The sequence below is a fragment of the Paramisgurnus dabryanus genome, chromosome 8, assembly GCF_030506205.2.
Source record: "Paramisgurnus dabryanus chromosome 8, PD_genome_1.1, whole genome shotgun sequence".
NCBI lineage: Eukaryota > Metazoa > Chordata > Actinopteri > Cypriniformes > Cobitidae > Paramisgurnus > Paramisgurnus dabryanus.
In genome coordinates this window covers 5,834,010-5,957,074 of record NC_133344.1, presented here as the reverse complement: position 1 = coordinate 5,957,074, position 123,065 = coordinate 5,834,010, and the positions used below count along the sequence as shown (strand labels likewise).

Here is a 123,065-nt window from a genome sequence, read left to right as displayed (position 1 = left end):
AAAAAACGTAAATCAAGTCACAAAACTACGAAAACAAAACCAGACCAAAATGCAATAAAGACTAAATCATGTCTGATCTGAACTAAACTCATGTTGAAATATCAGTTGATGGTTGTCCAGAATCAGTCCTCAATACTCCATCAAACTGAAGGTAAATCTTTGGAGTAAGTATGTAGAAAACAGTCTGATCTTAAGTGTTTTGTGTTGTTTTTAATCTCATTGTTATCTGTCAGGTGAACTGCAGTTACTCATCTGATGATCAGAAAGTGTCTTCACACATAACGCACAGCTAATGTTTTTACATCTGTGTCTTTCTTTCATCTGTAAACTCACTGGAAGACAGGACAGAAGTTCATTTAACTTCAAACTAAAAATATCTCATTCGGACAATATGTGCTTGTTGATCAACACAACATCTTCTGATGTAACTTGATTTGCCATAGTTTTATTGTCAGCTATTCAGCTAAAGTTTTTCAAAAGCATAAACCCTGCCTTTAAATGTAAAACTTGCATTTTATAGTCAGGACTATACACACAGGACTATATTGATTGCCTACAAATACATGGCTATATACAAATACCGTAGCAAAACTGTTTCTTTTCTATCATCCTGGTAGGTTATTTTCAAATTTTTATCATATTAATTATGTTTTAAGATAATGAATTCTACTGTTTCCTTTTACCCTAAAATAAAAGGATGTTTTTAAAGAATATGAAGAAATTATTTTAAATTAATTCTCTCTTGAATGTGCAAATAAAAGTGCAGTTGAAGTTTAAAGCCTTTATTTTCATCTGTAGGCTATACATGACATGTACAATGACTTTCTTGCTGTTTTACAACATAACATTCGACTGTAATTGTCATTAAAATACTAATAATAAAGTAAAAAAAAAACTGTTATACAATATATGGTGTCTGTGCAATGAAAGTGTGACATGTTTGCGTATAGGCCTATAGCAGAAGGCAGGAGACGTAATCATTGTAAAAATGAACAAAGCATTTACTAAATAATTAGAGATCGACCGATACTCATTTTTTCAAACCGATGCCGATAACAAATATTTGGAGGCTTATGTGCCCGATAACCGATATGCTGAACCGATTTTTATTTACTGTTATACTTCTGTTTTTGACATAATAATTACTACACTACTGAACTGAACAAACCCTTATAATAATAATCATCATCACAATCACTCCCTCTTTGCATACAAAGTCATAAATAGAGGGGTCTGAAAGAGTGAAGAATAATATTAATTTAATGAATAATGTAGAAACTATATTCCCAATACATGGACTATTCCAAACACCCCTATCATTTCGTCAGAAATGGACTGATCCAAAGTTCGCGCTGCGGTTTTCAGGTAACAGTAACAGAGCGGGAGAGAGAGAAAACTATAGAGGAGTTGGCTGCTTGTTATACATAGTTTATAGAGTAAAACAGGTGGATTAAGTGCCTTTTTTGGGATATAATATCGTTGTTTTGACCAGCAACCTGAGCCTTCAGCAATCCAACCAGTAGTTAGCAAAGAGATTTTACAAATAATATCACTGACTGGAATACTACATTCAGGAAAGAAACAAACAAAACGGCTTATATATCATCAAATTTCTTAACTGGTAACATTATTTGATTTCAGAATAATGAATATTTAGTTGTTTTAGCTTATGAAATGGCTGTAGACAGCGCTGTTTATCTATGCATTTACTCGCGCATTAACTGTATTAAACTGTGACCGCTTGCGGAGGTAATAAATAATTAATTAATATCCACAGACATTTATTTAGATATTTTAGCAAAATAATGTTTATCTGGTTAATGTTAATAGGGTAAATCTTGTTAAAGGTGGTAGATGTGCTTTAGCCTCCGGTAAGTGATCAGCAATATGAACGTGATTTTACGATGCTAATGATAAGCATAAATAACAGAAAAACGAATTTAATTTAGCGTTTTTAATTCCAAAAAGCATTAATTCATGGCTGTTTTATTCATGCAAAGCTACGTCGTTATTGGGACCGGATTTGATGGATCAGCCAGCGTGACTCTGTGAGTTCGCCTCTATTCTTATGCTGCGTTCCAGGCAACCTGTAACCCGTAACTCACGACTTCAAAACCATGACTCACGACTCTGAACTGGGAGTACATCGATCTAGTACGAGTTCACGGGTGGGAAGACACGGGTTTGACTGCCATTCCAGTGCACTTTCACCGGTAGAAGGTTGTAAAAACACGAGTTACAGCCTGCCTGGAACGCATAGGGTCGTGAGTCGTGGTTTTGAAGTCGTAACTCACGGGTTTAAAAACCTGCCTGGAACGCAGCATTAGACAAGCTGCATACATTGCTTTTAATATATCAACTTATTTAACATAACATACATTAATGCACAAATAAGCTGTGCTATAAATGCCTCATATGCAAAGTAAGTATACTCAAAGTCCTTTTAATAAAGTCGCGTCACTCCGCCGTCATATTTGCTGTGCACGCTGCTGCTGCTGTGAGCTCCTCTCCTCAGATGCGTCCAGCGCGCAATTTTCTTGTTTATCGGTCAATCCGATATTACAAAACAGATATCCGATCATCGGAAAATGCTCAAATATCGGGGAAAATATCGGAAAACAGATATATCGGTCGATCTCTATAAATAATCTGAACAGTTCCTTTCTCAGTGTGTTCCTATCCAAGCCAAGACATTATGGTCAAAATTTCAAAGAATTGGTCTTTGAAACCCATTCTTAAAATCACATAGCACACAACATAAAATATTTATATTTTAACACATAACAAAAGAGTTTATAAAAGAGATTATACAATAGTGTTAATTTGTGTTGTTTTCATATTTTATTGACACATTTATCATTTTTATATATAGTTACAGTATGTTTGCTGCCTGAAAATAAAACAACCACACATACACCCCATTCACACAGCACTTTGGTCACAGAAAATACTCGTAAAATTGCTAGACACGCTTCTGTGTGAGCGCAAACATGTCCCGTAAATCTTCTGAATGTCATCACAACAATTAAGTTATGGTATAGCTCTTTAAAACGAGAGTCGAGAAATTTATATGCAGAATAACAATGACGAGGAGAAATGACAGCAAACTGGACTGAAGCAGATATCATGTAAGTTAGCTCATCACTATTAGCGCTGAAACAGAGATCATTCAGCAGCATAAAAGAATAATGAGCTTACAACACACAAAAATGCCCACGCGTCATCGCAACAAGATATATCGTTATCAAAAATGCACGCCAGTGGTTTCTGGAGAGAGAAATAATGAATAATAAGTAAACTTCAGACACTGCCGAGAAGAAAGTGCAGGATTTCAAACAGGTCACGTGTCTTCCGGGACCTTTCCAGTCTCTGTGTGTGAATGCCAAGTTTTTATAAGCTGTCGAACAGTAAAACCCAGCCTTTAAAGGTGCAAAAGAGGATTTTTGTTTTATACATTTTTGCAATATTACTTGAAACTGTCTTTACTAAATGATAAAAGACTATTTATTAGGTGCACTGAAAGTAATAATATTAATATACAGGCCCGGTACTAGGCTTGCTGGACTGGGGGGGCAGTCAGGATTTTTGGGTGGGCAGACATTTCTCGACTAAAATGATTCATACACTAAAATTATGGATGTTTCAATCCAATATTATTTTGCATAGGCTATGTCTTAAAATAAAGGGCCATTTATATGTCCTTTTGCACGTTAAAATTAGATGGATTAGATTTATAATGTTATAATGATTACACTTAATGTAGTTTTACACATTAAGTCACAGTTAATGAAATCAGGCAAGCAGGTGATATGAATGCAAAGTTGTACATATAGCTATATTTTATTAATGTGTACACTGCATTTAATCTATTATTTCACTTATAGATAAATTAAAGCCATTCTTATACCTACCGAACATATGCCTTTATTCTAAATAAACACTTGTTAAGCACTTTATTTCCACTTCTAAAACATTTTCTTCATTTAAAATAAGGCATTTTCAATGTGATATGTGATAAGCTATATCATGCTGCTGCAGCAACCTCAAATATCACAACAAAGCACAATGGTTTAAATAATCTATATTGAAACATTATGAAAGCAATGTGACATGCATGACAAATTCGTCAAAGGTTATCCTGTAACAGAACCAGACAAAAGCACAAGCCCTAAAATACTGTAAGTGTGATTTGCGACAAGACCAAAGATAAATCACACTGCTTTGTTCATAACACAGCAAATTAGATATTATAATACAATGCAACATTATAAAATACAACGTTTTACCTTACGATGACCTTGCGAGTGACAGTTCCATCTGAACTTAAAAGTCTGTAGATTTTTGTATGTGAAGTTTTTCCTCAAACGCGAGCTGAATGGGCTGATGATGAATGACGATGAAAAAACCGCTAAAATGTGATTTTAAAACTGCACGCGATTCTCAGCTGTTACAATGCTGTATATTTACTGTATAACCATCTTATATCAATTATATCTACTATAGTATGCCACAACAAAACTGCATATTCTAATTTTAATAAACAGAACTACGTCTAAAACAAACACGTTAAATGCTGCTGGAGGCTTGCCATTGGCTGTTGTATTTGAATGAATAAATAATGAGGTGAGTCTAAGAAAGGATAAGGGGCTATTTTACTATAAAAAGTTTAATTTTAATATGTGTTGTGTTATAACGTTTATGTAATACTAAATTGCATCGTTTCTGATATATATTTTAAAGATGCGGTTTTTTTTAGTTACCGTAGTACTTTTCCTATGAGTTAAATACTGCTGAAGAGACACCCAACGTGTGAATAAGCTAATCAGACAATAGTGGGCGGGAGCCGTAAACACTAGCATTTGCCAACAGAAGACGTTTTATGTTTAAAAAGACTCCGTTATTTTATGGTTGGCTGGATATTTTTTGGGGGGGCAGAAGGAAAATCTGGGGGGGAAATGCCCCCCCAGCCCCCCCGTAGACCCGGCCCTGTTAATATACGTCATCTGTACACAAGATAGGGCCTTAAAAACATCAGCCAATTGCTCATGCGGTCATCGCAATCATCATTGGCCCTCTGGCTTGTCAATCACTGCCATTACGATCCTTGTGAGATATGTGCGCGCTCCAGTAAGGCATGCGCATAGTGCATGAATGTCGATCCTGCTTTCCTCCTCGATTTTGCACCATGGAAGAGAAAAAACCCAAAGTAGGACGCAAAAGAAATACTTTTTTAAAGCCGCTGGGAATATGAGAAAATTGTCAGAAGAACGTAATGTAACCAGAGTCGTTATTGGAGAAACATTTCAACGCTGGATAGCAATGAAGGAACAGAGAGGTGTCAAGACAGACGCGCAGTTCGCAAAAATTCTTCCCGACAGGTAACAGTGATTATTCTTTCTTTGTGGAATAATTATTGTTGTACTGTTTTTCAGGTATATCGACGTTGTTATTGTACCTGTAGTTGTAAGGCAGTGACCAGTCTGCTACATGCTAGTTGAAATGGGAGTAAATAAGCGTCGACTGATTTAACGTTTTAAGGTCTTATGTGTTTATTATCATATCATTTCACATAATGAATCCACTGACGCGACACAGCATATGCCGGTGGTAAACAAACACTCGTTCAAATATTCGTGCACGAGTTTTGGAAGGCGTTCCCCAGAAATGAGCTGTGAAGGAGGGAGGCTGTTCTTACCCATGCGCTCATTTAAAAAACTCAGTAACCATTTTTGGATTCTCAGTCGGCGAAAATCATCCTCTTTTGCGCCTTTAAGGAGAAAAAAGTGGATTGCCGACTACGTTTCCCCCTAGTGGACGCAGTTCTACTAATAGGAGTACTATGAAAAGTTGCCTGTTTCCACTTTTGTGTCTTTAAACTAGGGATGCTCACATTGACCGTTTAACCGTTAACCGAAGGTAAGAATTTATGACCGGTTAACATTATCAGTTAAAATAAAAAAATATTTGTTAATACATGGTGCGTGTAGTCATGAGCCGACAGACATTTAGCCACTTTTCTATCTGTAATTTGTGAATGTCCTGTAAATGACACAAATTATTGCTGCCCTGACGGTCTGATAATCATTTGTATGAGAAATCATTTGTATGCGTGTTTGAAGCTGAACGGAGACGCGCGCGTGTCCGCGCAAGATGACGCGTTCCGTTTCGCGCACAACCGGACAGACGTTCGGTGATGGCCTCTGACCCTGAACATAAACATCTCTCTTTTTGCACAAACGGGGAAAGACGACGCAAAAGCAAAACTTTCTGAAAAGCATCCTGCTTTAGAAATGACCACTGTGGTAGAAGAAACGGAGACAATCTGCCCTTTTTGGATATTAATCCTCTGGACCGATAGCGTGCTTTTTAATAAGGTAATGTTGCGTGAATATCTGATAATGTATGAATCCTGGTTCTGTTGTTGATCTGTCACTGCTGTTTGCACGTTCAAATTAAATCTTTTGTTTTTACTAGTTCACAGACAGCTGTCAACTGTATTTTTACAATGACAATTTCATATTAAAATCTTATAAGTTAACGGTTAATGTTCGGTTTAGAAGCTACGGTTGTCGGCCGGGAAAATTAACTGATATGAGCATCCCTACTTTAAACGCTCATTTTTTGAAGTCGACAGCTTATAAAAATTTATTTCTGTTTTTTTTGGCTTGTTAGCTGTACATATTGTCACACAGCAGCGTTTAGGCATTATTCTGTTTTTTGTTATAAGCCAGAAATGACAAGGAGGCAGCCTCTAGCAATACAAAGTCAATGGAGATGGTTGGATTGGTTTCCTCCTGGTGGGCGTGGTTTTCAAGTTATGACGCGCTAGGCTCTGTCTCTATTACATTTTCTGAACGTTCTAAATGGGGGCGGGTCTTGATGCAAGATGATTGACAATAGATGATAACGTTCTTTGATTGACAGCTGCACAGGATGAGCTAACGTTAACAAAAGTGCTGGCTGCATATATAAATTTTCGAGTAGTGGTGTGCCAACTGAGGGTCGCGTTGATGTAAACAATAAAAACTCCCGGTGGCTTGAATTTGTTGTCCTTGCATCCACATACTGCACAGGTTCTAATCATCTTTTATTGAGGGTTTTGGTGATTTCCCCTTCAGAGACGGTAAAAGCGAAGTTACTGTTTGGTTGAGTTCGTCTGCTGTCTAACTTCAAGTTACCTTGAGTTGATTTGAGAGCAGGTTGAGTGGTAAAAGAAGCTATTAGGCTTCATGCGGTGCCGTAAGAATCGACAGCCAGATGACCTCAAAGTACCGTGAGAGCGATTTGTGAAATCATACGGAAGAGTTTGCTTTTAAATCGCTCTCGCGGAACTTTGCCTTCATCCGACTTCCGCTCCTTGTGGCGCCGCATGAAGTAGAACATGCCTTAAGGCTGCATCGATCATTGGTTAGTGGGTGGTGCTAATGACTCAGTTTCGCGCAGTGCATTCTGGTTAATGGAGTCTACGAAAGACCGTTACGAAAATTCGCTTCAACACACCATCAATCTAATTTATCGAAATCGTGCAAATTAATTTTTTTCTCATGTAAAATGCAAAATGGAAATAAATTACCCCTGATAACAGGCTAAAATATCTAGGGTTAAATTTCGCTTTAACAGTTTAGCACCTCAATGCAATTTCTAAGACTTCACGTCAGGTCATCACGTGGGTCGCACACGGTGCTAGGCGCTGAAAGTTTAAGACGTTTGATTAGCTGCTCGGTCAGTTGAGCGGACGTTTATTATTTGCATGTTTTTACCACCATACACAAATAACCCACCATAGATTATTAGGCCCAATTTCAATTATATTTCATACGTCAAAGTATATGCAATATTTATCACATTGCCACCTTCACATGCAGTCATATAGTTATAGCCTACAAGTGGCCCTGGAAGCCCAAAAGCAGCACACCATACACCCCTCTAATAGCGATTTAGATGCTCTTCTCCTCAGTGTATTATTCACGTTCCGGTTTTCCACCATTGTTTTAGTGAAAAAAAAATGCTTCCCTGCCAATGACGAGTAATTCCGGCTTTCCGCAATAGCACTATTATCCAACAGGTGGTGCTCTTCCACAACTTATACAACAGCTTTATGTCAGTGTATGTTTTTAATGATCGCTCTGAAACGGATCTCTATCAAAAGTCCTTTACAAAAATGCAATTATCTCAGCCTTTTTCTCAAAATTTGGTGTTTTTCAAAAAACCAACACTTATTTGAGAGGTGATTACAAGATAACTAATGAAGGTAGGATGAAACGTCTTTTTTTGTTTGAAAGCAGAGGTCCTGTTTTTTCATTTGATATATTGTACGTTTTATGGAAGACATTAAACTTTTGTGAAAATCATGAAAAATGCTGGTGCTGGCTGGGAACTATTTCTAAACGCTGGCGTGGAGTTCTGTCCAGTGTGAACTCTCTGATGGGATTTTAAGTTAGACGAAGAAGTAAACATCTTGTCACACTGAGAGCATTTGTAAGGTTTTTCACCTGTATGAACTCTCTGGTGCCTTAGTAAGGTAGACTTTACACTAAAACTCTTCCCACAGACACTACAGTGATAAGGTTTCTCTCCAGTATGAACTCTTTGATGAACTCTGAATTGAGATAATCTAGAGAAGCTCTTTCCACAGAGACTACAGTGATGATGTTTCTTTTCAGTATGAACTCTCTGATGCTCTATGAATTGAGATGAACTAGAGAAGCGCTTTCCACATTGAGCGCAGACGTAAGGTTTCTCTCCATTGTGAACTCTCTGATGGCCTTTTAAGTTAGATGAAAAAGTAAACGTCTTGTCACACTGAGAGCATTTGTAAGGTCTTTCACCTGTATGAATGTTCTGGTGACTTAGTAAGTTTGATTGGCGACTAAAGCTCTTCCCACAGACACTACATTGATGAGGTTTCTCTCCAGTGTGAACTGTTTGATGGAATTTTAAGTTACGTGAATAGTGAAAAGTCTCGTCACATTGAGAGCATTTGTAAGGTTTTTCTCCAGTGTGAACTCTCTCATGGATTATCAGCTTATAGTTATGGCAAAAACGTTTATCACAGTATGAACACTGATAGAGTTTCTCTTTAAAGTGAATATGCTGGTGTTTTTTTAATAAACGTGAATCCCTAAAGGTTTTTCCACATTCACTGCACTGATACGGTCTCTCATTGGGCTTTTCACCACTGTGTATCCTCATGTGAATATTTAGTTTAGAGGATGATACACAAATCCTCCCACACTGTTCACAGTGAAACTGCTTCTTCTTTTTCTTCTTCTTCTTCTCTCTGTGGTCTTCTGAATGAAGTTTCTTCTCTTGTAAGATAGTAAAGCTGATCTCAGATCTGGTGAAGAGTTTCTGTTCTGTGTGTTTTCTATCATGTCTCTCTAAAAGTCTCTGTGAGCTGAATGTCTTTCCACAGGTGATGCAGGAAAGAGTTTGTGCTGTCAGTCGCTCTTTTGATGTTGAGGACATTATTTCTATATCCAAACATGAATCACTCTTCACATCTGAAAGAAACATGAAACAATTAAATTGTCTTTTCACCCTTATTTACACAAAGAAGGATGAAGAATTGAGATTCTGTATCTTTTTCTAGATTCACACATATAGACAGAAGACAGGTGTCAGTCCTGTTATTACAGATGGGTCATTGCACATCAAATAAATTAAAATTTGTATACAGCAACAAATTTTTTTAATTATTTTTGTTAATATTTTATTAAAATAATAACAATATAACTAGTGATCAATGACAAAACATATAGGGCTGGTTTTCCAGACAGGGATTAGCTTAAATCAGGACTGGGCCTTATGAAATATAATTAGTTTGAACAAACATGCCTTACTAAAAACATTACTGGTGTGCATTTTGAGGCCAAACAAAGGGCACTCATGTATTTATGATGTCAGTGCAAGTTGTTTTCAGTATGAACAGCTCTTACATTTATTTTAGTCTAGGACTAGTCTAACGCGCCTTAATGTAATGCATGATTATTTGAGAGTAATCCACATTGTAGGAGTCGTCAAACGGAGCAATATTTTTTTATTTGTAGAGACAACGACTTTCACAATCCTTGTTGCATTATATGATGACACTTCTAGAATGAGATGAAGTATTTTGTAAAGGGATAGTTCACCCCAAAATGGTCACTTTTCCCTGTCTCGTTCCTAAACCCCCAAGTGCTCAGATTGTCTTCAGTAGAGATCGTCCGATAATGTTTTTTTAACCTATACCGACTATTTGGAACTTATTTGCCCGATAACCAATATGCTTAATCAATTTTTAGCACAATTACAACAACACTACTTAACTGAACAAACCCTTATCATAGTAACAATCACTCCCTCTTTGCATATAAGGTAATAAACAGACCCCGACCGATTTATTGGTTTGCCGATTTTATCGGCCATATGAGAATGTCACAGATATATCTGTATCGGCGTATAAGCCACAGATATGCAGCTGATACGAAAGTTTTCACAGAACAAAGAAATGTTTTTGAATGATGCAAGTACTTGTTTGTCCAGCAGAGTGCCCTCAACTGTTTTGGTACTGTGTAGTGACACCAGACAACCCCTTGCCATTTACTTCAGTCATTGGTCTCTCAGTTCAGGCAGCGGCAGTCACGCGGTGTCTTCACAACATTTTTACTAGGTGGTCGATTCAGAATCGATTCTCAAAGAGCAGAATCAATTTTTTTCATATTTTTTCTGCAAACATTGAATGTAAGATTAACGTTAATCAAATTACTAGCCTTCTTCACTAGATGTCACCCTCTTTTGCCTTGCGCCAAGGAGCCTGTTATTCTTTCACTCAGTGCTTAAAATGGCGGTTTTAGGTGCTTCATCGACGTTGATGCCACTTTCACATAAAAAGCAAGAGGTATGGAAGCATTTAAAATTTCGCAAGCAAGACGACAACGATAGTGTTCTGGCTTTTAATTACTTTTTATTAATTACCCACTTGTAAACTGCTGTTCACTGTTCTTTTTTATTAATATAGTATTTGTATTAAAGGTACACTTCACCCATTTGCATTATGCTTTGTATAGTTAGAACTAGGGCTGGGACAACGTGTTGACATAATCGACGACGTCGACGCAAAAAATACGTAGACGCAAAATATGTGTGATTCGTCAGACCCAAAAAGGCGGCGCCGTAGAGTAGTAGCAACGCGAGTGGCTTCAGTCCACGCCGGTTTCACAAATTCACACAGCAAGGGGAGTAAGGGTGAGCAGTGCCTGCGGCCACGCGGCGCGTGGTTTTTCAGCACCCATGTCAACAATCATGCACCCCACCGCATGGGCAGCGCGAGCTCGCGGCTCTGTAGCAACAGTGCTGCAATCGTTTCTGCGTCGGCTCTGCTGCGCTGCTCATGCTCAATTAAAGTGAAAGTGCTTTGTTTATGGTTTAAATGCTCGTGGAGTTTCATTCACTCTCTGTCCAGCAGTAAATGAGTCCTAATCTATATTAACAAACTTAAGAGAAAGAGATTTAATAATATATGTGCTTCTTAAGTCTATAATTGTGTTTATATCTGTCATTAAATGGACTTGAAAAGCACAAAAACAATGTGGGTAAAACAAATCAAGTTATAAAAATTACACTGACCATCAAAAGGCACATTGAAGAGGTTTTGCTCATAAAAGCATGTAAAATAAAGTAATGTGAACTTAAGATTTCTATACGGTTACTAAACGCTTTATTGAATGCTACCTCTGACTATGAATGCATTACTCAGGCATGTGATTGGCCAAGGACAAAAAAGCAGGAAAATATATTGAGACCCCCCCCACACACACACGCCAATCAAACTGGTGGCGGATCTATACGGATAGTAAAGTAGGACCCATAACAACTTATTTGAACAAAAAAACACATTTTAATTCATTTTACAGCTAGATGTGCAACATGCTACTTTTTTGTACAGTATGACACATAACAACTTATTTGGTGGATGTGTAACAGTGGGAATCAAAAGCAAGTGTCTTGTCCACTGCTCCATCACCACCTCTCTCTATATCAACAATAGGGCTGGAACGACGCGTCGACGTAGTCGATTTCGTCGATTACGTAATTACGTCGATTTGCCGGAAATGCGTCGATGCGTCGCACTGTTTACATTTTGAAATGAAGGCGGCTTCAGCTCCGACCGGGTGATTCAAGTGTTATACCAAACAGACAGAACGCGATCAAAAGTGTGGGAATACTTTAAGCAGAGACCAAATAAAACACATACTGTGTAAAACTGAAATGGCATACCACAGCAGCGCAACACCTGTGTATGATCATCTTAAAAGAAAACAACCTGGGGCTCTCCGACCTCAAAATGACGAGACGTCAGCGTAAGAATTTGAACTATTACAGTAAGTTTTTATACAACAATAGAATCAATACATATTGTGCTTAATACAGCTGCGTTTACATCTTTGTTTAATACGAGCTGCGAGACGCCTGACAGACGCGACATTGCATCGCTTCTGGGCAGTATGTTGAAACAGTAAATAAAGAGCAGCAGGACATGTTTTTATATTAAGAAGTTTTGAAATAATAAGTTACTGTCACATTGAGAACTGATAGGCATGTGCCCGCGTGCACTGAAAGCCAGCTGGCAGTCTGGAGTTCCCAATGAACGTCTTTTTTGCGAATATGTGCGCAGATATTACAGAAGCTCGTCTTGTAAGGTATTCCTGACATGCGTTTATTTAAAGTAACAGCGGCGTAAACGCCGTTTATAAAATATTAGAAGATCATACTAACTGAACTTGTTTTTTACCCTGAACTTAAGAAAAGATAAATGTTAAAGTTAAATGAGAATGCAGTACTACTAATAGTAATAATATTAACAGTAATAATATAACCATTACATTTTATATAAGGGTTAATGAATCACAATGAACTTATTTTTACTTCAGTCTGAACTAATGCTGAGTTAATGCATGTACTAATAATAAACTAATGTTTAAAATATTAATATATGCCTATTTTATTGTTTAAGGTGAATAATGCCTCTTTTAAAGTGGCACTGCCACTTTATTTTTCATGTTGAAAATTTTGGTTTGTGTGTTTGTTTAATTAAGAAAATGCTTAAATAAAATGTTGGCGTAAATGGCAGATGTTACATTTATTATTTGTTGGGGAATTATATGTATAAAAAAATAATTAGACTATTCGATTAATCGAAAAAATAATCGATAGATTAATCGGTTGAAAAAATAGTCGATAGTTGCAGCTCTAATCAACAACCATAATAAAAAATATGTTTTAACTTATTTTTGTTTTGCATTTTTACCCAACTTTAACAGCTAAATGTGCAACATGCAAATGTTCATGTCAAAAGAAGGCCTATTTTGCCGACATCCAAATAAAATGTAGGCAATGGCTTATAAAGAACTAAAGGCATGGCTACTTTTAATTTTATACTTTAAATACATTTCCAAGCCTGTACTTTGATACTTTTACTTGAGTAAAGAAGTTAAATCAGTACTTCTATTTTTACCAGAGTATTATTTTAATACAAATATCTGTAAAATGTGCTACACAGGACCATTAGTTATAATAAAGTGTCTTAAAGGTCTCTTTTTCTAATTTTATACCCCTGTAGATGAGTAACTTTGTTAGCTGTTAAACATGAACAATAGAAGGTTGACACAAATAAATAGAAGTAATTGTACAAAAAAGTGCAGGTGCTATTTATTTTAATCAAACTGGTCAACCTTAAAACTTTAAACACACGAAACCTTTGAAACAAACGATGATACAGAGGCCGTTTCTCAATCCTAAGTCTGCAGCCTTCCGGAGGTCGCATTTCTAAGCTGCATACGTCATCAAGACTCATCAAGAGTCACAATATTAACAATAATGAAGTTTACTATTATTCTTAGTTAATCGTAAATTGTTGTAATATGTTTATCAGGGCTTGACATTAACTTTTTGAGGAACTTGTCCTTCGGACAAGTAAATTTGTGTTTCACTTGTCCATGCACAAAAGTCACTTGTCCGGGTAAAGATTTATAATATAATGTATTTTTTGAGTTTTGCTAATCAGTGGCAGACCAAGGGATTTTTTCATAGGGGTGGCCAGGCAGGGGCCAGCAGTTACTCTGGGGTGGCATATAAAATCTCTATCATCCAACCTTAAAATACTTTTAAGTATTATAGTGTGTTAATCAGAATAATGTAACATACAATTGCTACAATAATTTAATTTTTATTAAAATGAATTGAGATTAACATACAATTTATAGTCATAATTCAACCTCCATGTTTTTTCATGTGAATTTTGAAGGCTACTTTAATGTATTTTACTAAGATTTGTTTGGCTGCTTCTTGCTACTCTTTCTGAAGAAGGATGCTATATCTGCTGCCTTTCTCTTAATTTTTCCCTCATTTCAATGATTGTCTGGCATTAAAACACTAAAGCAAAACATTAAAACATTAGGCTACCATGTTTTTAAAAACTTATTAGGGTAAATGTATCTAGATTATCTGTTATATATAAAATCAATCTTAATCCTAGCATTTACGCTGTAATGTCTGTGTGGGATTTTTTAATGTACAGTGACGAACTCTGTCAGATTCAAATCGGCTGTCACGCGGCGCAAACACACGTAGGCGCGCTGAAAGAGAGATTCTCGTTATAAAACAGATTCTTAAACAAGATTTTAAGCCATTTATGTGTTTTTACCGAACTTTAGAAAAGAAATTTATATTCACGCCGGAGACTGAAGAAACACTCCGTCCCGCGATTCCCGCCCCTCCGTGTTCGTCGATCAGGTTTCATGCACGAATGTAATGCTCAGTTAGGTTAAACCAGGCTCGATGAGGTAACTTATTTCCTTGCCTTTTTTCGGAACCAATATTGTTGCATCGTCCCTCTCTCAGTCGCCACCAGGATTTTCTGCAATGGCGCTCGTTTTTCCTCTCATTTCTGTGAAAATTGCTGCTCCAAATCCACCAAGTAAACCGACGTGTATATGTTTGCCGCTTTGTTTCGCGTCACGCGAGTGACTGCCAAACGTCGCAAACGAGGAGAAGAGAGGAGATAAACGATCGGGTCTGATTGGTGAATACAATCATACTTCGCCATCCGCCATTTGCGAACGGTCAGAAACAAGTCCTTGTTTATACTTGGAAAGGAAGGAAAATACATCTCTTTGTCATCTGCCACCGGTGTGGCCCTGTTGCGCGGGGACGGCGATTGTGGTTCCGTCCCGGGTTACCATGGCGACGGCTGTGAGATACCCCCCTCCCCCCTTATTATTATTTTTTTTACATATCTGCATGATTCACGTAGGTCACATTTTCAGGTCGGAAAATCCGGAATTCCGGATTAATCCGGAAAAATCACATCCCTGATTACTTTGCACTTGTATAGTCTTTTTTTATTTTGAAATTTTAAGAGCAATAAACATATATTGAAATGTTTACATTCAGATATGTAAATCAACATGTATAAATTGCTATTAGTTTGTAAGATTAAAAATATAGGAATGTATTACTTGAACCCCATTCACACAGACCTCTGGTCCCAGAAAATACCCGTTAAATTGCCAGACAAGCGTATGTGTGAACAAAAACTCGTTCCGTTAATCTTCTGGGATCGTTGCCGGAAAGAGGACATAGTCAGATACGCGGGTAACCCTCTGTGTGAACAAGAATGCCGTAAAGGGCGTGTCGAAGTGAGGACGCGCGCGTCATCATCACAACACAAGTTATGGTTCAGCTCCTTACAACGAGAGATAACATGCATATAAACATTCACCACGAGAAATGTTGCAAACTAGATTGAAGCAGTTATCAGGAAATTATATATGAGACGCATAAACAATGATGTACATGCCGTAGTGAGGACGCTCGTGTCATGGCAACATGAAGTTGGTTCAACTCTTTAAAATGAGGGATTTACAACATTCACTACGAGAAATGTCAGCAAACTGGATTGAAGCAGATATCAGGTAAGTTAGCTCGTCACTTACTGCGTTGAAACGGAGATCATTCAGCAGCATAAAAGAATATCGCGTCACGTGCTCGTTTGAGCTATAATAAATGAAAATACCCGCATGTCATCCCAACAAGATATATCGTTCAGCTCCTCAAAATGCGGGTTTTAAATGCATATAAACAATCACGATGAGAAATGTCTGAAAACTGTATCAAAGCAGAAATCAGGGAGCTTGTCAAATATCCACTCTGAAGCTGAGATCATTCACCAGCATAGAACTGTGCGTTCACGCGCTCCTTTGTAGTCTTATCATAAAAAAAATGCACGCGAGTTGTTTCTGGAGAGAGAAATAATATATAATATGCAAACTTCAGACGCTGCGTAGAAGATAGGGATGGGCGATATGGCCTAAAATCCATATTGCGTTATACATCGCAGCCTCTTGCGATAGCGATATGTATTGCGATATAATCATTTCAATAGACTCGTTTCAGAACAGGTTATATAGACCCTTACAAAAGCCAAACTGTACAAGTAATGTATATATATATACATGTTTCACAATTACTAGACCATAATGCCAATTTCGCGCGTGGAGCAGCAGTTAACTTATGGCTTAAATCAAAAAAATAGATGTTGCATCTGTCTTTTTCATGAGTTCCTCTGTTTCGCTGACGCTTTCATCCATGTTTATTCGGCTGCAGCTCGTGGCTCTAAAGTTCGCGGGTAGATTGTTTCATTAACACGCATTATCGCGATAGTGCAATAGATTTAAAATCTCTATCGTATGCCAATTTTCTATCGTTTATATTGCATATTGTTTATATTGCCCATCCCTAGGGCGGGACTTTCAATAGGTCGCGTGTCTTTCCGGGACCGTCACATGCCGGGTAAACTTGGCAGTGTGAATGAAAAAAAAATCTAACTATTCCGGAAAAATCCAGAATGCATATCCTGTGTATTTTACGGAATTTCTGTGTGAAAAGGGCTTAAGTCTCAACTTGTCACAACCCCCTGTGCTGATAGTGATCAAAGACTGTTGTCACAGCTGTTTATCCAATACAGTGGGGGTTAAAGATGGTCTTCTGATTGGTCAGTTTTAATGTATTATGTTGGGTTTGGTCAAGTACAGTGGGGGTTAAAGGTGATCTTCTGATTGGTCAATTTGAATGTATCAAGTTAGGCTTAGTCACATGGTCAAGAGATAGAGGATAAAGGTCAAGGTTTTTATGAGCTCTGGGCTTTGGCTTTTGCATTGGCCTCTTCCCTTTCCTTTCTTCTTCACTGGGGTTCTGGGCATTAGGCCTAGGTTCCAGTTCTCTTTCTTCTAAACTTTCTTTCTTTCTCTGTTCTCTATCTTATCAGGTAATATCTCACATACATTGGAAACAGTCAATTGCTTGTATTATTTACCATTTCATATATTTATAGTGTAACAATTTCAACTGTAACTTTAAGTCAATACTGTAATGAAACCTTTTCATTTACAAATCTGTTGTTTAGTTTTGATTTAGTGGTAATACTTTAACGCTCCATATTGCAATACAATATATTCGTACTCTAGCATAGCTCTCAGACATATTTTGTCCGAAACCCGGGAACGATTGCAGTTTTGTTATCCTTCCGAAACCTGAGATCCCTTACAAGTTAATTAATGGGGAGATAATCGAGAATCGAATCGGACCGATAAAATGAATCGTTAGATTAATCGATGCATCGAAAAATAATCGCTAGATTCATCGTTTAAAAAATTATGGTTTATCCCAGCCCTAATTAGAACCCCAGTCATGTTTTTGAATGGTCATCCATAATTTCCTCAGTTGCAGCTGAGACAGGGGAAATACAGATTTCAGTGTTGCACTTCCTTCTTTCAATGATGTAAAAATCATCATTTTGCATCACTGAAAGAAGGAAGTCCATCTTTGTTGAGGGAGTAAGACTACAAACACCCCTTTTCTCGGTCAAATAGGCACCAAATTCAAAATGTATGTTACATTTTGACTACAAATACAACACATTTTCAATAAAGATTAATATTTCTACGAGTGAAATGCTCCTTTAAATCTATATTCATTGAGTTGAACTGAGTATAAAAACCGCCCCGAGAACCAGAATCGAAAATTGAATCGAGAATCGAATCGTTTTGATAGCTTGTGAATCGAAATTGAATCGATCTGGAACATCTGAATTGATACCCAGCCCTAATTTTTACACCTGGTTATTAAGACACCTTTGGTCGATTGGATTAGAAGTGGACGAGAGAGACACATTCCTGTTTACACTTTGTTTTTAATCTGCCTCTTTTGTCCAGTGCACTTCACGCTCCCGCTCTATAGGTGGCGCAGAGAGACCAACATCCATAGCCAACAGTCACCAAACGGCACCAGTAGAAGATCGCCTCGAACGTAAAGCGCGTTTCCTGCTTTGGCATTCACGCTAATAGTGTTGTAAATAATGTTCAGTTTCTTGCAAAAACGGATTGATTTGCTTCGCAAGACGTCAATATGTCACACTGAGTTATGGGGGATTACTTTTGTATTGGATATATATGCTTTAGAATCGGTTGACTTGCATAACGGAGCACTGGGGTTTCTGCAAAATAACTTCTTTATTGTTTTACTGATGAAAAAACATACTGGATGGGATGGTGTAAGTGTTACTTAATAAACTTGATTTTAAAAGTATGCTACCGGTTTTTACAGTTTGTTGAACTTCGTTCATTCCCAGGTGAAAAAGTAGTACTGTACACTTCCATAGTGTACTTAAAGTGCTTTATTTTCGCACAATAATTTCGTATTTAATATACTAAAAATCATCTTCTTAAGATTATCTAAGTGTACTTCACTGTGCTATTTGAGACACCATGAATATGAACTAAAATGCACTTTTAACATACTCTTTATTAAAAATTTATTTAGTTAACACTTGTGTTAAACTTGAACTCAACTTTCATACAAAGATGGGTTTAAGTTTACTCCAAGTGGTACGTAAATAAATTTTTTAAATACATTTAAGCACATTTTAGTTCATATTTATGGTGTCTCAATAGAGCACAGTTCGTCTCTACAAAAGTGTTCTCGTTACTTCATAATATTATTATTGAACGACTAATGGATCTTTTTGCCAATGTCCTTTAGGAAAGGACTGTGAAACTAACTAAAGTCAGACAGAATGGGACAGACAGAAGCCTCCCAAATTTAATCAAAAATATCTAAAAATGTGTTTTTAAATCGGAGCACTAGGGGGTTAAGGACGACACAGGAGTAAGTGATTTTGGGGTGAACTAACCCTTTAAGCCTACATGCCTATTCCTTAATAAGTATTAAAGATATCCTTTAACATTTTAGTACTTAACTTTTTGGTCTTTTAATTATTGAATTTGTGGCTGAAAACCCAAAACAGGTCCTCACATGACAGTTAAAAACACAACAATAATTATGGAGACATACCTGATGGAATAAAATAATCATCTTTCTCAGTGCCATCTTCTTCTGTGGGTTCAGTTTTCATTTCTGTGGGTTCAGTTTTCATTTCTGTGGGTTCAGTTTTCATTTCTGTGGGTTCAGTTTTCATTTCTGTGGGTTCATTTTTCATTTCTGTGGGTTCAGTTTTAATCTTCATCATGAGGTTCGTGCAGTCGATGAGTTTGACTGAACACATCTTCAGTTTGGTCTGCAGGATCTGCTGCTGTTCTCCAGCGTTACAGACAGAATCCAGAGACTCTGTGGAGGTTTGATCCTCCTGTAAGCTCTGTTTACTGTCACACACTGTAATGTCCTGAGTGTCTGTGGGCTTTGACTCAGTATAACAGAGTAAAGTCAGACTGAGCTCGGAGTCCTGTGTGTGTCTGGATTTCTCTTCAGAGAGTTTAGAGTCCAGCAGTGGCTGTGGTGTGCAGCTCTGATCTCTGCTCATCCACACTGAATCCAGACTCCCATCATCAGTCACATACACTGAAGATTCACAACAATCCACATCCTGACAACACAACACACACAGAGAGTAAGATTAGAAATGATTTGATGTTATCTGATTCAGGTAAATGATGTTTTAGCTGTACAAACCTCTCGATTCATTGCTAAATCTCCTCTTGACCTCAGCTTTGTCTCCAGTAACGCCACCTCTTTCTTCAGCTGAGAGATTTCTGTGATGAAATCATCAATATATCCAGCATAGACAGATCAGTTCCTACTCATTAACAGCAAAGCACATCTCATCATCTCAACAATAAAATACACAGAGACAAGACTCTGTTTACACTCAATGAAACACGCAAGAGAGAAAACACTGAGGATTCACAAACACATCACACGCGCGCTCTTTCTTTCTTTCTTTCTTTAGTGAGTTTATCTGCGGACTAAAGAGCTGCAGCGCCTCCTGCTGTACTGGAGACAGAAGACCCTCACTGCTTTACAATGGATTTAGTAAAACAATTATGTAAAATACCAAATTTCTTTAAATAGTAAAAACATTAATCAAGTCTGTTCACTACGAAAACAAAACCAGACCAAAATGCAACATTTGAGAGATGTTTTGTTTAGCTGTTAAACCTTGAAATAAGACTTATAAAGAACATCATGACCATATACAACCAGGTATTTATTTGAATGTATGTCGGTCCACCAAGAAAATGCCCGATATGCCCCAGTACCAATCCAGCCCTGCCTACCATAAAACACTAATAAAGCTCAGATACATTTAAACAAATGTACACTGGTTGTATTTTGGTGTGTTCATGACGTTCTTTAAAAGTCTTATTCCAACATAATTAAAACGTGTTGGAAACCTTTTTAGCTAAGACTTGGATTTCCTCGAGCTGTAGCCTTTATTGCAGAAAGTGATCTTCAAATCAGAACATATGCCAGCGGGTGCTGCAGTCACCAAGTCTGACTTACAGCCCAACATTGCATTTAAAATCTAATTTATCTGTAGTTCAGAATAATAATAATAAAGACTAAATCATGTCTGATCTGAACTAAACTCATGTTGAATTAATAGTCCCTTAATACTCCATCAAACTGAAGGTAAATCTTTGGAGCAAGTATGAAAAACAGTCTGATCTTAAGTGTTTTGTGTTGTTTTTAATCTCATTGTTATCTGTCAGGTGAACTGCAGTTACTCATCTGATGATCAGAAAGTGTCTTCACACATAACTCACAGCTAATGTTTTTACATCTGTGTGTTTCTTTAATCTGTAAACTCACTGGAAGACAGGACAGACATTCATTTAACTTCAAAATAATGCAAGTGGTTAATGGGTGTAAATGCATGGACAGAGTTTATATATGTATGTGTGAGTGTTTATATATGTTTGCGTGAAACAAGTTTATATGTAAATGCGAGTGTTTATACGTTTATGCGTGTATTAAGTTTATATGTATATGCAAGTGTTTATAGATATGCGTGCATTAAGTTTACATGTTTATGCAAGTGATTCACAAGTGTATATGTATGCGTTAGGTGGGCCCATGTTGTTATTATATATTGGTAACACGAATACCCTATCTAAACCTAAAATTTCTTGACAAACTATATATCATTGGAAAGCTCTGAGAGTGTAGTTTTCATATTTTATCACCATTTTGGAGAAATTATGAGAGAGTAGGAGTCAGTATCTAAAATGTCATCGGGCCACAGGTGAACCCAGTTTGTTTTTACATATGTATAGCAATAATACCCTATTCCATACCTAAACAATTTTGACAAACTATATATCATTGGAAAGCTCTAAGAGTGTAGTTATCATATATCTTCACCATTTTGAGAAAAAAATGATGTAGTGAGAGTCAGTTTCAAAAAGATCACGGGCCCACATGTAGGCCCAATATGTTTTACATTTTTCTAACACTAAACCCCCCACCCTAAACCCCAAAAATCTTGATAAACTATAGACCCCTTCAAGGTTTGTAAACATTGAATGACTATCGGGTGCGCGCGCAGCATGGGGTCAAACTGTTCATATCATCCAGGCTTTATAATTTAATCTAACAGTGCTGAAAAATTACGACTTACCTCAAATGAAGTGAGCACTACAAACACAAGCCTCTTTGATATTTGCATTGTCCCAGTCTGCACGTTAATTACTTGCAGCCGCAGATGTTGTATTTTTTTGTTTTTGAGATTCTGCATGAATCGCGAAAACTTAACGGAAGACCTGGTGCGATTTTCAAAGCCCACGACGTAAGTAGGCATTTTTGACGATACCGAGTAATACGCAACTCAATCTGCTGTAATAACTTTTCTGACCCCGACATGCGCAGTGGGAGCCGCCTGTGACGTGAACTGTGAAGGGGTCTATATATATCACTGGAAAGCTCTCAGAATGTAGTTTTCATATGTCAAAGTCATCTGATGATAGAAATAATTTAGTGACAGTTTTTTGTTACATGCCACCCCCCCCATAGGCATGCATATTAATTTTTTATATTCATAACACTATATACTAGTATAAATATACAAAAATTTTGACAAACTATATATCATTGGAAAGCTCTTAGAATGTAGTTTTCATATTTCAAAATGTTTTAGCAGTAATAATAATGCAGTGACAGCAATTGATTCATTTATGACAAGAGTATGCAGCAAACCGTTGACACCTACTGGCCGTTGTTGGTAAAACCACTAAAACTGTGATACAAACCTCATTTTTTGTGATTTTAACTTGAAATTTGGATCACAACTGCTTGAGACATATGGCTTCATGTTTACATTATTACTTTTTTGAAAAATTTACCTTTTTATAATTTTTTGAATAAAATTAATATTTTATTGGATTATTTGTATTTATTAAAATAAATTTAAACTGCTATAACAATTTTTCTGTTAAATATTTTCACCTGCTTACACTTCAGTCGAAAACCTTGAATTGTCTTCTTTAAAACAAGATAAAGATTAGGCTTCTAGACCAAAAAATGCCAGAGTTATATTCATTTGAACATGCACTTCAATTTTTCACCCCCCCACTCTAAAGGATAGGACGACGCTTAAGAGGTTAAAGAACGCCATGAGCATACCAAAATACAACCAGTGTATTGCTTTAAATGTATCTCAGCTTTATTAGTGTTTTGTTTTATAATGGTAGGCAGGGCTGGATTGGTAAACGGGCATACCGGGCATTTTCTTGGTGGGCCGACATCAGAAACACATCAAACACCTGGTATGGTCATTGTTATTTAAAAGTCTTATTTAAAGGTTTAACAGCTAAACAAAACATCTCACAGATGATGCATTTTGGTCTGGTTTTGTTTTAGTAGTGTACAGACTTGATTTACGTTTTTTACTACCTAAAGAAAACGTGCCAATTTTGTATTGTCCAACATTTATAAATCGTCCTTTTTGTTGTTATTTAGGGTGTGGTTTTTAAAATGCTTTTAAAATGTTGTACTGCAACATTACCTAATTACAATGAAAATACAACGTTGTGAGAAGTTTGTGATTGTATTTTTTATCTGATCATTATCTCTTTGTCCTACGGTCCTATCTTTATGACTTTAAAAGCTTGATGTTTTGTCTTTATTCTTCAGCAATTACCCAGATAGCACACGTACGTCTCAGATACGTCTTGTAAAGATCTTTACATCTGCTGACGATCGTCTTTGAATAATACGTCTTCCATATCTCTACAAGACGTATTTAAGATCTTAAAAAATTCTAAATCCTACCTGCCTGCAATGCATCTCCGTTTGGTCTTGAATCCGATCAAACGCAGACGAATCGGCAAAGACCTCCAACTCATTTCATTTTTTAAATAAATGTCTTGTTTAATTGTTTTAAAAATATAGTCAACATGTTTTTAAGGGTTGGCATTAATTTTGAAGCAAAAAATATAATTAAATATAATTAATAAAAGCCCATATCACGTATAATAAAAAACAATGTAGACATTTTGCGTTTAATCCAAAACGTTAAAAAGGCACTTACCGTATGGTGATAAAGCACCATGCACAAGAAAAGGTGATCTCATACTCTTTCTGACTACAAAATATTAACAAATACAAAACACACAAGAACATTGCCAACAGCCACTGCCCCTCTGACTGTTTTATCAGTCTGAAATGAAAACAGTTATACATTTAATTAAATAAAACAATTGCCAACAAGCTGATTATCTTAAGGTGACCCTGCTTACTGCAATTCCTGCTTATTATAATTACTGGGTGTGACTCACATTAAGTGTGTTTGTCAACAGTTATATATCTAAGCTTGAAACTTTTGATAGTTTTTGACCCCACGCCATCCATTGAAATTGTGTAACACACCTTGCATTTTCACAACATTTAGTTTTAAAAAATCATCTGAACAAACTCTGAGCAAACCAAAGGTGATATTAAGAATGTTTATATAGATGAAGAAACCTCATAAAAAATTGAAAACACAATACACAATCATTTGACCAGGTTTAATCCAGCATCACAGCATGAATTATATTGACTAGTTTGTTTACCAAATTTGAATAAAATGTTTAACCTATGTGTTAATATGATTACAGCCACAGTGTAACAAAATACTGCAAAGCTATTGATCACGTTCTCATTACATTACTTCACAAGACCCAAAGCTGATCAGGACACTTTAAGAGCACTGTAACGTAGTAACCGCTGAAAGAACCATGTAATACTGTGAATATAATGACAAACTGTTCCATAACACTTAGATGTGACTTTAATTACAATACAACATACTCTTTCTCATACTCAGGGTTTTTAAACTGTGGGTGAAGACCCACCTGTGGGTCGCACCGTAAGATAGTGAGTGTTGCATTGTAGTGATGGTTTGTCCAATTAATTATTAGCAATGGTTTTGATATACTATAAGATTACACCTGTCTAAAGCCCATAATACATGGCACGATTTTTGGCTGTCCCAGATGAAAGATTACCAATCGTGAAACAATTGTGGAGATTTCTGTGATCGTGGCTCTTAATTGGTGGTCCTATCTCATACAGTGTGAGAGGTTTAAAGACGTCTGTTTTCCCAGTCCTGGGACCAAAGACACCTACGATAGTTTTATGACAGTGTAAGAAGTTCAGCATGATCAACGCACATCAACAATGTGTTTGCTTCTACGACCTGAATACCTGTATTTGTGTACCACTAGCGCATGTTGATGACAGATGTCGCAGCTTCAGATGCAATAGGTGTCTTCATCGACAGTCTACTGCTGAAGTTTAAACAATCCTTGTCACACAGTGTGATAAGGTCTTATTGGATTGCAAAAATCCTGCTGTGTATCCTGGGCTTAATATGTTGTGGAATGAAAAGTTTGGAAACCCCTGCTTAACACAAAGTCTCATTTAAAGTTTATAAGAACTTTTGCAATAGACCGACACTAAACGAAACTGATGGCAGATGAGGTGTTGGGATGACAATGGGCCAAAGTTGAATCTGTGCATCTTAGGCCATGTTTACATTAGAGCATTTGCGTTTTAAAACGGCATTTTAAAATGAAAACGATCCTCGTTTATACTGGCATTTTAAAAAGAATCTTCATCCACACTATACACCACCATAAACGCATGAAACATGACCAATCATGTAACTGGGCATGCGCATAAAAGAGTAAAATAACTTATTACTCTAATAATAGCTTACCTGCACGTTTACGCAGCCTAGGGGTGTGCGATATTGACAAAAATTCATAGCTAGATCCTTTGCCGGCCACTACAACAGACACTATTTTTTAACCTATAAAAATGTGTTTGGGAAAGTCTTATACTGCTCTATCTACCCCCTACAACATATTAATATGATTAATAGGTTAATTTTTATTTTATAACTAAACAGAAATGTCTTTATGATTTAAAAAGAAAGCATTCAAGTGAACAGTACTAAACAGTAGCGAACTTGAAGCAAAAAATAAATTTTAGTAAATGCAAACTTCAATCAAACATAGTAAGAGGTGAAGTATTAATTTAGCCTACCAGAAATGCTTATTGCATTAATTTTTAAAAGTGTGCGAGGTCCGTGCACGTCCTCCGCTAGCAACACACAAATAGCTAAAAGCGCAACGCCTAAAAGAGCATTATATATTAATGACGATGAGTTTATTGTTTTTATTAATTTATATTCACAAAACTTATCAACAAAACATCGATTCAAATTAAGAGACAAATTATCTGAAACGAAATTAATTTTAAAGTAGCAAACAAAACTTACATTAAACTGGAAAATAATTTCTGACCCATTACAATTCTCCCTTCATATTAGCCTTTACAACGCCTATATGGCATTTAAAATTACAGTCTATCTTTCGTAAGCTAACTAAATTTAAACAAAACATAAACACTTATACTGTTCTAGCTCCCCCCTACAACATATTAATATGATTAATAGGTTATTTTTTATTTTATAACTAAACAGAAAGGTCTTTATGATTTAAAAAGAAAGCATTCAAGTGAACAGTACTGAACAGTAGCGAACTTGAAGCAAAAATAAATCAGCAAATTCAAACTTCAATCAAACATAGTAAGAGGTGAAGTATTGCTTTAGCCTTTACCAGAAATGCTTATTGAATTAATTTTTAAAAGTGTGCGAGGTCCGTGCACGTCCTCCGCTAGCAACACACAAATAGCTAAAAGCCAAGCGCCTAAACGAGCATTATATTAATGACGTTGAGTTTATTGTTTTTATTAATTTATATTCACAAAACTTATCAACAAAACATCGATTAAAATTAAGAGACAAATTATCTGAAACGAAATTCATTTTAAAGTAGCAAACAAAACTTACATTAAACTGGAAAATAATGTCTGACCCATTACAATTCTCCCTTCATATTGGCCTTTGCAACGCCTATATGGCATTTAAAATTACAGTCTATCTTTCATAAGCTAACTACATTTAAACAAAACATAAACACATTAAACCCAACAATACTCAAACATTCATATAAAACAGACATTATCTATAAGGATACATGTTAAAACTATCCGATATAGCGTTTATAATAGCTGGTTGGTAGATGTTTACTATTTTTGGCAAAACCTCCGTAACAAACCAACATTTACATGAATAAAATAATTTTACATTGAAAATGATGCGCTGTCACGTTAACATCAGCTGTTCGTTTACATAAGACTCCGTCTATGTTCATTTACACTCAAGGCAACGTCTGAGTTCTCAAACTAAAACGGGGTCTTCAGCGTTTGCGAACGAATCCGTTTATGAGGGTCGAAAACGGTGATGTAGTGTAGATGAAAGGCGTAAACGTAGCAAAAGTAACGCGTTTTAAAGGATAAACGCATTAATGTAAACATAGCCTTAGCAGATCACAGGCAGGTTTCTCCTGAAATGCTGCATTAAGAAAAGAAAGGAAAAGATGTTAGAACATTTTTAAGGAAATTTAAATAATTCTCACAATCAATATTGGACTATAAACAATAAATTATTACCAATGCAATAACATGCAAACAGACCTGTCAACCACCTTAATAATAGATACTACGCGGTAGGCATGGACTGGTTACCAGTTTTAAGGTACACCGTGGTTTTAAACAGTCAAGGTTACAAAACCACTAAAATGGTCTGTGAAACCGTCTCCAAGGTATGAACTGTATTTATACAAAATTCATTAAGTCATGTGATTGATTTGATGTTTACATGTAATATACATTTCGAAAATATTATATATAATATAATTTAAAGGCTTTATTTTTACCTGCCATTTAAAAATAAAAAAATTTTGTGTAGCAATGGGAATACCGCAACACTGTGAAACCGTGGTATTTTTGCTAAAGGTAATCATACCGCCAGAATCTTATACTGGCCCATGCCTACTAAGCGGTTGTACCATGTGTTAGAAACATCAAGATTCTCAAATTTTTAGGGCTAGCGCAATACCACAGTTTTGGCTATTCTTCATGTTCTCTAGGGCAGTTATTTTGCCCCAGTGACAGAAACAGCGACAGTAATCAAATAATTCATTACCTTATCTACATGTGGGTAGAGGCCCACAGGTGAAGGAAGATTTTTGGCCTGCACTTTCACAGCTGGTAAACATGGATTGTGGTGGGCTAGTGACAGAATGAAGAAGATCAGTTTAAAATGTGCTTTACAACCAGAGGTTGCATTATTTTGACAGACAAGGGCTGTAAGAAAATTGTCAAAATCAATAATAATATGAGCCAACAGCCAAACAATAACAACTAAACTCAATCAACTATCTTAATCTGCCTGAACTCAAATCTTGTGGTCTATAAAGTGGGAGTTTATCTGTGTGTAATTTAACCATCATGTTAGACTGAAGGAATTGCAGTTATCATTAGATTTCCCGACAGCACTGGACAAATGACTTCTCACACTCAGTGTGACTTGAGACAAAGGATAAACAAAGACATTGAGTATGTTTACATGCACATAATAAGAGGACAATTATCTTATTATGATATTATAAAAATCAGCTTATTACATTAACATGTTTCAAGCGTTTTAATTTACTTTTATTTGTGAAGTTTATCTATCACAGGTGGAGACATACGCACATACGAAACGGCAAAAAAGACTTTAAAATCTGGTTTAAGAGCAAAAAAAACTACCTGTGCCAATCAGTTTTTGCCATTTATGGGCTTTACCCTATAAAAGAAAACCATTTTATGCATTTAAATGACCTTACACGTTATCAGTTTATTAAGCGTTTAGACTATGTAGACACACTCACTGTGCACTAAAATTAAAAAAAATTGGTTAACACGACCACTCGTGGTGGCTTCACTCAGAGGTTGGAGAAGACAACCGGTGGACTAAACATCAAGCCTCTGCACGATTCAGGTAAGTGGAATAAAATACATTGTAAATAAACATTATTAAAACAGATTGTGAAGTCATTCATTCAAAACTTGCTATGACCTAAGCCTAAATGACTTAATTTCTTTTTAGAATTAAGACAACCTTAGCAGGAGAGCCCCAGCAGTAACTTTCTCTCAAGCAGATGAGCAATAAGTTGCTTTGTATGAACACCACCCTAACAATCAAGGTAAAAGAGCATTAAACATTAAAGGTATTGCGGAGAATTTAGGTTTTCCGGGTGGTTCATCAAGACTATTGGTCCTCCTAGTTGTCAATCTGGAGTGTTGCGCAATTGCATTTTTTTTAAAAAGCGGAGACGGCGTTTCTTTTCTAAAATTCGAGAAAATCCTCCGCTACACCTTTAAGTGGAACATTTCTATAGCATGCTGCTTATAGCTAATGAGAAAGATAATCTAATTGATCTACCATGCATATCCTTCAAATAACTTAACAGAACAACTGAACATGTATAATATAATTTAATATGTACATTATTAATAATAATTGTTAATAATATTTAATATTTGTGAAATTATATACTTGTGAATTCATTATATTTGCAATGTTTATACATTACCTGTTTTTAGGTAAACAGATTATCCATCAGTGGGTGCCTCAAGGTCGGCTCTGTAAATACTGTATTCTGCATGTTTCCGAGCACACGTTTTCCAGGACACACTAATATTAAACAGAAAAACAACATAAATCAGTGTTAAACACAAACAAATTTTAGGTAAATTAAATAAGGTTTTCATTTTCAATCAATATAAAAGAAATAAACGCAATAAAAAACAATGTCAGTGACGTAATAAATATGTGTAAATTTACACGCATCATTTATTAAGCATTATAAAAAAATCCAGCAATATGATTAAACTTTGGTTATTTGTTATTATCCCTGCATTCAAATGGTTGCAGGTTGGAGCAGGAAGTTAACCCTTCTGTCGCGCAAGCGCGAGCATAGACAGTGGTCGCGAGGCCATTCGTACGTCACGTGAGCGCCATTTTCATGATATGACCGTTTTTCCTCAGGCACACTTCAACATTTTCTTCGCATTTAACATCATTATTAACATGTAAATAATATAATTCGTAAACATAACGTTTATGTTAATTTATAATATGTTTTTTTTTATTATTGTTGGCTTTAAGTTAATTTGTCTGTCAGACTCAGTTTGTTCGTGTTGGTAAGTAACTTAACGTACGTTATTAACGTTACGCTAGCCTTTTGTCATGTATGTGTTGTTAGAAACTGATAAAAATACGAATTAATTCACAGATATAAATAACTTTATAGCTAATACAACTGATAAAATATATTAACTTAATTATCAAACCACTTCGCTATAAAACTTTAAGGCTTCTTGTGAATACCGATCGTTTACATAACGTTAACTTACGCCAAGCAAGTCGGACGGGAAGATTGATACATTTTATAACTCAAGTAACTTTAAGTTAAACAGGGGCTGGTCTAGGCTAACTTAGCAAATGTTACTGCGGTCAGGCCACCCTCCACTTTGAAAAAGACGGTCAAACTAGCCCTCACGTTTTTTTTCTGTGTGCACATATATTAGGCATTACGGTAAATGCACGAGAGGAATAATTTCAAAATAAAAGTTTCTCACTTAATCTGTTGATATTTCTGTTGCATTCTGTGTGTATTTTAAATCGTTGCTAGGGTATTATGGGTGGTTTCTAGGCTGTTTCTGTTGCATTCTGTGTGGTTGCTAGGCTGTTTCTGTTGCATTCTGTGTCTGTTAAGTCGTTGCTATGGTATTATGGGTTGTTGCTAGGCTGTTTCTCTTGCATTCTGTGTGGTTGCTAGACTGTTGCTAGGGTTCTTTAAGTTGTAACTAGGGTATACTGGGTGGTTGCTAGGGTGTTTCTGTTGCATTCTGTGTGTGTTTTAAGACGTTGCTAGGGTATTATGGGTGGTTGCTAGGCTTTTTCTCTTTCATTCTGTGTGGTTGCTAGGGTTCTTTAAGTGGTTGCTAGGCTGTTTCTGTTGCATTCTGTGTGGTTGCTAGGCTGTTTCTGTTGCATTCTGTGTCTCTTTTAAGTAATTGCTAGGGTATTATGGATTGTTGCTAGGCTGTTTCTCTTGCATTCTGTGTGGTTGCTAGGGTTCTTTAAGTTGTTGCTAGACTGTTTCTGTTGCACACTGTAAGTCGTTGCTAGGGTATTATTGGTGGTTTCTATGCTGTTTCTCTTGCATTCTCTGTGTGTTTTAAGTCGTTGCTAGGGTATTATGGGTGGTTGCTAGGCAGTTTCTCTTGCATTCTCTGTGATTTAAGTGGTTGCTAGGGTATCATGGGTGGTTGCTAGGCGATTTCTGTTGCAATCTGTGTGGTTGCTAGGGTGCTTTAAGTGGTTGCTAGGCTGTTTCTGTTGCATTCTGTGTGTGTTTTAAGTGGTTGCTATGGTATTATGGGTGGTTTCTAGGCTGTTTCTGTTGCATTCTGTGTGGTTACTTGGGTTCTTTAAGTGGTTGCTAGGTTGTTTCTGTTGCATTCTTTGTGGTTGCTAGGCTGTTTTTGTTGCATTCTGTGTGTGTTTTAAGTCGTTGCTAGGGTATTATGGGTGGTTGCTAGGCGGTTTCTGTTGCATTCTGTGTATGTTTTAAGTCGTTGCTAGGGTCTTATGTGTGGTTGCTAGGTTGTTTCTGTTGCTTTCACTGTGTGTTTTAAGTCGTTACTAGGGTATTATGTTTGGTTGCTAGGCGGTTTCTGTTGCATTCTGGTTGGTTGCTATGCTTTTGTTAGGGTTTTAAGTAGTTGCTAGGGTAGAGCTATGGTTTTCTATGTGATTGCTAGACTGTTGCTAGGGTACTATGGGTGTTTGCTAGGCTGTTACTGTTGCATTCTGTGTCTGATTTAAGTAGTTGCTAGGGTGTTATGGGTGTTTGCTAGGCTGTTTCTGTTGCATTCTGTGTCTGTTTTAAGTCATTGCAATGGTATTATTGGTGGTTGCTAAGGTGTTTCTGTTGCATTATATGTGGTTGCTAGGCTGTTCCTAGAGTATAGCTATGGTTTTCCATGTGATTGCTAGACTGTTGCTAGGGTATTATGGGTGATTGCTAGGCTGTGGCTCTGGTATTCTGTGTGGTTGCTATGGAAATATGAGGGTCGCTAGGATGTTGCTCTGGCTTTTTGTGTGGTTGCTAGGCAATTGCTACGGTATTATGGGTGGTTGCTAGACTGTTGCACTGGCATTCTGTGGGGTAACTTGGCAGTTAATAGGGTATTATGGGGGGTTGCTAGGCTGTTGTATGATTCTGGTTGGTAGCTGATATTGCTTTTGTTTTCTGGGTAATTGCTAGACCGTTGCTAGGGTATAATGGGTGGCTGCTATACTGTTGCTAGGGTGTTCTTTGCAAGGGTATTTTAGGTGGTTCATAAAATTGCTAGGCTGTTCAGGGTGGTTGACACAGAACGATATGCATTTAATACAGTGTCTGTGAGTGAATGGTAGGTAGTTGCTACAGTATTATGGGTGGTTGCTAGTGTTACTAGTTGCTTGGGTTGTTCAGGGGATTGACAGAGCATTGCTATAGTCAATATTTTCTATATATTTAGTTAGATGTTAAAGGGAAACTACCTCTTTCCACAAAATCATTCCACTTCTGAATGATAGTACACCATCTCAGGATGTCACACCTGTAGTATCATCACAGTCTGATATGCTGTTTTTAAAATAGAGAGCTCTAAGTAGTCCGATACACTTGCAGTATTTTCTATACATTCGTTAGATGTTAAAGGGAAACTACCTGTTTCCACAGAATCATTCCACTTCTAAATGATAATACACCATCTCAGGTTTTCACCACTGCAGTATCATCACAGTCTGATATGCTGTTATTAAAATATAATGCTCTAAGATGTCAAGTAAACTCTGTATGTTCTGTACATTTGGTTAGATGTTAAAGGAAATCTACCTGTTTCCACAGAATAATTCCACTTCTAAATGATAGTACACCATCTCAGGTTGTCACTCCTGCCGTATCATCACAGTCTGATATGCTGTTTTTAAAATAGAAAGCTCTAAGAAGTCATATACACTTGTGGTATTTTCTATACATTCGGTTAGATGTTAAAGGGAAACTACCTGTTGCCACAGAATCATTCCACTTATAAATGATAGTAAACAATCTCAGGTTGTCACCACTGCAGTATCATCACAGTCTGATATGCTGTTGTTAAAATATAGAGCCCTGAGGTAACATATACACTCTGTATTTTTATATATTAGATTAGATGTTAAAGGGAAACTACCTGTTTCCACAGAATCATTCCACTTCTAAATGATAGTAAACCATCTCAGGTTGTCACCACTGCAGTATCATCACAGTCTGATATGCTGTTTTAAAAATAGAGAGCTCTAAGTAGTCATATACACTTGCAGTATTTTCTATACCTTCGGTTAGATGTTAAAAGAAAACTACCTGTTTCCACAGAATCATTTCACTTCTGAATGATAGTACACCATCTCAGGTTGTCACTCCTGCAGTATCATCACAGTCTGATATGTTATTGTTTAAAAATAGAGCCCTAAGATACCATACACACTCTGTATTTCCTATACATTCAGATAGATGTTAAAAGAAAACTACCTGTTTCCACAGAATTATTTCAATTCTGAATGATAGTACACCATCTCAGGTTGTCACCACTGCAGTATCATCACAGTCTGATATGCTGTTGTTAAAATATAAAGCCCTGAGGTATCATATACACACTGTATTATCTATACATTCAGTTAGATGTTAAAGGGAAACTACCTGTTTCCACAGAATAATTCCAACTCTGAATGATAGTACCCCATCTCAGGTTGTCACTCCTGCAGTGTCATCACAGTCTGATATGCTGTTTTTAAATTGGGGGGCTCTAAGATGTCATATACAAACTGTATTTTCTATACATTTCGTCAGATGTTAAAAGAAAACTACCTGTTTCCACAGAATCATTTCACTTTTGAATGATAATACACCATCTCAGGTTGTCACTCCTGCAGTATCATCACAGTCTGATATGCTTTTTTTAAAATAGAGAGCTCTAAGATGTCATATACACTCTGTCTTTTCTATACATTAGGTTAGATGTTAAAAGAAAACTACCTGTTTCCACAGAATCATTCTATTTCTGCATGATACTACAAGGGTGACAACCTGAGATGTTGTACTATTAATACAGACTTATATGTGTTTTTTAAATTAGGGGGCTCTAAGATGTCATATATACTTTGTATTATCTATACATTCCGTTAGATGTTAGAGGGAAACTACCTGTTTCCACAGAATCATTCCTACTATTATTCAGAAGTGAACATCTCATGTTGTCACTCCTGCAGTATCATCACAGATACCAAAGTGGAAAAAATTTACAAAACACTGTCTATTTGCTTACTAATTCAGAAGTGGAATGATTCTGTGGAAACAGGTAGTTTCCTTTTAACATCTAACCGAATGAATAGAAAATGCAGAGTGTATATGAAATCTTAGAGGCCCCTAATTTAAAAACAACATATCAGACTGTTATGATACTTCAGGAGTGACAACCTCAGATGGTGTCCTATCATTCAGAAGTGGAATGATTCTGTGGAAACATGTAGTTTCCCTTTAACATCTAATTGAATGTATAGAAAATACAGGGTTTATTGGACACCTTAGAGCTCTCCATTTTAAAAACAGCATATCAGACTGTGGTGATAATGCAGGGGTGACAACCTGAGGTGTTGTACTGTTATTCAGAAGTGGAATGATTTTGTAGAAACAGGTAGTTTCCCTTTAACATCTAACTGAATGTATAGAAAATACAGAGTGTATATGTGATCATAGAGGCCCCTAATTTAAAAAACGCATATCAGACTGTGATAATACTACAGGGGTGACAACCTGAGATGTTGTGCTATCATTCAGAAGTGGAATGATTCTGTGGAAACAGGTAGTTTTCCTTTAACATCTACCTGAATCTATAAAAAATACAGAGTGTATATGTGATCTTAAAGCCCCCAAATTTAAAAACCACATATCAGACTGTGATAATACTACAGGGTTGACAACCTGAAATGTTGTACTATCATTCAGAAGTGGAATGATTTTGTGGAAACAGGTAGTTTCCCTTTAACATCTAACTGAATATATAGAAAAAACAGAGTGTATATGACATCTTAGAGCTCTCTGTTTTAAAAACAGCATATCAGACTGTAATGATACTGCAGGAGTGACAACCTGAGATGGTGTATTATCATTCAGAAGTGGAATGATGCTGTGGAAACAGGTAGTTTTCCTTCAACATCCAACTTAATTAATAGAAAATACAGAGTTTACTGGACATCTTAGAGCGCCCTAATTTAAAAACAGCTTATCAGACTGTGATAATACTACAGGGGTGACAACCTGAGGTGGTGTACTATAATTCAGAAGTGGAATGATTCTGTGGAAACAGGTAGTTTCCCTTTAATATGTAACTGAATTTTTAGAAAATACTGCATGTGTTAGACTCCTTAGAGCTCTCTATTTTAAAAACAGCATATCAGACTGTGATGATACTGCAGGGGTGACAACCTGCGATGGTGTACTATCATTCAGAAGTTGAAAGATGCTGTGGAAACAGTTAGTTTTCCTTCAACATCCAACTGAATTAATAGAAAATACAGAGTTTACTGGACATCTTAGAGCCCCCTAATTTAAAAACAGCTTATCAGACTGTGATAATACTACAGGGGTGACAACCTGAGATGGTGTACTATCATTCAGAAGTGGAATGATTCTGTGGAAACAGGTAGTTTCCCTTTAATATTTAACTGAATTTATAGAAAATACTGCATGTGTTAGACTCCTTAGAGCTCTCTATTTTAAAAAAAGCATATCAGACTGTGATGATACTGCAGGGGTGACAACCTGTGATGGTGTACTATCATCCAGAAGTTGAATGATTTTGTGGAAACAGGTAGTTTCCCTTTAACATCTAACCGAATATATAGAAAATACAGAGTGTATATGATATCTTATAGCTCTCTGTTTTGAAAACAGCATATCAGACTGTAATGATACTGCAGGAGTGACAACCTGAGATGGTGTATTATCATTCAGAAGTGGAATGATTCTGTGGAAACAGGTAGTTTCCCTTTAATATCTAACTGAATCTATAAAAATACAGAATGTATATGTGATCTTAGAGCCCCCTAATTTAAAAACCGCATATCAGACTGTGATAATACTACAGGGGTGACAACCTGAGATGGTGTACTATCATTTAGAAGTGGAATGATTCTGTGGAAACAGGTAGTTTCCCTTTAACAATTGACCAAATGTATGGAAAATACCACAAGTGTATAGGACTCCTTAGAGCTCTCTATTTTAAAAACAGCATATCAGACTGTGATGATACTGCAGTGGTGACAACCTGAGATGGTGTATTATCATTCAGAAGTGAAATAATTCTGTGGAAACAGGTAGTTTTCTTTTAACATCTATCTGAATGTATAGAAAATACAGAATGTGTATGGTATCTTAGGGCTCTATATTTTAACAATAACATATCAGACTGTGATGATACTGCAGGAGTGACAACCTGAGATGGTGTACTATCATTCAGAAGTGAAATGATTCTGTGGAAACAGGTAGTTTCCCTTTAACATCTAACCAAATGTATAGAAAATACAGCAAGTTTATAGGACTTCTTAGAGCTCTCTATTTTAAAAACAGCATATCAGACTGTGGTGATACTTCAGGAGTGACAACCTGAGATGGTTTACTATCATTCAGAAGTGGAATGATTCTGTGGAAACAGGTAGTTTCCCTTTAACATGTAACCAAATGTATAGAAAATACAGAGTGTATATGATAGCTCAAGGCTCTATATTTTAAAAACAGCATATCAGACTGTGATGATACTGCAGGATTGACAACCTGAGATGTTGTACTATCATTCAGAAATGGAATGATTCTGTGGAAACAGGTAGTTTCCCTTTAACATGTAACCGAATGTATAGAAAATACTGCAAGTGTATAGGACTACTTAGAGCTCTCTATTTTAAAAACAGCATATCAGACTGTGATGATACTGCAGTTGTGACAACCTGAGATGGTGTACTATCATTCAGAAGTGAAATAATTCTGTGGAAACAGGTAGTTCTCTTTTAACATCTATCTGAATGTATAGAAAATACAGAGTGTGTATGGTATCTTAGGGCTCTATATTTAAACAATAACATATCAGACTGTGATGATACTGCAGGAGTGACAACCTGAGATGGTGTACTATCATTCAGAAGTAAAATGATTCTGTGGAAACAGGTAGTTTCCCTTTAACATCTAACCAAATGTATAGAAAATACAGCAAGTTTATAGGACTTCTTAGAGCTCTCTATTTTAAAAACAGCATATCAGACTGTGGTGATACTGCAGGAGTGACAACCTGAGATGGTGTACTGTCATTCAGAAGTGGAATGATTCTGTGGAAACAGGTAGTTTCTCTTTAACATCTAACTGAATTTATAGAAAATACTGCAAGTGTATAAGACTTCTTAGAGCTCTCTATTTTAAAAACAGTATATCAGACTGTGATGTTACTGCAGTGGTGACATCCTGAGATTGTTTACTATCATTTAAAAGTGGAATGATTCTGTGGAAACAGATAGATTCCCTTTAAAATCTAACCAAATGTATAGAAAATACAGAGTTTACTGGACATCGTAGAGCATTATATTTTAAAAACAGCATATCAGACTGTGATGATACTGCAGGAGTGACAGCCTAAGATGGTGTACTATCATTCAGAAGTAGAATGATTCTGTGGAAACTGGTAGTTTCCCTTTAACATCTATCTGAATGTATAGAAAATACAGAGTGTGTATGGTATCTTAGGGCTCTATATTTAAACAATAACATATCAGACTGTGATGATACTGCAGGAGTGACAACTTGAGATGGTGTACTATCATTTAGAAGTGGAATGTTTCTGTGGAAACAGGTAGATTTCCTTTAACATCTAACCAAATGTACAGAACATACAGAGTTTACTTGACATCTTAGAGCATTATATTTTAATAACAGCATATCAGACTGTGATGATACTGCAGTGGTGACAACCTGAGATGGTGTATTGTCACTTAGAAATGGAATGATTCTGTGGAAACAGGTAGTTTCCTTTCAACATGTAACCGAATGTATAGAAAATACTGCAGGTGTATAGGACTTCTAAGAGCTCTCTATTTTAAAAACAGCATATCAGACTGTGGTGATACTGCAGGAGTGACAACCTGAGATGGTGTACTATCATTCAGAAGTGAAATGATTCTGTGGAAACAGGTAGTTTCCCTTTAACATCTAACCAAATGTATAGAAAATACAGCAAGTTTATAGGACTTCTTAGAGCTCTCTAATTTAAAAACAGCATATCAGACTGTTGTGATACTGCAGGAGTGACAACCTGAGATGGTGTACTAGTATATAGAAGTGGAATGATTCTGTGGAAACAGGTTGTTTTCTTTTACTGACTCTCTATTAAATGCATAGCAGTTCAGTGTCAACCACCCTCTACAGCCTAGCAATTTTATAAACCACCTAAAATACCCTAGCAAAAGTTTATCAATCATTAGGAAAGCCACAGCCTCACCTCACAATCACCAAGAAAACCATAACAATACCCTATCAACCAATTTAAATACCGTAGGCTAGCAACAGCCTAGCAATCAAATAGAATGTCACAACAACAGCCCAGCAACCACCCTTAATATGCTAGCAACCTCACAGTAATCCACCATAATATCTCAACAACAGCCTAGCAATAACCAATAACACCCTATCAACAGTATAGCAACCACTAATTATACCCTAGCAACAGTCTAGCAATCACCCAGAAAACAAGAGCAATAGCATAGCATCCAACAAGAATGCCACAACAAGAGCCTAGCAACCACCCATAATACCCTAGCAACTGCCAAGTAGCCTCACAGAATGCCAGAGCAACCGCTTGGCAACCACACATAAAACCCTAGCAACGACTTAAAACAGAAACAGAATGCAATAGAAACAGCATAGCAATCGCACAGAATGCAACATAAACAGCTTAGCAACCACGCATAATACTCTAGCAACGACTTAGACAGACACATAATGCAATAGAAACAGCCTAGCAACCACCCATAATACACTAGCAACGACTTAAAACAGACACAGAATAAAACAGAAACAGCCTAGCAACCACCCACAATACCATAGCAAAGACTTAGACACAGAATGCAACAGAAACAGCCTAGCAACCACCCATAATACCCTAGCAACAACTTAAAGAACTATAGCAACAGCCAAGCAACCAAACAGAATGCAAGAGAAACCGCCTAGCAACCACCCATAATACCCTAGCAACAACTTAAAACAGATACAGAATGCAACATAAACAGCCTAGCAACCACCCATTATACCCTAGCAACAACTTAAAGAACTATAGCAACAGCCAAGCAACCACACAGAATGCAAGAGAAACCGCCTAGCAACCACCCATAATACCCTAGCAACCACTTAAAACACACACAGAATGCAACAGAAACAGCCTAGCAACCACTTAAAGAACCTTAGCAACAGCCTAGCAACCACACAGAATGCAAGAGAAACCACCTAGCAACCACCCAGAATACCCTAGCAACAACTTAAAATAGACACAGAATGCAACATAAACAGCCTAGCAACCACCCATAATACCCTAGCAACAATTTAAAGAACCCTAGCAACAGCCTAGCAACCACACAGAATGCAAGAGAAACCGCCTAGCAACCACCCATAATACCCTAACAATGACTTAAAACACACACAGAATGCAACAGAAAAAGCCTAGCAACCAAATAGAATGCAACAGAAACAGCCTAGCAACCACTTACAGAACCCTAGCAACCACACAGAATGCAACAGAAACAGCCTAGCAACCACCCATAATACCCTAGCAACCACTTAAAACACACACAGAATGCAACAGAAACAGCCTAGCAACCACTTAAAGAACCCTAGCAACAGCCTAGCAACAACACAAAATGCAAGAGAAACCGCCTAACAACCACCCATAATACCCTAGCAACAACTTAAAACAGACACAGAATGCAACAGAAAAAGCCTAGCAACCAAATAGAATGCAACAGAAACAGCCTAGCAACCACTTACAGAACCCTAGCAACCACACAGAATGCAACAGAAACAGCCTAGCAACCACCCATAATACCCTAGCAACCACTTAAAACACACACAGAATGCAACAGAAACAGCCTAGCAACCACTTAAAGAACCCTAGCAACAGCCTAGCAACAACACAAAATGCAAGAGAAACCGCCTAACAACCACCCATAATACCCTAGCAACAACTTAAAACAGACACAGAATGCAACAGAAACAGCCTAGCAACCACCCATAATACCCTAGCAACAATTTAAAGAACCCTAGCAACAGCCTAGCAACCACAAAAAATGCAAGAGAAACCGCCTAGCAACCACCCATAATACCCTAGCAATGACTTAAAACACACACAGAATGCAACAGAAAAAGCCTAGCAACCAAATAGAATGCAACAGAAACAGCCTAGCAACCACTTACAGAACCCTAGCAACCACACAGAACGCAACAGAAACAGCCTAGAAACCACCCATAATACCCAAGCAACGATTTAAATACACACAGAATGCAACAGAAAAAGCCTAGCAACCAAATAGAATGCAACAGAAACAGCCTAGCAACCACTTACAGAACCCTAGCAACCACACAGAACGCAACAGAAACAGCCTAGAAACCACCCATAATACCCTAGCAACGATTTAAAATACACACAGAATGCAACAGAAATATCAACAGATTAAGTGAGAAACTTTTATTTTGAAATTATTCCTCTCGTGCATTTACCGTAATGCCTAATATATGTGCACACAGAAAAAAAACGTGAGGGCTAGTTTGACCGTCTTTTTCAAAGTGGAGGGTGGCCTGACCGCAGTCAAATGTTTACCCCACCACCGCTGAGAAAACGGTTACATGTTCAACGTGCCTTGCCTTCGGGATTTGCAGCTCGATTTTGGCTTGCATTGATAAACGTTACAAACAAACCAAAAAAAGAATGATCATATACGACAATCAATCTTTAGATCCACTACATGCATAACATGTTGGTTACTTACCTCTACTGATGAAACTCCTTCGTCAGCGTTGTAACTTCACATGTTGGTTTTGGTAAATCACACGAGGCCAAAGATCGAGGTGAAAAAGAGAAATAAATCGTTCTGCGATCGTTTAACGCGATGAGACACGAAGCCACAGGCTACTCCAGCCCAAAGATTAGTGTAGCCCTTGTGTCAGGCTTCACGTGGCTTAGCCTTAACCAGTATGACATCACAGTACCGCGTGATTACACGGTTTCGTGGGCTTTTGAATCACTCTCGCGGTACTTCAATGTTTGCGCATGTGTGCCTGAAGTCAATCACTCATGCTTGTAACAGGGGTAGCGTTTGTGCGCTCAGTGATTTAGGGTGTTACAAAACAAGATTATTACATGAATATTATCAATTAGTATTGTAATAAAGCTTTTTAAATGTTTGTTAATGATTAAGTGTCATTAACAAACTCTGATTTAAAACATCAATATATATGCTACGTAAATTTTCCTTAAATCATCAAAACATCCAAATTCAATGAAACAAAAACAACAACAATGTATTTAAGATGAGACACATTCAGCATTTATAATTTTTTCTCTCTTTTTTGTTTGACTTTGTTTTCTACAGTAGCCTGTTAACAGTAGACCAAAGGTATGATGATCAATTATAAATGCAATATGGTTGAAAGGTCAGTAAACAAACAACAAAAAGGTAATTTCTTAATAGAATGTCTATACATTTTTTGCTTTTGTTACATATTTCATACATCAAAATCATTAAACGTTAATAATTATGTATTCCAACTTGTTGCAGCTTGACAAAAATGTAGCTTGAAGGAGAAGGGACAGCTGAGTAACAAAGTCCTGGTATGCAGACGACGATACTATTACACTGACAAGAGTGTAATGATGATGGAGACACAAGCCAGAGAAAGGGGGGACCAAACACCAGGCCAGAATTCTGCATGAGTCAGGTAAGCATAATGAGTTACAGCAGTGGTTCTCAACTCTGTTCATGGAGTCCCACTGCTCTGTGCATTCTGTATGTCTCTTTGATTTGACAGACTGAGGCTGCGTCCAAATATCACTTTGTGCATCCTATCGTGCATCATGTTCTGGATGTAAAGCATGAGACTTTTAATTGTATGTTAACATTTCTATGGTGTTCACTGCATTATTGTTATTCATTTTGTGAAACATCTGCAACATTGTGTCGTTTATTTAGGGACTACTGAATAAATAATACACTTTAATAAAGCTACATACTCAAAACAAAGAGCTTTTTTACAGGAGCAAAGAATTCTGCATCTAAAAGTTTGATATAAGCAAATGTTCATTTCAGAGTGTTCATTTTATTTACAGAAAAACTTAAAAATGTTAAATATAAATTAAAAGTAGTAAATAAAACACAAATACGTTTTGGTGCAAATTGCTGGCACTACCTGGATTGAAATTTTTACCCATGCTAAGTGTGTCCCATCGGATGAATAATTCTACATGCACGCTTGGGATCTTCACGCCCACTAGAATACTTAGGCCAAATACAAAAAAAAACCGTAATGTAAGTAGTCTAGTGCAAAGACAAGTGTGAACATTTGGACACAGCCTCAGTTCAGTTCATGAAGATCTCTACTAATGAGCTGATGATTTGAATAAGGTGTGTTAAATAAGGAAGACATACAAAATGTAAATAGCAGAGGACCTCAAGGAACAATGTTTAGGTACAGTTACACTGTATAAAACATTAACTAAACAGACAAATTATTTGTCATAGCTTCAATAAACAAAAGAATGTCACCTGCATAGTAGTGTACCCTACTACACTTGGTCTCTGCAACAGTCCAGTTTAGTTCATGGTAGGGGGGCATATTTAGAAACATAAATATTTTCAAATTATTTGCGACCCTTACAAAGACACTAATTTCCCACAGCCAGCAACAGCACAATGTTTGTCTGACATCACAATCTTACTGTTATTACAACTTTATGATTGTCAACAACTACTACTTTAGACTGAACACCAGTGGGCGGAGCCAACGATATAATGATGTGCTGTGTCTTTCTGTGGGGGAGGTCAAATGAAAATTAATTTAGCTAGTGACATCACTACTCCAGCCATTTTACATTGGTAAAAGAAGAATGCTGTCTGCGATTCACTTATGTTTCCATGATTGCAAAAACCTTTATCGAAGTACATATACAATTGTTTAAGTGTCATAATTAAAACATGCCTAAATTGGCAGTGACCCTGGCTTAAGTCGATACAAAACTCAAGTGCAAATCATGACACTCATATTAACTGTAGTTTTGCAAATTATTGTAACACCCATATCAGTTATGAATAATGTCTTATGTAAATATAAAAAGATCAGAACAAAAAATGAATATAGTCAAAAAAATATGATCTGTGCATTAAGATTTGCATTGTAAATGCAGTCTTATTGTTAAGAAAAAACTTGGTTATTGCTGGAATCATGAATGGTCTGAATAGGATTGGAGTTTGTTTACTTGTGAAACTTACCTGCACCACCATTTACAGATCCAGTGGGTGCAGATCATCATACAGATGGTTCAAGTGTGGATCCACCTAATATTCAAGGTAAAAGAGCATTTGTTCACAGCATTATCTAAGAAAACATATCACTAGATATTACATATTAGATGTTAATGTCTGACTCTGATTCATACGAAACAGATTTTCTGTCCTGGGACACTCGGCTAACCATCAAGAAAGAACACAGTAGGTTAACAAGAATCTGACCTCACGTTTGATCATTACAAAATTATGGCAGTACATTACACATTTAAGGACTGTTATTCCTCTGGCTGATTTAAAAATACCCAAAAGTTCTTAAAAAGAAGCAGCCCTAGTTATTTTGGCTTGTTAAACATAAACTATATAGACAAAACTATTGTGACACCTCCTTCTAATAAACAGGTTTAAATACTTTACTTATTTCCATGAGCACAAATCTTAATGCTACAGCATATGATATTCTAGAAAAACCGTTTGATGCTAAATTTATAGCAAGAGTTTTGGCAGGGCCCTTTTCAATACCAACTTAAGAATGACCCTACAAACAAAGTAAGGTTCAAACAGAAAATAAGTGATTCAGTCTGGTGTGGAAGAACTTTGACTGGTCTGAATAAACCACAGACCTTAACTCAGCTAACACCTTTGATATGACTCAAAGGTTTTTAGCCAACAACTCATCACCTAAACCTATAACTTGTACAAGAAGCTGTAGTTATTTCGGAACAGAAAAAGGCACTTACAAAACTGTTGCAACAAAAATCAAAATCAAAATTCTTTGTAGTGGTATTATATGGTATAGCATTTATATTTGTTTTGATTGGACATACTGGAATAAATAAACATGTTTATTAGAATGAGGCCTCCCAATACTTTTGTCTAGTGTATTTGCCACAGACAGGGTAACGCAATCCTTAGAGTGTGCTTCTTTGTAAATGTGACAAATGAAAATGACCTGATCCATCATTTCCAGCTCCAGTGGGCATCCTTTATCCATCCAGACCCTCATACAGATGGTTGGAGTTTTGATTCACCTAAAGTACCATGCAAGGTAAGAGAGCATTTGTTGACATAATTAGGAAGAAAACATAAACGCATTGTTCATGGCATTTAAATACAACATAACACTGTTTAATACTACCTTTTCTGTTCAATCCATAGAGCACTCATTTTCCCTCTTGAGACCATGGTGTGACCTGCAAGGTCGAATGGAGAGTAAGTTGCCTAAAAAAAATATTTATCATTATCACGTCATTAGCTAAACATCAACATGTCTGAGGCAGATGCAGGTCTGATAATCTGTCCAACATTCAAAACCTCACAGTAAATCTACAGTCTTGAGTACTGTTTTAAATCAATGTATACATATGCTCATTATGAATTTTAATAAAAAATACTAAATGTATATAAAAAGCCTCAATTCAATAATTTTTTTGATATTGCAGCTGTAAACAAGACAATCTTGGAGTCACCTGCATTCACTGGTCCAGTTGTTAGTCCAATTACAGATGGAGATTATAGAAGAGGATGATGTCTTTTCTCCAACATCTTTCTAGACTGATAAAAGATCTAGACAGGCTTGAACAAAAGTTAACAGAGGGGCTTATATAGAGAATGGTAAGAACCATTTTATCCGTCAAACTTTTTACCAATTATTGTAAACATAAACAATATTATAGGGCTTAATTTGTTTTAAACATTACTTCAATGTACTGTATCTGTTTAAGGTGAGCAGCTACACATAAAAGAAGAACATGGAGAATCTGCCCAGAGGTGTTAACCAGCAATGCAGCTATACAACTAAATTGATGCAGGCGGAAACACAAGCGAGGTATGCATGTTCAATGTTATGTCCAGATGTTGTTATGTTCAAATGTTTTACAATATACTTAAACAGGTGGACCTGTCATTATTGCATTAGTCAAGTACAACTGAGTAGGTTAAGTTTACATATCAACGTCAATAAATATATATACATAAATATCAGTCTTGACAGCAAACATAATAATGTTAAATAAAATAATAATTACAGCTTTTTAAGAAATTTACACGGGCTCAAACTATCAGTGAAATTAACTATCAAAAACCTAAAATAACCACAGACACGTGAATAAAATATCGAACGTGAACTAGCTAGTTACTGTACATACATTGCTTATTATCAACGAAATTTCTAGTTAACTGATCCCACACCCAGCATTATTAAAATGTATTATTACTACATACCTTAAACAAATGTTCCCTTAAATCGTCAGACCAGGACAGGTTTCTTTCTTGCCCTTCTTCTTTTGCATTGCGACGTCGATATAAGTGCATGGTGTGGTGTAGCACGAATTTAACGCAAAGACGCTCATATTAATAATATACACGATATTGACGATTAATACGGATGATTTTATCTTTGTTTGACATTCTAATCAGAGTTATATTGAGGAAACAAAGAAAACATATGACATAGTTTGTAAAATTAATTTTTCCTTATTTTTGTAATGGTTTCTTTTAGAATGCAGCTGCTGCAGATGAAGAATCTGTCCGTCTACCACTGAAGGAGACGCGGAAAATCGGGAAAAGATGTTCTTTGCCCGAGGAAGCATTTGATTAATTTAAAGATATTGTGTTTCTTTGTATGTTATAGAAAAACATTGCTTTTTTGCATACACTCGTGTAAATATGCATCTTATGAATGTTTTCCTTTGTCTAATTTTAATAAATTTTACGCAATCAACTGCCTGCTTTATTGAAAAAACTGTTTTAATTGTTGTCAATGATATATTGTAATAATATGTGTGTATAACTGTGTAGAAGATGTAGTTTAGAGCAATTTATTTTTAATGATCTTTTAATCGTCTTTTAAAGCTCTCAGAAACATCTTAGAAAGAGCTCGATTAAAGCTCTTATAAAGATCTTTTAAAGATCTAAGAAACATCTTGGAAATATCTTAGAAACATCTGCTAACCATCATTCTAAATATCAAGCGTCTTGAAAAGATCTTAAAAGCGTCTTCAAAACGGCTGGGCTCGTACGTCTCAGATACGTAATTCATATGGGCAAACGACCTTTATAATACGTTTTCCAGACGGAATGGAAATCTGAGTGATTACCTCGCAGATACGTATCTGAGACGTACGTGTGCTATCTGGGTATTTTCCCACCCCTTCTTTTCATTTAGTCATTACTTTATACAATAGATTGTTATGATTTCTGTCCATAATTGAGACGCATACTTGTTTTACTAAATCCATTGTAAAGCAGAGAGTCTTCTCTCTCCAGTACAGCAGGAGGCGCTGCAGCTCATTAGTCCGCAAATAAACTCACTAAAGAAAGAAAGAAAGAGCGCTCGTGTGATGTGTTTGTGTATCCTCAGTGGTTTTCTCTCTTGCGTGTTTCATTGAGTGTAAACAGAGTCTTGTCTCTGTGTATTTTATTGTTGAGTTGATGAGATGAGCTGTGCTGTAAATCAGTATGAACTGATCTGTCCATGCTGGATATATTGATGATTTCATCACAGAAATCTCTCAGCTGAAGAAAGAGGTGGCGTTACTGGAGACAAAGCTGAGGTCAAGAGGAGATTTAGCAATGAATCGAGAGGTTTGTAAAGCTTAAACATAATTTACCTGAATCAGACAACATCAAATCATTTCTAATCTTACTCTCTGTGTGTGTTGTGTTGTCAGGATGTGGATTGTTGTGAATCTTCAGTGTATGTGACTGATGATGGGAGTCTGGATTCAGTGTGGATGAGCAGAGATCAGAGCCGCACACCACAGCCACTGCTGGACTCTAAACTCTCTGAAGAGAAATCCAGACACACACAGGACTCCGCTCTCAGTCTGACTTTACTCTGTTATACTGAGTCAAAGCCCACAGACACTCAGGACACTACAGTGTGTGACAGTAAACAGAGCTTACAGGAGGATCAAACCTCCACAGAGTCTCTGGATTCTGTCTGTAATGCTGGAGAACAGCAGCAGATCCTGCAGACCACACTGAAGATGTGTTCAGTTAAACCCATCGACTGCACGAACCTCATGATGATTAAAACTGAACCCACAGAAATCAAAACTGAACCCACAGAAATCAAAACTGAACCCACAGAAATCAAAACTGAACCCACAGAAATCAAAACTGAACCCACAGAAATCAAAACTGAACCCACAGAAGAGGAAGATCGCACTGAGGAAGATGATGATTTTATTCCATCAGGTATGTCTCCTTAATTGTTGTGTTTTTAACATTTTTAACTGTCATTTGAGCACCTGTTTTGGGTTTTCAGTTACAAACGTACTAATTAAAAGACCAAAAAGTGTAAGTACTAAAATTTTAAAGGAGTTTAGGATGTCTTTAATACTTTTTGAGCAACAGGCATGTGGGCTTAAAGGGTTAGTTCACCCCAAAATCATAATTTGATCATAAATCACTCCTGTGTCGTCCTTAACCCCCAAGTGCTCCAATTGTCTTCAGAGCACATTTTTTGATATTTTTTTATTAAATTCAGGAGGCTTCTGTCTGTCCCATTGAATTTGTTTGTTTCACAATTCTTTCCTTGGAAAATAATAAAGGACATCGGCATAAAGGTCCATCAGTAGTTCAATAATAATATTATGAAGTGACAAGAACACTTTTGTAGAAAAACCAAAACGAACAATTTTTTAAAATAATTTGTTCTTCTTGGTTGTTCATGAGCAGACTACTACATGTCACCTGCTGACGTAGTTGGCAATGTTTTTTTTGTTTTTATCTGCTTTTTATTGAAGCCATTATGCAAACATTGTCAACCCTAATAATCATACAAACCTGAAGCACTTTAATTAGCTGCTTCATGTGTGTTTGATTAGGGTTGGAGCTAAACTCTGCAGGGACACTGGCCCTTCAGGAGCAGGATTGGTGACCCCTGCTTTAAGCATTTTCCCATTATTGGATATCGGTTTTGTAATATCGGCTTGACCGATAAATGCCACCATCTCGTGACAGTTTTGAAATTTGGGCGCTGGACGCCATTTTACCACTGAGGAAAGGAGACAACAACAACAGCGTGCACAGCAAATATGACGACAGAGTGATGCAACTTCATTAAAAGGACTTTAAGTATAGGAGTTATTTGACCTACATCATCAATGTTCGCAGCGGCCATGTTGTTGACATAGAAACCACGACAACTGTCAGTCTGTCAATTGACAAGCGAGGCAGCGTCTGTATTATGCATGGTATTATCGATGTAATTTTTTAAACAGTGCGACGGTGTGTGGTGTAATACATGGATGTTCTAACAACAGCAATAAGAACCCCGGAATTAGTTTTTATGCAATACCGACTGTCAGAAAACATGAAAGGAAGGAGACAGAGGAGTTGAGCCAGCGCAGGAGAGACTTGTGGCTAGCTAGGATAAATAGGCTAAACTTTCAGCCAACTCCCCACAGCAAAGTCTGTTCCCATCATTTTATCACATGTAGAAAACGTTTCAGTTTTTAGATAACTTAATGTCACTTCACAGCAAAGTCTGTGCCGATAATTTTATCACACATGGTTAGCTGTAAGCAGTGGCTGAAACTGCTCTTTCAAATAAGCTGCCATAAATTAAGACTAGTATTAATAACTATATCAACCTAATAGGTCTGGCATTGATACTAGGTCCATTCATTGCTGAGGTCTATAACATAAAACATGCTGTGAAAATTGACTATGTAATGATTTTATTCTATTAAATCAACTAACTGTTATGCCAAAAGGTAAGAGATTACACAAACTATTAGATTCACTGTTTATAGTTACGCGAAACACAGCGTGTTGAGGACATCTGCAAAAGTTTTTATTACAAGCAATATTACAGAGTAACTAAACCCTAAACCACTTTTTTAGTTAATGATCTGTAAGAATGATGCTTTATTAGTGCTGTTCATTGATTTTAGTAATTTTTTGACCTTTAGAGATATAGTGTTTTAATACTGCAATATATGTTGTAAAAACGTCTGAGTGCTGCCCTCTTCAGGTTGAACAGTGGCTACTGCAGTTGAATTTTCCTGTTGGATGTTGGGTCCAAAAAATGACTCGTGACGTAAGCAGGTTCAAGCTCACCACGCCCTTGTTACGATCTCACCACACACTTGGTACGAGCTTAGTTCGTCCCCTCTATCTCCGTTGGGATCCGCCCACTTTTCTTGCATTTTTCAAATATTGCCAGTGGGTGGAGTCAGGCCCTGACCAGGGGTTTAGGGGTTCAGGACGCTTTAAAGGCAAGTGATTTGCGCAAGTGCCGTGAGCCAATTAGCTAGGGATCAGGGTTCTAAATTAACACCCGTCAACCCGCCAAATGCGGGTTAAAATTCATTTTGGCGGGTGTTAATTAAAACTTACCCGCCAGTTTAGCCGGTGATGGATGAGGCATTGCATGAATGATACATAAAGCTCTGTTCTCAGAAATTTATTCCTCTGGCAGTACTTCCTACATTTCCCATAACACTGTGCCGTAATGCTACGTGATAATGTTTCATACACCCACTGGCTGCGCGCAGTTTGAGTGAAACCAGCGTGAGAAACCATGGAAATGAGTGGAGCGCGTCCACCAAAACACAAGGAAGGCGGAACGTGCCCCAGCGTAAATCTCAAGTTTAAATTTTAGCAGTTAACTAGTGTATTAATAGCGGCAAAACGAATCTATATTGAATGTAGTTACCCAACTTACGCTTGTAAAAGTGATGCAGCAATCGCACTGACGCATACACGCACAAATCCATGTCCACGCGCGTCTTTGCGTTCATGCACGCACAACCGCATTCAAAAGGTGACGCCACGCGATTGAGGAAGCAGCTTATGAAAACATGACGAAACTAAAGTACGTTTCTAAATAATAATGATAATCTTATTTTGACTCGATCACTATTGGCTCCTGTAGACGGACATCTGAAATGTTTTGTGCAAAGCAGTAAAAGGGAAGCAGAAAGGAGATGATGAGTTTAAGGGAGGTAAGACAAATTACATTCTTACTCAGTCAGGTCTCAAACATTAGAGGAAATATCTCAGGGAAACACCAGATTTGATACGCTGATGTATGAGCACATTCAGAGGCCACACAAAAAAAATTATATCTCTTGTCAACTCTATAGGATTGCATTGTTGCTGAGAAAATTAACACATTTATGTCTTTCACTGTTCTGTATTTTCAGATATGAAACTAATATTTAGTTTACTAATATGTAACTCTAGGACACTATAAACACTTAGCAGTAACTATGACTAAGATTATTTTAGTATATCAGTTATAAAATTACTGGTTTCTTAAAATATTGTAAAAATATTCTTGTAAAAATAGGTTATTAATCATTGCTATCATTGTATAATGTTGAAAATATTTCTCTGCTGTCATTATTTCCAAATATTTTATGCCATTTATGCCTCCATACATGTTAATAATGTTAGGTATGATGAAGATGAGGGAGACTTTTGGGAGCGAGAGGAGGCAAGCATATAGACAGAGAAACAGAGAAAGCTTGTGTTTGATCACAAAAATGTCGTCGTCATGTTTTGTCAGGATTGTTGCATGTACGCGAAAGAAAAAAATTATACGAACAATTTCGTGGTGGGAACTAATAATTTTTAAGTTAAGGCAGTAAAGGACCATGAGAGTGCCCGAAGTCATCACAGAACCTAAAGTTAATTAAAACTGCCAAGACCAGTCGTATTGAAGAGAGCCTTGTTGGGAGAAGCTTTACATTTATGTGTGTTTTCATGCCAACAATGTTAATAAAATTATCAAATGCATTCAGTGGCACTCATAATTTCTTTTATTTTTACCAGAAAAAATTTGGCTAGTGGAAATGGCTGGTAACTTTAGAAAGTTACCATCCACATTGGCTGGTGATCAAAAAAGTTAATTTAGAACCCTGCTAGGGATGTCCCGATTGCACTTTTTCATTTCCGATTCCGATACCGAATTCTGTATATCAGCCGATACCGATATCTGCCCGATACTATTGTAATTAAATGTGTATACTGCTTTTTGCTACGTGTAGTATCATTTTAAATGTTAAAATCAATCATTTAAAATGATTTACAAGTAACAGGAAATATTAGTAAAAATTTATCATGACAGTGTGTAGGAGAACATATAATAGGTACAATTGATCAATTAAGTATGCTAAATATTTTTTCTTAATTGCGTAAAACTGTCATAGTAAAAAAGCTTTAGTGTGCAGATGGTTATTTTGGCAATTATTCGCTTGACCGAACTTTTTATGCACATTCCGGGTGCAGAATTAAGTCATATACTGGGCGGGGAAAGAGTTAATAGCTTGTCAGTAACAACCACGGCTTACACACATATCGGAAAAAAGCCCTGATCGGACCCGTTACCGTATATCGATCTAGCATATCGGATCAGGACATCCCTAGAATTAGCATAAACGTATCATTTGGTGATGTGGACACTAACATAGTTATCATTATAGTTAACGTTATAGTTAGCATTATCGTTATAATGTGAACGGCCCTTTAGTGCTTGTATGATGTATGCGGATACTGTATGAACAATATAGTTATAAATATGAAGTGTTTCGTTGCAAAACGAGATAACTCCGTTTTTTTATTTTTCAGAAATCTTGTTTTTGGTTGTGCATTCCAATTAATATCAATTCAACTGCAGTTGGTTTGTTTTGATTTAAACCTTCATAACCTAAAAATACAGCTAAGTAGTAAGTAAAAATGGATTTATCTTGTTTCGCAACAAAACTCTTCATATCCGAATAAGTTACGGCTGGGAATAAGGACGGATCTTTACTTAAGGCTATTGGGTCTATTTGATATGGGTCCACACCAATCAAGCTTATCTTCTCTTGTTACCGATGAGATGAAGTCATTAGGCTACTGCTCCCCTCAACTCAAATCTATGTGCGGCTAGGGGTAGGACACATGTCATGTCAACAATATGGCCGCGGTGAGCTACTTCCGGTGTTTGCGAATAAGCCCTATACTTATTTTGCTTTAATTAATCAATTTATTTAACATAACAGACATTAATGCACAGATGAGATGTGTTATAAATGCCTGAAAAGCAGTGATGGGAATAACGGCGTTATAAGTAATCGGCGTTACTAATGGAGTTATTTTTTTCAGTAAAGAGTAATCAAATAAATTACTGTTTCCCCGTTATAACGCCGTTATCGTTACTGACATTAAAATGCTGCACGTTACTAAAATTGATCTCGCTGAAGTGATTTTCACCCTTGTATGCTCGCTCTCTCAGCCAGACACTAGCCGTTTCTCAATACCAAGTACGCCAAGTTCGGACTTGCATCCTTCGTAGTTTGAACTTGCAAGTTCAGACTCGGAAGAACGAACTCCGCGAGGACACGAGTCCGGTTTTATTGCAAATGGAAAGCAGAGTACTTGAGGTCGTCATTCAGTCTAACCAATATGTGCAGTCCAAGCTATTCTTATTTTAATGTATTTTAAACAAAATATATCAAATGTAAAAACCCAATATGTGGTTAAGGCGACACATAAATACGCTGATTAGCTTTAATGTATTAATTACAAAATGAAATATGATATAAAACACTATTATTTATTTATTTATTTATTTTATTATAAAACTATTAATTTTAATACTACTAAATGATTGTACAACATGAAATAAACACAAGAAATATAGCTGCAAGCAGCAATACCGGGGTCAAGCCAAAAAGGGCACAAAAGTATGTAAAATTGAGATTGGATAAGCAGACTGAAAAACCTAGGTAAACCTAATAATTTTAGATGAAAAACAAAAAAGTTATCAACAAAAGTAATCTAAGTTATTTTCTACTGCAATCATCCTTCTGTTATTGACAATCATGAAACATTAGAGCACTGAAGGACATGTGAGCGGTGTTTGCAGCGGCAAAACATGGGTCACATCATGTTACAACAAGTTTAATTAGTCAAAAGAGCCCACCTCCGTGTCTCTACGATGTTCTGATGCAGAGATATAGCTTTTGCAAAAACTGTTGTTAAGGTATTCTTAATGGTTGCTAGGGAGTGAATTGGCAACCACCAGTGATTATAGTCAAAGCCATGAAAGGAATAATCCATGAAGACTCATGGTTTTAGATGTGTTTGTTGCAGTAGTTTTAGGCAAAAAATACCATATTCTATCTCAAAACCAGGTGGCACAATGACAAAATTGTGCATGCAACATCAGGTCATGATTGTTACATCTAGCCAGTTTTATGACTATACACTTTAGTTTTGTGAAGAAACAGTTGTATGACCATAGGGCTGGCTTGATATCAAAGGTTTTGTTCAATTATAAGGCCAACTAGTGGTGCAAGCATAATTTTTGTGTGGCCTCAGAATGTGCTCATACATCAGCGGATCAAATCTTGTGTAAAAATGAAATTTTTCGGCCATTTCTGATGGAATTTTTAATATAATGCCAATAGAACTTTTTGTTCAGAAGTTAATGTAATGTTCTTCCTATGGTGTTTACGATGTTTACGAGTCGATCGGAATAACGCTCGCGAAGATATTCGTGCATGTTTTTTAAGTGCTGTTTTGCTGCGCAGGGCTAACCGTAAGGCAAAATCTGGAATGTGTGGTATCATTGGACTCGGCGACTACTCAGAACTCCTAAAAATCAAGTCCCGTCAAAATGCGTTGATCGCAGCCAATGTTATAGGTGTATAAAACATTTGTCTGGCCATTAGGTGGTGCTGCGGCGAAACTGTGCATGCACCCTCAGTTCCTGACTGGCATCACAAGTACCAAGTGTCATGTCAATAGGCCTAAGTTTGATGTTTATTTATGTATATATGTGTATATGTGTATATGTATATATGTATATGTGTATATATGTATATGTGTATATGTATATGTGTATGTGTATATGTGTATGTTAGGGGTGGCACGGTTCACAAAACCCTCGGTTCGGTTCGTATCATGGTTCTATGGTCACGGTTCAGTACGGTTCTTGTTGTTATTTTTTCTTTAAATTTTTTACACTCCAGAAATGTATTATCTTATTAATGTATTAATTATCCATAATTTAGGATACAGTATTAAAAAAAAGTTATATCATGTAATCATGCACAAACTGAATTTGACTTTAAGAACATTATTGGGACCATCTCTGAGGAAAGCCAGATGAGATTTTGATAGAGCAAGAGGGAAGACATTGATGATTTCAACATGCTTTTCATTTATTTGGCAAAAAAGAGAATGTGTATTAACATCTACATAAACTTTATGTGCATTTTTAGCACACAAAGATAACTTGCATTTATTAAAATGCCAACTTCAGTGTAGCTCTTAGATTTATCACTGAGAGGCTGCTTTAATACTGAGAGTTTATGTGGACGAGAGAGAAACATAACCTTTGCACCTGTAATATTTAAATCCGTCTCTTTTGTCCACTTTTGACCACTTCTGTCCTGATTACTTTGAGGGGAAATTTCTGAAATAAGATCGCGCAACTTTCACACGCTAGCAAAATGAAACTACGCGGAAATCAGCCGCTTTAATTGTATCAATGAAAGGCTAAAAATAGCGCTGAATACGAAAAGACGTAAAACTTTCAGTACCTCAGATTAGATAAATGGTCGGAGAGAAGGTGGTCTCCTGTGGCTGTTCGAGCACATTCAACCCATAGACTGCAGTTCTATCTATTGTTTTATTTCCGCTGTCATCATAAGTAACATGAAATAAAAATATGTTTCCACACACCAAACTTATACGACGCTGGCGCATCCTCAAACTGCGGGCAGACTTCCTTTTCTCTCCCACTTGCCATTTCTACACGTAACATAACCTGCAGTACTTGTCCAAACCAGTCACCTCTTCTTTCGCGCGAAAGGGAAACACGCTATCTGAGGTCACACAGGGCATGAGACTACATTGCGCATGACATGAACCGTTGAACCGTGCGGCACACACGTGCTCCAAACCGAGACAAGCGAACCGAACGGTTCGGATTTTTTTCATGGACCGTGCCACCCCTAGTGTATGTGTATATGTTAGGGATGTGCATCGATGCATCGCGTTCCCATTGAAAAGACCTGTCTAAAATTCTGAATCGTAAGGCTCCGATTCAGTGTTTCATGCACAGCTTGTGCATGTACTACGGCTCCGTGATCAGTAGGAAGTCCTTATCAATCTAAAATCACTATGAGTTTGACTCGTTTATAACGAGTATTTAAAAATGCAACATTCGTCAAACACAATCATTCAAAATATTCTCTATTATCATGAAAATACCTGAAACAATCTGAAGAACAGCGATATAAATATTCCTGTAGACATTTCCTGCAATAGTGTTTGTAATGATACTTCTTCTGTGGCACAAATGGAGTTTCTGCACGAAAGCGCCCTATGGCTTTTGAATGTGGCGGCATTTCACCGTAATTCATTCAAATTCATTCATTGAGAAAACGCGCATTTGCCCGATTAATTGTCACAACCCTAGTATATGTGTATATGTATATATGTATATGTATATATGTGTATATGTGTATGTATATATGTATATATGTATGTGTATATGTATGTGTATATGTGTGTGTGTGTGTGTGTGTGTGTGTGTGTGTGTGTGTGTGTGTGTGTGTGTGTATATATATATATATATATATATATATATATATATATATATATATATATATATATATATATATATATATATATATATATTATATAGGGCTGTCACTTTTGTGAAAATATCATTTTCGATTTTTAATATATAAGTGTTCATTGAATCGATTGTAAAATCGATTTTCCATGTCTAAAAAATAAGTTTCCATTTTCAACGCCAAATAACAGTAAAGAGAGCACCTGAAACGCACAAGTCAGCAATATTTCTTATTCATTGTCATTAAGTTTCGTGCAGAATAAAAAACAGCAACAGTAGTGCAACATTCTCTAAAAAAATATGCAGAGTGGACTGCTGCCATAAATGAAAAACATTACTGCAGGCTTTAACCGGCTGCTTTTATGATTTAGGCAATTCAAAAATTATTTTAAATAATGATTCGATCCATTTCAAACAACTGTTCAAAAATGAAACTTTAAATAGACTTACTTGAAGTTGAGAACATGCTGTGTATTTTTTTATTAAACGTAACCGACACTTAGGCGGCACTAGGCAGGCATAATGAAATGCGCAAAAAGACTAGGGCCATTACAAATTATTGGTCAGGAAAACAAGTTGATCAACATTTTAGGGGTCAAGAGCAGAGCGCTTTTCATTCACTATATGTCCATCTGTTGAGAAGACGCACTCCGACCGCACTGATGTGAAACTTGGGTACTTCGTTGCCAGCTGCGTATTTCGTACTGCCAGTCTTCCATCACAAAAGCGGGTCGCTGTCAGCTCGCAAGGGTGGCTCCTTGTCATAACTCATCATCTCCTGTAAGGTCACAATTTCGACGCTCTCTCGTGTTGCACAGGTTTATTGACGTTGTCCTCCATTTTCTTTGCAAAACACTAGATGCAGCGATTGAAAGCGTGAAACTATAGGTGCATAAAATTGCTGGGTATTTTCTGTCTAGCTTTCGCACACCTACTGCACTTTCGGAATTCTTTATTTTCTTTTTCTGCTAGTTGTTAAATGTGGACATTGATCATTTATTTTATCGTGACGTGACTATTAAAACACGTTATGAGATATCACCACTGATATATTTATAAGCAGCATGCAAAAAAACATCTCTCTGACACTTATAAAAAAACTGTTTTATATAGTACTGACAAGAACAAAGTCTAATAACAAGCGAGTGCTCTTATCGCGTTAAGATTAAATGGGAAAGCAATAGTAACATTATGTAAGTATAGTTTTATTAACTTTTACCTCGTGCCAAAATTATAACAACACAAAAGACACTAAATATTAATAAGAAACCAAGTAATAGTTTCATCATGACACCAAATACTGCTGATTTGATCTCATTTTTGACCATTAAACACAGACAGGGCCAACATCAGAGCCAGAGAATCCCTGTAAGAGATGTAGCCCAGAGAGGGCGATGGTCAGCGGAGCGAGTGAACACTGACGTCCGCTCATGCTCTGGTTCTCATACTTACTAACAGACCTGCAAACTTGTCGCTTTTCGGCGACAATCGCCGTTTTCTTGGTCAATTGGGTCATTCACGTGAATCGCATAGAACCGGAGAGTTTTTTTTTTTTAGGTGTTGGGGGGGTCGGAAGGCTGCCCTTTATCTGAATGCGGGCTAGAATTGCCAAACATTATTGGATAATTCTTATACTTGACATTTCTCTGGGCCAATCGGAATCTTAGCATGCTTTCCTCTGGGCCAATCGGAATCTTAGCACTTCCTTCAGAATCTTGAAGACAGCGCGGTCCTTTGGATGAGAGACACACCTCTACCACGCGAGTCTGATGGACACTTTTAACGTGAAGGAACCATCTTATTTGAGGTAAGTCAACTTTTTTGGACCAAAAACGACAACTATTTGTTTGCTTGATTTAATTAGCGTTAGCTACCGCTTATATTGTATTTTTAGGAACGAGTCAACGCCGAGTAATGCACAAACGTAGGCCTTGCATAAAGTTTGCCTATGCTTCGAGCAAAATGACTAATGTTAGCTAACTTAGCAGGACGATTGTTAGCTAGGCTTATCGTTACCCGGGTGTTCTGCCCGGAGTTCCGAGATATACGGCTACTAATCGAATTCTGAGCTAACGTTACCCTGAGTAACTTATTCATTATGGTGGTTGTGGTGCGCGCTTGCGCAGGCAGTCGTTCGTGGTGTGGGTAAATGTGACTATTTACACAACAGCTGATGCGAGAGTAATGTTAAAGGAAAACCCACCCTTTTTCAACATTTTCCTATGTTTTTACCTCAACTTAGACTAATTAATACATACATACCTTTTTTCAATGTATGCACTTAATCTTTCTACATCGCGTTGTGAATGTGTTAGGATTTAGCCTAGCCCCATTCATTCCTGGTGGCTGTATACCTGGTAAACAGTAATTTTTAACAACATAGGGCTGTTTAGATAAAACAATCTGGCGAGCGTGTTGTCCTAGGATAATACACCAACAGCCAATTTCTGTATAATAAAGGGCTACATTTTGCATCAAAGTCTGTCAATGAAATCTTTACATTGTGTTGTTAGTTAAATTTACATTATGAACACTAGCACTTTGAGATTGTTTATTCAATGTAAGGAGCCCTACATATAAAATGCATTATTATTATAATTATTGAACAGAAATGTATTTTGATATTCACTGCATATCAGCCATACAGTATGGAGACACGTTGTTTGATCATATTAGTCCTATGTATGATAGTTTGGAAGGTTATATTTTAATGATTTTAATTTACTTTCAGGCAATGGTTCTGGGCACTTTGGTGGAGCACTCACTGCCATTCACAATGGCCCGTCATCGTCAACCTTGCACAGACGCCGGCTGAGGACAAAGTGGCTCTGTCGCACGAAGCTTTCACGAACATCAGCAAAATATATTTTTTTCATTTCTGTCTGTCTCGTTGTTTTTTATTTCAGTGTCATGCTTCACAACACCTCCAGGCGTTTCCGTGAGTTGTAAATAAAAACATTTGTAAAATATTAAATGTGTCATTCTCTTTAAGCTTCAAGGATGTTTTAACAATGTTTTTTGATTAGAGTATGCTAATTTTTTTAAGTCATGCTCAGAATCATATTAAAATCACAAAAATATAGAGCTGGGGTAACCCTAAACCTCCCCCCCCCCGATCGTGCCACACTGTCACCTTTTTTACTCTGAGGAGTTTGCAGGTCTGTTACTAAGCAAACATTCAAACAGGCGCTTTCTTTACTAATCGACTGCAGATTTAAATATAATACATATATATTCTCGACTGAACTAATCTTAAAACTACACTTTGTGGCCAATAAACGTTAATATAAAGAAAAGGCTACTCCGTCCATTGAGTTATTATGAAATTCAAAGCAGCCGAAAGTGTTACCTGTCATTCTGGCCGCCCTCAAATCCGTGGCGGAAGAAGTAGTTCCCAAACAAAGAGGCTTTTAAAATAACTTCGTTGTTGTTTTCTAGTTTTCTTTTTTCAAACGTGTGCCGTCGAACTGTTGTATAAAAGCAATATCGCTCTCCGAGTCGTGTGATACTCGACCGATATTGCTTAAGATAATCCCTGTCCGGGAAACCACTCCTATATGGTTTTTCATTGATCACTAGTTATATTGTTATTATTTTAATAAAATATTTTTTTTTAAATTGCTGCATCTGTTTACAAATTTTGGTTTATTTGATGTGCAATGACCCAGCTGTAAAAACAGGACTGACACCTGTCTTCTGTCTATATGTGTGAATCTAGAAACATGCAGAATCTCAATTCTTCATCCTTCTTTGTGTAAATAAGAGTGAAAAGACAATTTAATTGTTTTGTGTTTCTTTCAGATGTGAAGAGTGATTCATGTTTGAATATAGAAATAACGTCCTCAACATCAAAAGAGCGACTGACAGCACAAACTCTTTCCTGCATCACCTGTGGAAAGACATTCAGCTCACAGAGACATTTAGAGAGACATGAGAGAAAACACACAGAACAGAAACTCTTCACCAGATCTGAGATCAGCTTTACTACCTTACAAGAGAATAAACTTCATTCAGAAGAGCACAGAGAGAAGAAGAAGAAGAAGCAGTTTCACTGTGAGCAGTGTGGGAGGATTTGTGTCTCTTCCTCTAAACTAAATGTTCACATGAGGACACACAGTGGTGAAAAGCCTTTCAACTGCACTGAATGTGGAAAATACTTCAGAACCAAAGACAATCTTAAAGTTCATCAGAGAGTTCATACTGGAGAAAAACCTTACGAGTGTCCTCAATGTGAGAAGAGATTTAGCTCTAAACGTGTTTTGAAGACACATGTGCTTTTACACACCAATGAGAGACCGTATCAGTGCAGTGAATGTGACAAAACCTTTAGGGATTCAGGTTCATTAAAAAAACACCAGAATATTCACTTTAAAGAGAAACTCTATCAGTGTTCACACTGTGATAAACGTTTCTGCCATAACTATAAGCTGATGGTCCATCTGAGAGTTCACACTGGAGAAAAACCTTATCACTCTAGTGTCTGTGGGAAGAGTTTTAGTCTAAAGGATACCTTACTAAGTCACAAGAGAATTCATACAGGTGAAAAACCTTACAAATGCTCTCAGTGTGACAAGACGTTTACTTATTTGTCTAACTTAAAAGCTCATCAGAGAGTTCATACTGGAGAGAAACCTCATCACTGTGGTGCCTGTGGGAAGAGTTTCAGTCAACAGACTTCATTACTAAAGCACAAGAGAATTCATACAGGTGAAAAAACGTTCAAATGCTCTCAGTGTGACAAGACATTTACTTATTCGTCTAACTTAAAAGCCCATCAGAGAGTTCATGCTGGAGAGAAACCTCATCACTGTAGTGTCTGTGGAAAGAGCTTCTCTAGGTCAACTCAATTAAGAGATCATCAAACAGTTCATACTGGAGAGAAACTTCATCACTGTAGTGTCTGTGGAAAGAGCTTCTCTAGGTCATCTCAATTAAGGGATCATCAGAGAGTTCATACTGGAGAGAAACCTCATCACTGTAGTCTCTGTGGAAAGAGCTTTTCTAGGTCATCTCAATTAAGAGTTCATCAAAGTGTTCATACTGGAGAGAAACCTTATCACTGTAGTGTCTGTCGGAAGAGTTTTACTGTAAAGGGTAACTTACTATGTCACATGAGAATTCATACAGGTGAAAAACCTTTCAAATGCTCTCAGTGTGACAAGACGTTTGCTTATTCAGGTCACTTCAAAGCCCATCAGAGAGTTCATACTGGAGAGAAACCTTATTACTGTGTCTGTGGGAAGAGCTTCTCTAATTCATCTAAATTAAGAGATCATCAAACAGTTCATACTGGAGAGAAACCTCATCACTGTAGTCTCTGTGGGAAGAGTTTTAGTAACCAGTCAAACTTACTAAGTCACAAGAGAATTCATACTGGTGAAAAACCTTACAAATGCTCTCAGTGTGACAAGGCGTTTGCTTCTTCAAGTCACTTCAAAGCCCATCAGAGAGTTCACGCTGGACAGAACCTTTAACTCTTTCCCCGCCAGCGTTTAAAAAAAAAAGTTGCCAGCCAGCGCCAGCATTTTTCATGATTTTCACCAAAGTTTAATGTCTTCCAGAAAACATACAATATATCAAATAAAGAAATAGACCCTCTGTTTTCAAACAAAAAAAGACGTTTCATCCTACCTTCATTGATTCTCTTTTATCACCTGTCAAATATGGATAGGTTTCTTGAAAAACACCAAGGACTTTTGATGGAGATCCGATTCAGAACGATCCTCAAAAACATACACGGACATACAGCTGTTTGCACTAGGGCAATACTTCTGAGTTGTATAAGTTGCAGCAGAGCACCACCTGGTGGATAATAGGGTTATTTTGGAAAGCTGGAATTACTTGTCATTGGCAGGGAAGCGTTTTTTTCACTACAGCAATGGTGAAAAACCGGAACGTGGATAATAGACTGAGGAGACAAGCATCTAAATCGCTAACATAAATCGTCAGTGTCGTTGCTCGAGGCAGAAGACATTTCTCAACTTTTCAAGCAGCAATGCGTGCGTCAGCCAATCAGATTGCCTTATGCAAATAACCTAGGCAGAGCCAGCCAATTACATTTATGGAAGACCGGAGCATGTGTTGCGGCGACTGTGATTGGCTGTTGGCCACGCTTCAGACAAGCCTTCCATCAAGCGTTAACGCTTTCACCTCGTGTGAATGGACAGTTAGGATGTAAGTAAACTTATATGAATGCAGGTGAAGGCGGCAATGTGATAAACATTGCATCTACTTTGACGTAGGACGTATGATGTTATATGGCAGTGTAGTAGCTGTGTCCCATTTCTTAGGGGAATATTTTTAACCCTTCCCCTTTTCACACTGTTTTAAGAGACAAGGCTAGTGGGTGGGAGTGGCTCAGTGGTTCATGTAGGTTGTCTACAAATCGGAAGGTTGGTGGTTCAATCCCCGGCTCCACGTAACCAAGTGTCGAGGTGTCCTTGAGCAAGACACCTAACGCCAGCTGCTCCCGACGAGCTGGATGGCGCCTTCCATGGCTGACATTGCCGTTGGTGTATGAATGTGTGAGTGAATGGGTGAATGTGAGGCAAATTGTAAAGCGCTTTGGATGGCCATTGGTCTATGAAAGCGCTATATAAATGCAGTCCATTTACCATTTAAGAGGCAAGGCTAAGGGTTAAGGCGTATATAAAATAGAATTGGAATTTGGCCTAATAATCTATGGGGGGTTATCCGTGTATGGCGGTTAAAATGTGTAAATAATAAACATCCGAACGAACAGCTAATCAAATGTCTTGAACTTTCAGCACCTAGCAGCGTGTTTTTGTTTAGTATAAGATTATGAAGGAGCATGTGACGCCCCATTCTATGATGGTGAGTGATCTCAGCTTCAGAGTGGATATTTTAAAAGCTCCCTGATCTCTACATTCCTCATTGTGATTGTTAATGTGCATTTAAAAACTCTGTTTTGAGGAGCTAAACTATATATTTTGTTGCGATGACCCGCAGGAATTTTTGTTTATTATAAGCTCTGTAACAACTGAGCCAGATCAGACACACAATAACTTCTTGTATTTCATAAATATAACTGCAGACCCTCATCCAACAAGCAGGTCCGTAACACTACCCCCAAAACTGCTTTTAACACTTCAAAGCAGAACAGATCTCTCGTGACTATGGCAACACATCAAGATTACGAGTTTTACAACCACAAAAGAATGTGGGAGATTTTGGGACAGACAAAGAAACTTTCTATTTAGTCATGCATGTATTCACTTATAAATGTATAAGGGAAATGTCTTAATCAACTACTTCTAATCTCATCATGGATTATGTTCTTGGTGTTTGTTATATTAGTATAGTAACCCAAACTAGTTTAAATGAATGTTTAGTATCACTTACTTAATCCAAATCATATCTAGTCCTTGTTTGGTATCTATGTGATCCGTTTAGGAAACTCTTCTTCATAATAATATTATGAAACTCTTTAACATTTCCACCTTAACATCGAATCCAATTCCATGTGCAAAAGCATATGACGCCGAATGCCAGCTGTTTTTCAGCTGAGTGCCAGCTTTCTTCAGCTGAGCGCATTGGTAGCTGTGATACTTCAGCTGTGAGCCGGTTGGTTGCTGTGGTAATGTCCCGCCCCTCCTCCACTGTGATTGGGTGGCCGTGTGAGAACTTCCATTGACGAGCGGAGCTTTTCTCCCAAAGTTGAATCTCTTTCAACTCTCGACGCTCAGTGCCGAGCGCGGAAAAACCGCTGAGCGCCGGTTTTCAGGGCGGAAAAAAATGCTAGCTGCTGGCTTATTTGAAAAACGCAGAGCTTCCATTGGATACAATTGAAAACATGCGCTGGCCGCGGGCGTAAAAGTTTTGGTGTACACAACCCCTAACTGATGGTTCGTTTTAGGCTTTCATCTGCTGAATTACAAATACTGCCATAACTTCATGCTTTATTCTTTTCTTTACTTAAACCTTTACCTTCTTCCAATGCTGACGTGTGTGTGTGTGTGTGTGTGTGTGTGTGTGTGTTTAGAGTAGTATGTGTTTAGTTAGTCAATAAAGTCTGATTTGTATCACACATGATGTTGTTTGTAGTTCATGCTCATAATCTGGAGTCACTAATCATTAAAGGTATCGCTACCTGCTCGTAAAGCTGTTGGATCAATTTTAGGATATTCATCTCCTTAGCCAAGAGAGCTATATCCTAATATAGTCTATAGTGTCTTACTAAACATTCGCTGGACGAATTGATTACAATCCATTGTAAGTACTTTACATTTGAGCTTATGTTTGTTTTCCTTAATTGGTATGGTGGAAAATGTTTTTTTAAATATTAATAATTAATATTATTAATTAGCATAAGCCCCTCCTTTAAAATCGCTACAGCTCATATGAGCATGTGACACGATATTCTTTTATGCTGCTGAATGATCTCTCCTTCAGCGCTAATAGTGATTAGCTAACTTACATGATATCTACTTCAGTCCAGTTTGCTGTCATTTCTCATGAATATTGATCTGCATGTAAATCTCTTGTTTTAAGTTTCTTGCTAAATGAAATGATATTTGTTATTGACACGATTTAATAAAACCATCCACCATTCAGATAACGTATCTGATTATGTTTTATTAAATTGTTTCAGTTCTTACACTCAACAACAGTCAACGGCCCTGACGAAGCACATCTTACTAAATAACTATTAACATGAAGCTCATGACAAAGCATACAAAGTATTATTGAGATCAGGTAATATACTCAAATCCTTATTGTGGTTCTTAGGTGCAATTTTCCGTTATGTCCGCTAGATGGCAGAAGAGGATCAATCACTGGCTGACATTTGCAGTCACAGAAAACACAGAAGATGATTACTCTTTAACTAAGTCTACTATTAAAGGTGCAGTGTGTAAATTTTTGGGGCATCTAGTGGTGAGATTGTGCATTACAACCAACGACTCAGTCCACTACTTACCCCTCGCTTTTGAAATGCCTAGAAAAGCTAAGTTAGCTGCCACCGGACAAACATGTCATCGTCGGAGACAACTTAGTAAAAAAGTTTGTTTGTTAAGGACTTCTGTACAAACATGGCGGCACAAAATGGTGACTTCCACGTAAGGGGACCCTTGTTGTATGTAAATAAAAACATCTCATTCTGAGGTAATAAACACATAACGGTTCATTATGAAAGGTCTTTATTCACCCCTGGTAAAATAGTTTTGTATATTATTTTGCATTTTTGTCAAGAGATCCTTCTAAAAATTACACACGGCACCTTTAATAGAACTGTTCACATTTATGATTTTACTGTTATAATTTTAAAATCACATTTAGTGAAAGACTACCACTTCAATTGTTCTGAGTTATCAGTTTTAACACTCATGTCACTTCATGATAGCTGTGAAACTTGAACATAATTTTGGAGGCACTTACACGACATTTGCAGTAAAAATTATATTTTTTGTTTTTTATTAAAAAAATGACATACCAAATGAATGTGTAAGCATGTCAATATTAAGTCTTATTATTTAACTGTGTTGTTTCTCCTTTCTCGTGTAAACGTGTGTGTGTATCTGGTAGCTTGTTTTTAATCATGTACTTAGTACAATGCAGAATATCTATATGGCTATGTCCTTAAACATCTTGTGATCCCAAATAGCTTGAACCTCGGTAATCGCTGCTTGCAGCTATATTGTCATTTTGTAATGGCAAATAAGTAAATATTTTAGGTACCTTGTCAAAAAATAATATAATCTAAAATTAGAAACTCAAGATTAGTTGTTCTATGCCAATAAAACATGCATTTAAATATCAAATTAGCGTTTTTGTATGTATTTAATACTTTAAATGTTTACAAACAAACTTTACTTTAACCAGCGTCTCATTCTTGTGTGCTCGACGACGTTAAAAACAGGTGTGCGTAGCACTTCCTTCCTCTGCCATCGTTTTGCCGCAATGACTTCTGAGGCATAAAATGATTTCATCTCGCAAGTCTGCATCCTTCAAATCCAGAATTTCGAGGATGCTACGTCACTGGTCGAAGAACTGTTCCAATGTCGAGGATCCTCGGAATTTTAGCCAAGGACTGAGTCCTTCATTCGACAAATATCCCATATACAGGAAAGCATAGGTGGCCGTTTCCCAATGTCAAGGATACTTCCTTGGCAGGACTAGTCCTTACAAGTCACTTCCTTCAGAGACTAGGCGAGGCTCCTCTTAAGCATTCGGAGAACACGTAAATGCGTCAATGAAAGGTGTGCTGCGCGCTTAGGATTGTGGGTGATTTCAGCGCGCGAAGGATACACATTCACATCCTTTCCTGTATATGGGATATTTCACGAACAAAGGACTCAGTCCTTGGCTGAAATTCCGAGGATCCTCGACATCGGAACAGTCCTTCGACGGACGTCGATGACGTAGCATCCTCGAAATTCTGGCTTCCGAGGATCCTTCCTTGACATTGAAAAACGGCCTGTGTATCCTTTGCATGCTGAATTACCCACAATCCTATGGGCGCAGGGCCGAGCACACCTTATGAAGTGCACTTGCAAGACTTTTCCATTTACGTGTTCTCTGAATGCTTAAAGGAGCGGTGAATCAAATACTCAATTTTAACTTGATAATTTGTTATATAAGAGGTCATCATAGTTAAATAAACATCCTGCAAGTTTCAGAACTGAAAACGCCCGTGCTACTGAAATATAACAGTTTTTGGCACCAAGCCAGTATTACAGCAGAGTGTGGAATTCGGAAAAATATGACGTCAAAGTAGAATTGAAGCACCTCCCCGAATCCAAATACAAAAACCACTTTTGTAGCCCCACCCAGAGCTTCGCGTGACACACGTGTGTCTCAACAATTAGTAAACATGTCTTTAAAGATTGCCAAATGTAACCAAAATGAATTTTAAATAAATTTTTTCTGAGAGACTTTTATTTTGACGCAGTGATCTGTTATGATAGATTAACCATGGAAACGAAGTCTTTGGTTGTGGAAGAACCACGTGGGAACAACCAGGGGCGTCGCTAGACCCCTTTTACTGGGGCACGTGCCCCAGTGTAAATCTTTTGTGCCCCGGTGTAAATCTCAAGTTTAAATTTTAGCAGTTAACTAGTGTATTACTCAACAAAGACAATCGCGTCAAAAAGGGATCTTTATCCAAAGTAGTTACCCAATTTAGGCTTGTAAAAGCGAAGGAGCAGTCGCATTGACGCGTGCACGCACGTATCCATGGCCGTGCGCGTTTGCGTTCACCGCGCATAACATAACCGCATTCAAAAGGTGACGCCACGCGAGTGCTTACGAAAGCACAACGAAACTAAAGTAAGTTTCTAAATAATAATGCTAATCTTATTTTGACTCGATCATTATTGGCTTCTGTAGAAAGGGAAGCAGAAAGGAGAGATGATGAGTTTAAGGGATGTAAGACAAACTACATCCTCACTCTGTCAGGTCTCAAACATTAGAGGAAAAATCTCAGGAAAACCTCTGTCAAGTCTATAGAATTGCATCGTTGCTGATAAAATCAACAGATGTATGTGTTATACTGTTCTGTATTTTCAGATATGAAATTAATATTTAGTTTACTAATATTTAACTCTAGGACATAACACAAACAGTAAGCAGTAGCTGTGACTGAGATTATATAGTATAGCAGTCATAAAATGACTGGTTTCTTAAAATATTCTTGTAAAAATAAGTTATTAATCATTGCTATCATTGTATAATGTAGAAAATATTTCTCTGCTGTCCTTATTTCCAAACATTTTATGCCATTTATGCCTCCAAACATGTTAATAATGTTAGGTATGATGAAGATTACACTTGTATATATGTATCTTTCGCAGTAACTGTTGCACTGTAGAATAGTGGGTTGCAAAGGACATTGTATAGAAGTGTTGCACACTTCTCGCACACAGCAGGCTTTCATAAAAAAGTCAGCAAAAAATTGGGGGCCTGTGCCCCAGTAGAGCTTTATGTCTAGCAACGCCCCTGGGAACAACACAGAAGCTGAATACTTTAATTCGGAGGCTCGGAACATAACATTAGAAAATGCGTGGATTAAGGGTGTTTTTGAAGAAGTACCAGCTCGCGTGGGGAGTGTTTGATTACCTTGTGTACTGTGCGGATTCACATGTAAAGAAGCAAGTCGATGCTGGATTTGCAGAGAGACTGTGATTAAAAGCACTACTAATATTGGATCTGACAAAAATGACACAGCAGTAACGTATACACAGTAAGTAAGACATTTTACTTTAAGTTACTGCGTTTCACTATTGCTTTGTTAGAAGAGATCGCTTGATATGTCCGTTGTAACATCCGTGTCTTAACACGTATGTTTGACTGTTTTAATTTACTAAAAACATGAAACGATTAATAAAGGTACAACACTTAACAATTCGACTGTAATATAACGATAGAAATATACAAAGTTAGTGATAAGGAAGGACTTACCAGCCACAATTTAGATTCTGATGCCCGATGATTGTGTTGTATACGGTAATTTAGGTAAGTTGTGTTTGAAAGGTCAAACACTCAACAAAGCTTTTTAATCATATAACTGTGGTATGTAACGTTACGTGTATCTAAGAGCAAACTCACAAGCACAATATAAATATACAAAGTTATTGATAAGGATTTATCAGCCGCAGTTTAGATTCTGATGCGCGCTAACTGTGTTGTTTACGGTAATGTAGTCACGTCGAGTTTAAAGTTTAGTTTCTACTTTTTCTGTATTTTCATTTATGTGTATCATATTTAGCACCCAGAATCTTTTGTGGCTCAAACATATATGTGTTCGGCTGCTATTTTTACAAGTTAAGTTTTTAAAACATTTCCCCACATGTAATGATGGGGAATGAAGCTGTCCAATCACAGCAGTGGGCGTTTACGTCCAGGTCTTCAATGCGGTCCGCCCCTTCAAACAAAGCTTTTCTCCAGAGAGCCACTAATCCATGTTACAAAATAGCCTATTACTTATTGCTTTTGATGTTTTTGAATGTAAAATCCACGCGAACATCATAAGTAGACATCAGACAACAGTATTCAATTCAATTTTATTAATATAGCGCTTTCACAATTGTTAATTGTTGCAAAGCAGCTTTACATGAGTAGATGTAGGGGAGAACACAGAAAATCAATAGATAATATAAGAAATAGAATATGGCGGCTAAGGTTAAACCATACAAGCGAGCGTTTTAATAATGTAACGTATACAGTAAAGTGCTTAGTTAAGCCAAAGTTGGCTGACACTCCCGGCGATAAAAAAAAAAACCCCTAGGAGAAAACCCGGTGGGAAAAACTCCTAGAAGGACAAAAACCCTTGGGAGAAATTAATATATATTTATATATATAGACACAGTAGGGATAGGTAGCGGGTAAGCGGATTAAACTGGTTCAGCCGGGTTCAACTGGTTTAGATTTAAATTGATCGACTGTGTCTGATACTCGAACATTATTTGGTAAATCATTCCAGAGCTTAGGGGCTAAGTAGGAAAAGGATCTACTACCTTTAGACACTTTTGATATTCTAGGGATAATGAAGTGACCACAATTTTGTGATCGCAGTTTACCTGGTGGATTGTTTTCTGATAGTAGTTCTTTAATATACGAGGGCGCTAGGCCATTTAAGGCTTTGTAGGTGATTAGTAATATTTTAAATTGTATGCGATATTTAACTGGTAGCCAGTGTAAAGATGCCAGAATTGGACTAATGTGGTCGTACTTTTTAGATCGAGTAAGCACTCTTGCGGCGGCGTTTTGAACCAGCTGTAGCTTGATGCCATGCAAATCAGGTAAACCCCTGAGTAACGAGTTACAATAGTCTATTCTAGAGGTCATAAAAGCATGGATAAGCTTTTCTGCATCTGATGCAGACAGCATATGGCGTATTTTTGAGATATTTCTAAGATGGAAGAATGCTGTGCGGCAGACGTTGGAGATTTTACTATCGAAAGATAGATTGCTGTTGAACATTACGCCTAAATTCTTAACCGTGGAAGATGGCACCACCATGCAGCCATCTATGGGCAACTTGTAATCTGACATATTATGTTTGGAGCGATTTGGTTCAATAAGAAGTATCTCAGTCTTATTGGAGTTTAGCATAAGAAAGTTATGTGCCATCCAGTCCCTAATACCACTAATGCAGTCTGTTAGCTTAGCAAACTGGTGGGTTTCGCTTGGATGTGACGAAAAGCTGGGTATCCTCCGCATAGCAGTGAAAACCTATGTTATGTTTCCTGATAATGTCTCCTAGAGGTAACATATATAACGAGAATAGGATAGGGCCTAGAACTGATCCCTGAGGTATGCCATATTTAACGGGGAGTGATATGGCTCTTCCTCATTTACACAAACAAAGTGATATCGATTGGTTAGATACGATCTAAACCATGCTAACGCAATGATGCCAACATAGTTTTCTAGTCTATTGAGTAAGATTCTGTGATCTATTGTGTCAAAGGCTGCACTAAGGTCTAGTAATATAAGGATTGAGATTTCACCACGATCGGTTGTTAATAGGAGGTAATTTGTAACTCTAAGCAGCGCTGTCTCTGTGCTATGGTGGGGCCTGAATCCTGATTAGAACTTTTCATATGTATTATTATTCGCTATGAATGTGTGTAGCTGGCTTGCCACTACTTTTTCTAATATTTTAGAAAGAAAAGGTAAATTTGAGATTGGTCTAAAGTTATTAAGATCTCCCTGGTCAAGGTTTGTTTTTTTAATGAGCGGTCTAATAACTGCTAGTTTGAAAGCTGTTGGAACATATCTTAATTCTAGCGATGAGTTAAAGATATTGAGGTACCATGTCTGACACTACGGGAAATACCTCTTTTAGTAATTTTGTGGGAACGGGGTCTAATATACAGGACGATGATTTGGATGACGTTACTAATTTAGAGAGCTCTTCTATTGTAGTAGGTTTAAATGACTCAAGATGTTCGTATGGTAATCTAGTGGTAAATGTACTATTGGGTAGAGTGGTGGCTGCTTGCGTAGTTTCTATGTTTTCCCTAATAAACATAATTTTGTTAGTAGAAGTTCATGAAGTCGTTACTATTGTGTTGGAGTTTACTATTGGTTTCTGTTTGTTCTTTGTTTCTAGTCAGTTTCGCAACTGTGCTAAAGAGGAAACGAGGGTTGTTATGATTTTCTTTAATAAGCGTACTGAGATAGGTAGATCTGGCGGTTTTAATAGCCTGTCTGTAGTGTTGAACACTCTCTTTCAATGCTGAACGCCATACCTCTAACTTTGTGCTTCAGTATTTTCTTTCCATTTTTTTAGCTACTTTTTTAAGGGCTGCATTATGACGGTCATACAATGCAGCTGGCGTTGCCTCTGAAGGAAGTGAGGATTAGTCCTGCCCCCATTTTTTTAAAGCCTCCCAGCAATAGAAAACGCCCTTTGTTATAAACAGCATGTAAATAGTCTTGCAAGTAGATCACCACAAAATTTGTTATGCGTGACTTCTGAAGGAAAAAGAAAACATTCCCCATGCCAGCATATCCTTGCATTATGAATATTAACATTGCTTTTAATAATCATTATTCTATCCATGCATTATTAACAATTGCATTGCTTCTAATCATCAGTATTCTAAAGCAGCTATGAGCATTAATATTTAGCATTTTACCATATAGTATTAAAATTAGTTGTGGTTATGATTAATAGTCTTATTTTCTGTGCATGATCAAAGCTTACATATGAATCCATTGCGTAGGGCTTAGAATGTTTTACCTTTAAAGGTCATGTTTGCATGAAACTGTGCTGTGTGTGTGTGTGTGTTTAACTTGAGCCCTTTTCACACAGACATTCCGTAAAATACACGTAAAAGGCATCCTGGATTTTTCCGGAATCCTTAGATTTTTTTGTTCATTCACACTGACATAATTACCTGGCATCTGATGGTCCCGGGAAGACACGTGACCTGTTGAAAGTCATGCCCTCTCTTCTAGGCAGCGTCTGAAGTTTGCATATTATTTATTATTTCTCTCTCCAGAAACCACTCACATGCATTTTTGTTTATGATAAGATTATAAAGGAGCGCGTGAACACACAGTTCTATGCTGGTGAATGATTTCAGCTTCTGGGTGGATATTTGACGAGCTCCCTGATTTCTGCTTTAAAACAGTTTTCAGACATTTCTCATCGTGATTGTTTATATGCATTTAAAACCCGCAATTTAATAGAGCTAAAGATATATCTTTTTGGGATGACGCGCGGGCATCTTCGTTTATTATAGCTCAAATGAGCAGGTGACGCAATATTCTTTTATGCTGCTGAATGATCTCCGTTTCAACTGTCAAGGCCCACCTGGCTCAAAGCAGACCTGACATAAAAAGGGGAAGACCACACCGTAGCGTTAAATATAAATATATATTTATTTACATAAATGGCCGGAGTCAGCATAACAAAATATAAGGCATAACATGTCTTAGAGTAAAAACGAGGACATGGGAGCTTCCAGGAAAACTACGCGATCGGAGAGAGCTCACTCGAGACTCTCCCCATCGGGGCAAGCCACAGGAATGAGCGAGAAGCCAAGAGAGCCCGTCCATGGGGAAAAACCCCGCCTTTTATAGTCCAACCCCTTCAATCCTAGGCGCCACCCCTGCCCTCAGCACCCTGCGGAAGACAGAGACAAGCAGCACATAGAATAAAGGAGAAACATCAACGGGGTCCTAACACCTCCCCCCCTTTCAAAACAGAGGCCAACCTAAGTGGGACTCTGTATTGATCCAAAAAAACTATTTCAAGGCATACATCCAACCTTATTCCACCATACTATACAACCCAAAATCCCATTACAAAACCCTAGTTTAGAAGTTCACCAACCACCACCAAGTGTATTTCCCAACCTCATTCTTTTCATACTCCCCAATCCCCCATCTTCCGATCCACCAGCAATCCAGGGCCCTTAGAAAGCATTTTAAGGAAAGATCAGGAAAAAGGGAACAAGAGGGACAAAATCATGAGACAGAACAATTACTCAACACTACCACAGGAGCGGGACAACGCATCCGCAATTACATTGTCCACACCCCTGATGTGACGTATGTCTAAATGATAGGGTTGCAGGAACAAAGCCCATAGCATGAGCCTTTGATTGGGATTATGGATTGTGTGCAAGTATGTTAATTCAATTTTTTTTCAATTCAATTCAATTTTATTTATATAGCGCTTTTCACAAAAGTCAATTGTTTCAAAGCAGCTTTACATAAATAGAAGCAGTGAAAAGCACAGAAAACGACAGATAGCACAACAAAATACATGAAAGCATGAGCAGTTAAATTTGCTGCGGCTATGACTCAATATTATAATTGCACGTATTACTAAAGCAACGTATAGAAGAGGAAGCTAGGTAAAGCCCAAAAAGGCTGCCTCCCCGGGGTGAAAAACCCCCTAGGAGAAAAAAAAAAACCCCGTGCTTTTATCCGAGGAAAAATAAGTCCTAGGAGGGAAAAACCCTTGGGAGAACGGAAGGTTCGTTAGAGGGTTATGATCTGAAAACACCACTAACGGTTGTATCCCCCCCACCCACATACACATCAAAATGGTCTAATGCCCATATCAAGGCCAAAGCCTCCTTTTCAATTGTGGAATAATTAACTTGGGATTTGTTAAATTTCCGTGAGAAGTAGCAAACCGGCCGGTCAATGCCATTCTCATCAATTTGCAAAAGCACTGCCCCAGCACCGACCTGACTGGCATCCACCTGAAGTTGAAATGGCTTGTCTATCCGAGGAGCCGCCAGCACAGGCGCACTGCTTAACAACACCTTAACATTCTCAAATGCAAGCTGGCACTCTGCAGACCAGACAAATTTGGCCCCTCCCTTAAGGAGGTTTGTAAGTGAACAAACAACAGTGGAAAAGTTACTACAAAAACTTCTGTAGTAACCCACCATCCCCAAAAACCTCATCAGTTCTTTCTTTGTAGCAGGTGGAGGGAACTGATCGATGGCTAAGACTTTAGCCCGGACTGGGCATACTTTCCCTTGGCCCACTACTTTCCCAAGGTAGACTACAGTAGCACGGGCAAACTCACATTTTGCCAAGTTCACGGTTAATTTTGCTGCCAACAGTCGCTCAAACAATGCACATATACGGGCCAGATGTATATCCCAGGTGTCACTCACTACCACAGCATCATCCAGGTACACAGCGCACCCCTCAAGACCCGAGATGACCCTATTCATCAACCTTTGAAAGGTTGCGGGAGCGTTACGAAGTCTGAAACTCATAACTTTATACGAAAATAGGCCAGACGGGGTGATAAACGCAGAAATCTCCTGGGCACGCGGTGTAAGTTTGACTTGGTAATACCCCTTTAACAAGTCAAACTTGCTAACAAAATGCGCTGCACCTACATGATCTATACAATCATCCACTCGAGGAAGCGGAAACGAATCTGGTTTCGTCACCTTATTTAACTTGCGGTAATCTGTACAAAAACAAAAGGTGTTATCAGATTTACCAACAAGCAAACAAGGGGACGCCCAACTAGAATAGGACGGCACAGCCAAATTATGATCCAATAAATACTGTACCTCAGTATCCATAATTTTACGTTTGTCAGGGCTAACACGATAAAACCGCTGGCGAATTGGTAAAGCATCCCCAACGTCTATATCGTGTTCTATTAGGTCAGTACCTATAAACGTGTCAGAAAACAAAACACGAAAGGACCAAATCAAAGACTTCAATTCAGCGCTTTGCTCTGATGAAAGATGATCCACCAAGCTATCCAAGTTAGCCAATGTCTCTGAATTTTTAAGTCTTGGCTGTAGCATCGAATCAACAGTTCCCCCACGGTCAACCTCAGCTGCCACCATTAGATTACTAGGAGGAACACTGGCTACAGCCACAGCAGTAGATGACACATCCCTACAACCTGAACCAGGAGTTGACACATAGTAAGGCTTGATCAAATTAACATGGCATAACTGGGTAGATCTTTTCCTATTAGGGGTAGCTAACAGGTAATCACACTCAGATACTTGTCTAACAATAGAGAATGGGCCAGCAAATTTAGCACAAAATGGTGAACCTGGCACAGGCAACAAAGCCAAAACCTGATCCCCTGCATTAAATGTTCGCTCCACCGCTCGATTATCAAACGTCTTTTTCATTTTCTGCTGAACCCTAGTCAAATTTTCACTGGCCATCTTCCAGGCCAACAACAATTTCCGATGGAACCCATTTACATAATCAATCACATTCACAGGAGGTTTGGGCTCCTCCAAGTCATCCTTCAACAGAGACAAAGGTCCACGAACCTGATGGGCAAAAACTAATTCATTGGGACTAAATCCCACACTGTCTTGCACAACCTCTCGTGTTGCCAACAGCAGCCATGGTATCCCCTCCTCCCAGTCTTTATTCAATTCAAGGCAGTAAGTACGGAGGAGAGATTTTAAGGTAGAATGAAAACGCTCTAGAGCCCCCTGACTTTGAGGATGGTAGGCACTACTTAACTGTTGCTTAACCCGCAACAACTTTAAAATGTTCCGAAACATTTTTGAAGTGAAATTAGTACCCCGGTCACTCTGAATCACTTTTGGGATGCCAAATATTGAAATAAACTGCGAAAGTGCTTTCACCACCGCCCTCGTAGTAATACTTCGCAGCGGGTAGGCAGCGGGATAACGAGTAGCCTGGCACATCACTGTTAACAAATATGCACACCCTGACTTAGATGGTGGCAGTGGGCCCACACAATCAACAATAAGATGTTTAAAAGGTTCCCCTACTGATGGAATAGGACACAGGGGCGCAAGCGCATTTGACTGATTTGGTTTACCTGCAAACTGACATACATGGCAAGTTTTTATAAATTTAGCCACATCCCTCTTCATCCCTGGCCAAAAAAAATGCTGTAATAACCGCTGGTAAGTCTTACGGACACCAAAATGACCTGCCATATCACCATGTGCTGCCTGCAAAACTATACCACGAAACTGTTTAGGCACCAGTATCTGTATAACTGGGTACCCAATTTTCCCATTACACGGAGACCATTTACGTACCAACAGATCATTTACAACAAAATATCCATTTGCTGCACTTCTCATGTCTCCCTCAGGCAAAGCATCAGCCAAAAGTCTCACAAACTCCTCATCCTCCTTCTGTGCTAGTACCACCTCCTTTCGCGGAAGGACAAGTGGCAGTTTTGGCCAACTTAAGCTAGCACAGTCTCTACTTGACCCTTCTGACTCTTGGTCCCCTCCCTGATCACGACTCATTGCACGAGTCACCACACAGGAGGTAAACACCTCAGGAAAATCATTAAAACACTGGTCAGGTTCTACAGGCAGAACAGATTTAATGTGTACTACAGGTGGCGGTGGTATCTCGGGCCACACCCGTCCCCCTGCCAAATTATTTCCTAAAATCACGTCAACCCCTTCAACAGGAAGTGACGGACGCACCGCTACGACAACGTCTGCTTTGACAAGCTCTGACTCCAAGGTTATACGATGGAGCGGAACAGAGATGGTATGCATTCCAATACCTCGGATAAGAACAAACAATCCGGTGTCGGACACATCAGAAAAAAGATAAAATTGAACCCAAAATAAAGGATTCTGACGCTCCGGTATCACGCAAAATACGTACCGGCACTTTCTCCTCACTCCCCACCAAGGAAACAAAACCCTTGGTAATGAATGGGCTATAGCTCTCACTAGCCATACATTGATCCAAGGACAACACCTCCCTAACTGTATCAGTGTTTTCTTTCCCCAAGTACAACGGAGTGACATCACTAACTAGAGTGGTATTCAATTGTTCACACACTTGTTTATCAGAATGCGCAGCTCTAACAACACAACCCGCGCCCTTTGGTGGCCACTCACTACGTCGCTTATCCCGCAATACAGGACATTCCTTTTTCCAGTGACCCTACTGCAAACAGTAATTACAAACATCCTCTGACTCAAATTTTTTATTGACACTAGGATCATTCTTGGGTACACTAAAACGCTGAGGGCGAAAATCTTCCTGATAATGGGAACGGAAACTATGTTTATGAATCAACACATATTTATCAGCGAGCTCAGCTGCCGCATTTGCGGTTTTAACATCATGTTCATTAATATACATAGCAATACGTTCTGGTAAGATGTTCCTAAATTGTTCAAGAATCATTAATTCACATAGCCCCGCAAATGTATCCACCCCTTCAGCTGACCCATTTCCACAAAACTTATTTTCCAAACTATCCAAGTACCAATATTATGCCAAACAATATCAAACTCAGTACTTCTCGCTCAATCTGTCCTTTTAAACTTAAGCTACACGTGTTTACCAAATTAAAGTGGTTCCTGACACAAAGAAGGACTATACACGATCTAGACTGGAGCGCCCTGCATCTAAATCAAAACAAAAACCCTATTTCCAAATCCTAATCTTCACGTGTCTTCGTGATTGAGCTGAATTCAGCCCCCCCTCGTTCAACACGCAAACACAACAAATAAGCAGAAAATAAAACAAAACTTTTTGCGGACTCACCTACGGCAGGGTGTGCACGTTGCTCCAAAATAATCCAATTCGCTAATATTTCTCTTCCCCGTAACAGGAACCACCAAATAATCAAATCAAAACAAAACGTCGTGCATTCAAAAGTTTGTTTGTTCCGACCACACACATACGGCGAGACTCCTATTCTTCGCGTCACAACGGAACTAGCCAATCACTACGAGGGTTGCCCCAAACATCAGCTGAGCGTACTACGTCTGCTGCAACATATTACGCTCAACAGCGATCCCGGCCGAGCCCCCACATGTCAAGGCCCACCTGGCTCAAAGCAGACCTGACATAAAATGGGGAAGACCACACCGTAGCGTTAAATATAAATATATATGGCGGCGCGACCGATGCTTGCGGCGGCCTCTGCTGACACTAGTGAAAGTTTTTCAGTGCTGAAAATAGTCTCGTCCCTGCCTTGTAAAGCAAATGGGCGAAAATATGTATATGACCGCGACTTTCTATTAGATATTAGACAGCGATGCGGGAAAAGGCAACCGAAAGACCTAGATCGGATTAACAAGATCAGACTGCTACGCCGAGACTGCATAGCGGGGAAGCATCATCGCCGGCGCTGTGACAGAACACGCAAGCGGGGGAAGCGAGGAGGGCTCAGCGCTAGGCTAAGGGCTAACCCCTGCAAGCCGGCTGTTCCCTCGGTCCTGTTGGCAAATGTTCGCTCATTGGACACTAAAATGGATTATATCAGTCTTTGGAGATCGTCACAGCGTGGAGTACGGGACGGTTGCATCTTTGTGTTTACAGAAACGTGGCTGACGGACAAAATCCCAGACTCTGGAATTGAGCTAATGGGGCTAACACTCCATAGAGCGGACAGAGTGATGTCAACATCGGGTAAGCTCCGAGGAGGAGGCCTGGCAATTTACACAAACAATTCATGGTGCACTGATACTAGGACGATTTTTAAATTCTGCTCTCCTGATGTGGAGTTTATGACTGTGAAATGCAGACCTTTTTATTTACCATGTGAACTTGCCGCAATTTTTATTATTGCAGTGTATGTTCCTCCAAATGCAGATGTAAAGCAGGCTATGGGAGAACTTTACAAAACCCTGAGTCAGCTACAAACAACCAATCCGAATGCATTTTATATTGTTGCTGGGATTTTAACAAGGCTAATTTGAAGTCTGTTTTACCTCATTTTTACCAGCATGTTACATGTGCAACAAGAGGGAAAAATACACTTGATCATCTGTACACAAACATCAAAAGTGCATATGCTTCAGTACCATTACTTCATATTGGCAGCTCGGATCATTTGACTATTCTGTTGAAACCTAAATACAGACCTAGAGTGAGACAGGAACCACCAGTAGTCAAGGAAATTAGAGTGTGGCCACAGGAGGCTTTCTCATCCTTACAGGGCTGCTTTGAGTGTACAGAATGGAACGTTTTTAAGGAAGCATCAACATATGAGGATTCTATAAATCTGGAGGAATATGCAGAGACTGTGTTGGGATTTATTAGTAAATGTACTGATGATGTGACTGTTAAAAAAACTGTCAAGCTGCGTTCAACTGATAAGTCTTGGTTTACATCAAAGGTTCGATCACTGCTAAGGGTTCGGGATGCTGCATTTAGATCTGGTGACACTGAAGCGTACAACTTAGCAAGAAAGGATCTAAAGAGAGCAATTCGAGAGGCTAAAAGGGAGTATGGGAAAAAGCTGTCAAGTGATTTTAACAACACAAGGGATACAAGGCGGTTATGGCAGGGATTTCAGACAGCTATAGGCTATAAGCCTACTGTCCGGATAACAGAAAATGATACATCTCTACCAGACAATCTTAACACCTTTTTTTCACGGTTTGAGATCACAGATGACAAATTGGCACAACGGCAAGTGCTGCCTCCCATCAACCAGGCACTCCAGCTGACGCCAGACAGCGTAAAGAGGGTCTTCTTAAAAATCAACCCTAGAAAGGCGGCCGGTCCAGATCACATCCCAGGTTGTGTGCTGAAGAAATGTGCAGAACAGCTGAAGGATGTCTTCACAGACATATTTAACATCTCCCTCAGCCAAGCCAGAGTGCCCATCTGTTTTAAAAGCTCAACTATAATACCTTTGCCTAAAACACCAAAGCCATCCACCATGAATGATTACCGTCCTGTAGCCCTGACCCCAATTGCTATGAAATGCTTTGAACAGCTTGTTATGAACCACATCAAATCATGTCTTCCAACCAGTCTGGACCCATTGCAGTTCGCATATAGAGCAAATCGATCAACGGAGGATGCTCTATCTACACTGCTTCACCTCAGTTTGACACATCTGGAAAACAGGAACACTTACGCAAGAATTTTATTCATTGATTTTAGCTCCGCTTTTAATACAATTTTGCCACAACAACTTATTGAAAAGTTGTTATCACTTGGAGTGGATCTTGGCATGTGCAGATGGATTTTGGACTTTCTGACGGAGAGACGGCAGACAGTCAGAATAGGTAATAAAATATCCAAGACAACCACAGTGAGCACAGGATCACCACAAGGGTGTGTACTTAGCCCTTTACTGTTTACGTTGTTGACACATGACTGTTCTACTAGTTTTACCACCAATCACATTTTAAAATTCGCTGACGACACCACAGTTGTTGGCCTCATTACTGACAATGATGAGTCGGCTTATAGAGAGGAGGTGGAGCAGTTGACAGTATGGTGTAAAACACATAACCTCGTCCTGAATACTGAAAAAACGAAGGAGATGGTTGTTGACTTTAGGAAGACTAGTAATCGGCACCATCTCCCATTGAACATCAGTGGTTCTGAGGTGGACATAGTACACAGTGTCAAGTTCCTGGGCTTCCATCTGACTGATGAGTTAACCTCCAGTGAAAATACAACAGCTATAGTCAAGAGGGCACAACAACGTCTTCATTCTCTCCGTAGACTGAAGAAGGTGGAGCTTCTTATTCCAGCCTTGACCATGTTCTATAGAGGCACCATAGAGAGCATTCTCACATATTGCATCTCTTGCTGGTTCGGAAACAGTACGGGAGAAGAAAGACATAAACTGAACAGGATTGTGAGAACTGCTGAAAAAATCATTGGTGCTCCATTGCCACGTATAGAAGATATATACACAGAACGCTGTAAAATGAGAGCAAACAGCATTATTAAAGACTTCACTCACTTTTCACATGACATGTTCATACTCCTTCAGTCTGGTAAAAGATACAGAAGTATCAGAGCAAGAACCAGCAGGCTACTAAACAGTTTTTTTCCCACAGCCATTAGACTGCTTAACCAGAGAATGTGATTTGAACTGAAAATAGATTATTTATTTATTTAGCCTTCTTTTAGTGTATTTTAGGATATTTATATTTAAAGTGTGCTCTTTTATTAGTTATTAATGCACTGAAATATTATTGAACGGTGGATGTGTGAAACACAATTTCGTTTTTATGTACAACATGAGAATGACAAATAAAGAATCAATCAATATATTTATTTACATAAATGGCCGGAGTCAGCATAACAAAATATAAGGCATAACATGTCTTAGAGTAAAAACGAGGACATGGGAGCTTCCAGGAAAACTACGCGATCGGAGAGAGCTCACTCGAGACTCTCCCCATCGGGGCAAGCCACAGGAATGAGCGAGAAGCCAAGAGAGCCCGTCCATGGGGAAAAACCCCGCCTTTTATAGTCCAACCCCTTCAATCCTAGGCGCCACCCCTGCCCTCAGCACCCTGCGGAAGACAGAGACAAGCAGCACATAGAATAAAGGAGAAACATCAACGGGGTCCTAACACAACGCAGTAAGTGATGAGCTAATAACTCACCTGATATCTGCTTCAGTCCAGTTTGCTGACATTTCCCGTTGTGAATGTTGTAAATCCCTCATTTTACAGAGTTGAAACAACTTCATGTTGCCATGACACACGCGTCCTCATGTGCGTCATTGTTTATGCGTCTCATTTATAATTTCCTGAAAACTGCTTCAATCTAGATTGCAACATTTCTCGTGGTGAATATGCATGTTATCTCTCGTTTTAAGGAGCTGAACCATAACTTTTGTTGTGATGACGCGCCCGTCCTCACTACGACACATCCATTATGGCATTCTTTTGGCTTCTTGTTCACATAGAGGGTTTTCCATGTGTCTGACTAGGTCCTCTTTCCAGCAACGATCCCAGAAGATTAACGGGACGAGTTTGTGTTCACATAGACGCTTGTCTGGCAATTTTACGGGTATTTTCTGGGTCCAAAGGTCTGTGCCACAAAGAGGTGCAGATTTTCAGAAATAGGACTACTGGCTCACAGACTATAGGAATAGACAACTAATTATGAATTGTGAGTACACTTTTTTAGTCTGTTTACACATTAAAATTAGACAACTATTCTCTCACCTTGCACATAGTCTGGTCTAGTAGTGTCGCTTGTAAACTATCTTTTGGAACAGCTGATTTGCTACAGATTGTGTAGGCCAGAGTATGCCAACATTATATATTTAGGGGGACATTTTGCAAATATTAAAGGTAGGCCTAATACATCAATCAAATATATATTAATACTATATTCTAAAACATAAAAGATGAGGGAAGCATGGTGTTTTAAGAGATTAGTTCATAGTTATTATAGTTTATTAGTTTTTTTTAACAAACTTTAATGTATTGTACTTGTAATTCACTGTAATTCGCTTTGGATAAAAGCATCAATATTTTCATAAATATATAAAAATATCAGTATTTAATCTGTATTTAAATAAATTTTACAACATATGTACCAATACAGGGTTTCTAAATTGATGCTTATATATTTTATTCAAGGAACCTAATGTCAAGTACTGTAGTTGGGTAGTTCAACACTTATCTAAATATGACATAACTGATTTAATGATTTTAAAGTTGCCATGAAACGGAAGTATCAATTGCCTAATGTTCCCCGTGGTGACTTGTATCCGAGTAAAACCGGCCTCTGAAATTAAATAAGGCAGGGCTGGATTTGAATTTGTCCATCGAGATCTGATTGGATCATTTGAAGTTGGGTCGTGTGCTAATCGCAGCGATATTTTCCCAGACCCCGCCCACCTGCCATACATTATGACCGGAAGTAAAGAGAGATCGTTTTTAGGAGGGGAGGAGATTTGCATTTTTGATTAAAGATTATGAGGGCACATGAATTTTTTAAAATTAAAGAAAATCACAGATAAATCATTTGTAAAAAAAAATAGCACAATATTACAAAACAAATTACAGTTTTTTTATTTTACTTTCATTGCGACTTTAAAGATGAAAAACTAATGACATGGCCCCCTTTTTCACCTGACTTAAAACATATTGAGAACTTCTGGGTGCTTTTTAAGCAGGACATTTACAGTGAAGGTAAACAGTACTAGCCTGGCTCCGCCCTCCTACGTGCTTCCGCTTATTTTTCATTTCGCTTCAGCAGTACATCTGGGATGGCTCTATAGAGTTTCGTTTTCTCCTGCAAAAATCTGCAGGACCAATCAGCGAACAGATGGGGGTGGCTAAGAACGATGACGTTGAGGTCGTGCGTCAGTTTGAGTTGTAGTTCAGTAATGGCAGCGGAGAAAGTCGTGAGAAAAGCTATTCGGTCCGTTGTTGCAAAACTGCCGAATATACAGAAGTTAAAGCCGGAGCAAGAACCAGGTTTGCTAACTATTGTTTGTCTGATTATTCTGACTTGTTGTTTCCGGACGGTTTCGGAGCATGATATACGTCACAACCACATGTTAACGATTGGCTTTGGCAGATCCTGAGTGACTCTGGGCATATCCAATAGTTTTAAACTTCAAAAATGGACCCTCCTTAACGGAAGTAACGCTTTGCTATGGAGCGTGGCCAGACTCTCTGTACAAATGAAATGAATGTATGAGAGTCTGGTTATACCAGGCTAAAACTAGCCTGGCTCCGCCCTCCTACGTGCTTCTGCTTATTTTTCATTTTGCTTCAGCAGTACGTCTGGGATGGCTCTATAGAGTTTCGTTTTCTCCTGCAAAAATCTGCAGGACCAATCAGCGAACAGATGGGGGTGGCTAAGAACGATGACGTTGAGGTCGTGCGTCAGTTTGAGTTGTAGTTCAGTAATGGCAGCGGAGAAAGACGTGAGAAAAGCTATTCGGTCCATTGTTGCAAAACTGCCGAATATACAGAAGTTAAAGCCGGAGCAAGAACCAGGTTTGCTAACTTTTGTTTGTCTGATTATTCTGACTTGTTGTTTCCGGACGGTTTCGGTGCATGATATACGTCACGACCACATGTTAACGATTGGCTTTGGCAGATCCTGAGTGACTCTGGGCATATCCAATAGTTTTAAACTTCAACAATGGACCCTCCTTAACGGAAGTAATGCTTTGCTATGGAGCGTGGCCAGACTCTCTGTACAAATGAAATGAATGTACGAGAGTCTGGTTATACCAGGCTAAAACAGTACAGCTCTCTGAACAGTGTCTGGGTTGCGGCTGCACAAAAACTTGATTCTGACCAGATCAAGAAACTGACTGACTCCGTGAATGGAAGGCATATGTTATTGAAAAGAAGGGTGGCTACTTTGGTCACTGAGTTGTTGTTTTTTTATTTCAGAAATTTTTATTTTTAAATGTATAGTTTCTTTAACGTAATAAAAATGTATCACTTTAACAGGTGAAAATAAACAAGTGAGATGGGAAAATCTTTGATTTTCATTTAGTTGCATAATAATTTTGTACACTAATAGTTGCCTAATAATAGTGTACATATAAATATTCTCTTAAGAAAGCCAAAACTTTTACTAACTTAAATGTTCAGGTTTGAGGGTTTGTTAATATGTTTAATTGACCAAGAGCACTGTCGTTGTACAATAACAAATGTAATCCTCAAAAATACAACTTGCCTAATAATTGTGCACACAGTGTATACCTATATATATCCCATTATAATAATTATAAACATACATAAGTGAAATTAACCATGTGACCAATAAACTTACATTTAGATGCACGCACACAATTAAACTATAACTATCTCCAACATAGGATTGACACGGACTTCTTGTGCATCCCTGCCTACTGATTACTATCTCCCTTGGGCAGAATATGCCCAAAACTCCCTGCCACAATCCACCACTGGGCTCACCCCTTTACAATGCTATCTAGATTACCAACCTCCTCTTTTCCCCTGGTGCGGTGAGCCCTCAGTGGTTCCAGCTGTGGACTATTGGTTCCATCAGAGCGAGGGGGTTTAGGACTCAATCCAACCGACATCGCTCCGACCCCCCTGAGTACCAACCCGGCCAAAAGGGTTGGGTCTCCACCCAGGAAATCTGCCTCCGCCAGCCTTGCCATATGTTGAGTCCTCGCTACATCGGCCCCTTCACCGTGCAGAGGCAGGTGAATGAAGTCACATAAAGACTCAACTTAACACCCCAGACTCAACTCTTTCATGTCTCCCTACTAACCCTTCAGTGACCCTGTTTCTCCTTCGTCTACAGATCCTGACACCACAGCTGTGCCTCCTCCTCCCATTCCTGTGGAAGAGGAGCCCATCTACAGAGTCCGCAACATCATGGACTCCCGGCGGCGAGGTCCTCAAGTGGAATACTTAGTGGACTGGGAGGACTATGGCCCAGAGGAATGCTCAAGGGTGCCCCTTGAGGACATCTTGGATCCCACTCCCTTCACTCAGTTCCACTCCGATCACACCGAGCGTCCGACTCCCAGGCCCGAGGTAGACCTCGCAGCCGTAATTCCCCCCTCTCAACAGCCGTCAAGAGCCGCCTCGGGAGGAGGGAGTACTGTCAGGATTCCATCAACATCATCAGTCACTCCTCCAACTCGTTCCCTCTCCCCTGAATTCAAATCACGCAGTGCTTTAAGTGGGCCGGTACGCGCCGGTACTCAGTACCGCCACTTCTAAAAATAGCTCTTCAGCATACCACCACCTCTCCGTGCGCCCAGAACGTGCTTTTAGCGTACCGGAACGCTCATTTGCACATCTGTTTTAATTATAGAAGTTTAAATCCTTTGTCTGCGCTGCTGCTTTTCAGAGCGTCCTTCACAATGCACGCTCGTGACACACGAGAGCAGAGACTACATTACCCATACACCCTTGAGTTTTACAAGTTAATAGCGCATGCGCGCTTTTGCCGGCGTCAGTGTAAACAATTCAACGTGCTTAGGAGAGGGTGTGTGAAACGCGCAACCGTAGCTGATCGGGTGAAAATAAAAATACAATGAACACTTAAGATGCTCTCCTGGCTTCTAAGTAGTAAAAGAACAAGGTCAGAATCAGAGGATTCGCTGGCTGACACCCCCCCAAACCATAATGATATCGCTGCAGGTCACGCAAGCTAATGAAAGCAGCACTTGTGCCGCAGTTGATCCGGTTCTCACAAGTGGCGTCGAGGACGAGAGTGACATCACTTCTACCGATGACAACAGCCACGTTGGCGAGCATGAGTGGCCAGAATGTTGGTCCCAAGCACAAGTACAGTATTTCTCCAAAAATTATAAGTGGCTGATAAGTAAAAATCAAAAGTTGGGTTGTAGTGTGTGTAGTCACGTTTGTGCTCGCGTAGACATGCAGCAAGGGCAGAGAGTGTCGCAGGAGTGGAGTGGGTGCTTAATCTCGTCTTTTGGAAGGGACAAGGCTGCACAACAAAGCTCACTACGAAAAAAAATTAAAGAGCACAGAGACTCAATTTATCACAAGAAAGCAGTTGAAATAAAAGAGAAGGCAACACAAAATCAAATGCAAAAACACATTGAAGATATGAGAAAGGCTGAATACGCTTCAACTTGGAATGTGTTTAGAACAGCTTATAAGATTGGCAAGCATGGGCGTCCCTTTACAGACATGCCAATAGATGTCCAGTTGCAAGTCTTAAATGGTGTCAAGATGGGCAGAGTTTTACACTCTAATAACTCATGTGCAAATATACTGGATCACATTGCAGCTGAAATTAAAAAGAAGGTAGTCAATGACATAGTGATGAATGAAAAAAAACTGTGTGTGCTCATTGATGAATCCACTACAATAAGTGGAAAGTCTGTGCTTGTCGTGTGCCTGCGGTCAGCTATTTCCAGTGAACAGCCAGACACAATATTTTTTGAACTGATTGAGCTGCAGGGGACCACAGCAAAGGACATCACTTAAGCACTGTTAGAATGTCTTCATAATAATGGCTTTGACCCTCACTACCTACAGGAACATTTGTTGGGATTTGCTTGTGATGGAGCCTCAGTGATGCTTGGGAGGAAAGCAGGAGTTGCTGCGCAGCTTTGTTCCAAATTCCCTTACCTTTTTGTCTGGCATTGTTCCAATCACAAACTGGAACTGGCGGTTTGTGATGTTTTAAAGGAGGTAGGAGGAATCAACCACTTTAAAATATTTTTAGATCAGCTTTACTCCCTCTACCATGCATCCCCAAAAAACTAAAGGGAGTTAACAGAGAGTGCTAACAATGTTGGACAGTGTCTCCTTGTGATAGGCCGTATTTTATCAGTGCGTTGGGTTGCTTTAAGTGAGAGAACGGTGAAAGCAGTATGGGAGAACTACCAAGCTCTGCAGGTACACTTTACAAGTGCTGATGCTGATACCAGCAGAGACTCAAGAGAGAGATTAAAATACAAAGGACTCAATGATGTTCTGACTACTGTTTCTTTTGTGGTAAATCTTGGCATCATGTATGATGCTCTCACAGAACTCAGTGTCCTCTCAAGAACGCTCCAGAGACGGGACATGACTTTGGATCAAGCCGACAGGCAGCTGGAACGACAAATCCGGGTGTTTGAGTCAATGGTATCCACACCTGGTCCCTACACACAAACTGTCATTGAAGCTGAAAAAAAGAAAATCTTCAGAAATGTATGCCTGCATGAAAATGAGAGGGTTATAAAAAACAATATAACCCGTAGCCTGGCTGAAAATGTTAAGTGCAGGATGACTCCAACAACTTCTTCACATGTCAGTAGAACCTCATCTGAAAAGACAGATAGTCACCTCCTCTCAGACATCAAGGTCCTCCAGTCTGACTCCTGGCCTTCATCTCTTGATATTCAATATGGGGATGCAGCGGTCAGACGTTTATGTCAAAGATTCAGAGTTGGGGAGAGGGAAAGTGTCCTAGGATTTAGGGAGTATAAAGACCTTAAAGCTTCCAAGACACCAGAAGCCCTGAAGCCTCTTCTTAAAGCTGTCCACACCATTGCAGTATCAACAAGTGAATGCGAGCGAGCTTTCAGCTCAATGAATGATACTTTGACAGATAAAAGAAACTCTCTCAACATCAAAAGGCTTTCAAATCTGATCTTCCTGAAATGCAACGGACCACCATTGGATCAGTTTAATGCACAAACATATGTGCAGACATGGCACTAGGGAGGAGAAGTGCAGCATCCACAAACTGCGAAGCCCAAAGTGCAAGGAAAGTGGAGCCCAAAACGTGCTGGAGCCTTTTCTAGGTAAAATTATTTGTACAATATTTCTATTTTTTTCATTTGATGTACTGTGATTGTATTTTGCTGAATCTGCTTTTGTATATTTTTCAGCGTTAAAGAAATTAACCTTCATCTTCAAGACTCATTTTTATGTTTTACTGTTCTATGGTTACTATGTTATTATGTTTTTTCATTTATTTTATGTACATTTTGTCCAAAACGTTTTCAATACCCTATAGCACATTTTATTTATGTTCAGTAGCTCTTTCTACAGTAGCTCTTTAAGGGTATTTTTTCAAAATCCTTTTGCACATTTTATTTATGTTCAGTAGCTATTTCTAGCTAAAGTAAATCCATAAACTAATAAAAGGATTTATTATTATTTATAAAGTCGTCTGTTGACTGCTGTATATAAAACCCCTTCAATATAGTTGTTGTTACCTCAGGGGAAGAGGGGAGTCAGCAAAAATAAAATAAAATAGAGTACCGGCACCTCTTTTGGGCCACTTAAAGCACTGTAAGCACGTACACCTGTTTCCCATTACCATACCCCTTTATATATATCTCTGCTCCCTTCACTCCTTGTCTGGTCTATTCACTTATGGACACCAAGGCTCCCCTTGCGAAAATTAACAAAAAAATTGTTTTCAAAAACCATAGTTAAACCATGGTTAGTGTAGTAAAACCATAGTTTTGCTGATAGTAATCAATACACCAAAAAAACATGGTTAATTTTCGTAAGCCCGTACTACTCACCTTGGACTTACCTTCTCCTCCTTGTTTACCGTCCGGGAATCCTCCGATCACCTCCTGCAATAGAGACATTGTTATACAGCTAAATGCATTCCAGAAACTTTACATATCTCATTTACTCACCTATTGTTTCTCTATTTCAGTGTGTGTTCCAATAAAGTAATATCACGTACCTTCAGTCTACTTCCTGGCTATGAGTGTGACAATGGGACTGTTAGTCAGACTTGGTTACTGCAGCACCTGGACTCTATGCTCTGATTTGAAGCCCAAGTCTTCTGGTCTTTGCTAAAAAGCTTTCCAACAAGTTTTCATAATGTTGTAATAAGATGTTTAAAGATTGTCATGAACATACCAAAATACAACACATTGGTTTAAATGTATCTCAGCTTTGTTAATAGTGTTTTGTTTTATAATGGTAGGCAGGGCTGGATTGGTAATCGGGCATATATGGCATTTTCGTTGATGGGCTGACATACAAAGTAACACGTCATAAATCTTGGTTGTATGGTCATGATGTTCTTTAAAAGTCTTATTTCAAGGTTTAACAGCTAAAGAAAACATATCACAAATGTTGCATTTTGGTCTGGTTTTGTTTTCGTAGTAAACTGATTTATGATTTATGCTTTTTCTAATTAGGTATTTTACAACGTTTATAAAACGTCCTTTTTGTTGTTGTTTAGGGAGTGGTTTTTAAAAGTTTTTAAAATGTTGTATAACGTTGTGAAAAGTTTGTAAAAGATTGTATTTTTAATATGACCATAATCTCTTTGTCCTACGATGTCCTTACTTTAAAAGCTTAATGTTCTGTCTTTATTCTTCAGCAATTATTTTCCCACCCCTTCTTTCATTTAGTCATCACTTATACATACAATAGTTTGTGATGATTTCTGGCCATAATTGAGACGCATACTTGTTTTGCTAAATTTGTCTTCTATCTCCAGTACAGCAGGAGGCGCTGCAGCTCTTTAGTCCGCAGATAAACTCACGAAAGAAAGAAAGAAAGAGCGCGAGTGTGATGTGTTTGTGTATCCTCAGTGTTTTTCTCTTGCGTGTTTCATGAGTGTAAACAGAGTCTTGTCTCTGTGTATTTTAGTGTTGAGACTTTGATGATGAGACGTGCTGTTCTTAAAATCAGTAGTAGGAACTGATCTGTCCATGCTGGATATATTGATGATTTCATCACAGAAATCTTTCAGCTAAAGAAAGAGGTGGAGTTACTGGAGAAAACGCTGAGGTCAAGAGGAGATTTAGCAATTAAACGAGAGGTTTGTACAGCTTTAAACATCATTTACCTGAATCAGACAACATCAAATCATTTTTAATCTTACTGTTTGTGTGTGTTGTGTTGTCAGGATGTGGATTGTTGTGAATCTTCAGTGTATGTGAGTGATGATGGGAGTCTGGATTCAGTGTGGATGAGCAGAGATCAGAGCCGCACACCACAGCCACTGCTGGACTCTAAACTCTCTGAAGAGAAATCCAGACACACACAGGACTCCGATCTCAGTCTGACTTTACTCTGTTATACTGAGTCAAAGCCCACAGACACTCAGGACACTACAGTGTGTGACAGTAAACAGAGCTTACAGGAGGATCAAACCTCCACAGAGTCTCTGGATTCTGTCTGTAACGCTGGAGAACAGCAGCAGATCCTGCAGACCACACTGAAGATGTGTTCAGTTAAACTCATCGACTGCACGAACCTCATGATGAAGATTAAAACTGAACCCACAGAAATCAAAACTGAACCCACAGAAATCAAAACTGAACCCACAGAAATCAAAACTGAACTCAAAGAGGAAGATCGCACTGAGGAAGATGATGATTTTATTCCATCAGGTATGTCTCATCAATTATTGTTGTGTTTTTAACATTTTAAACGGCATGTGAGCACCTGTTTTGGGTTTTCAGTCACAAACTCACTAATTAAAAGACCAAAAAGTGTAAGTACTAAAATGTTAAAGGGGTTTAGGACATCTTTAATACTTAGTTCACCCCAAAATGATAATAATCACTTACTCATGTGTAGAGATCGACCGATATATCTGTTTTCCGATATTTTCCCCGATATTTGAGCATTTTCCGATGATCGGATATCGGTTTTGTAATATCGGATTGACCGATAAACGAGAGAATTGAGAATTGCGTGCTGGAGCAGCAGCGTGCACAGAAAATATGAAGGCGGAGTGACGCGACTTCATTAAAAGGTCTTTGAGTATACTTACTTCGCATATTTGCAGGCATTTATAACACATATTGTGCATTAATGTTATGTTAAATAAGTTGATTTATTAAAAGCAATGTATGCAGCTTGTCCAAGAAAAGAGACAAACTCACAGAGTCACGCTGGCTGATCCATAAAATCCGGTCCCAATAACGACATAGTTTTGCATGAATAAAACAGCCATGAATTAATGCTTTGTGGAATTAAAAACGCTAAATTAAATTCGTTTTTCTGTTATTTATGCTTATCATTAGCATCGTAAAATCACGTTCATATTGCTGTTCACTTACCGGGTTGAAGGCTGAAGCACAGCCACCACATGTAACTAACTTTTAACAAGATTTACACTACGTTATATTAACATTTACCAGATAAACATTATTTTGCTAAAATATCTAAATAAATGTCTGTGGATATTCATTATTTATTACCTCCGCAAGCAGTCACAGTTTGAAACAGTTAAAGGAATAGTCTATCCTTTTGCCATATTAAACTATGTTATTACCTCAACTTAGACAAATTAATATCCATCCATTTTCAATGTGTGCACTGTATAGCGCATCGTGAATGTGTTAGCATTTAGCCTAGACCCATTCATTCCTATGGTACCAAATAGGGATGCCACTAAACACTTCCGTGTTTTCCCTATTTAAAGACTGTTACATGAGGTGTTATACCAGTAAGTTTGGTGCCACAAAATAAAACTCTTTTTGGTACCATAGGAATGAATGGGGCTAGGCTAAATGCTAACACATTCACAACGCGCTGTACAGTGCACGCATTGAAAAAAGATAGGTATGTATTAATTCGTCTAGGTTGAGGTAATAACATAGTTTAATATGGCAAAAGGGTAGACTATTCCTTTAATGCGTGAGTAAATGCATAGATAAACAGCGCTGTCAACAGCCATTTCATAAGCTATAACAACAAAATATTAATTATTCTGACATCAAATAACATTACCAGTTAAGAAATTCAGTGATATAAGTTGTTTTGTTTGTTACTTTCCTGAATGTAGTATTCCAGTCAGTGATATTATTTGTAAAATCTCTTTGCTAACAACTGGTTGGATTGCTGAACGCTACAGGTTGCTGGTCAAGACAATGATATTATATCTCAAAAAAGGCACTTAATCCACCTGTTTTACTCTATAAACTATGTAGAATATGCAGCCACTTCCGCTATGCTTTTCTCTTTCCCGCTCTGTCAAAACCGCAGCGCAAACTTTGGATCAGTCCATTCTGACGAAATGATAGGGGTGTTTGGAATGGTCCATGTATTGGGAATATAGTTTCTACATTATTCATTAAATTAATATTATTCTTCACTATTTCAGACCCCTCTATTTATTACTTTGTATGCAAAGAGGAAGTGATTGTGATGATGATGATTATTATTATAAAGGTTTGTTCAGATCAGTCGTGTTGTAGTAATTATATCAAAAACAGAAGTATAACAGTAAATAAAAATCGGTTCAGCATATCGGTTATCGGGCACATAAGCATCCAAATATTTGTTATCGGTTTAAAAAAAAATGAGTATCGGTCGATCTCTACTCATGTGTTGTCTTTAACCCTCCAAGTGCTCCGATTCTCTTCAGAACACATTTTAAGTATTTCTGATTAAATTCGGGAGGCTTCTGTCTGTCCAATTGAATTGGTTAGTTTCACAATCATTTCCTCAACAAAAAAAAAAAAGAAGGACCCCTGCTTTAAGCATTTTACCATTATCGGATATAGGTTTTGTAATATCGGCTTGACCAATAAATGCCGCCATCTCGTGACCGTTTTGAGATTTGCACGCTGGACGCCATTTCACCACTGAGGAGATGAGACAACAACAGTGTGCACAGCAAATATGACGGCAGAGTGACGCAACTTCATTAAAAGGACTTTAAGTATAGGCCTACTTACTTTGCTTTAAGTAATCAATTTATTTAATATAACAGACATTAATGTACAGATGAGATGTGTTATATTGCATGAAAAGCAATCTATGCAGCTAAAAAGTGATACAAACTCAGTCACATAAATTGTTTCTTTAAATCCTTTCCCATCCCTTATTGTGGTAAAAGTGTAGTAACCATGTTTTTTGGTGTATTGATTACTATCAGCAAAACCATGATTTAACTACACTAATGGTTTAACTGTGGTTTTTGAAAACCACGGTTGTCAAAACCATGGTTCTTTTGTGGTTACCATGGTTTTACAACAGTAACGATGTTTTTTTTAGCTGTAGTAAAACCATGGTTAATTTTTGTAAGGAATTAACAACGTAGCTTTTCATGAACTAAACAGCCATGAATAAATGCTTGTGGGAAATAAAAATGCTGAATAATTTTTTTTATTTATGCTTATTAGTAGCCTTTTAAACTCGTGTTTATATTGCTGTTCACTTACCGGGTTGAAGGCTGAAGCACAGCCACCACATTCAAATTAAGTTAAATTAACATTAATCAGATGAAAATTATTTTGCTAAAAAAAACATCTAAATAAATTGCAGTGGACATGAATTAATTATTTATTACCTCCGCGAGCTATAGCAAGTTTGCTAAAGTTGATTTATGAGTAATAAACAGCGTTTTGTCAACAGCCATTTCATAAACTATAACAACAAAATATGAATTATTCTGACATAAAATATCAGTTAGGATATTCAATGAGATATAAGCTGTTTGGTTTGTTACTTTCCTGACAATGTATTATTTTAGTGATTATTATTCATTAAATTAATATTATTCTTCACTCTTTCACTCTTCTATTTATTACTAGACCCCAACCGATATGCATTTTTTTGGGGGCTGATGCTGATACATATATTAGGTAGTAAAAAACAGATAACAATTAACAATATATCGGACAACCGTATTCATTGTGTATAGTATAGTACAGTAAACATAAACTACAGTATATTATACTACATTATACTGTACATAGAAAGTACACTATATACATTATAAATACAAAATAAAATTATTTTTTTGCAACGATCACTCACAAATGTGGTGAGATATATCTGCGACATGCTCATATTGCCGATAAAATCGTTCGGGTTCTGTTTATTACATTGTATGTAAAGAGGGAGTGATTGATATTATAATAAGGGTTTGTTCATTTCAGTAGTGTTGTTGTAATTGTGTCAAAAACAGAAGTATAACAGTACATAAAAATTGGTTCAGCATATTGCTTATCAGTTGAAAACAATCTGAGCACTTGGGGGTTTAAAATGACACAGGGAAAAGTGATCATTTTGGGGTGAACTATCCCTTTAAAAATACTTAATTTCATTCTAGCCTTCTAACCTTCTTTGTGTAAATAAGAGTGAAAAGACAATTTAATTGTTTCATGTTTCTTTCAGATGTGAAGAGTGATTCATGTTTGGATATAGAAATAACGTCCTCAACATCAAAAGAGCGACTGACAGCACAAACTCTTTCCTGCATCACCTGTGGAAAGACATTCAGCTCACAGAGACATTTAGAGAGACATGAGAGAAAACACACAGAAGAGAAACTCTTCAACAGATCTGAGATCAGCTTTACTACCTTACAAGAGAAGAAACTTCATTCAGAAGACCACAGCGAGAAGAAGAAGAAGAGAAAGCAGTTTCACTGTGAGCAGTGTGGGAGGATTTGTGTCTCTTCCTCTAAACTAAATCTTCACACGAGGACACACAGTGATGAAAAGCCTTTCAACTGCACTGAATGTGGAAAAGACTTCAGAACCAAAGCCAATCTTAAAATTCATCTGAGAGTTCATACAGGAGAGAAACCTTATGGGTGTCCTCACTGTGAGAAGAGATTTAGCTGTAAACATAGTCTGAAGACACATGTGCTTTTACACACCAATGAGAGACCGTATCAGTGCAGTGAATGTGACAAAACCTTTATGGATTCAAGTTCATTAAAAATACACCAGAATATTCACTTTAAAGAGAAACTCTATCAGTGTTTACACTGTGATAGATGTTTCTGCCATAAATATAATCTGATAGTCCATGAGAGAGTTCACACTGGAGAAAAACCTTACAAATGCTCTCAGTGTGACAAGACTTTTGCTGCTTCAAGTCACTTCAAAGTCCATCAGAGGACTCACACTGGAGAGAAACCTTACGTCTGCGCTCACTGTGGAAAGAGCTTCTCCAATTCAACTCAATTAAAAGATCATCAAAGAGTTCACACTGGAGAGAAACCTCATCACTGTAGTGTCTGTGGAAAGAGCTTCTCTAGGTCATCTCAATTAAGAGCTCATCAAAGACTTCACACTGGAGAGAAACCTCATCACTGTAGTGTCTGTGAAAAGAGCTTCTCTAGGTCAACTCAATTAAGAGATCATCAGAGGGTTCACACTGGAGAGAAACCTTATCACTGTAGTCTCTGTGGAAAGAGCTTTTCTAATTTATCTCAATTAAGAGTTCATCAAAGAGTTCATACTGGAGAGAAACCTCATCACTGTAGTGTCTGTGGGAAGAGCTTCTCTAGTTCATCTCAATTAAGAGTTCATCAAAGAGTTCACACTGGAGAGAAACCTTATCACTGTAGTGTCTGTGGAAAGAGCTTCTCTAGGTCAACTCAATTAAGAGCTCATCAGAGGGTTCACACTGGAGAGAAACCTTATCACTGTAGTGTCTGTGGGAAGAGTGTTAGTCACCAGTCAAACTTACTAAGGCACCAGAGAGTTCATACAGGTGAAAAACCGTACAAATGCTCTCAGTGTGGCAAGACGTTTGCTTCTTCAGGTGACTTCAAAGCCCATCAGAGGGTTCATACTGGAGAGAAAGTTTAACTCTTTCCCGAACTTTAACTCTTTCCCCACCAGCATTTTAAAAAAAGTCGCCAGCCATTTTTCATGATTTTCACAAAAGTTAAATGTGGGCAATACTTCTGAGTTGTATAAGTTGCGAAAGAGCACCAATTGGTGGATAATAGCGGTATTGTGGAAAGTCGGAATTACTTGTCATTGGCATATGGAGCTAGAAGAGTCTCAATAAAGATAAATGCACACACTACATTCACATATGCACACACAGGATTCATAAATACACATGCAGGATACACAAATGCACACAAAATTCACAAATGCACACACAAAATTTAAGAAGCACAGAAGATTCACAAATGCACACAAAATTCAGAAATGCACACAAAATTCATAAATACACAACCAATTCAGAAATGCAAACAACATTTACAAATGCACTCAAGATTCACAAATGCACAGGACAAGATTCAGAAATGTATTTCTGATGCACACACAAATATATCTTGATTTACAAACTGTTTTTGGTCTGTGAACTTTACTGCATTTGTGTGTGAATTTTGAGACTCCCCTGACTTGGCTCGACACACAAATGCCTTTTTTTAAACAGGGAATGATCTGCAACCAATCAGATATCTCCTCCTTGTTTTAGCCAGTCACAATCTTTTTCGGTTTTATTGGCGGTTGGCAAACCAGCTTAAAGGTCATGTGATTGGCTTATAAGGGCGCACTCACATTATCCAAACCAAACCGCGCTCGGATTGTTTAATCGTGCCACGGCCGGGTTGCAGAGGTGGGCCGGAGCGCGGTTCACTTGGGCTCAGGCGCGGAAGGCTGTGGTGAAGAGGTGAAGACGTCAGTTGCGCGACCACTCACCTTCATCTGCATCCGTAAAAACCTTTTGATGCGCGCAGCGGGGTTACGTGAATGTCCGAGCTGCGCACGTGACAGATCAACTTAGCAATATGATGACATGTGAGAGGGCTGTCTGTAATCGCGCACCAAACGACTCCGAATGAAAAACACAGACATATCATTACGGTGGGTTCCAGTGTTAAGAGAGCGCTTTACTTCCTGCTTTTTCAAAACAATCGCATCTTAATGACGAAAGCGCGCCCGGACTCGGATCGATAAGAAGTACAGTGTGAGTGCGTGCACCTGGGGGAGTTGGGAGGGGTGGCAATCGCGCCCAGGCATGGTTTGGTTTGGTTGGGATAATGTGAGTGCGCCCTAAGTAAACAATCCCCCATGTGGGGTGCGTTCTTGTGATTGGCTAAAACAAGGGGGAGATATCTGATTGGTTGCAGATCATTGACAGGGCACATATGGGGAAAATCTAATAACAAATAAAGAAATTACAAACATTTATAAAAAAAAGAACAAAGCTGCACATTAATAAGGGCTAACATTAGCATTAGGTACAGAAATGGAATTAAATGAGTCATAACACTGTCTTTATTGTATAAATTAAATATATTATTATTTTTAGAGCTATTTGTCTCTTTGTAAGACTTAAGTAGGTTAATTGAGGTTACTGTCTCTTTAAATAAGCACAGACTGGTTTATGACTGTAATCTATGCATACACTTAAGACATAAACAAATGTTTTTATTAGAAAAAGAATACTTTGGAGATCATTTTGTTTATATGTGCCCTGTCAATAACAGAAAGATTTTACGTTCGCTTGTTTGCGTCTCACTCGTGTGTGCACTATTGAGGGCACTTAAACACGCGCGCACACAGAGAACGAAGGCGAATCCCAAACAGCGCAGCATAAAAACGTTACGTTATTGCTTTATTCGGCACATTTATGTTAATGGACTATACAGTATGAGACACATTTGCGCGACTCTCTCTAAAGTTTACACATCAAGAGTTCTGATCTTTGAAGGGCGAACTCACTGTGATGATCACGTCTGGACCGGACACAACCGCATGTGCCTCTGTGCGTACTTTAGCACCTTTTTGCGTTTAAATACATCCACGCCGCATACATGTTGCTTCAGACAAGCACGTGCAGGTCGCGGTTTCTGTTTGCGTCATCACAACATTTCGGCCGTATTGTTTCGGTGATAAAAGTCTTTCGGTGGCCGAATATTCGGTGCATCCCTAGTGTAATCCATACGTCGGTTTCTTTGTTCTATGTGTCGTTCAGCGTTCTCACGTTGTGGTTAGCTACGGAGAAATATTTGTTCTTGGATTTTCCAGTCTTAGCATACTTGTCAGTGGCTGGCAGATTGGTTGAACAACCACCTTGATTTCCAAGGTCTCCTTGTATTGCCTTACCCTTTCCTCAAAGTCTTTCAACGGTTAAACCCCTTACTTGCCTTTTGAGGTAAGAGTGTTATTGCTGCGTCCCAATAACACTTTGATAGTTTCACTAGTTTGGTCCCCATAGCCATATTGATCTAAGATCATCTAAGATCTTCTGGTAGGACACATCCATCCATCTAGGTAGGATATCCCTCTAGTCCCTATCGGGTCAGTTTAACGTCTTGACCAGGACGTGCTTTCAGCGCCTAGCAGCTTGTTTTTGTTTAGGATAAGGTTATAAAGGAGCATGTGACGCCCCATTCTATGCTGGTGAGTGATCTCAGCTTCAGAGTGGATATTTTAAAAGCTCCCTGATCTCTAAATTTCTCATCGTGATTGTTAATGTGCATTTAAAAACCCTGTTTTGAGGAGCTAAACGATATATCTTGTTGCGATGACGCACAGGGATTTTTGTTTATTATAAGCTCATATGAGCATGTGACACAATATTCTTTTTTGCTGCTGAATGATCTCTGCTTCAGCGCTAATAGTGACGAGCTAACTTGCATGATATTAGCTTCAGTCGAGTTTGCTGTCATTTCTCATGAATATTGATCTGCATGTAAATCTCTTGTTTTAAAGAGCTGAATCATAACTTAATTGTTGTGATGACACGCGCGTCCTCACTACAACACGCCCATTACGGCATTGTGTTTGTGTCTTTTCATACTGAGGGTTTTCCGGGCATCTTACGGCAATGTTACTAGGTCTTCTTTCCAAGAACGATAGAAGATTTACGGACATGTTTACATTCACACAGAAGCTTGTCTGCCAATTGTATGGGTATTTTCTGTGACCAGAGTGCTGTGTGGATGTATGTGTGTGGTTGTTTAATTTTCAGGCAGCAAGCCAACATACTGTAACTATATACAATAGTGTTGTTTTTCATATTTTATTGATACATTTATCATTTTTGTATCACATTTATCTCTTTTATAAACTCTTTTGTAATGTGTCAAACTCATTAATTTTATGTTGTGTGCTATGTAATTTTAATAAAATAAGAATTTAAGAATTGGTTTCAAAGTCACCTGACCTCCCCAGATTCAACATTGCAACATTCATAAAGTGACAAACATACTATTATCTGCATTATTATACATTCCCAGCAAACACACAACGTTCCCCTAACGTTCCCTTATTGTTCCCATTTGGTTTATTTATTTTTTGTTAACCAAATAAGAACGTTCTGGTAAGGTTTTCTGTAGGTTATATTTATAATAGAGAGAACGTTCCCTGCAGGGTTTTTTATGTTTAATTAATAACCTAGAGAGAACGCCCTGCTGAAAAAAAACAATAAAACCATTACAGAAAATTCTAATGGTTTTATTGGGAATTTTATTGGTTCTAATGGAATATGGCCCAAAACACACTACAGTGTATTGTTTTTGATGGTCTCTATTGGTTCTAATGGAATATGTATTGGTTCTAATGGAATATGGCCCAAAACAAACTACTGTTTAGTGGTTTTAATGGTAAAAGCTAATGGTTCCTATTGCTATTTTAATGGAAACCATTAGAATTTTCTGTAATGTTTTATTGTTTTTTTTTCAGCAGGGCGTTCCCAAAATGTTCCCTGCAGGTTATTTTTGTGTTTCATTTTATAACCTAGAGAGAACGTTCCCTGTAGGTTACATTTATTATAACCTAAAGATAACGTTCCCAGAAGGTTCCCTGTAGGTTTTTAATATAACGAATACACTTTAATAATAGATGGTGAAGCCCCTAGGGCAGCGCATGAATGCCCGCTGCTCAGTGTGTGTTCACTACTGCTGCTATCCATCCGATTTTTTTGAGGAAATTAAGTGAAAACCTCTTTAAATCCATGTATTCCTTTATTAGTGCGCCAGTCAGATGTGCTCGCTCCACTGCTGCAGCACGCGCTTCTCTGCTACGCTCCTCCAGAACGCGCTTGCGAACTCACGTCACTCGCGGTCGTTTACTTTTACCTCAGAGACAGACATTATTTTACAGATTTCTTTGCTTTCTTTCGTCATTTAGTAACTTAAATATCAGAGAACAAATATATATTTTAGTGGTTTTCGATCGATTTTAAAGTCTATATGAAGACAGGGTGTTAGAAGCGTTTGATTGGTGTAAAAACAAGAGAAAACGTTAGCTAGGCGGCTACTGCTCTGGTAAGATTCGTTAAAGTTAATGAATTGTTTTATTTGTCATTTCTTTTTACCTCAAACAATAGTATTTAGCAAATCATTTTATCACTTTCTTCATTTTGTAACGTTAACTTAAATGTGTGAACAAAATAGTTTGTGATGGTTTGTTTTGCTAAATCCATTGTAAAGCAGTGCGCGTCTTTTGTCTCCAGTGCAGCAGGAGGCGCTGCAGCTCTTTAGTCCTCAGATAAACTCACTAAAGAAAGAAAGAAAGAACGCGCCTGTGATGTGTTTGTGTATCCTCCGTGTTTTTCTCTCTTGCGTGTTTCATTGAGTGTAAACAGAGTCTTGTCTCTGTGTATTTAAGTGTTGAGACGTTGATGATGAGATGTGCTGTGTTGTGCTGTAAATGAGTATGAACTGATCTGTCCATGCTGGATATATTGACGATTTCATCACAGAAATCTCTCAGCTGAAGAAAGAGGTGGCGTTACTGGAGACTATGCTGAGGTCAAGAGGAGATTTAGCAATGAATCGAGAGGTTTGTACAGCTTAAACATCATTTACCTGAATCAGACAACATCAAATCATTTCTAATCTTACTGTCTGTGTGTGTTGTGTTGTCAGGATGTGGATAGTTGTGAATCTTCAGTGTATGTGACTGATGATGGTAGTCTGGATTCAGTGTGGATGAGCAGAGATCAGAGCCGCACACCACAGCCACTGCTGGACTCTAAACTCTCTGAAGAGAAATCCAGACACACACAGGACTCCGAGCTCAGTCTGACTTTACTCTGTTATACTGAGTCAAAGCCCACAGACACTCAGGACACTACAGTGTGTGACAGTAAACAGAGCTTACAGGAGGATCAAACCTCCACAGAATCTCTGGATTCTGTCTGTAACGCTGGAGAACAGCAGCAGATCCTGCAGACCAAACTGAAGATGTGTTCAGTCAAACTCATCGACTGCAGGAACCTATTGATGAAGATTAAAACTGAACCCATAGAAATCAAAACTGAACCCACAGAAATGAAAACTGAACCCACAGAAATCAAAACTGAACCCACAGAAGAGGAAGATCGCACTGAGGAAGATGATGATTTTATTCCATCAGGTATGTCTCCTTAATTGTTGTGTTTTTAAAAATTTTAACTGTCATGTGAGCACCTGTTTTGGGTTTTCAGTCACAAACTCACTAATAAAAAGTGTAAGTACTAAAAGATTAAAGGAGTTTAGGACATATTTAATACTTATTGAGCAACAGGCATGTGGGGTTAAAGGGTTTGTTCACCCCAAAATGATAATTTGATCATAAATCACTTACTCCTGTGTCGTCCTTAACCCCCAAGTGCTCCAATTGTCTTCAGAACACATTTTTAGATATTTTTTTATTAAATTCGGGAGGCTTCTGTCTGTCCCATTGAATTTGTTTGTTTCACGATTCTTTCCTTAGAAAATAATAAAAGGACATCGGCATAAAGGTCCATCAGTTGTTCAATAATAATATTATGAAGTGACGAGAACACTTTTGTAGAGAAACCAAAACGAAATTTGCACAGCAAATATGACGGCGGAGTGACGCAACTTCATTAAAAGAACTTTGAGTATACTTACTTAGCTTTAATAAATCAATTTATGTAACATAACAGACATTAATGCACAGATAAGATGTGTTATAAATGCCTGAAAAGCAATCTATGCAGCTTGGCTAAGAATTTGAAACTCACAGAGTCACGTAAATTGATTCATCAAATCCTTTCCCAGTAACAGCGTAGCTTTACATGAATTAAACAGCCATGAATGAATGCTTGCGGGTAATAAAAATGCTAAATAAATGTTTTTATTATTTATGCTTATTAGTAGCCTTTTAAACTCACGTTCATCTTGCTGTTCACTTGCGGGTTGAAGGCTGAAGCACAGGAACCACATTCAGCTAACTTTTAAGAAGATGTACCCTAAGTTATATTAATATTAACCAGATAAACATTATTTTTCTAAAAAATACATCTAAATAAATGTCTGTGGTCATTAATTATTCATACCTCTGCGACCTATAGCAAGTTTGATAAAGTTGATGTATGAGTTAATGCATAGATAAACAGCCATTTCATAAACTGTAACAACAAAATGTCAATAATTCTGACATAAAATACCAGTTTGGGAATTCAATGATATATACACTGTTTGATTTGTTACTTTCCTAACGATGTATTATTTCAGTGATTATTATTCATTAAGTTAATATTATTCTTCACTCTTTTGCTCCTCTATTTATTACTAGAGCCCAACCGATAAGCATTTTTTGGGGCCGTTACAGATATTAGGGAGTGAAAAAGACAGATAATAATATATCGACCGGTATTCATTGTGTATATTATAGTACAGTACACATACTACAGTATATAAACTACAGTACTGTACATAGAATACACTATATATACTATATAAAATATTTTTTGCAATGATCACTCACAAATGTGGTAATATCTGCCACATACTTATATCTCCGATAAAATCTGCAAACCGATAAATTGGTTGTTCTCTGTTTATTACCTTGTATGCAATAAGGGAGTGATTGTTATTATTATAAGGGATTGTTCAGTTGATCAGAATTGTTGTAATCGTTAGTAGGGATGTGCATTTGTTATTTTTTCATTTCGATTAATCCATAGGTCTGAAGAACGAGTACTCGATTAACTGGGGGCGAGGCAATCAAATGGGCGGGTTGTACACATCATGGTGAAAATGAAAATATTTTTATTAAAAACACTCAAATAAAACTTAATTTCAAAGAAACTATGACAGAACAATGAACACATACAAATTTTTAATGAATTAAATATTTTTAACAGAAACCTCTAACAGGAATAGCTGCGTGATGAGGTGAAACTAAAGGGTTAATAAACACAAACCGAAGCGCTTTCTATATGATGCACTCTGCATAATATTAAGCCTTTATACAACATAAATGTGCAACGTGCATCTATCTGCATAAAATGCAAGACTTCAACTAAGTCTTCAACTAAGTTATCTAAAAAAAAAAGAAAGTGTAACTCCCTTTGTGGATGTGCATCATAAACAGCGCACTTTTAAACACGTCCAGTCAAAGCTCAAACTTCATAACATTAAGCAGCTTTAAGTGTTTTGCTATCATTTTAGCGTGTAGCTGTGTCATGGCGTCCTCTTACCTCAGTCAAGATGTAATGTTAATGCTCGTATGGCTCTCTGGTATCTCTTGACATTTGATGTTTAAATATGAGATGATAACCCATTGAACTTTTGACGGCCCTGTACATTTTGCACCTGACTGACTGTATTTCCGAAAATTACGGCATTCTTTTAAACCATAGTGCCTCAGTGATGTGAGTTGTGTCGCCGGCTTCACGGGATCGGCGGGCTGGTGGGCTGCCGCACATTGCACAGATCGGCGGGTTGCTGCGGTCAGTCGCGCGGAATTATCTGTTTGTTTTTGAATCACGCATGGTAATGTAACTGATGTCATACGTCGGTCTGCGTAGCTCGACACGACGTCAAACACGCATCTCCAGACCTAGTTTTTACTACCACATACGCTTGTAATGCTAACAAGACATCCAAATGGCGCCATATCCATAATAAATAAACCCACATGATCATCGTTTTTGTGATCGATCATCGATGCCACGTTCGAGTACTCGAGCAATCGAGTACTCGTGCCCATCTCTAATCGTTAGGCCTGTAGCGAAACGTCAAAATTCCATCGTCATATTTTTGCGTCAATTTAATAATGTATGAAACCTGATTCTGTTGTTGATCTGTTGCGGCTGAATGACAAATTAATATTAAAAATCATATCAGGTTAATGTTCAGTTAACAAGCTACGTGTATAACTTCCCCACATATACACACAAGTGCAAGCCAATGTTTCAAGTGTATTATTATTTTTTTTTGCGGTTATGACGGTAAGGAGCTCAGACCCGCGGCATGGGTCACGTGACCGCGGTATGGCGGTAATTCGGTTACCGCCCCAGGCCTAGTTGTAACGGTATACCGGTATGACCGTATACCATGATATTAACATGCACGATTATCATACCATAAACATTTGCTAAATACCGGTTTTGGAAAAAATTATAATAAAGGAGATCTCACCTGTGCTTCTGCGCATATATACTTCATTTCACATGACTGCTAGACAAACCACTCATATAGCTTTTCTCTGTACAGCAGAGAAAATTTCAGAGCCAAAGAACACAAAATCTAACCTCTATCCCCCGCTGAGAAAAAGTTAAAATCTGCATTATGGGAATACTTTGGGTATCCCAAAAATGAGCATGTGTTGTAGTGCTGCCGCGAATAGTCGACGTAATCGACGATGAAAATTTGTCGACGGCAATTTTTTTAGTCGAGGAGTCGCATATTTATTTTTTTCCGTCTCAAACGGCCCACTGTAATTCTGTCTCATGTCTCAAATGGCTCAATGTAATTCACCTCCACACCAGTCTGTGCGCTGTGCGCGCCCTGCTGGTTAATCTGCTACGCTATCATCTTTCTTCCCTCTCCCCCTGCCTTCACTGCTTTAATTTTGAAAAATTGGCGGTGGCAGGTGAGTCTATGGAATTATGAGTCGGAAAGCTTCCGAAGTATGAAAGTATTTTAAGCCAAGTTGTGATAAAAGAGTGGTCTGTTACACCGTGCCAAACGTCGCTGGCTTATCACGGGAGCACAACGACAATGCACGAGCATCTCAAACGAAAACACTCTGGAGTTATTGACGATACACCCACAGAGAATAGGACAACGTAAGTAACTGTTATATGATTATTAATGAAATGGCGAGCTAGTCAGTACTGTTTTATTAACTCTTTTGAGAAGTACAATGACTCTGTCTTTGGATGTTAAAGTCTATGTTTGCTCGTGATTCCGCCACGGAATCAACACTGGACGCAACAAATAGATTTTTCATGATTCCCATTTACATTTTTATTTTACTATTTTAAACGGCTCAATTCATTGTTGCGAGTGTTCAGCGCGTCTCTCTCTCTCTCTCTCTCTCTCTCTCTCTCTCTCTCTCTCTCTCTCTCTCTCTCTCTATCACTCATGTTGCTTGCAGCGCTCGACCGCGCGCGCCTCTCTCTTACGTGACAGTGAAAAGGTGTCAGTGTTTTTAATGTACTTTCTTTTTTGCGTAAACGTCAACATTCACAGATGTCTCTGACAAAGACGACTGATCGAGTTAACATGACTTGAAGAAAGATTAGCAGTAGTGTGAGTCTGTGTGCGAGCTTTCTCCCTCCCTATGATGCTGTATGCCGTGTTCTGTAGTCTATGTAACAACAACAGTGTATTATCTTATATTTCTGAATTTGCACCGAATTGTCTGCGCTATATCACTCGCATTTAAAATCAAGAAATGGCTCAAAACACAACAACAATTATGAGAAGAGCAACAGCAGTAAAGCTACAATGTAAATGTATGGTGATTTTTGCATATCTAAATCAGGATTTTAGCAGCAGTTAAAGAAACAGCTGGTTGGATAAAAACGAGGTGATGGGTCATGTTTAGTCACTATTTTATAGGCTACAACAGAACAGATAATATGTAAAATAGCATTCAGTTGTGTTAAAATGTATGGGGGTAATATGATGCCAATATTATTGAAAATGGACAGAGTAAAAGTCACAAATAGATATTACAACTTGTAAACACAAAACGCAATCTACAAATAGATTAAAAATCCACAAACACAGTCCTTGTGATCCGCAAATGTAAAACAAGATCTACGAATCGTCTTTGTGATCCACAAATATAAAGCATGATTTACAAAAAGAAATCAGTGACTTGTACTTGAAAACCAGAATTTGAATGAATGTAAAGGGACTTCTTTGCAGATGAATATCATTTTCTATTTGTAGATTGTGTCACATTTGTTTTCAGAATTCTGACACTATTGTTTCGCTTTGGTGACAAAATAATGCCATTATCGTTGAAAATGAAGAGACTACAATTTGTAAACACGAAACAAATCTGCAAATAGGTTCCAAAACTGCAAACAAACTCCTCATGATCTGCAAATGTAAAACGAGATCTACAAATATATAAAAATCCACGAACAGACTCTTCATGACATACAAATATAAAATGCGATTTACAAATAGATTTAAAATCCGCAAACCAACTCTTTATGATTCACAAATAGAAATCATCGACTTGTACTTGCCAAACAGAATTTAAATGAATGCAAAGTGATTTGTCTGTGCATGAGGGTCATTATTTGTTTGTAGATTGTGTTGCATTTGTTTTCAGAATTTTGGCACAACTGTTTCGCTGTTTTCCATTAAAAAAATCTACAAATGCCCTCCTCACAATTTGCAAACAAACACAGTCTAACTTGTATTTTCCAACCATTGTAAAAAGACATTCTTACACATTCTGTGCAAAGTTCAGCATGCAAGTGTTGAATCTGTGTTTGCAGATCACAGGGCATTCACGAATCCTTCTGCACAAGTCTACAGATCTTTTTGGCACTATCTTTCCGCAGAGTTTGTCACTACGATCCACGCGTGTAGTCAGCCAATCAGGGGTATTGCTTCAAAGTAATGCCACGCCCCCTCAATAAGCTCTTTTCAAAATAAAAGCTGGGCTCACTGCCATTTACCGTTGCCGGTGTTACAGCGCTGAAAGGCAGCCAGACCGCGTTATCGATATTATATTAAGGATATTAAAGCATTTATGTATAGCATGGCAAATATGTAGCATTAACGTGAACTAGAACAACCCCTCGTTTAAGTTATTATCAGTGCCTGACAATTCAGCCGAGGTCATTAAATCGTTAAAAACACTGCATGAAGCGGTTTTATCCTTAAAACATCAGTGTCTCTTCAACGAACATTTGCCGAGCGTCAGCGAGCCAGCTGGATGGAGTGGAGCTGCTAAGGTGACGCAGCTAAAATAAAGCAAGCGGGTGCAACGATAATATTGGATGTAACTTGCCGTAATTAACAAAAACATGAGCCTTATTTGACAGCAGCACTAATTGAACTATTTGACCATATGCATTTGATATACATACCGTGACCGGAATGCACTTACAAATCGCGCTGTTATTAGAAACATTTAACTGTTTCCAGACTGAGCATGGAGACAAACAAGCGCAAGCCGTTTATAGAAGCAGCTGCCTGTCAGCGTGTACGGAATGAAGTCAAAACGGTCTCGGTTTTTAGACCGGCAGTCTGCCTGTGCCATTCCACCCTAATCCGGACTGCAAATTACATGTTAATATTATATCCACCATTTACAATCCTTCCTTTAAGGTCTGTTCTGCTTTTAACAGTTCAAAGCTATTACTCTCTGTAGCTTTCGAGTCCGTTGTAGGCTACAGGTAAATTTTGCAGTTGTTTTAGTTAACTTTGCAGAGCATTTTATTGTCGGAAATGGTCCTGGGCTGGGTTTTCCTATAACGATTGAACTTAGCACTCAAGAGCGCTTTCTACAAGGTAAAACGATCGCTCGCAGCTGGGTTTTAAGTGCTACTAACGAGCCGCTATCCCTTTGTCAAGTGCTGAAATGTCACTTACTGAATGACTCGTAATTGTAGCAGAAGCTTGTTTAGGCTAATGATCTTCAGCCGATGTGCACTAATATTTTTTAAAATATTATTAATTATTTTTCAATGACTTATTAAATGTTTTAATAATTTGTGCATCATGAAATATTCTTTTTTCATATTTAGTTAGGACTCGTCCCACTGCGCAATGCCTTCTGCATTTTATAATATAGTTTAGATTTTTCTTTTTATTTGTTGTTTATTATCTATGTTTATTTATTATTAAGGATTATTGCATTACCCAGTTGCGAGCGATCGTTATACGTGCATCTTTGGGAAACGCACGTAAATGAACAACGAATGTTCGTTAAGTAGCTCGTAGAAAGCGCTCTTAAGTGCTAAGTTTAATCGTTATCGGGAAACCCAGCCCTGTTCGTTTGGAATGTGACTGGCACACAGCTCTAGTCAGGACTGATTAGGCTATCCATTTATCAAGTATTGATTAATTATTTTCACTTAATCCCTTTTGCATTTTACAAAAAGTAGAATAGGCAGGCATATTCTGAATTTAATCAAAATTATGACTGTGGCGTTGAAGGAACCTTCCTTTAGTGATAAATAAATAAGTTATTTTGCTATTATTATCTAGCAAATATGACAGTTTTAAACAAACTAAGTAGCCTATTTATTTATTTATTTATTGGCAAATGCAGAACAACAAGGAACATGTAGAACATAGGCGACACGCCTCTACCTTGCGATGAGAAGATTAATCATGGGGAACATAAGCTAAATGTAATTTTAAAATGTATTTAATTTAAAAACAAATTTAAACCGAAAGCGGATTGTTTATGCTTGTCAAATTTATGCTGGCTCGGTCAAAAAATTTCGTCAGGCAGTATTTGATATATGTATTTGTGTTCATGGAAAACAATATAGGCTATAGAAATTCGTGCTGAGTGACAGGAAAAAGACAACCGTGCTATTGGCACAAGAAAAAAAAGGGTCAATGAATACGAACAAATAAATCGAAAAAAAATTAAGATATTGTTGATTCTGCATTTATCCAGCCCAGCATAAATTTGACAAGCATGTGCTTTCGTTTTAAAAATGACAGTTAAGCCTTTAATCATATAAGGGAGAAAGGCGTGTAGCCTACCTTTGCTTTCTCCTCATTGTTCTGCATTTGCCAATGAAAAAGTCAGTCATATTTGTTATAAAAAAAAATCAATGTATGCTACATAATAATAGAACTTGTTAATTTTTTACCAAAATAAGAAAAAGAAAGTCGGTAAAAATGTGCACCCAGCTAGACACTCAAAATGAGGGCCGGAGTGGGACTCGCTGACTATTAAAATAATATAATTAAATCCTCAGTAGCCATATCTGCTATAATGTTCTCTGCAGCCTTGAAAATTCATTGTATTTTTCTAATATATCATTTCCAATTCAGTGCAAATACAGTAGCCTAAACAATTATGATTTTGCCATAATTGTGCAACCCTATATTTTAATATTATTTAAGTAAACTTGTTAAAAAACTACTAAAAGGGAACAAATGTGTTTTCCCCTATATTTCTATAAAAAAATGTAGGTCTTGTAAATACGTATGGGGTTGCAATAGTTTGGAACCTACTGATATACAAAACTGGCTAATATGTCCTGACTGGAGCTGTGCGCGTCTGCGAAAAAAAAAAACGAAATAGGCGTCAGCTCATTTAATGTCATTGTGCTTTCAGTTAACCTGTTTAGAACTAGAAGTGTTCGCCCTGCCCTCGACTTTAGGCGGTGCGTTCAAGTTCATATACAGCGTGCAGACAGCGTGCCCGAGCGCGAGGGGGAAAAGTCCGCGGGAGAAACTCAACAGCTTTAATGTACAAAAACCTTACGACAAACGAGAAACGTTCTAACGGAAGCCTTCAGTCAAGCAGGATTAAAAAGAGGATGAGAAACGTGCAAAATATACAATGTACAGTATATGCAGTTATGTCATTAATAACTACTGCTTTTAAAAGGACTTTTAAGTTATTGTTTTTGTTTCATTTTCAAAGTTTGATACATTGTGCATAATGACATACTTGGAAAAAGGGATAATTCAACAATAATTTATAATTGTATATCTTTGATTAATTTTATGAAATACATCAACTATATTTCAATGCACATTTAGGCCCTGAACAAAAAACAACTCGCGAGGGGAGGACTAGGGATTAACCCTTAATTAACTTTAAGGAATTAACTTTAGTGTTTAGAATTCAGTTAAAAACCAAAAAAAAGAATTCTGTGTGCTTTTTGTTTAAAGTGCTTGTTTTTATTTAATGTATTTATTTATTCACTGGTGGTAGGGTTGGGGGACAATGAAGGGGAGGGGGGGAATAATTTGATGTAACGGGTGGAATAATTTTAACATGTCACCTGCAGTCCGGGTGAGGGTGGATTGCAGACTGCGGGTCTAAAAGCCAAGACTGTTTTGACTCGATTTGAGTGCCTAGCTCGATTTGAGTGTCTAGCTGGGTATGCGGTTTTATCTACTTCGTTTTTCTTATTTTACACTGTAAAAAATGTTTTGTGGCTTAGTAAATTTAACTAAATAAAATTAGTCAATTATATAAAAAATAGGTTAAAAGAAAAACTATTTTTGAGTAGAAAATAATGCAAAAATGTGAGTAATTCTAGATTAACACATTATTTAGTTAATTCCTAAATTTTATCATGTAAAATTTGTGAGAAGGAAATTAAATAATTATAAAAAAACAATAGGCTGTATTAACTTAAAAATATAGTGCATCATTTTTGCATCCACTTTTTAAAGAAAATTTTACATGGAATTTTTAGTAGGCCTAATTGCTTCTCCATGTAAAACTTACTTAAACATTGCAATTGCTTAAATTGCAAAGGCTTAAATTCAATGTAAAACTTACTTTAAAAAAGTATATGTAAAAATGATGCACTGTTTTTTTTTTTAGTAAATCCAGCGTATAATTTTTTTCATATTATTTTTATCAGTGTACTTAGTTTGTTTAAAACGGTCATATTTGTTATTAAAAATCATCAATATATGCTACGTAATAATAGCAAAAGAACTTATTTATTTTTCACTAAAATAGGAAAGTTTCTTCATGCCACAGTCATAATTTTGGATAAATGCAGAATATGCGTGCCTATTCTACTTTTTGTAAAAAGCAAAAAGGATTAAGTGAAAATAATGAATCGATACTTGATAAATGGGTGACTTGTTCATTATTGTAGTATCAAGAAATGCATTACATTTTTTAAAAACAAAGCCCGCCTTTTAATCTTTCTGACTAGAGCTGTGCGCCAGGCAAATTCCAAACGAGCAGGGCTGGGTTTCCCAAAAGCATCGCTAAGTAGATCGTAAAAACAATCTTAAAATTCATCTTAGAATTATGGGCCGTTTCCCAAAAGCTTTGTAGCTTAAGTAGCACTCGAAAATCATCGTAGATCTACGAGTGCTCTGGAGTAATCGTTAATTTATAAGTGCATCGTAAGACAGCAGTGTTACAAGGTCACCTGCAGGACAACCAGCAAATTGCACTCCTGCAATAACGATAATGTAATGTTTTAAATGTAGGCTATATTTATTTATTGGGTTTTTTTTTCTTTGTTTATTTGTTTAAATTACTTTAATATAATATATTTAAAATTCAAACGAGAAATGAAATTTAAATGACTAAACATAAATTAATTAAGAAGGAAAACGTATTTGGTACAATTTTGGTAAAAGTTGGTACTAGCAAATTGATAAATGGTTCCTACCAATTGCTGCTATAATTCATCTAGGCTACAGTAAAAAAATATTTTTTTGAAGGGTATGGCATCTGATTAAAGAAACCAAATAAATATTTACGGTACAATGCAATAATCCTTAATAATAAATAAACATAGATAATAAACAACAAATAAAAAGAAAAATCTAAACTATATTATAAAATGCAGAAGGCATTGCGCAGTGGGACGAGTCCTAACTAAATATGAAAAAATAATATTTCATGATGCACAAATTATTAAAACATTTAATAAGTCATTGAAAAATAATTAATAATATTTTAAAAAATATTAGTGCACATCGGCTGAAGATCATTAGCCTAAACAAGCTTCTGCTACAATTACGAGTCATTCAGTAAGTGACATTTCAGCACTTGACAAAGGGATAGCGACTCGTTAGTAGCACTTAAAACCCAGCTGCGAGCGATCGTTTTACCTTGTAGAAAGCACTCTTGAGTGCTAAGTTCAATCGTTATAGGAAAACCCAGCCCAGGACCATTTCCGACAATAAAATGCTCTGCAAAGTTAACTAAAACAACTGCAAAATTTACCTGTAGCCTACAACGGACTCGAAAGCTACAGAGAGTAATAGCTTTGAGCTGTTAAAAGCAGAACAGACCTTAAAGGAAGGATTGTAAATGGTGGATATAATATTAACATGTAATTTGCAGTCCGGATTAGGGTGGAATGGCACAGGCAGACTGCCGGTCTAAAAACCGAGACCGTTTTGACTTCATTCCGTACACGCTGACAGGCAGCTGCTTCTATAAACGGCTTGCGCTTGTTTGTCTCCATGCTCAGTCTGGAAACAGTTAAATGTTTCTAATAACAGCACGATTTGTAAGTGCATTCCGGTCACGGTATGTATATCAAATGCATATGGTCAAATAGTTCAATTAGTGCTGCTGTCAAATAAGGCTCATGTTTTTGTTAATTACGGCAAGTTACATCCAATATTATCGTTGCACCCGCTTGCTTTATTTTAGCTGCGTCACCTTAGCAGCTCCACTCCATCCAGCTGGCTCGCTGACGCTCGGCAAATGTTCGTTGAAGAGACACTGATGTTTTAAGGATAAAACCGCTTCATGCAGTGTTTTTAACGATTTAATGACCTCGGCTGAATTGTCAGGCACTGATAATAACTTAGACGAGGGGTTGTTCTAGTTCACGTTAATGCTACATATTTGCCATGCTATACATAAATGCTTTAATATCATTAATATAATATCGATAACGCGGTCTGGCCGCATTTCAGCGCTGTAACACCGGCAACGGTAAATGGCAGTGAGCCCAGCTTTTATTTTGAAAAGAGCTTATTGAGGGGGCGTGGCATTACTTTGAAGCAATACCCCTGATTGGCTGACTACACGCGTGGATCGTAGTGACAAACTCTGCGGAAAGATAGTGCCAAAAAGATCTGTAGACTTGTGCAGAAGGATTCGTGAATGCCCTGTGATCTGCAAACACAGATTCAACACTTGCATGCTGAACTTTGCACAGAATGTGTAAGAATGTCTTTTTACAATGGTTGGAAAATACAAGTTAGACTGTGTTTGTTTGCAAATTGTGAGGAGGGCATTTGTAGATTTTTTTAATGGAAAACAGCGAAACAGTTGTGCCAAAATTCTGAAAACAAATGCAACACAATCTACAAACAAATAATGACCCTCATGCGCAGACAAATCACTTTGCATTCATTTAAATTCTGTTTGGCAAGTACAAGTCGATGATTTCTATTTGTGAATCATAAAGAGTTGGTTTGCGGATTTTAAATCTATTTGTAAATCGCATTTTATATTTGTATGTCATGAAGAGTCTGTTCGTGGATTTTTATATATTTGTAGATCTCGTTTTACATTTGCGGATCATGAGGAGTTTGTTTGCAGATTTGGAACCTATTTGCAGATTTGTTTCGTGTTTACAAATTGTAGTCTCTTCATTTTCAACGATTATGGCATTATTTTGTCACCAAAGCGAAACAATAGTGTCAGAATTCTGAAAACAAATGTGACACAATCTACAAATAGAAAATGATATTCATCTGCAAAGAAGTCACTTTACATTCATTCAAATTCTGGTTTTCAAGTACAAGTCACTGATTTCTTTTTGTAAATCATGCTTTATATTTGTGGATCACAAAGACGATTCGTAGATCTTGTTTTACATTTGCGGATCACAAGGACTGTGTTTGTGGATTTTTAATCTATTTGTAGATTGCGTTTTGTGTTTACAAGTTGTAATATTTATTTATGACTTTTACTCTGTCCATTTTCAATAATATTGGCCTAAAATTACCCCCATAAAAATGCAATATAAGATCAAAGAGTAGAAGTGAAACATTTCATATTTCTGTTAAGCATCTACTTTGCACTGGAAGTTTTTATTATTATTTATATTGTTTACATTGTAATTTTTTATTTGGTAACATTTAAGTTATTCATATTGTTTATGACACCGGTGGGTTCAAAATAAAATGGACACGATGAAATAACAAACACTTGAGTTTTTTTTAATTAGTCGTTTAGAATAGTCGACTATTCGAAAAATTAGTCGAAAGATTAGTCGTTAGAAAATTAGTCGTTAGTGGCAGCACTATTGTGTTGTCCTTAAAGATGGATATCCAGTTTGCGAGAAATGTGGACGAAGAGTGGCTGCAAAAGGAGAAAATACGTCGAACATGTGCTACCATATTCGCAAACACATCCCTCTGTACAGATGAAGGTGTGTTTTATTTATAATTTAAAGCAGTATTATTTCCATGATGCAGAGGGAATCCCAAAATCCAGTCATGAAAATCGGCATAAATCGGAAACGGATGTGTGTTTAATTTTCGGCCAATCTGTTTTCGGACACAAAGCTGTTATATAAATGCAAGTGAACTGTCTTGAGGAAAATCTTGATGACATTTTCTTGTCGTTTAATCTCTATATAATGCCTGATAAAGCGTTGTTTATAAGCGCACATGTCTGTTTTGTTTACATGTGAACGCTGGTAACCTCTCGCTCTCCGTCTCGTTCTCTTGAAACACTAAAGCACATTAAAGTGATTTATATTACAAGTCAATTTTAAGTTGATTATACATAGGCGAAATCTAAAGAGAAATAACTTATTTCTTATTTTGTTCAAATGAGTGATGCAGCATCATTATTTTATTTTTTTCAAAAGTTTTTTTTTTAATATCTGTTTTCATTCATTTAAGGGTCATTATAGCTGATGATTATAATACTACAAATAATTTTATACCGTGAAACTACGAACACCGTGATAGTTTCTGAGACGATTATCATACCGTGAAAATTTCATACCATTACAACCCTACATATCCGATAGCGCAGGTGCACAGTCAAACGACTTCATGTTTGCGTCTTTTTGGCTTAAATGGACAAATGCTCATATGCCAAAATAGCTTTGTAATTTTTATAGTAAACATTTGGTTACTGTACGTCTTAAACGAATAAACATTGTATGCATTCGGTTTTATAATAAGCATAATCTGTCTCTGTCATTAAAGTTAATTAAATATCAAAATAAGAAAACGTTTGTATCTTAGTAAATAAAGATGAATCCACATTTACTTTAATTTTTTTTGCCAAACATCCTTTGTGTTTAGCTCTGCTATTTGAAATAAGTTGAAGGTTTATCATGGAGTTTAGATTTCCTGATCTTTTGCTTCATTAAAGGGATAGTTCACACAAAATTTAAATTCTGAAAAATGTTGTTCTAAACCTGTACGAATTTATTTTTTCTGATGAACACAAAATAAGATATTTCGATAAATGATGGTAAGCACGCAGCTGATTGTAACCATTGACTACCATAGTAGGAATAAAAACAACATGATGGAATTTAATAGGGCTGTGTATCGCCAACAATTCCCCGATACGATACGTATCCCGATACAAGGGTCCCGATACGATGCGCATCACGATACAAGACTATTTTGAATTACATTTTTGTTCAGAATTTAGTAACATTTATTATTATTATTTTTATTATTATTTGTTTATTGTACATTGAATAAGCAGTGTTGTAACAGTTGTGTTTTTGCCATTAATTTATTAGCTATTAGAAATATTTAGTTACTTAACTTATGTTTTTCTTAAAAGCAGTTTTACAAAGATGATGCCTTACTCTTGTCTCTCATTATTCTACATCTATGAATATATCTATAAACATGCAGTCAGACTTAATACTATTTAATAGAAATCAGATTATTAATGTGACAGTTATAGTTTGAAGTAGCTCTGTATCTCTTCTCTAGACATTCACTTTTCACATGCAAATCTTTGTCGTGTTTCTTCTCAAATGCGTTAGTACTGTCTTATAAGAGAGTGGCTAATAAAGCCCTTTGCAGTAGTATAGGCTAAGATATCTGCGCTTTCATACTGAACTCATTGATTTTAATGCGCGCGAGAGAGAGTGCGAGTACGCGGCTCACTATGCAGACACGTGCGCCAGCGAGACAGACACGCAAAGTGAAAGTAAACCCCGCCACCTTTAACTTTACGTACTCTGCGGGACACATGCGTCCTTTCCATATGGATCACGAATCAACAGCAATTCGTCACGTTACTTTCAAAAGTACATCCGAATCGATACGGAAGGTGCTGTATCGATGCGCGCATCGTCAGGTGCCATGATGATGAATCGTCGTAGGGATATTTTGAACACAGCACTAGAATTTAATGGATATACCATTAATTGTGTGCTTACCATCATTTATCAAAATATCTTATTTTGTGTTTATCAAAATAAAATAAACTTATACAGGTTTAGAACATACGAGTGAGTAAATGGACAGAATTTTCATTTTTGGGTGAATCACTTTAACAGAAATACAGCAGAAATTTTTTAAATTCACCTTTATTATGTTTACATTTTATAATGCATTCATTCATGCTTTCTTGATACATAGTTACACATCGTTTCCTTTCCTGGACTATGGACCCCCTAAAGTAGCTTTGGCCACCCCCTGGCCTGAAATCACTGATACAACCTTTAAAATATATAATTAAGAATGTTTTTGGCATTTATTTGAGATACATTACGGTTTTTATTAATCAAGCAACAGAAACTAATCGTTAGATTAATCATCCAATTAGTCGTTAGATAAATCAGAAAAATAGTCGCCCGATTAATCGTTTAATAAATGGTCGTTTACCCCAGCTCTAGTAATCGTGTCAAAAGTAGTATAACAGTAAATAAAAATTGTCGGGCACATAAATATCCAAATAGTCATTATCTGTAAAAAAAAAAATAATTATCGGTCGATCTCTACTGAACACTATCTGAGCACTTGGGGGTTTAGAATGACACAGGGAAAAGGGATCATTTGGGATGAACTATCCCTTTAAAAAATACTTAATCTTATTCTAGAACTGTCTTCATATAATGCAACAAGGATTGTGAAGTGAAAATCGTAATTTGTACAAATTAAAAATATTCCTCTGTTTGACAACTCCTACAAAAATGTGGATTACTCAAAAAGAATCATGCATAATTAGGGGTGGGAATCGGGGGGGATTCAGAATCGATTCTTAGGGTCCCGATACAATTCAGAATTGATTCTTGACGTACTAATTTGCATATCTGTGAGGTCATTACGTCTCATTTGCTCTCAAAGCCAGGTTAATGTTTGCACTTTTGCTACTAGTCCCTGAGCTGTCATATACTGTACTTTAATTCAACTAAGGGATAAATAATGTCATTCTTACATATGAAGAGTTTTGTTGCAAAACGAGAAAACTCCGTTTTTTTTATTTTTCAGAAATCTTGTTTTTTTTTGGTTGTGCATTCCAATTAATATCAATTCAACTGCAGTTGGTTTGTTTTGATTTAAACCTTCGTAACTTAAAAAATACAGCTAACTAGCACCATAAAACAAAATAATAACATGATAAAATAATAATAAACATGTTTTGACTAAAATGTTAAAAACTGAGTTTTCACGTTTTGCAACGAAACTCTTCATATATGTCCTGTAATCAAACGTGACATATTAATTCTGAATGTTAACCATCATTAACTTCCACGAACTGATTAACGTTAAGGGTCTAGCATCATCATTATACACAGTGATTTTGGCAGCATTAATGTATTTATATAATGCAGCGCACCCAGCGACTGAATGTGCATATTTTTACAAAAGTATATTCATGTTATATCTAAACAGTCAGTGGATGGTTTAGGGAAACGCTATAGCACAGTCAGAAGAGTCATTAAATTAAATGCGCTGTTCTCCCTGCCGCTCACTGAACAGAGAAAAGGCAGAGAAAGACTATCCCAAAGTGTATCTTGTTTTCTTGCAGTTTAGAATGACTCAAACAGGGCTGTTCTAGATTTAATTTCTTTCTCTTCTGCTCTTGTAAGCTCCGCTATGTGCTCGTGCAGTGAGCGCTCTCTTAAGTTGTCCATTTGCAGCACCTCTCCCCCAGTTGAGTTTCACCTTTTAGTTCCGATAACATCACATTATTATTTTGTAAACTAACATTTAAGAATTGATTTTTGACATTTGTGAATCGATTCAGAATCGTCCCACGTCCGAATCGCGATTCATCGAAGAATCCATTTTTTTGTCCCACCCCTAATTAATGGGTGGTTTCCAAGACAGGGATGAGACTTGTCCTAGACTAAAATAAATGAAGGAGCTGTTCAAACTGAAAACAACTTGCAAAGACACATCTTAAAGCTATGGTCTACGATTTCAAAATTGTTAAATATTAATAACCTTGTTTAGATGCTGGTTTTGGTTCTACAGTAAAATCGTAACAAAATGAAGAGAAAAAAGAATTTAAAAAATCCATTCACTATATTGGGTGTATAGCAGCAAAGAAGTTTACCAATACATTGGTCAACTGCTCTCATCCAATCCCCGCTCCACTTGAAACTCCACCTTGCGCTCGCGTCTCCACCTTATCGCACCCCGCCCCCTTCTGCGACATGAAATTTGTGACAGTGTATGGTAGCTAGCAAAGTAGCAACAGCTCACAAATGGAGGGAAAAAAAACGACAGCAGCAAGCGGCCCCTGCTTGTCCCTACAGTAAAGGTCGGAAGAAAGAGAAAGTCTGTAGAGGAAATAGCAGAGATAAAAAAAATGTGAAAAACGCCGGAATATAGGGTCCGCCATTGACCGTTGGAGGAAGCTTCAGGGAGATTTTGGGCTAAAAACCGACACTGACAAGGCGGACTTTTTGTTGAGCGGGTTAGCATTTATTTATACTTTTATGGTGTGAGGTGTTACATAAATATCTTAAGTATGACAACATGCTCATGCTGCCGGTTGGCATTGGAATGTTAGCCGTTTAGCATCGCCTATATGATTATATTTCTTGAAGTGCTTGAATATATTTCAATATGCCTAGCAGGTTTCTGTTTGAGCCGATCGGAATTTGAACAAGATGCGCTGTGTGCTGCTATAACAATTACTTATAACCTTAAAAATACTAACTCATAATTATTGTCCAATTATTGTGCAATTAATGTACGCTAGGTAGCACTTTTGGCCAGGGGAAACAAGGCTTAGGAGGGGAAACATATGCCAAATGTTGTTGTGAAAGTAAATGACGTCAATCAGTCATAATTGTAAGTGTTCATTCCTTCAAGGCTTTGTGTTCACTGCTTTCAGCTAAATCTCTGTAAATCTTGGTAAATCTCTTTTCTGATGTTTACTACTGGTGATCACAGCTTGACTGAGTGACGTTGTTCAGGTTGCTTCCCGGTGGGAGGGATCAGTTTTTAGTAAGGCATGTTTGTTAAAACTAGTTATATTTTATAATTAAACTAAGGCCTAGTCCTGACTTAAGCTAATCCCTGTCTGGGAAACCATCTCTATAGGTTTTGTAATTGATTACTAGTTATATTGTTATTATTTTAATAAAATATTAACAAAAATAATAAAATTCCTGCATATGTTTTCAAATTTTAGTTTATTTAATGTGCAATGACCCAGCTGTAATAACAGGACTGACACCTGTCTTCTGTCTATATGTGTGAATCTAGAAAAAGATACAGAATCTCAATTCTTCATCCTTCTTTGTGTAAATAAGAGTAAAAAGACAATTTAATTGTTTCTTGTTTCTTTCAGATGTGAAGAGTGATTCATGTTTGGATATAGAAATAACGTCCTCAACATCAAAAGAGCGACTGACAGCACAAACTCTTTCCTGCATCACCTGTGGAAAGACATTCAGCACACAGAGACATTTAGAGAGACATGAGAGAAAACACACAGAACAGAAACTCTTCACCAGATCTGAGACCAAATTTACTACCTTACAAGAGAAGAAACTTAATTCAAAAGACCACAGAGAGAAGAAGAAGAAGCAGTTTCACTGTGAGCAGTGTGGGAGGATTTGTGTCTCTTTCTCTCAACTAAATGTTCACATGAGGACACACAGCGGTGAAAAGCCTTTCAACTGCACTGAATGTGGAAAATACTTCAAAACCAAACACACTCTTAAAATTCATCAGAGACTTCACACAGGAGAAAAACCTTACGAGTGTCCTCACTGTGAGAAGAGATTTAGTTGTAAACATAAACTGAAGACACATGTGCTTTTACACACCAATGAGAGACCGTATCAGTGCAGTGAATGTGAAAAAACCTTTAGGGATTCAAGTTCATTAAAAAAACACCAGAATATTCACATTAAAGAGAAACTCTATCAGTGTTCACACTGTGATAAACATTTCTGCCTTAAATATAATCTGATGGTCCATCAGAGAGTTCACACTGGAGAAAAACCTTACAAATGCTCTCAGTGTGACAAGACTTTTTCTCAGTCAGGTCACTTCAAAGAACATCAGAGGGTTCACACTGGAGAGAAACCTTACATCTGCACTCAATGTGGAAAGAGCTTCACTCATTCATCTCAATTCAGAGATCATCAGAAAGTTCATACTGGAGAGAATCTTCATCACTGTAGTGTCTGTGGGAAGAGTTTCTCTAATATATCTAAATTCAGAGTTCATCAAAGAGTTCATACGGGAGAGAAACCTTATCACTGTAGTGTCTGTGGGAGGAGTTTTAGTGTAAAGTATACCTTAATAAGTCACATGAGAATTCATACAGGTGAAAAACCTTTCAAATGCTCTCAGTGTGACAAGACTTTTGCTTATTCATGTCACTTAAAAGTCCATCAGAGAGTTCATACTAGAGAGAAATCTTATTACTGTAGTGTCTGTGGAAAGAGCTTCGCTAGGTTATCTCAATTAAGAGATCATCAAACAGTTCATACTGGGGAGAAACCTCATCACTGTAGTGTCTGTGGAAAGAGCTTCTCTTGGTTATCTCAATTAACAGTTCATCAAAGAGTTCATACTGGTGAGAAACCTTATCACTGTGGTGTCTGTGGGAAGAGTTTTAGTGTAAATGATACCTTACTAAGGCACCAGAGAGTTCATACAGGTGAAAAACCTTACAAATGCTCTCAGTGTGACAAGACATTTGCTTATTCAGGTTACTTCAGAGTCCATCAGAGACTTCACACTGTACAGAACCTTTAACTCTTTCCTCGCCAGCGTTTAAAAAAAAAAGTTGCCAGCCATCGCCAGCAGTTTTCATGATTTTCACAAAAGTTTAATGTCTTCAAGAAAATGTACAATATATCAAATAAAGAAATAGACCCTCTGCTTTCAAACAAAAAAGACATTTCATCCTACCTTCATTAGTTCTCTTTTATCACCTCTGAAATATTGGTAGGTTTTTCAAAAACACCAAATTTTGATCAAAAAGTTGAGATAATTGCATTTTTGTAAAGAACTTTTGATGGAGATCCAATTCAGAGCGATCCTCAAAAACATACACAGACTGTTTGCCCTAGGGCAGTGTTTCCCAATCCTGGTTCTCGAGTACCCCCTTCCAGAAAGTTTTAGATGTCTCCTCATTTAAAACACCTGATTAAACTATTCTGTCTCCTTTCAGAATGGATAGCATGTCTCACCAACAAGCTGTTGAGTAAAATCAAGTGTGTTAGATAAGGAGACATCTATAACTTTCTGGAAGGCGGTACTTGAGGACTAGGATTGGGAAACACTGCCCTAGGGCAATACTTGGCCCTGTCCCAAATGGCGCACTTCATGTGGACTTTCGGTCTCGTGGCCTTAAATTGCGCGTTCTCACTGAGTCTATGAGTCCGTAGGGTGTCCCATCTGTCATTTTTACGCTTTGAAGTGTGCTCATCAGCGCCTCCTTTGCCCCCTTGATGCGGCCTTCAGCGAAGCCCGCACTGCAGCAGGCTTCGCGCACTTTACCAACCCAGAAGTCCTTGCGAAAGGGCAATCAGACGACGGAAGGGAGGAGTTCATACTGACGTTCAACTTCTCTACCTATTTCCGGTGTGATGCTCGAGTCTCTCAAAATACGACTCCGGTGCACCCACGTGGACTCGCATCAAGGGTCCCTAAAGTCGGGACTACATGATGTCATCAAAGTGTGGACTCTGAGGAGGACCACAAGTCCGGAGCGTGCCATTTGGGACAGGGCCCTTCTGAGTTGTATAAGTTGCGGAAGAGCACTCGGAGCCTGCAGCTACAGACCACCGCCCAGAAACCCGCATTCGCAGACCCCTCGTTTTTCGAGACAGCGTCCCCTCCCGTTTGGAAGATCGTATAACACCCTTATCCAAATGGCATTGAAAACAATTGGATGCAATATTACGGTCTCGTTTTATTTAAAGTTATCCAAATAAATATTTGCGTTCCCTGCTTAATGCATGTGCCAAAAAACTCTCTGTATTCTCTGACTAACAAGTCAGTAGTCTGCAGTATTTTTTGAGCGTGGGTGTAATTGAAAGAAAATTACTGATGGAAGGGATACAATTACAGATTGAACGATCTTATGTAAAATATTATTTGATAAATTGCTGCAATGTTTTTTATGTAAATTCCATTTTTTTTTTCAGTTCAACCTGTAATGTTCTTATTAACATTATATCACGCTAACATTACAAAACTTGTTTTTTCATATTTTGAATGCAAAGCAAAACTTAAATAAGAATAGACAAAACACCAATAATAAACAATTCTGTACTTTATTGAACAATTAACTAAACATCATCTTGCTGTAAACAGGAGAAAGCAAAGAAAAAATGAAATAATTGTGCTAGTGACTTTACTTTTCATCTTCAATTGCATTAAAAAGAACTCTTCATTTATAAGTCACTTTGGATAAAAGTGCCGTCTGCTAAATGAATAAATGTCAAATAATGTAACTGCATAAGTAATTACTTCCTGCAGGTGATTTTCCTTCTTTTTTCAGTCTTTTGGAACCTGCTCTGTCAAATTCCTTGTCTTCACTACAATAAAAGATGAATGTCATTGTCAAAAATATTGTGAATTACAAATACCATTTTTTTGCAAGAAGGGTCACGGAGGAACACCTCCTCCTGCCAGGATAATGCCTGCATTTCACATAGGCCATGAATGATGGCCTGTCCATATAAATTAATACATCAACTAATTAATAAAAAACATTGCATATATGACAATAACAGAAAAGGCTGGTTAATAAATAGTGTAGGCATAATACATTTGATCATTAGTCAATTGTATGAGTTGTAAATAGCTGGCAACAAATTTAGATCACAGTTAAATTGATATTGATTCATTTTAATACTTACTTTTCTAAGAACTTATTTAAGTAGTCTACATAAATTATATAAAGTAAAATAATTATTCCTGCATTAATTAATTAAATTTATAGTTTAAGGAGAAAAGGTC

General features: G+C 37.7%; 2 protein-coding genes and 2 long non-coding RNA genes across 16 annotated transcripts; 2 read left to right on the top strand and 2 right to left on the bottom strand.

The window, feature by feature from the left end:
• Window positions 1-5,152: 5,152 nt before the first annotated feature.
• On the bottom strand, window positions 5,153-20,016 carry LOC141279841 (uncharacterized). Its single transcript, XM_073815487.1, has 3 exons — window positions 20,005-20,016; window positions 19,390-19,918; window positions 5,153-9,503 (listed from the first exon to the last, which is right to left on the bottom strand). The coding sequence occupies exons 1-3, from the start codon at window positions 20,014-20,016 to the stop codon at window positions 8,332-8,334; spliced, it is 1,713 nt and encodes a 570-aa protein (XP_073671588.1). The 3' UTR covers window positions 5,153-8,331.
• Window positions 20,017-27,198: 7,182 nt separating this feature from the next.
• Window positions 27,199-44,995, bottom strand: LOC135771754 (uncharacterized). Of its 4 annotated transcripts, none has more exons than XR_010542992.1 (9): window positions 44,857-44,991; window positions 44,526-44,608; window positions 44,340-44,418; window positions 43,373-43,438; window positions 42,650-42,913; window positions 40,877-41,812; window positions 29,301-29,401; window positions 27,866-27,951; window positions 27,199-27,232 (listed from the first exon to the last, which is right to left on the bottom strand). It is a non-coding gene; the product is annotated as an uncharacterized lncRNA (long non-coding RNA). The 4 variants fall into 4 exon arrangements; XR_010542994.1 differs by having other exon boundaries at window positions 42,650-42,682; XR_010542993.1 differs by lacking the exon at window positions 42,650-42,913 and having other exon boundaries at window positions 44,526-44,580; window positions 44,857-44,995.
• LOC135771756 (uncharacterized) lies at window positions 27,958-46,109 on the top strand. Of its 4 annotated transcripts, none has more exons than XR_010542998.2 (10): window positions 27,958-28,705; window positions 28,814-28,910; window positions 41,480-41,825; window positions 43,391-43,450; window positions 43,547-43,591; window positions 44,358-44,435; window positions 44,546-44,599; window positions 44,830-45,001; window positions 45,112-45,215; window positions 45,888-46,109. It is a non-coding gene; the product is annotated as an uncharacterized lncRNA (long non-coding RNA). The 4 variants fall into 4 exon arrangements; XR_010543000.2 differs by having other exon boundaries at window positions 27,958-28,910; window positions 41,480-41,540; window positions 41,666-41,825; XR_010542997.2 differs by having other exon boundaries at window positions 27,958-28,910.
• Window positions 46,110-46,721: 612 nt separating this feature from the next.
• On the top strand, window positions 46,722-122,745 carry LOC135771674 (uncharacterized). Of its 7 annotated transcripts, none has more exons than XM_073815404.1 (5): window positions 99,463-100,055; window positions 100,493-100,572; window positions 100,659-101,148; window positions 119,431-120,669; window positions 121,583-122,745. In XM_073815404.1, the coding sequence occupies exons 2-5, from the start codon at window positions 100,534-100,536 to the stop codon at window positions 121,765-121,767; spliced, it is 1,953 nt and encodes a 650-aa protein (XP_073671505.1). In that variant the 5' UTR covers window positions 99,463-100,055; window positions 100,493-100,533; the 3' UTR covers window positions 121,768-122,745. The 7 variants fall into 7 exon arrangements, 6 of the variants coding, with proteins under 6 accessions (XP_073671503.1, XP_073671502.1, XP_065138088.1 ...); XM_073815403.1 differs by having other exon boundaries at window positions 100,399-100,572; XR_010542983.2 differs by lacking the exons at window positions 99,463-100,055; window positions 100,493-100,572; window positions 100,659-101,148; window positions 119,431-120,669; window positions 121,583-122,745 and adding exons at window positions 46,722-46,972; window positions 47,059-47,587; window positions 59,775-62,336; window positions 62,598-63,263.
• The last annotated feature ends 320 nt before the right edge of the window (window positions 122,746-123,065 follow it).

Excerpts from the sequence above, each read along its gene's own strand:
- LOC141279841 (XM_073815487.1), bottom strand. Across the intron at positions 9,504-19,389 it reads TGATTATTTTATTCCATCAG|ATGTGAAGAGTGATTCATGT; the intron begins GTATGTCTCCAT and ends TGTTTCTTTCAG.
- LOC135771674 (XM_065282016.2), top strand. Across the intron at positions 47,588-59,774 it reads TGATGATTTTATTCCATCAG|ATGTGAAGAGTGATTCATGT; the intron begins GTATGTCTCCTT and ends TGTTTCTTTCAG.